We start from the raw sequence: 135,862 nt of genomic DNA on the forward strand, positions 1-135,862 counted from the left end.
TACTATGCTTCATTGAACTCAGTTCCAACACATGATTATTCATACATTTTTCAGGGAACACTTAAATGTCATGGGACATAAAAGCAGGCACCAATAGGTTATTGCATATAAACTGAAAAACATCTTTGAATTAAACCTGGGGAAATATTAAAATGTCAGCTCTGCAGTATTATTTTCTTTTCGTGCCAGAGAGCATAGTTAATGTGTTTATGTGGATCAGAACCTTTAACAGAGGACACAGATGGCTGCTCCCTAAATTGCTTTGCTGATTTTTGTGTAAATATTAAAAGCTTTTACACAAAAAAATGTGCTTTCGATTTCCTTTAACCCCTTAAGGACTAAGCTATTTTTTCTATTCTTACACTTAAGGGCTGAAGGTTTTTTTTGCACTTTTGCTATCTTGTTTTCAGTCATAATTTCCTCTCCTCTCAGTGTGATTTAGTTTAACCACCCAAATTATATATATATTTTTTGTTTCTTGAAACTTTTTCTTTAGTTATACAGGCTGCACCACCGAATAGCAACCAAATTGAGATTACAGTCAAAGACCATAAAATATCACTTCAATAGTTTATTTTGCTTTCTTTTAAAACCATACTTAGTATATATTTTTTTGAAAGTTGGCAACATAGAATATTTTACTAGGGTAATTTTAACATTCTTTATTTAACCATTTTTCTCTTATTACATATTGTAACGGGTTCACCAGGAGAGCTGTAGTAACACTTCCAGCACCAGCCAGCATGCGCACCTTGGAACCCTGCTATGTGTACCCAATAAGTAGACACAACTACCTTGAACTGAGTACAGCAGGAATGAACAGTTTATTGTTGTAAAACATAGACTGATATAGCCACAGAACTTCATTAACATAAATCAACATTGATAAACAGGTACATGTAGACAACCCAACCTTTAATGCCCTTTAGCTACTGATACCCCTGGTAGCCATCCTGTTAATGGGATTACTTTACACAATGGAGTTCCTGCCTGTTTGGCAGCCAGGCTGGAGCCATCTCTGAGTACCTTGGGGCCCTCTATGACAGGTCATTCTGTCACACATATTGCAGTATTTCCCAGTATACGCTCAAGTACAGACACTTGATTTGTATTCAGCAACACCCTCAGAGTACGGCAATATCTCACAAGCCTGGATATGTCATGTTATTCGTACATTGCATTCGCCTACCCAGAATCCCTTGTGGTTGTGGCAGCACCATGAGATTTCTGAGGGGAAAAAAACAAGCCTTCTGGCTTGTCTGGTGTCTGCAGATGAGTGTTTAATAATGCTTCTACTACCCCCTTAACTTTAAGTGGAAGGGTTTTCCTTCACCTTTACCCACCATAATATTTTTTGTCTCTAGCACACTGGGCTACCTAGAGGAAGAAAATGATTCTCCTGCTTCTCCTAAGCACATAAATATTATATATGTGTAGTATGTCAACATTACACAATCACAACAGACCCCCAAATCACGATGCAAAGTGGTTTCACCTTTATTTTACAGATGAACCAGAGGGTAAAATGCCCCTCAACACCAAAATAAACCCTATATTTCCCTGATGGCACCTCACCTCAAAGACAGCGTATTTACCTTTCCATGTGTCCTACCGTAAGCACAAATCTAATGGCAACAAAGAATTTGGGGGTTTTCTGTGTCTTTTCACATCTCAGGCATATTTTGGGATAGATGCTGCATGCCGAAATACCAAACAAATTATCTTCCACTTCTGCCAAGCGCAGAGATACCGCGTGTGTGGTATGGCAATATTACACGTTCACAAGAGACTCCCAAATCATGACAGTGTAAAGAGGTTTCCGCTTTTTTGCAGTGTAGCCATTAAGACACACATCATGATTGGGGAGGGGAACTACCCTTAAAAATCTAAATAGCTCCTGTAACCTATGTATTCTCTGAAAGCACATCACCTGAGCACATAAAAGATACCCCACTTACCTTTCTAGGTGGGCCGCCACCACCACAAATATAATGGGAATCCATATTTCTGCACATAGAATGAATGCTACAGGTTGTCTTTCCTTTTTATTCTTGCACACATAACATGATTTAGGGGCAATTTTTTAAATGTTTTTTGGTGTCTCTCTTTCCCTGGATTTGGGGACAGCACGTCACCTGGGGTCTCTGGGTGAGATCCAGAGAGTTCCCAGGTATGATTAAAGAACAGCTTGGTCTTAAAAAGGGAGAGGACGGAAGGTTCTGTCCTAATTCATTGCTGCGGTGTTGTTTTACGTATCACTGCCATGATTATGTATATCATTTGTCCCCCTCTTTTTTTGCTGTTATGTCATATTTTACCCCAAACAAGGCAGGTTTAGGAGGGTGCAAACAGTGAGCCAACCTTGCGGTGAAGGGAATGGCCACCCCGCCACTGTATTGCCACTGTAATTCCATGCAGAAATGAATACACTTTTAAGAAGTCTTTTCTGTTTCTATGGCAACAGCCACAATGTTCCAGCTTTTGTGTTATATGACAAGCAAAAATTATATATCGGGAATTCAACTACCAATGATCTTTCTTAAGCCACATTTAGTTACAAAAGTGTTGGTTCCAGTGTGTTTGGTATTGTCCATGGTACTGAATAAAACAAAAATACTAGGATCTTCTCTTCATACTGTATATTACCATTTCTCTTGTGTCGTAGAGGTTCAGGGCCTATAAATTATATTTCATTATTAGTAACCCTTGTTATTCTGATTGTGCTTTTGGGTCTTAATTGTTGTGTGATAATGGGTTGGGTACATATTGATCTGAAATGGGCAATATGTTTTTGTTCGATTTTAGTCTTGCATTTTTTATACATATTGGCAAGCAGTCCCTATACACATCAAAAAATCATTCCAATGCTATTAGTAAGTGTTTATAATGAGACATAAGAAAGTTATTTGGAAAATTCCAAAATTGTGGAATATACAACAAATTGCTGGCTCTAGATGTAAGTCATATGCAGCAAGCTATTAATCAGAACAAGATTATTCATGTCCATTCAATGTTTGTTTTAAAGTATAATATTCTTTTCTTTTCAGGTATTTTTATATATTTGACCTTTGTTTTAAGTATAATTTACCATATGCTTCCTCGCTTAAATGGTAACTCTTTTAGTTATTGTCCTATGGTTGAAAGAAATATGCTCTGGCCCATTTTTCAATTTTGAGGACGACATTTTTACTCGCTGCCTAATATATCCCACCCACTGACAGGTGCCATGACTTCAGATTTGCATATATATATATATATATATATATATATATATATATATATATATATATATACACCCACTGGCCCCTTTATTAGGTACACCTGGTTAATTGCTTGTAAACACAAATAGCTAATCAGCCAATCACATGGCAGCAACTCAATGCATTTAGGCATGTAGATGTGGTCAAGACAACTTGCTGAAGTTCAAACCGAGCATCATAATGGGGAAGAAATGGGATTTATGCCCGTCTGGCATGGTTGTTTCCAGACGGGGTGGTCTGAGTATTTCGGAAACTGATGATCTACTGGGATTTTCAGGCACAACAATCTCTAGGGTTTACAGAGAATGATCCAAAAAAGAGAAAATATGCAGTGAGCGGCAGCTGTGTGGACAAAAATGCCTTGTTGATGTCAGAGAAGGATGGGCAGACTGGTTCGAGATGACAGAACTCAGCAACAGTAACTCAAATAACCACTCGTTACAACCAAGGTATGCAGAATACCATCTCTGAACGTGCAACACGTCAAACCTTGAGGCAGATGGGCTACAGCAGCAGAAGACCTCACCGAGAGCCACTCGATTTCAGCTGCGACATTCAGATGGCAGGGTCAGACTTTGGTGTAAACAACATGAAAGCATGGATCCACCCTGCCTTGTATCAACGGTTAAGGCTGGTGGTGTAATAGTGCGAGGGACATTTTCTTGGCACACTTTGGGCCCCTTTGTACCAATTGAGCATTGTTTAAATGTGACAGCCTACCTGAGTATTGTTGCTGACCATGTCCATCCCTTTATGACCACAGTGTACCTATCTTCTGATGGCTACTCCCAGCAGGATAATGCACCATGTCACAAAGCTCACATTATCTCAAACAGGTTTCTTGAACATGACAATGAGTTCACTGAACTCCAACGGCATCCACAGTCACAAGATCTCAATCCAATAGAGCACCTTCGGGATGTGGTGGAACGAGAGATTCGCATGATGCATGTGGAGCCGACAAATCTGCAGCAACTGTGTGATGCCATCATGTCCATATGGACCAAAATCTCTGAGGAATTTTTCCAGCACCTTGTAGAAAGTATGCCACGAAGAATGAAGGCAGTTCTTAAGGCAAAAGGGGGTCCAACCTGGTACTAGCAAGGTGTACCTAATAAAGTGGCCAGTGAGTGTATATATATATATATATATATATATATATATATATATATATTGTTTTTATAAGCACCAAAAGTATTTTCTTTTGAAACCATATTCATAAATGTACATTATTATATTAATATTCATACGTTATTTGTACATTGTACACAGCCAATGGGAACAAATACCCAAAAATATTATTGAAAGTACTTTAGTTTTGTTGATTCCTTGATATTCACTAATTTGCCCTAATTTGGAAACCCCATTTTCTAAGGATTCACAACTATTTTGCAGTTACAGGGAAATTATTACAATGCGCGCAACACTTTTTTTTTAAACTAAGCAAGATAAAACTATATGTTACTGATAAGAAGACAACTGAGGGTATTACAGTAGGACCATTTTGACATTTTTGGGGTTCAGATTTCTTGTGCAGAATATTTGAAGAAAAAAACATCAGTTTATATTAGCCCCATAGCAATGTCCCGCATGTGCAGGTGTTGGCATGTTTTGTGGAAGGTACAGGGCCGGAACAGGAACACTCGCATTTTAGGGGAATTTGCAGATTGCTTTTCTGAGCTAATGTTCTAATTTGGACAGTTTTGTGGGCTCTTTATCCACTGTTAATGTGAAACAGCACAGACTTTCACTGATTTTTCACTTCCCAGACCTAGTCAGAGTGTCACCCCTACCAGCCAATGGTCCCTACTGCATGCAAGAGGGACAATGGGGCAACTACCTGGGACTGCAGTGCCAGAACATGAAAACAGGAGATGCTGGGAGCTATGCACAGAGTTATATGTCTCATAAAGATTTACCTATGTGATATCATTTTCTTAACATTATGAAATATTGAATTACTTTTGTGAAAGATGGTGGCCTAATAATTGTATTTATCTACGGCCCCAATACATTTAGAGACACCCCTGCAGAGACAAAAACACCAGGCACATCCAGACACCTTAATTATGAAATTTGTGTTAAAAGTTATTATTATTTTATATGTGTGTACGACATTTCTTTATATCATTTGACTCAAATTACATATTTGGAAGTGTGGTCATGGAAAGCCAATACAAATAAGCCATTGGAGTGAACACCGCTATATTGGCAGAAGTTCGCTGGGAGGTTCGGAGATGCGGATGAAGAGAGAAGAGAGAAAAGAGAAGATAGAATAGAGTAGAAAGGAGAAGATGCGAGACTTGAAAGCGGTTGGCTTTCCTCCTTGGCTCGCCCTCACTTGATAGCAGGTCTGGACTGGTGATGAAAAGCGGCCCTGGCACATTGGGTTCTGATGCCTCTAATTAACACATGTGCTGGATATATGCTAAGGTTTATTCTCATATGCTGTGCAGTCATGCATATCCTTTCAGAGGTTGCATATCACTGGACCAAATATGTCCCTTTAGCAGTAAGTATGAGTCACTATTAGCAGCTCATCTGGCATTTGCCCATTCTACCAGATGGCCAGTCCGGGGCTATTTGATAGTATACCTGCTATACTATATAAGCATTTTATTATGTATACCTGTGTGTGTTTGTCAGTAATGGTATATGTCAGTTATATATGTATTCACCCAAACAGAACTTCTGCTGCCTGTACCTTCCATTAATATTCAGTAGGCTTTGGTTAGGACAAACTGCAATGAGGTAAGGAAATAAATTAAACAATTTGAAAATAATGTTACAAATGTCCCACAATGAATAATACTCAGATATGTTGGAGTTTATTGACTGAAGTGGAAGTTTCCAAGAATCTCATGCGCTTCATAGTGCCCCTGAATGGCAGAAATAAAATGTGGTCACCCTAGCGGGGAGCCTCATCTGCCCGCAGTGCACGTCAGCGCTTAAGTGTTGTCCATGCTCTGTGTCTGTGACATCAACCATACAGTCAGTGTTAGCAGTGACACATGGGCCTAGTTAGGATTAGTTGGACAGAGGAATCTGTCACCTCTTGACTTTTATATAAAGTAAAATAGTCCCTGTTTAGCTTAAAAAACTCAAATTCAGAACTGATTTGGACCAAAAGATACACAGTAGATATATGTATTTTTAAGTGGAATATGTTAGTGTTGATAACTGAGTTGGGGTGGCAGTAACCATTCGAGCCGCTTTAAATCCTTCTGAACTGGATCCTGCACATACTTTCATGTGTCCAGCAGGGGGCGGTAGATTCATTCCATTGATCGACTTTTAGTTGCTCATTTCCCAGATGTCTCTGTCTGCCCAAAATTCACCAAGGCTGCTGAGGTTTTATTTCATTGATGTGGGGATACAATATGTTGGCCTTGTGGGCACAATAGGAATTAACAGTATTAAGTATGTGACATGAACAGCAATGGAAATCAGTAATCCACCTCTGGCCTCCAGACGAGTTTTATCATTTGATTTAGTAACATGCAGTGAACTGTGCAAGGTGCTGATGTTCTAAGCCAGGGACTAACAATAATCCAGAATTAATTGTCATGTGTGCGGATCTGAGAGATACCCAGGCCCACAATGGGAAGTAGTTTAGGATTTGTTCCCAAAATATTTAAAGCAGGGTGGTAAATATTTTGAGGTTTTTGGAGCTTGTGAAGGGCACACTGACTTCTCAGAGTCTACTTTCTAACTTTCTAGAAGTGCAAATGTTTTCTTTGTAAGAAGGACCAGAGCAGGACAAATTTTAATACGGATCTGGAAGACTCCATCTGGGATCCATTCTTAATCCCTTACTGCGTTCAGCTGTAGTGAATTGAGGACACCCAATGAAACACCTGCACTTCTGAGCCATACCTCCAACAATGGCCAAAGGGACACTTGTTTGGGGGGGGGGGGGTATGATTAGAGACTTGGCAAGAGGGCACGGATTTACCAAAATTGTTTATGTGACTTTGTGACCTATTGACACCAGCAGTATATTCTTTATATACAGATTAATTTACACATTGGGTTCTTAATGTATCATTCTTCTTCTCCTCAAGTCTTTGCACGTTAGGGATATTTTTTCTTTCCTCCCTATTTACATTCACTCTATGTTCTTTTTCTTTACATCTTTTCTCTCTATCCCTTATCATTCTTTGCCACAGTTTCTTCTTTCTTGTCACTCTCATCCCCATGCTTTTACACAGTCAGTCTCCTTCCATCCCCCTCCTCCAGCTTCGCTCTCTCACTCTCTCTCTCGCTCTCTCTCTCTCTCTCTCCTTCTCTCTTTCTCCATATACTGCCTTCCTTGTTCCTGTGCTGGCACCTGCCCAGACTGTTAAGGGAAAGAAAACAGTCCAAGAACCTGCCAGATCTTTGAGCTGGGCTCCAGCGCCTGCCTGGAAGAGGTGGGGCAGCCTCCTGAGTCAACAACAGCCACCAACAGGTGCGGAAGCAATTCCGGCCAGGGTGGGGGTGGCAAGACCTAAAGAGCGGACTGAATAAACGTGCCAGTGCTAGGCTTTCCTCCCTCCATGTGATCATCACTTGTTTTCCAGGGATATAGGAAAGCACAATGATTTACACACACATCGGATACACACTGAAGGATAAATATACAGTAACACCTGCAGGCAGGTCACAGCAGAACATAACCCCTCCGTGTATTACAGAAACTGCAAAATATTACTTTAAACTACTGCTATAAGGCATCTACTACTACAGGTTTTTTTTTTAGATCTCATAGCTGGATTTAGATTTTGAATAATATGTGTTTTTGTCCTATAACCTCACCCCATCCAGCTCCCAAGTTGGAGTTGATTTAGAAGAAAGTATGAAAAAGGAAACAATCGCCTCCGTCCTCTATCATATTTATTGATTTTCTGTTTGTAAATACACCATCATTTATGTTTGCAGTGAACAGAATACAAATATTTAAAAAAATGCCTCAATTAGAAGATATCCACACAATAAGGCAAATAACAAATGGATATCGGCCCCCATTTACACAGATATTTTCGATTAAAGTGATGCGTCATCCATACTTTTCCCCAGTCATACTATTCATAATGGGCCACAAGAAAGATGATGTGTCTTAAGTGTGGGAGCAAGGGAGCTGATCTATTTCACTGCTTTTGAGAAATTACAAGAGTTTTTGGACATTTCTGAGATTCTTACAATCGACCATGTCTGCCAATACAAACAATTACCCCAGAGTTGTCAGTCCTGGAGGGTGATTGGTGGTGGATACAGGGGTAACAAATCTATACTTTGAATTTGCATGGCAGCGGCTAGGAAGTCAGTGCTGTAGCAATGGGTTCAAGAGTCTCCACCAATATTGGGTCTAGAGTGGATTGACTAGAGGCAAGTCTCCATAAGGAGACAAAAACATTTGCAACTATGGACCCGGTTTATAAATCTTCTATGCTTTATGTTAGCATTTAATAGCTTCTACTGCCATGTATGTTTTTACTGCCATTAACTCCCAGACATGTGACTGTAGTTGCTCTCTCTTTAATGAATTTGTTCTTGTTTCTCAGATTTTACAGACTTATATCAATACCATTGTCTACAGGAGGAAAACAGATTACCACAATATGAGCTATCATACCTGAAATCAGGATATGTGTGACAAACTTCATCATAAGACAAATTTGAGAGTTTTCACATGCCACATATATTATTGATGCTTACTAACCAAAATTTTGCTTTGGCCCTAAATAACATTGAGGGCACTGATAACCCTATTAGTGTATGATCACTGCTAACCGCACTCAAGCATGCAAAACACTGATCACTCACACACTAAGACATTGAGAGTACAGCTGCAGTAACTAATGTACATGAGACAATGTGCACAGTGACATGTTTAAGGGAGAAAGCTGGAGCCAAGCAAGAAACAGCTCAAAGCCTGGCCAAGTTGGAACTGGGTCCACCCAGTAGTGGTTCTGTTTAGTGGTGTCTCATTTAAGTTTACCACTGGCTGCCTTAACTGTAATCAGGAATCTTTTGGTGTATACATTTCTTGTGTTGATGTCGCTGAACCATCAGCTAATTACATGTATGGTAGCAACACATCAATGTTGGCTGCTGAGAATGAGATTCCACTCAGCATGTACAATAAACATACCATGTCATCTTCCCTGCTTTAAGTAGTTGCAGCTGAGGGAGGATTTAAATCAGACAGAAGAATTCTAGTAGCTAAAGAATATCTGCACTGATTGGCATGGGCTTCAGTATACATTTAACATGTAAATAGTGCTTGATTGCTCCTTTAACAGTCCCTACATCGTTCAACCTGGTAACCTACAGAACAAGAGCAGAACATGTGAATATTTTTAGAATAATTACCATAAGTCCGTGTGTGTTGAAATGGTGGACATTCAGCTTTAGCAGAGATTTAGTATTGATTGTGTAAGCAGTCGAATATTCTGATGGTTATCCCTTTGATTATTGAATTCGATCAACATAATCATAAAACAGCGGAACTGTCTGAAATAAAGGTTTTATTTTGATCTCTGGCTCTGAGATAAATACTGAACTCTGTTGCTGTTTTTGAGCTAGCCGATTAACAGCTTGGTCCAACTGGAGATTATGCTGCTTAAACCCATTTGGCATATCCGCTATTATTTGTTTTGGATTTGGAGGTTGTCCTATTCAGTTTCTGAATACCACATCTGAGCTGTCTAACCTTCCCCTGTTAGGTCATTGAACCTTATATAAATTGAATTATTCATTAGTGGAAGGGTTCTCTGGTCTGAGTCAAGTTATTTTTGCATTTCTCTTTATATGTGATATGTGGTTCTTGTGCCGAGACAATAGATAACAATGCAAATGTCTAATTGAGTATGCAACTCAGAGGAGTTCAGAACAAAACTAAGCATCTACCTGGAAATAATATTATATGGTATGTGACCTTTCTTACATTTTATTTGGCCCTTTTAATTCAAAATTGTTATGCATTACTTGTTACCCTTTGTACAGCGCTGTGGAATACAATGGCTCTATATAAATCAGTAAACAATAACAATCAGAAATACTTAGAGCTCCCCATAAACATTAGTAGAGTTATCTCTACGTACACTCAGTGGCATACTTTGGCCAAGGTCTATGGTGGGAGATAGCCCCCGTGTCACTTCACTGGCCTCATCATTGGGCAGGTGGTGTATCTAGCTCTTAATGGTCAGCTTGGAGGATCAGAGATCTCCCTTATAACCGGCCTAGTTGTACTATTCAAGTTGTGCAGACCTCTGTGGTATAATTGCTATTTAAATTAGTTTGGAGATAGATGGGCAGTAGACAAGGTCCTCCTCAGCTTGGTAGGTCTGAGAGGGCACGTGGTGGCTGGTGGCGCTGCCGTGAGTCAGGTTTTGGGAGGTGACCCCCATAATTAATGTGCACATTAGTTACCACAGCTGTACTCTCAATGTCTTAGTTCGTGCGTGTTCAGTGTTTCACATACTTGAGTATGGTTAGCATTGATAATACACAAATAGGATTATTAGTGCCCTCAATGTTATTTAGGGGCACAACAAAATTTTGGTTTGTGAACATCAATAATATATGTGGCTACTAACACTGAAAACTCTGAAACTCGTCTCATGATGAAGTTTGTCTGTCACATATATCCTGATTTCAGGTTTGATGGCAACATCTGCCAGTTAGTTGTTATTACCTTGGCAAAAAACTATATCCTTAGTATGTAGACATGCTTTTATGTGACTGCTCTGTGACCCTGTCCTTTCATACCACAGCTCACATTTTTCCCTCCAGCTGTACATCTTTGCTCCGAACTGTGTACCACATTCCCACCTTGCGGGGCAGAATTAATGCACTCTCATAACAGCGCTAAGTAAACTGTCTGGCTGTTAACAACCCAGTATGAGTTGTGCCCTCCCTACAAACACTTTCCCAGGGACGTGTGATCTCTCACTCCCTTCCCCCCTTCACTCCACTCTCACAGCAGGAGAAAAGTCAAGACTTCACACCTTCAAACAGAAATGCTTATATAGTGACACATTTTATTGGACAACATAAATATTTCTCGGTGGAATTGCTCGAACATGAATGTTTTATATCAGATTCAGAGCTGTCAAGCTAACAACTATTTCCAACCACTTCCAATGCCATGTAGCCATGAACTGACCCCTCCAGCAGCTTAGCTGTATGAACCCTGGCTGATTCATACCTTCTAGTGGACCTCTGAAAGGGATAAATAATAGTATAGTATAGCAACAGTTTAAATATTCCACTTTTATATTTATAATTACTTTGAAAAGGATAAAGGCAACTAACTAACATAGTATCTGTGTTCGTCATTCATTTTATAAATGTGATCATGGACTGACCATTTCCAGTGATCACCAACAGGTATAGAAGAGTCAAGGCAGACAACACAGAATGCAGGACGAATGTTACCCCAATACAGCCTCCATCATGTCTGCTATGGCCAAAAAAAATCTGCAAATCAGATTCTGACAACATATAGTAGGTAACGGTGAGTTAAATCTCGCTATATCTGCAGTTCCTTCGAAGGATCAATTACCTCTTTTGTGTATTGCATACTGTGTTGTAACTTACACTGACTGTATATTGTATTCATTTGCATTTTAGTTATATTAAGACCACTCTGGCAAGCTGCCCCTTTGCACAAACAAGTATACTTTATTTCTTATATAAAAAATTTTTGTCATGGCGACTATTAGAAATAAATCGGATAGCATTGCCATTTGTCCCATCATTAACCTGCATTATTGACAGGCTTTACAGTTGAACCCATATTTTCACAATGCTAGGAATGTGAAAGGTATTTTGGGAATATTACACCCAACAAGTCTGAATAAGTCCTTCTGTCTTTAAATTACAAGGTTAAAAATGATGTTTATTATTAAATTGAAAGTTTGGCATGATATTCGTTCACAGCCAGCAGGAACCATCCCATTGTAATGACGTTTGGGGACGGCAAATGCGTAATAATAGTTTAACTATATAAATACCACAGAGATATCCAATTTGTTGTGTTTTCAAAGGCTTGTTTGAATGGGGGTGTCATTCAGTCATGTCCTCTGAATCTGGCTTTCATTTGTTCATCAGTGTCAGCCACGTAATGTCAATGGAAAATAATATGTTTAATCTGTGCCCGAATGGTTTGTTAGCTTCTCGTTCAGGTATTTAGAGAATTGTTAAAAAAAAATGCACATTGTCAGTGGAAAGAATTTTAAAAATATGGATGTAGGATTAAAAAAACATCAGACTTCCTGCTAACACTAGTCTACAGCAGAGACATATTGAGACATGAAAAGCTATGGTGTCTATACACTAATAAGAAAATTAAATTATGTGTGATAAGCAGTTTGCTCAGCTCGATTGAGCGTCGGAACTATGGGCAGTTTTTTGGGGGGTTCAATAAAAGTCAGGTTCATTACTAAATGTGGTTTTCCCTCTATGCATTTGCATTCCGGAAGGTGTTCAGCTTTGAATGAACTTACAGCCCCACTACCAGGGTCAGATCCTGGGAAAGCAGCAGCATTTCCTTGCTGTCTGTGTACAGGTCCCAGAATCTATAGCTCTCGGAGCTACCAATATCTTCTTCTTCTATAAAAGCCTCCCAATCCAAATCTGGGCCTCCGAAGTCCTCACCTTCTGGAGAACAGTGACTTTTGGACCTTGACTCCCGTCGGCCTGCAGCCCAATACCATGCTTGGTATAGGTCCCCGAGCTTGAGTTCCTCCATTCCTGCTTCCTCCTCGGTGAGCAGCCATCTGTCAGGGTTTCGGCCTACCTGCACTGGCTTTCCTCCTCATGGCTCTCTTTGTTAGGCCGCGCCCCCTTCCTCTTCCAACTTTTATGTCCTAGTTAACCCCTCCTCTTCCTGCAGGCTGTGACTATATTAACCAGCTAGTTCAGTTGCTGGTTGCCCTTTCGTGGTTCTGGACCTGTGAGTGCGTGCTTCCTTCCAGTGTTTGATTCTTGTGTATGACCCGGCCTGTCTGACTCCCATTCTGGTGCTGACTCCTGCCTGCTTTTGAACTACGTGGATTTCTGGACTCCTGACCTTGGCTCGTATGACTACCCGTTCTGGCTCCTGACCTTGGCTTGTTCTACGACCACCCGCTTGTCTTATGTTTTGGATTCTTGTTATTATTTTATTTTAATAAACATTTTGACCAGTACCTTTTTGCCTCCGTCCTGATTCACTGGTACCCTGACACCATCTCAACAAGCGAAGCCGCAGCTTAACCAGCTCCCCAAAGCCGTGTTCTGGGGTGTGAAGGATCTTGCCACGGCATCTTCCCACAGTTCTAGCCGAATCAGAGGCTCTCCATTCCAGGCGTGGTTCTTCTGGAATCTGCCCTCCTTGTATCGCCAGGGCCACCATAACTCATGCATCACATTCCTCTGTAGATCTGAGTCCCAGGTGAGCTGCCACTCCATCTTGCTCACCGTCCTCCAGACTGCTTCTCCGGATAGGGTGGCTCCGTAGATTACCTTCTCTGCAGTTTATTGTTGAACTTCTCCACTACCCGTTCCTGACAACGGCTCATTTCTTTTGCCATAGCTGCCGCTGATGGTGTCCCATCTCCGCTGTCAGCAGGCCTGTTAGTTGCGGTGGTGGTTTGGACGTTCCCTTTGGAAGGAAGTGTCCCACCTCTGCCACCAATGTGACAGGACCAACCTGTACCTGGACTGAGTACACCCGCCAGATGTTGTTTCCTTCTCCCCATAGCCACCAGGAACACAAGACTTCAGCAACGACAGCAGGGAACACCACTCCTCAGGAACCTTGATGACATTGTAGCATAGTAATACAGTGCTTTACTGTCCTGACAATGACAGCACCAAGACGTACCCCAATAACAAGAAAGAACTCGTATTGAGGTAAAACAGGAACTGCCTTTATTGGGAACTGCACAGATATTTATACACACAAGTATAATCCCATCAACTACCAGATACCCCGGCGCCTCCATACAGTTCTATTGCCAGCAATGGCCACACAACAATGAGTCACAATTTCGGCGTGATCCTGAGGTAGTGGCATCAATCCCCCGGTACCAATGGAGAGCTCAGGGTCCGAGGAAGTAATATTCCAAAAAGCGACTTGATCTGATGTTGGGACCCTGACCGACAGTGTCGGAAACATCCCCAGGAATAGTCCATGCGGCAGCAAGGCCAGATTTCCATAGCCACGGCTGGGTAAACCCCAGTCTTAAAGATGGGTAATGAAACCAGGGTTCCCTGTCCGAGTGTTGCCCATCACGAGCATAGTGTAACCTCAAAAAAGTGACGTGGTAGGACAACAGATCGAATAGGATCGCTGCGGTTCCTAGCCGCCGTACAGTTCGATGGATTTGCGACTAGGTCCTGGTCAGGCACATGGAGCGTTTTTGGCCATGTAGAGCCTCCATAGCCAGCTAGTTAATGGTTAGGGCAAATTAGAGAGGGTTTTTTTCAGTCACTCTGTGCCCCCAATGAGCACAAGGTGACTTAGACATAAGAGGGGATGGGGCAGGCAGGTAAGGAGTCACTCCGCAATGACCCCCACCAAAACTCAAACCAACCCCCATGTGTCCCCAGCCTCAGGGGGTTAGGGTAGGGGGTTCTGCAGAATCCTCTCGCATGCATTTGCCTCTTTCTTCAAGATGTTCGGCTGCCAGTCAGCTCCAGTTCTGGCTTAGTGAACGCTGTGGAAGAGGGTCTGAACCCCTGTGCACATGTTGGGCAAGTGCTGTCATTGATTCTGATGGGAGCTCTTTCCTGCCACTGATTGGCTGCTTCAAAAAACTTCTAGGTCCAGTTTGGTCTTTATTTATTTATTGTTTTCACAGAGTACTTTAATTCTTCTTTGATGTAGTTGTCAGGGACATCAAAAGGTCCCTTTAAGGCTCCATTTAAATCCATAGTCTGGTCATGGGTCTAGTCACGATGTGCCGGGGCAACTGAGAATGATAACTCTGTGACAAGGCATGGTTTATAGTGCCCCATCCTTATGGTATCCTTCTGGAGCTGAAATCATAGACTGGCATCATATACTACTGTCATTCTAACACACTGCATTGTCCTCCCTGCTTAGAAAGCCTGCTGATATGAAAGAAGATGTTCCATGCAACTCATGGTGGGTGAACGCAAACTGTTTTTAACCACAAGCTCTCACGGATTGAAGCCGGGACTTGTCTACGTTCGGTCTTCCTTGAACAGGAGCTCCAGAACAAGGTGCGCCAAATAGCCCGCATGCAGACCCAATGGAATATAGATAAAGTAGGTCCAAAACGGCATTGATTTGTCAGAACTTAATGTTTTACTAATGATTTTGCAAAAAAACAAATCTGTCTGTGTGTGAAGACTTGTCTCCGACAATATAGCTCTGGTAAAAGGCAGTATACTCTTGTCTGAGTAACAGGGCTGGCAGAAATTGTTGTAAACATTATCACCCCGTTCCTTTAAGTTGATGAGGATGCATGTAAGACAAGCCATGAAATCTTGACACACTTCTCGGAAGCTGGATCAATGGCTTTCTTTGTCTCATAATCCTCTGACAACTTCTTGTGAAAGCGATGGTATTACAAGAGTGCGGCTTGTGATTCATTGCTGAAATCTGCAGCATGAACATCAAATTAGTAAATTCTTAATAAACCCAGGAATTTTAATCAGAAGGTTAATACCATCTTAGAAATACAGTCCTAACAAATTCTCCAGAAATATTATGTTGTCACTGGAATGTTAATGTCTTTCCTGGATTTTAACTTAGTGCTTTATGTAATAAATTGCAATTTGTTGGTAACGTGTTGTCTGCTGTTTTGCATCTCAAATTGTGTAATGATCTCCAACCAAAACAATCAAGGTTCTGTATGTCTAACCATTGAAATTGCTGAAAACTATTCAAAGGGAATTAAATAATATTTTTTACATGGATTGTGAAAGCAACAACTCATACCTATGTGGTATTTTTCAAAGAATGAGGAGTTTGATGTATTGTCTTTTTTTTCTGTTCCACGATTAAAAACGCAGCAACCATGTTTATCACTTGCTGAATATTGAGTAATAGTTTGATAAAATGTTAGGGTTATCCCAGTTTAAAACGCAGAAGAGTCATTGAGGGTTAATGTATTTAGGATATATGTGACAGTAATAGATGGTTTGGTTGGGTGGCAGGGTAGTGAATGTGTAAAAGGGATCTGCCATGGCTTGGAGCTGAATGTAGTGAGTATGTATTTAGGATTAAATGTGACAGAGAAATAGGCTGGCTTGGCAAGCAAACACGCAGTATTGTGGCAAGTATGTATTGATTTAATTGGTAAACGGGCGCCAAAGATATTTTTGAAACACGGTCAAAACTGCCTGCCAACTTCACGCTGGCGTTCTGTTAGAAGTGCTGTGTGACAAAGTATATATTTTTGCAAAGGCTACACAGATCCTTCATTATATACATATAAATACATCAAGTACTATTTGGAATTCATGGCTTTTAGAAACAAAAACAATTAGTGATTCTTTTGAGAAAATGCTTGGATAAACATTCCCTATTTATATTAAATGTACCATTATACATATAAATAATTGGTTGTTCTCTTTACTCTAATTTCTTAATCCAAATTCTTATGTCATGCCTGTTGCCTTAGATTTGTCTCAGATGGATTTTAATTCCCTGTCCTGCTAGTCCATGTTTCCATAGTTTCTCCAAGAAATTCCATGTTTTCCAACGTTACTCCAAGTCACTATCCTCATAATTCTGGAATTCATCTGGAATATACTTAAACGTATTCAGATTTTGTGATATTTTCAGTGGTCTTTGGGTTGGTACTCATTTCTGGGATTTTATTTCATGGCTTTTTCCATATTTATGCGGTTTGCTTTTGTATGTCAGAAAGGACATGTTATGGTTTAGTACACGAAATAAACACGCCTAATGGTGAGTTCAGATAAAAATAAGTAATATATCGGAACTAAACTGCTATTCTTCACCATGAGATCAACTGCAATATCCTTCTGTTCTCAGGCTATGCATGAATTTTCTTTCCATTTTGTTAATTCCCATTTTTTAAGTTACTTTGGTGGAGATGACTATTGCCATAGATTCCATTATGAGTTTCTAAAATTAGTTTCCCATCAGACATTTTGTAACTGTTGAGGAACAATTATTGAATCCTCAGCACTGTGGGCCGCACTAGCTACCGGTGGTAGATAATGGGATCTGAGCACTCAACAAATTCACTATGGTTAATGTTTCTTATCTGGATTTAATAAGTGCCAGTCTCATAGTAGGCACAAGTGTTTTTGTACTTTTGTTATTAGGAGATCTCACTAGCTGTTATTCTAACATAAAGGCCAATTCCTACTCTCCATTGCAGAATGGATTATAAAGGTATACTTCATATGTATGAGGCACGACCTGCTTCAGACCCCAATCTATAGGAGGACACCTGGCTATAAATCTGCTAGAAAACAATCTCAAAAAGAAATGTCCAGAACACACTAAAATAATAAGTAATATAAATAACTTTAATAAATATACATAAATTCCATTTCTTCATGTGTATCTTTCATATAAACATGACTATATATACCCATATATTTCAAAAAGCAATATGATCATAATATATCATAGAAAACAAACACAAACAGCAATTTGTAAGGTCTAGTAAAGCATACATTCAGTGGCACATACACTTGTTAATACAGTAAATGACAAAAAGTAATTGCAGATTCATGTTGCAGAACAGGTTTACTTTTCTGTTACACTTGGTACATTATTTCGTATTTTATTTGTACACTGGCCATGTTAATGTATGGTAATAATTTGAAGTCCCTTCAATAATATGTGCTCTTAAAGTCTTTAACACTTTGGGATGTGCTAATTCAGCACAGACCCTGGTTAATAACCCTCTTAATATACTCTGGCGCCAAATAAAAACTGTTACTGTATCTTCAGTGCCAGCACATCAGAGCTGTCAGGATGTAGTAAGCGTGTCTTGCGTCAGTTTTGGCATTGATTTATTGTGGTGGCATGAGTTTTGTGATGAAGAGGAATGTTCTGGAGTCATCCGAGATGCAAATGTTACATTCCCTTTAATACCAAAAGTAATGACTTAAAATAAGATTTTTACAGGTTGCAAAAGCTGGCTGCGTGGAGAAACTGAAAGAAGAAAATAGTAAGAAGGAAAAGGACATGCAGAGGCTGGTGAGTGCCCTGGAGCAGTAAAGTGACCATTAGCATGACTACATTTAGAGGTTCTTTCCTTAGAAGCCACAGAGGGTGACATCATATCAGTGGCATCATACGTGGGCACTAACACTCATTGGACAACAAATTTGGTTTCCTGCCCTTTCGGTTCCGAAAGGACACTTACTCTTGCTCAATCTCTCTCACGCTGACACAATCTCTTGTGCTCTCTGTCAGCATCTCCCTACTTTCTCTGTCAAACACCTCCACGTCCCCTTCTATTTTTTCCTGTTCTTTCCTGTTTTTCTTGTTCTTTACTTCATTTGTGTTGGTCAGTTTCTCTTCTGGAATCTGCTGCGTTATCCAGGCCTCCTGGAGTGGTTCCGCAAATGGACAGAACACCCTCTCCCTCAATTGGAGGAATGGGGGAGAGGTTGTCTCCGTGGTGCACACTGTGGCTCTGTCCATTTGCGAAAATACTCCAAGAGGCCAGAATAATGCAAACTGATTCACAGAAAAAGAGAAGTGCATAAAATGCTTTTCCTTCTGCCCCTATGGTGTGTGCCACAGCTCCGTCCTGTTGTGGAAGTGCCCCAGGAGGCAAGTTTTATGGAGCAGAGAGCAGGGAGAAGCAGGCCACGACAGAAGAACAAGAAGAGAAGTCAGGAAACGGAGCTGTGGAAAATAAGACAGGCACACAGAAGCGGTTGATGTAGAAAGTAGGGAGACACAGTATGTATATTGGCAAATCTAACTATGACATATATTTCTGAATCAACTATATGATGTATTGGGTTAAATAACAGCAAGAAAAAATAAATTATGCAGGATTTAGGGACTGCTTTATTATTTAAGTAGATTTATACTTGTTAAAGATTTACAATTCTTAGGTACTACTTTCCGCAATAGTTTCCCTTCTGTAGCATTGAAGACACACAATCAATTTGAATACTCGTACGCTGAAGCCTGAGTTGTATATAGAGCAGTAATATCTAGTATCTTTTGTATTAGGCAGTTCCATAAAACACCTGGAAACATTCACAAGGTGAAATTGATCCAGTCTCCTTATTGAAAGAAGCTTTAGACCAAACAATGGAGCTGTATAGTCACATAATGAAGCATGAAGTGTGTGTGGGGGGGGGGTACAGTTCTTTGCACGATACCCCTGGGATCAAATGCTAGACTCGGGATTATATAGAAAGAGATGACTTTACTTCACTGATTGCTGCTTAGATGGAGTATTTGGTCTCACTCTCCACTATTACACACTGGGGCTTTTCAGTTTATACTGTCACTTGCAGGCATTTAATATTCAAGAAATGAATCTGGTGAAATGAGTGAACCAAGATCTCTAACATAAGGTCATAGTAATTGGCATCTCCCTGTGTTTTGTGATGTGTAGATATATATAAATATATATATACAGGACATAAATAACACGTAGCGTGTTTAAGGTGCTTCTCTGGACGAAGCATGCCTAGATGACTCTATTTAAGATTGTTTAATTGATAACAAAACATTGTTGTTCAGTTTGACTCTCATTGGCCGTTGTACTTATTCACTGACTGTTATTTAACTTACAAGACCGTATCAAATAGGGGATGAGGGTATTTTCTGGCCAGCCTTTAGGAAAGATAAATAACAAATGTTTATATGTTTTTGGTTTATTAATACCAGGATTGTTGTAATGAAAGCAATAATCTGGCAAGCACTGCTTGCAATGGCCATGGAAATGATCAAAAGAAAACTCTTTCAAGGGCCCTGCAGCCATCAAATGCACTTTAATGCGTCCTTTTAAATGTATGCGGTGTCCCCCTTGCAAATGTTAACAAATCTGAGTGTGGAATAAAAAGCAGGATTTTTTTTTATCATACCTCTGGACCTGTTCATTAAAACCCATAGTGGTTGGCTCCTGTCTAAATTAAAAGAATGTCTTTTTTTATTTACAGGTATGAACTGAAAGCTGTTCAAAAACATTGTGAATTGATATCTCTGAGATACATAGAAAACCATAGCTTTTATTACTCCTAAATACTTTACATTTCAATGCCCTTAACCTTTACCAAAATAATAATGTAATCATTAATAATGTGTGTAATGCGCCACAATAGCAGTTGCCATTAAAACCTAAGTATATGAAATAAAAAGAGTTGCACACCAAAATATGTACCCAGAGTATACTTTTTCATGCATAGGTGTATCATATCCTTACAAAGAATACCCCAAAGTAGAAAATTCCATATATTCAAACATAAGTATAGAAACAAAAGGATGAATAGGAAGGCATTAGCGTTGAGTTATGCACCAGTGTTTATTGAGATTTTGCACTTTTTTGGCATTTGACTATTGCAATATGTATTGTGCTTTCCTGACTCTTTTTGATATAAGGTTTATTTGCTTAACATACTAGAACTGCACCTAAATCTTTTTTGCAACTTGGACTCTTAGCATATGTACGTTTAGATAATAATCTAGTTTAGATTCAAATGGTTTTTTGATGAATTTTGCAATTTTTTTTTTCATTTTGCGCTTGGGGGTTCACATGCGCATGTGCTCCTATGGAGGAGCCTCCACTGCGATGAATACTTAGCTGCTGAAGCCATATGTAATAGGGACCCCGTGTCCCAGCATTTGGGGCTAACTCTAGCATCTAACCAGTGCACATTATGTACAACGAATTTGTTAAGAATAATTGGACCTTTTTAAAACTAAGGAAGAGATACCATGAACTAAACCCATGAAAAACAAAACTATAACAATAATAACTCACACGCCAAGGAAGAGTTCATGCTGCTATTTCCAATGTAGGCCACAAACAATCTTGGACCCCAGGGCAGGCCCAGTGTGACGCCTGCAGGTTTATCCGCACTGCGAGCCAGAATTATAGGGAGACAACTTCAGCTGCACAACATGTCTCCTTAGTAGATGGCGCGTGGCCCAGGTCCACAAACCTAGTCAGTGAAGTACGGTCATGAGCACCCCAACGTCTCTATCCCAGGGCTCCGTGACTGCATGGGAAAAGCTGATCTCAAGATAGCCCTGTACACTGTGGGGAGGTCTGATGACGAGGCCTAGGCCACAACCGACGATTGCTCCATTGAGCAGGAGCCCGGGACGATTGTAGTGGTGGAGCTGATGGGCAATCTTCGGCCCCCTTCCACCGCCAGCTTATGCCTTATCCCCATATACAGATGATTGGGGCGCAAATACATACAGGGAAGAAAATAATATAATAATAGTGCAATATGTACAACAATAAACAGTGCTGTGTGTGTGATGTGATATGCACTCACAACAATCTAGATGCCTCAGACCCATCAGCGAATGTAGTGTAAAATGTATTTTAATGATCTTCGTTAAGAATCTATTAAAAAGCAGACTACAATGGTGCAGTATCTTTGGGGAGACAGATGTAAGGAATCGGATTGCACTTATAGGCACGAAGTAAAAAGATGCGCATAAACGCTCTCGTATCGTCAAAGTCCGAGTTGAGCTTGAGGAGTCCGATTCATTTCTTCTCTACGCGTTTCGCCAGTTCCGCTTCCTCAGGAGAAATACAGAATTGGTAAGTACTTCCATCGTGTGCCGACGTCTTTTTATGTATTCTGAAGTCATCGCGTCGTACGTAGTTCAAACGATCTATCCAAGGTGAGTGGAGTAATGAAAGCCAACAGCCTATAGAACTGACTAAGACATCGTTCCTTCAAGGTATTAACAACACTTTCTCTTCCTGTAAAGGCACCTTCTGTCCTCATCCATATTCTCTTATATTACTGCCGCCCAAAACTCTTTGACCAATTCAGATTTTTACCTAACTGTACCTTTCCTTTTGTGTAGTCTATTTACATACTTTTTGGGATAATGTCTGTTCCCTTTAAACCGAATTCATCCCTATTGTTTTCTCTCTACCTAATTAAAATTACTTTTTAATTTGAATAGTTAAGGAAAATGAAATAGTATCATATACCATGCTCCACTACAGTAGTTTGTTGCTGGCATGTATTTCGTTATAACAAAACTAAAACTAAAGTTTAATGACATAAACATGTATCAGTAGTGGAAACCTGGAGCAATAAACCAATCTCTGGATAAACACTACCGGTATGGATTTAGTTGGCTACTTTGACCCTTTCAATGAGAACCAACATGCTCTGTGAGCCCCATTAGTCATAAGCAATCAGTTAGTAAGTGTTAATCCCAAAAGGGTCATCCTCAGGACACACCACATAGACAAGCTTTCTTGGCCCCAAATCTCTGCCCCTTATGAAATGGAAAATATTGATATAACTACAGTACACAGTGTCTCTGGTGCATACCGTGTGTTTTTAACAGTGGATTCCGTCCCAGGCTGAATCAGGCAGAACAGAATTGGAACTGACACTCAATCAGATATACAGTGAGTGTGCAGCGCTGAATGGCGCTGTGGGAAAAATTAGTGTACTGAGCGAAGGTCCTACATAACAACAACTGAAGCAGAGAACAGGTAAACAGGGTGTAGACCAGTGGGGGAACTGTAGACTACGCAGCTCTTGGGGTACAGAATTTGTGTGCTTCCACCAAGTAAGCCAAAGGTGAGTTTTGTTCAATACACGGTTCAGCACTTGGCACCATGCTCTGTGAGTGTGCGCGGTCTATTGTTTGGGACAGAGCTACTACTAGACACTTCCATTTCACAGGAATAGCACTTACAGCGGACCAGGGCAGATCTAGCAAAAATGTCATGAGGTGACTTCACTCAAGAAAAATTGAACTAGGCCTTTGCAGAGACATCTTAGCCTTTCTTGCAGGAGAAATTCTCTAAGATTCGCCCTTAGAAATGTATTGAAAACAAAGTGAGTGGAAAAGACATTAAACAGTACAAATGTATGCTATGTTCTTCTAGATTTTCTATTTGAAGGAAATTGTACCCTATAAAATCCAGTGCGAAGTAGCTTTTTCAAATTGCAGGAAGGAATTAGCCCAAAATACAAGTGCTTTTTATGACGGCAGTTGGAGTGAGAATGACAGTATCACAAATTAGTGGGTTGTACATACAGTATGTGCAGCTCCAATCTGACTTTCTACATTGCGAAAGCATTTTTTAACAAAAGCGGGGAAGAAGATAGAAAAAAAAATTACTACTCTAATGCAATACAAGACATCTGTAACATAGTTAACTAAATTGTGTCTTCCACGGCAATTGGTTCTCATCTCCAGTCTGCAGATGGCTTTAAATGAGAGAAAACAGAGACTGCAGAACAGAATAACATGTGAAGAGAGAAAAGCCGGAGACCTGCAGACTAACCTGCGGGAGGAAGAACGCGCCCATGCAGAGGCCCGCAGAGAACCGCTGGCGCAATGGGCAACGTGCTGGCGGGCATTTGTTTCGCAACTGGCCCTTTTTTTTCTTTTACATAATTAGACTAACATTGTTTAATAATTATTGTGTATACTGTATTTTTTTCACAGCACCATTTACCATTATATATCATCATCACTCTATGTTCTTGCATAGGGTTCGAATACTTTAATAGTGATCATAAAATCCACAGTTCAATGTACCAAATGGTTCCTGGGGGTGACTTATTTGTTAAAGTAAAAAAATGTCTCCTAGACCAATGCATATTTTACAAAAAAACAATTACAATCTTATTTAGATGACTAGTACTACATAGTGAAATGAAACTAAAGCTTTGTTTGATATTATTAGCCAAATATTCCATGGGGCTTTTTTTTATAATTCAATTTATTTTGTTTAGCTAGATAAAATTGGTAAAATAACAAAAGTAAAAAATGTCTAAACGTGTCATACTGTGTACTTATTTGCAAATATCAACTCTCTACTTTGCATGTTTGTGAATTCAGAGCAGGCTTGGCTCCCTGTTGGCATGTGTATTTAATTTTGCTTGATGTAATAATGTTGAGAACATATAAGCTTCTTCAAATCCAAGAGCCATAAGTGTCACCATTTAGCTCCATACTTAACTTTACAATTTAAATTCTCTTCATGACAATCAGTAACATTTCTGCAGTGCTTATGCTTAGCAGTAATTTTATTTTCTTTTACTGTACCCACACAAGTTTTTTTCGAAACTGGTCATTCTGCCCCCGTGTGCAATTTGGGACATCTTCGAAGCTAGTCAGTTCAATTTACCTCATCAAACCATATAATTTTGAAAACTAGACACCACAGGGTATTTCAAATGCATGGGCTTTGTAAGGGCACTGGGTGCCAGATCAGGTAGGAGTCTCACTAAAGGGGCAGGCTCGGATTCAGAGCATGGCTGAAGGCAAACTGCCGATGGATCCAGTTCAGGGCTGCTCACCATTTTAGCCCTAGACTTTCTCTTGTCCAAAATCACGAGGCTGTGGTGGGGGCCCACTCTCTGTAGCCAGGAGGAAACTGCCAGACAAAACCACAGCACAGTCTGGATCCAAAGCTGAAGGTCAAACACTTGAAACAGGTGAAAGGCAGAGACCCACAGATTAGAAACAAGGCCAGGAACACAATGATCTAGCCCCAGGGCTAGGAGCATGCCCATTTTATATTGGGCCTTGAGTGACAACCTTCCATGGTCCAAAATATATGTATGAAACCCATGTGGTTCAATACCTGCCTAAATTTTATAAAGAAATTATCAAATAAATTAAATAAATTAAATTAATAAATGTTGCAAGGAGAAATGCCAGGACAATTCTTTCATTTGGCCGAGTAGGCTGAAATTCATGCCACCATAAATTGATATTTGAAGATGAATACAAAGGGTCATATGCCTTTTGGGTAAGTCAATTCATTATTTGCTAAAGAGAGAAGAACATCTTTTGGTAGATTCTTTACATCAGCATGTTTGAACATATTCTGGTAAGGGTAAAGCTTCTACCAAAATAGTTTTCTCCAATTGAGTTTTTAGCAGGGCAGGGAAAGAAAAAGCCACTTTCCAGGCCTCTGAATATAGAATACCCAGAGCAAAACAATCCTTTTCACCTCAAGTGGATATTCCTGGAGAGCTGAAGGAGGCTAACTTGTTATGCGCTTCTTTTAATGGTAAATTGGCTGTCAAATTCTATATGTCTATGCCTTGTTCACTGCTAAGGAATATGATGGCAGCATATAAATCAATTTATAGTAATGGAATTTTGCCTTCATGTGAATAAATGTATCCTACTGAGAATTTAGCAGCATATACAGATTATTAAAAAGTATATATGTGTGTTAAACAACCGAAACTCAAAGCAGATTTTGACTATAGAGTAGGTGAGATATTAAGGCATTTTAAGGCATAACACTATTGTGGAAACATGGAACATGGTTCCTAGAACACCATTCACACATGCATAACACTTAAAAAGACAGATGTCAGAAAGATGTTAAATATGTCAATCCATTTACTTTCCAAAACACCTAACCACAATGTGCCATTCATCAAAAGTTCATGGTAAAGTTCAGCTTGTTTTCAAAGCCTCTATAGATAAAGAGATAGCTGGAGGCAGGGCCGGCCGAAGACTTAACGCCGCCTGGGGCGAAGTTTAAAATGCCGCCCCCCGCCGACGCCGGGGGGGGGCGGCATTATCTACCCCCCCCTCCCACCGGTACTTACCCTTAAACAGTCCTGCGGCGAGTCTCCCTGTGCTGCCACGGTGCCGGCTTGTAATGCTGAGCGCCGGAAATTCACGTCACTTCCGGCGCTCTGCATTACAAGCCGGCACAGAGACCGAACAGGGAAACTCGCCGCAGAGGAGAGAGAGAGGGGCGCCGAGCGGGTAAGCGAAAACCACTCGGTGCCCCTCTCTCTCTCCTCCGCTTCAAAAAAAACCAAAAAAAAAAACCGCTTAGGGCCCCTACTGAAGTGCCGCCTGGGGCAATTGCCCCAGTCGGCTCCATTGTAGGGCCGGCCCTGGCTGGAGGGGTCCACGGTAACTGTTTTAAAGAAATAGCAGAAGGTACAATAGGAAGTCTTGTTTACCTGCAAGCAATTTACATTTTTGGTCCTAATTCTATTGTTATAATACCAATGCAAGTGCAAAATAATTCTGACCAAAAGCAGTAGTATTTTTGCAAGTCTCAGAAATTGACAAGTTGTATCTGAGTAATATTAAAAGAAAAAAAAAGGCACTTTACCCATTTGCTGCATACTATAGACCAGAACAGTACTAATGGCTAATCGCATGATGTTCTAACTCGGCCAGAATAAATGAATTAAGTGTGGCAGAGATCCACAGCATTTTGTACATTGTTACATTTTACCTCGCACTGCTTAATACATAAAAGTTGGTCATTAATAAGTTCTACATATTATCAATAGAAAAGGACATTTTCAGGAGTGAGCAGTAATCCGTGTAATGCATTCTCAGAGCACTAGGGGGAGCTGATCACTCAGCTTCTGACATCAGATCAGGGAATGTAAACCACAGACTGTATTGTGAATAAGAAATAAGGCATCACATGGTAGTTATAGAATATCTCATGAACATTTGAGAAAAAACTAAGACACGTAATAAAGTAAAACATTGTTTTGTTTAATTGTTAATTGTTCTCCAAAGAGGGCAACATATTAAAGTTTGTCATAAAAGTCCCTGTTGGTGTAACAGTCAGGTGTCCCAGTACTGTTGTCCATGTAGTGTAGTACTCTATCTAGCACTAGTGATACAATGAAGTAGATTAAGAAGTAACTGCCACAGACACCACTCAGTGTGACTGCTATTAAGCCAAGCACATTATAGGCCCCTGATTATACAGCTATTTGTAGTTCTTCTATGAAGAAGTTTGACTTGGCATCAGGGACACTTTACATTGGCATTTTGCAATAGTTTGCAGGAATACCAATATTAGTAACTAATAAATTCAGCACACAATTGTTAGACAGAAAGAAAGACCATCAGACTTATCAGAGGATGGGAAGAATTCCTATAACCGATCATGATAGATAGAATAAATATTACAATATATTTGTAAATTGTAAATGTTATTCTTTTACTACACCTATTATCTGAAATGTCTTACAGTGACTGTCAGTTGTCAATGCTTGCCACTGCTGAAGTTCCATGGTTTACTTGCCTGCTTCCTTAGGTGATATCACAGCCACTTTCAGGCCTATTATTTTCTAAAAGAAAAGTTACAAATCTCAAACACAATGTTATTTAAAACAACCCTTAGAAACCACCAGAGGATCTAAATACTTGTATTCAAATAGCAATATAGACCAATCCGGAGAAAAGGGGTGCTGAGAACTAAATAGGGAGATAAATTCTGAAAAAAGTGATGGGAACTGGAGAAAGAGTGCAAGAACCGAAGGAAGCAGTACGAGAGTTCTGGGGATGACATAAAGAGAAACAAACCGACAGCTGGGGAAAAAGCAGGGGAGAGACAAAGCAGGGGAGTGTGGTCCGAAAATGTATGACTGCTGGAAGACTTCATAACTAGAGTTCTCTGGCACACTATAGAACTAGAGTGCTGGCTGATTAAAAAAAATGGAGGACTAGCTGGGCAAGTTGGTTCGTCTTTTGCATCCTTAATTATATATATTACTTTTAACATCCTTCCTAAAATAATTATTCAGCGGAGATATATTTTGTTTTCAAAAACAGACATGTTAATAGATTATTTTTCTTATTTAACAAAATGCAGAGTGAGTGAACAAAAGCCAAAAATATAATCAATATTGCGTGAGACCAAGCTTAGCCTTCAGAACAGCACCAATTCTTCTTGGCACACTTGGACAAAGTTGGGGATTAAACAATTATACAAAACAGGTGCTGATGATCATCAATAATATGTAGATTAAAACACAATCCTTAACTGAAACAAACGGCTGTGTAGAAGGTAAGAACCTTGTTAAGGAACACTTAAACTCACTAAAAAGGTGAGGTTGCTGAAGACAGTTTAAATGTCAAAAGTCATACACGATGGCAAGACTGAGCACATCAACAAGACACAAGGTAGTCATACTGCATCAGCAAGCTCTCTCCCAGGCAGAAATGTCAGGGCAGACAGGGGCTTCCAGAAGTTCTGTTCAAGCTCTTCTGAAGAAGCACAAAGAAACCGGGCAACGCTGAGGTCTGTAGATGCAGTGGTCGGCCAAGGAAAAGTGCATCAGATGAAATACACCTCATGTCATCAATACCATCAGGGAGGCATTTGGTTGGCCCCAAATTTTTTCTGCAGCATGATAATGACCCCAAACTTACAGCCGAATCATTAAGAACAAGGAGTCCTGGAAGTGATGGACATAGAGCCCTGATCTAAACATCATCGAGTGTGGGGTTACATGAAGCGAGAGAAGATACTAATGCTGCTTTAATCCACACAAGAACTGTGGTTAGTTCTCTAGAATGTTTAGAACATACTGGCCGTGTTCCATAAAATACAGTGTACACGTTTACCTAGAAGAATTGATGTTTTCAAGGGAAAGGATGATCACACCAAATATTGATTTGATTGACATTTTTCTTCTGTTCACTCACGTTGCATTTTTTTTGTTAAATGATAAAAACAAACAATAGCGCTATGCCTGTCTCTAAATCACAGAGATTGTCTTTATACTGTGTGGGAGGCATTAATTAAACAGGCATGCATGAATTATGGATGCAGATATACTGTATATAATAACATAAGGCCAGGAACAAAAATGAAGACATCTGCATGTATCACTGCCACCTCTTTGAACATGGGCAACCTAAGGAATACCAGATCATCTGTAAAAAAAAACAAAAAGACAATTATAATTTGAAAAGTTAAGGACCAACATCCCATAAGACAGAGACTGATCTCTAATGATTTGTGGTGTACAAAAGATCAAAAGGAAGAGGTCAAGGTGAGGATTCTAGATACTTATGTTTGGAAATGGTTCTAGGAACCACATTAATTGCCAAGTTCCGGTCTGTAGCTAAACACAAAACATACTGTAGCTACAAAACCAGTATATTTCATATAGACAAAATTATGTTAGCTTGTTGGTTTTTTCCCTCCTGTTGAATTTGAACAAAATCTTGGTGATCATAGACAACGGGATGTTTGAAGGACTATTTTTTATCTATTCATTAAAATAGTATTGTGGTTCTTGCAAAAAGACTAATTCAGCACACACATCTATCACCCCCCCCCCTTGAAATCTGCAATGATTTAGATATTCAATGCAATTAACATTCCTGATATAAATGGTCTGAGCAGAAGGATGTTCTACATATAGCTGGTCATGCTGAGTTAAAAGAGCATTTCCACTGTCAGTGTTATATTAAAAGCAAGGTGACCTCTGTGATGACTGCCGGTGCGAGGCTGTTATAGGGACGGTGGACACGGTCGCTGCCGGTTCGAGGTTTTTATAGGGATGGTGGACACGGTCGCTGCCGGTGAGGGGTTGTTTATAGGGGCGGCGGACACGGTCGCTGCCGGTGAGGGGTTGTTTATAGGGACGGAGGACATGGTCGCTGCCCGTGCAGGGTTGTTTATAGGGGCGGCGGACACAGTCGCTCCTGGTGCGGGGTTGTTATAGGGACGGCGCACGTGGTCACTGTAGGCGCGGGGTTATTATAGGGACGGCGGACACGGACAATGTCGGCGCGGGGTTATTATGGGGACGGCGGACACGGACGATGTCGGCGCGGGGTTATTACAGGGACGGCAGATGCGGCCGCTGTCGGTGCGGGGTTATTATAGGGACGACAGACATGGTCGATGTCGGCGCGGGGTTATTATAGGGACGGCGGACACGGTCGATGTCGGCGCGGGGTTATTATAGGGACAGCGGACACGGTCGATGTCGGCGCGGGATTATAGGGACAGCGGACACGGTCGATGTCGGCGCGGGGTTATTATAGGGACAGCGGACACGGTCGATGTCGGCGCGGGGTTATTATAGGGACAGCGGACACGGTCGATGTCGGCGCGGGGTTATTATAGGGACAGCGGACACGGTCGATGTCGGCGCAGCGTTATTATAGGGATGGCGGACACAGTCAATGTCGGCGCGGGGTTATTATAGGGACGGCGGACACGGTCGATGTCGGTGCAGGGTTATTATAGGGACAGCGGACACGGTCGATGTCGGCGCAGGGTTATTATAGGGACAGCGGACACGGTCGATCAGGGGCGGGCTGGGCCGGGGGGCAATTGCCCCCCAGGCCACCCGAAATCTAATCTAAACGGCCGCTGGGTGCTGATGCCGCCGGCCGGCACTACTTTAATACTTTTTTTTTTAAATTTAATATGGCAAGCCGCATCGGCTATTAAATGAAAAAAAAATAGTATTAAAGCAGCGCCGGCCGGCGGCATCAGCACCCAGCGGCTGTATGCGATGCGATCGCATACGGCCGCCAAGTAAGGGGAGCAGCGTGAGGGGTGAAAGCTCCGCCCCCTCGCACTCACCTTTCACCCCTCACGCTGCTCCCATCACTATGCGGCCTTCAGATTGTTGGAAATCTAATCTAAACGGCCGCTGCGTGCTGATGCTGCCGGCCGGCGCTACTTTAATACTTTATTTAATTATTTTTAATATGGCAAGCCGATCCGGCATATTAAATAAATTAAAAAAAGGATTAAAGTAGCTCCGGCCGGTGGCATCAGCACCCAGCGGCCGTTTAGATAAGTTTTCCAGCAGTCTGACGGCCGCATAGTGATGGGAGCAGCTTGAGGGGTGAAAGGTGAGTGCGAGGGGGCGGAGCCACTTCACTTGACTTGCCCCCCAGGCCTTAGGCTGCCAGCCCTCCCCTGCGGTCGATGTCGGCGCGGGGTTATTATAGGGACAGCGGACACGGCCGCTGTAGGCACGGGGTTATTATAGGGACGGCGGACGCTGTCGGGTTGTTATAGGGACGACGGACGCGGACGCTGTCGGGTTGTTATAGGGACGGCGGACGCGGACGCTGTCGGGTTGTTATAGGGACGGCGGACGCAGACGCTGTCGGGTTGTTATAGGGACGGCGGACGCAGACGCTGTCGGGTTGTTATAGGGACGGCGGACTCAGACGCTGTCGGGTTGTTATAGGGACGGCAGACGCAGACGCTGTCGGGTTGTTATAGGGACGGCGGACGCTGTCGGGTTGTTATAGGGACGGCGGACGCGGTCGGGTTGTTATAGGGATGGCGGACGCGGTCGGGTTGTTATAGGGACGGCGGACGCGGACGCTGTCGGGTTGTTATAGGGACGGCGGACGCGGTCGCTGTCGGGTTGTTATAGGGACGGCGGACGCGGTCGCTGTCGGGTTGTTATAGGGACGGCGGACGCGGACGCTGTCGGGTTGTTATAGGGACTGCGGACGCGGTCGATGTCGGGGTGGGGTTGTTATAGGTACAGTGCACATATTCACAATACTCTGCACACTCACATCCACTGTGTATTTAAGGGATGGTCTGCAATCACAGAGTGGTCCTGAATTATACTGCCAGGGTTCAATTAGGGTCAATCCACATGCTCACTGTCCCAGTATTTATCTAATAGTCCTGCTGCCTATTCCCAGCAGTTGCCGTCATCACATCTTCAGTCCGTGGAGTAAAAATGACTATTTTACTGAATATATGATGGTTTCCGCTTATTGTAATTACCAATTACCAAACTGAAGGGTTGTGGGGTTGATCCTGCAGACGCCCGCTCCCTGGGTGCAAATGCCTGCGGTGCCTATACCGTGCGCGGCTGCTTCCCTTTACTCGCATTCGCCGTAGCCGGGGACTGCAATTCCCGTAATGCTTTGCGAGAGATCCCACACATTCCTTACCTCCTCTCCAAACTTCACGCTTAACCTCTTCACGCCCAGCTCCGTCGGGCTTTTTAAGAGATAGCGTCATAGCCATACCCGTTTGCGATTGGCCGGTGCCCCCACCGCTCATTCCGGGGGGTTGTTAGAGTAGTGGGGGAGGGGACGGAACCCCCAGTCGGTCCTGAACAGAGACTTCAGTGTCACTGAGCTGCAGAGTGGACAGAGTGAGAGAGTGCTGGGAAGTGCACACCGAGACAGGACAGGGTGACAGCCAAAGAGACTGCTGGAAACTGGACAGGGAGACGGTTTGAGAGAGTGCCGGGAGCTGCACAAAGGGTGCCGAGAACTTCATAGGACAAAATCTGAAAAAGTGTTGGAAACTGGACAAAGAGTGCAAGAGGAGGCAGTCAGAGAGTGCTGGGAACGACACAAAGAGACAGGCAAAAGTGTCACAACTTGACAGCTGGGAACAAAGGGACAGAAAGCGTATGACTGCCAGGAGACTACATAAGCGCTAGAGTGCCGGGACACCACAGTGCTAGAGTGCCGGGACACCACAGTGCTAGAGTGCAACGGGGTAGTCCAGCAGTAGAGTGCACAGGGACACCACAGTGCTTAGAGTGCACAGGGACACCACAGTGCTAGACTGCACCGTGATACTTCAGCAGTAGAGTGCTCTGGGACACCACAGCTGTAGAGTGCCGGGAAACCAAAGAAGTAAAGTGCCGGCAGGCTTGTTAAGTAGGATGCACGGGGATGGGGCTTAGAATGTGGTGAGAACGTTGAGCGGATAGCAGGGGGTTTAGAGCTATTGTGATTCCGCAGGTGAGGAGGCACTGGGGGTATCTAGGGGTGATGGGGTATGATGGGCAGCCAACTGCGTGAACTCTTTAGAGTCCGCGGATCTCAGTTGAACCCATCTTGTAGTCTATCTGTATCTTGGGTGATCCACTCGTGAGATTTCTCCTAGAGGGTAGAGGAGGAGCATCTTTGAGAATCCATTTAAGCCACGGGGTGAAAGAAGCCACCCAGGCAGTGACAGTGCCCTCACCTCTGGGAATGGGGTCAGTGACCCTGCTGTGGGGTCTGTGCTCTGTGCTGTGTTGTGTCCACTGCTTGGTGCCACTGGCAGATTTCTATCCCTTTGGCCCCAGGGTGGGCGATTTGATCACCAGAAGACAAGACGATGGTGGATCTGGACTGCTATCCATCTCCAGAGCCTTCACTTTCTTTGGCGACAAGCATGGTGGCCTCTATGTGAGTACTGTTCAGGAATCTATTGTATGCATTCCGTGTTATGGTTCCTGCATATTCAGTAGTGCAGTACTGGAAAGTATGATTGAAACCAGGGCTGCTTGTGTGCACTTGGCTTCCCTGCTTGCTCACTGATGTCCCATGGACATTAAGGTCTTCTGATAAGAACATCTCAAGATGAATGTAAGCTCATCTGAGCATGGCCTTCTTTACCTGTTGTTTCTTTGTTATCTTCTTATGTTATATACTAATTGTTATGTCCTGTCTACTCTTTGTACAGCGCTATATAATACAATAAATAATAATAATCTCTAGGTGGGTTTATTCCTTCATTTGCAGCCCTTTTCCTGGAGTGACCCAATAGCTACCCTACTTGGACTGGCACAGACATGTAATTATGTATAGAAATAGGAATATTAAAGACGCCTGGGGTTCCCTGCCTTTTTCTCTGCTATACATTAGGATCAGTAGTTTGTGGGTCAGAATGGTTCACAGGTCATAAACTATTTTCAAAGATACAATTTGCAATATGCTCACAAGCCGTTAAGGGTATCCACAAAATATACATTTTAACTCAATATTGGTCGATCATTTTACTTAGTAGGTGATTCCAGCTTGTATTGTGTTACCGTCATGTTGGTCCAGCTCCCCGTTTTCTCTGCTTAAAACACATCTGTGCATTTCTCCTCTGCACACTATACCTACTGTAGTGATGCTTTCCATTGTCATTTATTTTTTAATTCTACGGTATATAAATCACCTTCATGATAGGAGACATACTCTATATATATATATATATATATATATATATATATATATATATATATATATATATATATATATATATATATATGTATGTTTGTGTGTGTGTATATACAATATATGTACAGTGTGTATATACATATATATATATATATTTGTGTATATAAGTTATGAGTCATTATTAGTTTTGATTTGATAACAGGAGTTAAACCGTGTTATGAAGCTAAACTAGTCTGACAATAATTATTACATGCTAAAGTTCTATGAGTTTTTGCCGGACTTGCATGGCTTTTCCATATTATATTTTCAATATTATGTACGTTAATATTAAGCTAATGATCTTTTATCTGTACCTTCGTATTCCAGTTGATAAAATGCTGGCCACGGTTAAAATCCAACACCATATACTGTATTTCAAACCCCATTTTTAATGTAATTGAAAATGTACTAATTTTCAAACAAGCATAATACATTTAAAAGCGTTTCACATACGTCCTATACATTAGAATCTGTTGTCTGCCCTGCTCCTATTATTATTATTATTTATTGTTTTATATAGCGACATCCTATTTCATAGCGCTGTACAATGGGTAAATAGGACATAACAAGTAGTATATACCAATTTGACTTACAATAACAAAATGTTGCCAATAGGAACAGTCGGTTCCTATTGGCAACAAGGATCTCTGTGATATCAAGGCATCCGGTAGAAAAGAGTGGATTATGGTCCATTTGCCAATTTAAGTAAAAATATTCCATTTAGTTTAGCAAAGCAATAACAATTAGTACCCTTGTGCATTTGGATTCGTACAAGTTGCAAATGTGCCGTATGGTGGCTATTTGCACTAGGATATACCCCACGAAGCAGACGGAAACAAAGCAAAAAGCTCCGAATTTTTGTTAGAAATCCATTCACTCTCTCATTCACTCTCACTCATGCTGTCTACATGTTTCCCTACCGATTCTGCTTTCACTTCCGCTTTCCCGTGTTCTTCACCTGGCGCGAACTTCTGCCCAAAATGTCTTTGCTTTTATTGACGTCCTCTTTCCCTATTGGAAGATCAGGGGAGAGGATGTCACCATAAACATTGATATTTTGTTGGAAGTTTTTGGGCCATGTTAGGTCTACGGTGATGCGGGCGAAGATAGAAGATGAAGAACAAGATGCTAGGAGAGCGTGAGAGAATGAAAGAAAATGAGAGTGAACGTGAGCACCAGGCGACAAATTTTGTTTCCAAATAAAAAATGCCATCCCATCCGGTTTTTATGTGAACGGGATGGGCAAGGAACGTGAACCGAAAAATGTGTCCGAATAGTTTTTGGCCCATTTGCACGTCTAGTAATGAGCCCTGAAGCTCTTACATCTTTCACTGGTTTGCTTAGAACAAGAAGCTGCCCTTTATTGCCTCCAAGCATGTTACATGAAGTGAATGTTCTGCGCTGGATAACGGTGGATGGCAGCAGTTGGCTAGCACTAGCTCTGGGGAACATTAAACTTCTCATTTACTTTCTGTTTTGAACTTTATAGCAACACATTATACAAGACTGACAATGTATCACTTAGATAAAATATGTAACAGCTGAAGTTGTGTACATAAACTCCTCTCCGCTCTCCCTGCCGCCTCCTGCCTTAGCGCCTCTCCGCGCGTTGCCTTCACGTGACCAGATATCTGTGCGCATGCGCTGCTGCAGCTTAATGGCATTCCAAGATGTCCTCTTCTTCTGGACAAGCTGTGTGCAGAGTGTGGAATACTTTATAAAATCACAGCTAGTGTAGGATATGTTGTGTTTTTTCCTTTTTTCAAATAGCACCGAAAATTATGAAATTATTAGAATGTATTGTTTAGTTGCGTGGTTTTAAAGAAGAACCCCATAGAAAATATGCTTCTCTCCTGGAACATAATATAAGGTGCTGTATAAGGTAATATAGATTAGGATCGACAAAAACCTGGTTTTATCTAATTTTAATCCCAAAAAACCTTTATCTGCAGACCTGAAGGCCGCCATCTTACGCAGTCATGTGATATATTGGGTGACTTTCCCTGCTCAAATACCAAACTGAGCTGATGCTTTATGGCAGTGCTCATAAAGTCCTGCTTAATCCTTTCCTCCGTGGACTTTAATTGAGCCATTCTATTGTTTACCACAAGGCAGTATGATAAGGAGCCATGGTATTTATCTAGTAGATTGGATACGATTCAAGAACAAGAACTCATACAAGTGGCTAATATTAATATTGAAGCTAGAGAAGCTAATTAGTACTGGCTGCCTTTGCAAGCGTCCAACGAGAATAAAAGAAAGATCGCATCAGGGCAAGAATTTAGACAGTTTCTTTCGCAGATCTCAGCTTCAGTTCGGTAAAATAGCCCCTTACTTTTAACCCCTCGGCATCCTTAATGACGCAATGCATTCTATCGACCAGCAAGCTTCTGTGTGTTCATTCACTGGTGAACTGGGGGTTTGTTTTAAAGCTAAAAAATGCCAAATAAGTAAAAAAACATTAAACATATACCGCACACCATACATATTTCTCAGGATATTTCTATTTTTTTTTCTTCAGTGATCCTTGCTGCAGCATATTTTGAGGGTATTTCAGGGGTATGTTTTGGTTTTTTTTTAGCTACTCTTGGTGTGTATCATTTATTATCATATCTTTCATACTAAATGACTGATCAAATATATAAATATCATGTCAATAGTGAATAGTATTTTGTGGTATATTTTGTGTATATATATATATACATACATACATACAGATGCCTTCAATAATAGAGGGACTAATTGAACACAGTAATAATGGTCACAAATTTTAAAAACAACATTTTTAATATCACACATCTCCAAAACTAGAACAATATATACAGTATATGGTTTTAATAAATAAGGAGTTAAATAAGGACTGATATTGAGACCCCAGGGAAGGACAGTTGCTTGCCTTTTCCCTTTAAAGTTTGTTTTTTTTGTAGCTAAAATTGACTCGGCTGAAATAAGAGCAGCAAATTTAGAACTTTCTTTTAAACAATGCATTTTCAGATCTGCGTCGAGTTCCTGTTGAAGCCGTATCATGCTGTTAATGTATATTTTAGTGTACGATATGTAAAAATAATTCTGGCCCATGAGCTTTGTCCTCTGACACGCATATGTTATAGTCAAGTACAATGTCCTATTCACATTTGTGTTTGATTTTAAATTTGGAAGTATTTATGGGTACACGAAGCAGCACATTCATCTTGCAGTTGTTTCTTTTTTTGTAGGTTAAACATGTGGACGCATGTAGGCTAATCCAATTTATTAATAATGCGGTTCTTTTTTTCTTTGCTTACTTTATGTTTATTCTGCTTTATTATGTCATGTCTTGGATTGTTTTATGTAAGTCAATTGTTACTTGGATTTTTTTTTTTGTAGTATTAGAAGTAGGGTTATGAGTATTAGCCTGGAGGATCTAATTGCAAGAGGTTACCGCGTCCTAAGACATCACACCTTTCTCAGTGTGTTTATGAATATGGCAAATCCTTTATGGAGACATTGTAATAGTCGCAAACTCGCAACAATCATAGACTCATCTTATTTTGTTATTTGTCTCTTTGTTTTTTTTGTATTTTCAAGTCGTGACTCAAACAATCATATCCAGTTTGTGTACAGTAGTGTTACTCTCTAGAGAACAGGCGGTTTATACAGCTTGAGCTGCATTAATAAGAGCGAAGACAGAGGGATATTGGGGGAGGGACGGGGTCTTTGCCATCTGACCTTGTACTAAAACAATTGACACAGCTTATGCAACTATGCATAAAGCTATCGGGTTTTACCGAAAACAATTTGTACTGATTACGCAACATGACTCCCTAAACTTTTTAAAAAAAAAAAATTGCAAGTAAAAGAGAAAAAAAACACTGTGGAAATTCATCCATTTAATTCCCTAGAGTGTTCGAACTCAATCCAGATGTAAATTACTGGATGCATGAGATCTGCGGTGCTGGGTTAAAGAAATATATACCTTTTTAATCTTCAAAGCATGAGCATAGCTCAAAGCCCCCAACTGTAAGGGCACACATGGAAAAGCACGTTCTCTGAATGTATACTTTATGTTTATATACTCACTCGGGTCTATATTTAGAACACGTGTATGGGCTGAGCTGCAAGTATGCAGTCCTAAAAGATTTTTATGAAAATGTGATTTTTCGCTCAGTAACCAAGAATTGGGAAAAACATGGCCCGTTTACTGTTTTTTGGACTTCGTCTCCCATCAGTTAGTTGATGCATTTGTTGTCCAAAATTGCTTGAAGGCAACGGGTTGATAACTCATGTTTTATGTACAAAGCCTTGAAGATATTTTTGGACTACAAACCTCATCCCTAGGTGTCTTCCACTAACAACTCGATGGCAAGCTATTCCATACAATTAATATGGGTGACTATTCAGTATTAAGCATCTTTTATCAACGTTTCTTTTTATAAACACGGCCCATTGTTCGATGAACAGCTGAGAAACATTTTGGTCCTGCTAACTAAAAATATGTAAAACCCGTGATTCAATGCCATTACAATTAGCATAAACATTGATAACGTTATTCTTTAACTAATTCTTTGCCTAATATGAATAATTAAACTTCTGATGAAGAAATCCCATTGAGTCCCAACAAGCAATTTTTGTTATTTCTGAGAAGATGCCAGAAAAATATATGTAAAAAAGATCGGAAAACTATGAAAAGCCCCATCTTCAAGAATACAGCAATTGAATAAACTCAGTTGTTTTGAGGTCCAAACACCCAGACCCAGGCATTTCATAATAACAATAATAGACATTGCTCATTGGTTTAATGCTGAAGGGACGCTCCAGCCGTTGTATGCATTTTAATGCACGTGATAGCTATGTGGTATTTGAGGTGTCCCCTTGCAAATGCATGAGTAGTTTCTGCAGGACAGGTAAGGGACAGTAAATGGTCCCTTCAATTGCTTGATTGTATCTTAATCACAGAGATCAGAAGACTGAATAGTGGAATAGGTCTGAGGTGGACCATCGTTCAAATACTGGGAACCTTCTAGGTACTCTTTCATACTTCTAGACCCTCTGGATCATATTCAGAGATTTGAAAAGAATTAAAAGATAACACTGTGGGATTTGGCCCAGCCCTGTGGCCGGCTAATTTGAAACATATTGTAGTCAAATACTGCATTTGGAGCATATTTTACATGCTGACCAGTCCTTACCATCACACACTAAAATAGACTAGACTGAAGGCCACAAAAAGAGCACACTTCATCAGTAGTGCTGGTTAATAATTAACCTTCCTATATATCAGATGCTGCCAGTGGCATGTATGGAATTGTAAGAAAAAATAATAACCTACTCTGGTATAGTGGTCATCAACTTCAATCTTTAAGGTCTGCCACAGTTCAGGTTTCCGTATCTCCTTATGACAACCAAGAATAATTGAGTTACTCATTCTTCCTAACTAAACCAACTGTACAAATTAAAGAGCAACGTGGTCCAGTGGCTAAGCATCTTAGTACTTCCCACTTCAACCTCTTGCCTTATGACCCCTGTGGTGACACTTGGCCATATTACCTTTGCAGTGGCTACACACTATATAAACACAACTCTATTCTTCCTCAAGCGGTTTGTTTACGGTCACTTATCAGTTGAGGACCAGTTTTAAAAGCTCTTATTCAGAAGGTTCTTCGGCACATAACTTTCCAGACCTCACAGGCTTGTCCGTAAATACTTTACTTACAATCGGCAAATATTTGTAATCCTAAATTCTATCACGTCCCTGAATCTGCATGTTTAAACATATTGTTGGATGTGTGTACATTTTCCAAATTATTACAAACTCGTCTATCAGTCTTACCTAAAACTTTGTTTACCTCCAAGATATTTTCTGCTCAGGAATTTGTTTTCTTTCACATACCTTAATATAAACATGGTTTATAAGGTCTAGTTATTTTTGGCTTTCCCAATTATTTCCATGCATTTTTCCCCCAAGTTAGACATTGAAAGTTATTGACTTCTCTGTTGGAAAAATATGTTTTCCGTTATTTTTGTATCAAAACGTGTTAATGCATCCCTGATAGGGCTCTGACAGATTTCACCTCCACATGACTCCCCCAAGATGTCATTCTCCCTCTGAAGAGATTTCTCCAGTGGGAGGATGGAATAAGTCCTGGTTGTCTCCTCTCCTTGCTCCTCTGTTTCACAGATTTCTCTTGTTTTTTCCAAATTTCCCTATAGCCCCTGACTGTGTTGACACTAAATTAGGCTACTCTTGTGTAAATCAAGGCAAGGATGAAAGTATGGATACTCGTAATCCCATGCTACTGGCTTGCGTCCACCATGCTATGTTGTGTTTTTGGAAAGCCCCACCATATTCCACAACACTATTACAGTGAGGAGATAAAAAATGAAGGATTTCTATTGGGTAGCATATTAGTTGGATTCTAAGGGAACCACGCGGTTCCCAGTATTGGCCAGTTTAGACAAGAGGCAGAGCACAAGCCTTATGTTGTAAAAGCGAGTGGAGGTGTTAATGGTAGAGGTGGCGGAGTTGAAGAGAGCTGGCAGTGGAGTATTTGCAGCTAATATATGGAAGGCTAGGGGCAGAATGTGGTGCAGAATCTTTTTTTTATTTTTATTTAAAAGATATGCAAGATCTATCCTCCAATCAACTTTCGTATCTATAAACACAGATCTTTCATATATAACATGGCAAAATATTTTATGGTTCTGTATAATATCTGGATACTATTACCATGTTCACTTAACTTTAGCCAAAACAAGAGAGCAAATGGACCATGCTCTTTCAAGCTTGAAGTGAATTTGGCCAGCGAAAAAATGCCCTTCAAGGATTAGAATAAGCTCCGAGCAATAACCCGATAAAGAAAACACAGAGCAGCTGTATTATATTAACCCCCCACACCAAACACATTATGTGTAAAAGAGAGATGTTGTGTATGCGCAAAGGAATACTGTGGGGTTATGTATAAAAACATTTCTGGTAAAATCTGATAAAAGTGGAGGCAATCTCCCCTGCAACCAATTGGATGTCCCTCCTGATGCATCCCATATGAGTCTAAACATATGGCATTTGTAAGTTTAAATAAACAGCCTCTTCCAGATCTATGAGTGCTGTGGGGGGGTTTCCCACTTATATTTTTATGTCATCTTCATAGAATAAAACCGGAACTTGAAAGCATTCTTTTACAGAAGGGGGACCTCCGTGAGAGGTTCCCTGGGAACTGCTAATAAAGTAGACCATTTCCCCAAGTGGCTGTATGTATACCTGTTTCGCAAGATATAGTTTCTTCTTCGTTGGTTGACCCAATGTTTGTGGAACGCAGCTTCAGCTGCTAAGTGTTTTTTCCACGCTTAATGTAGTTAGTATGTTGGCCACCCCACAGCTTTTTTCCGTGCAGGAGATGTGTTTGGTATTTTAATATGCTTTCCTTATTGGTGAGGTCCCTTTAAACTGCTAAGTTTCAGTTAATTATGCATGATATACTGTACCGGAAATGTTACACTTTTTAGAGGTATTATAAGGTACTTGACATACTTGGGAAGGGTATTATTTTCCCTTTAATATCTAACAGCGCGAGTTGATCATTTAGCAAAAGGATAGATGCGTTTTATTACCCTCCCTTATTTATAAGTGAATATCCCCTTGGGGGTTACATACAAGGAGCTAAGGATGTGGGGTCTGAAATTCTTTTTTGTAACATTTTTATGTGGGTTAGTAATAAAACTCATCAATCCACAAAGAATTCACATTCCTTAGGGATTTATAATTCTGCTTTAGTACCAGCTGTCCTCATCAATATAGTTTTATTGCAGCAACAAAACTTCATTTTCTGTGTATGCAGGCACATGACAAGTTTATCTACTTTTGAAAACCTTTTATTTATTTTTTAAGGAATTTATTCAGTTTTGAAGAGAATTATATGGCATCATATACAAAGTCACGACATTTGGTGACATTATAAGGTGATAGGTATAGCATACAATGTTTTTATTTTTTATAATGTGCTCTCACCCAAGAGATATCTGCTTGTATATCGTAAATGTAACAAGGTGGGTTTTTAATCAAACTGTAGGCTAGTGGTCTCTGTGAGTGTGTTTGATGACTTTAAGGCCTGATATTAATTAATAATAATTCTCCTGTTTTTCCCACTTATTTTTGGAAAGGTTCGTGTAGCATATTGCCTGGGGGTAGAGAAAATTATGAGGGTATGCTCAGTAATAGTTTGAAAATGTTTTGCTCTTTGTTTTAATTTGTTGTTTAGACAAGAAAATGTTCCCTATTTGAACAACCCATCCAATTAATATTTCTTTTTTTTTTTAAGATCAGGGAACACAAATGAAATGAGAGAAAGGAATTGCGTGAAGGAGGGGGGTAAAAGAACAAGATCTATGCTTAGGCCGTTACAGTTGAATAGTAATCGCATAGAGGAATTGTGACAGAATCTGTTTGAATCCATTGGAAGAAGTGCATACCAGATGCTAGATCCCTTGGTACTTGAGCTCTGGAAGGGAAGACTGCATGCTCCTTTACAATATAAAAGGAAACAGGAATTCTGATTGAATGTTCTACTTTAGTCACGAACATTCATGAGCAAACATGAAGCACAGAGGTGCCTGCTCTTGGGATGATGCTTTTGTGTATGTGGACTTAACCCTAGGCAGGTTTGGCACATTGTTACACGTGAGATACCCATAGTATACTTAAACAAAAACATCCAATTATATCTTAAAATAAAATTTATACTTGCTTCATTTTAACCCAACGTCTGTCAGTTAATGCCTAATGAATCTCTGACCCCTATGAGCGTCATGAAGGAAACTTTATATGGGTCACCCCCATGCTATATCCAAGTTTCCTGAAGGAGTTGTGTGTAGGGTTAGATGGACCATATGTATGTGTGTGTGTATATATATACCGTATTTGCTCGATTATAAGACGAGGTTTTTTTCAGAGCAAATGCTCTGAAAAATACCCCTCGTCTTCTAATCGGGGTCGTCTTCTAATCAGACCTCAAATAGAGTCTGATTAGGAGACTAAGATCCAGATCCCCCGCACCGCTGCAGGGGACCTGGATCCTCCTGTCTCACCCCCCCCCCCATCATACACACACTTACCGGTGCTTCCTGCTGTATTGCCGGGGCAGCGGGTTGACGTCTACGCGATCCGCGTAGACAACGTCCGCTGCAGCCGGAAGGAGGTGTGGCTAGCAGCGGGGGTTGTCTGCGTCCGTCGCGCAAACCTTCCCCGACTGTCAGAGATCAGAGTTCCCCGCACCGGTGCGGGGAACTCTGATCTCTGACAGCCGGGGAAAGTATACGCGACGGACGCAGACAAACCCCCGCTGCCAACTCCACCTCCTTCCGGCTGCAGCAGAAGGCGACGTCAACCCGCTGCCCCGGCTGGAAGCACCGGTAAGAGAGGGCTGAGAGGGGAGGGGAGGGGAGAGTGTGTGTGTGTGTGTGTGTGTTAGTTAAATGGGGGTATAGGGTGTGTGTGTGTGTGTGTGTGTGTGTGTTAAATGGGGGCATAGGGCATTTCTGGAGTGGCGTTAAGGGGGCATTTAATAGAGCACTCTGCCTCCTGAAATGCCTTATACACCTATATGCCACTCTGCCCCATAATATGCATTTTAACCCCCTAAATGCCAGAGTGGCATATAGGGGTATAAGGCATTTCTGGAGGCAGAGTGCTCTATACAATGCCTTTTAACTCCCTTAATGCCACTCTGCCTCCTGAAATGCCTTATACCTCCCTATATGCCACTCTGCCCCATAATATGCATTTTAACCCCCTAAATGCCAGAATGGGATATAGGGGTATAAGGCATTTCTGGAGGCAGAGTGGCATATAGGGGTATAAGGCATTTCTGGAGGCAGAGTGGCACATAGGGGGTCAAAAGGCATACCATGGGGCACAGTGGCATATAGAGGGTTAAAAGGCATATCATGGGCCACAGTGCCATATTGGAGTGGCAAGCCTGGGGGCAGATGTGCGTAACTGGGGGACAGGTTGGAAAATACAAGAAATAAAAACAAAAAAAATATTTTTCTCAATCATAGCTTTTATTAAAAAAAATAGTTTACATGAATTAACATTTACTGGTAAAACTTTTTTCCTTTAGGGTCGTCTTATATTCAGGCTTTTTCTTTTTTTCCTAAGTTAATATTCAGAATTTGGGGGGTCGTCTTATAATCAGGGTCGTCTTATAATCGAGCAAATACGGTATATATAATATATATATATTTTCCTGAGAACATGAGAGCTCTCCATTGTAACCACCCTATTGGCATCTTAATCAAAGTTGACTTTTTGCGGGCCAACATAGAAAAATGTTTGCAAGATCTCTACTTAAGATGGAAACTGATGATATTTGCCCTTGTGACATCCAGTGCAATGCTTTCTTGGTGGTATGTCTGTACTTAAATTCGTTAAACATTGAAAGCTGCCTGCTGGGTCTCATCACCAAGAAGGCAAATGGTCAGTTAAGTTAAGGAGGAACAGCCACATGCTCTTGCATGCTAGCACTTGCATGTCTTTGGCTTTACATTTTGCATTTGTGTCTTTTTGCATTTAAGGCAAAGGCAATAACAAAAGGGGTTGATGATTGAACCTATGGCCATATACACCCCGTCTTCAAACCCCTGCTTATGGGGATGAGGGGTTTAAGTCATAATTAAAATACTGTACATCTGTATACTGTACACCTTACATCTCATTCCCAGTGGGATCGGTGGTATAAGTTAAAAAAAGGTGCACCTGGGGGTCATCTTTGCCCCTACCCAGTGCAGATTTAGGTGAATGAGGTTAAAAATGAAAAAAAATCTCATCTGGAGTGGCATGAACCCCATATCACACCTTCTCTCCATCCCTGTCCTGTGGGGTTTAGGTGAATGAGGTTAAAAATGAAAAAAATCTCACCTGGAGTGGCACAAACCCCATATCACACCTCCTCTCATCTCTGTCCTGTGGGATAGAAGAGGTTAAGAAAAAAAAAATGCCACTTACCACTTTGAGGGCCCATCCAGCAATGATGAACAAGGCCCTTGTTCCTCAATGTTAATCAGTGGAAACAAAAGAAAGACACACATGCAAAAAAAGAATGTAAACCATCTTTTCTAGATGGCATTGGCTTGAAAATGACCCTGTGCACCAGCGCCCTCCAGTGTTAGAAGCCTGCATTGCATCTCCATTGTCTTCATAGATCAGGGGTGTCCAAGTTTTTTCTGCAGTGGGCCACTTCATCAGAAATGTAAGTGTGTGGGCCGCACTCATTTTTCACTGAGAGAAAATATGGCCTTTTAGCTTTATAATGCAAATTAATACGAGGTTAATTTTTCGACGATGAAAAAAAGCAGTGGACAAACAGTTTTTTGATCAACTTTTATATGTCATTCTATCAATACTAAATTACTTAAACAGTAAAACAAAGTCAGTCCACAAACCTTTTAAAACAAGTTTAGCAAATTAAAACCGCACAAGGCTGGAGCACACTGTGGGCAGATGCTGGATTCAAGCTGGCAGATGCACACTGGAGGCAGCACCGGATTAAGAGCATCACGGGCCTGGTTCTGAGGATTTTGGTGGCTATTTTATGGAAATAAATAAAATTATGTGGCTCTGCCCCACCAACACCCAAACACAGACACCAGGACAGGCTCTGCCACACAGACACCCAAACACGCACACACCAGGACAGGCTCTGCCACACACAAACACACACACCAGGAGAGGCTCTGCCACACCCAAAATCACACACACCGAGACAGGCTCTGCAACACTGACACACCAACCACACACACTGGGACAGGTTCTGCCACACCGACACACCAAACACACACACCGGGACAGGCTCTGCCACACTGACACACCAAACACACACACACCGGGATAGGGTCTGCCACACCGGCACCCAAACACACACCAGGACAGGCTCTGCCACACTGAAGCATAACAAATTTATTTTTGACACTGCTTTGTCATTAACTTACCCTTTTGTATTTTTGCCCCCTTGTGTATTCATGCCCCAGCCAGACCCCCTTTCCTATTGATTAATGTACCCCCCACAACCTTGTATATTGCCCCCCTTTGTGCATTTATGCCCCCACACCCTTTTATATTGGTTAATGTGATGCCCAACCACCCTCTTGTCTATTGATGCCCCCATTGCCATGTTTATTACCCCCAGCCACATACGCACCTGTTTATTTTTATTTTGTAATGCCATAACCCAGCCACCCCCCCTTGAATATGGGTCCGCTTTCCTATAACCCCTATTTTTGTGGAAATACTTACATTTTTGTTTTCTTCTCTTTCCCTGTTCTCTTCTGAAGTGAAGATTCTCTCCTTGCCATGAGGAACACCTTTTGTGAGCGCGCCCCCTCGAACGTCATCTGTTCAAAGCTGCCGCCCGGCCACAAAGTTCAAAACAGCCGTTGTGCGGCTGTAAGACCGCCTCCGCCGGCCACTTAATGAAGTTAAAGAGGCCGGCAGAGGCAGTCTTACAGCCTCACGACAGGTGCTTTGAACTTCGCAGCCGGGGCGGCCGCTTTGAATGTGGTCTGCCTACCCACGGAAATTTCCCGATGGGCCAGCACGTTGGACGCCCCGCCATAGATCGTCTTGCCCCTAAATTCACAGACAACTCACAGATTACTGAACTTGCTCAATTTTTAACTTGCATACTCTTGCATCTCCTGCATGCGATTGTGTGCTATTGCAATCTGGCTTTAGTGAATTTGCAAGTTTGTCCTTCTTGCAGCTTGTTAGCGTTTTATACCACAAACTGCAATTTTGTTACAAACTCACATTTTGGATATTTTGGACATACTTATAAACAACCTAATATTTCCTGCTTTTGGTACAATTTTTATATTTAACAGCTATTTGAAATTAATTCAACCAGCACAGTATATATACATTTTTTTGTTGCTACTATTTTTAAAACCTCTATTTGATTTGTTAAAAAAAAATAAAAATGGTACCTCGATACACTAGCAGTTTTTGGCACCGATTCAGCGTTGCTAATGAACTGTTCTTTTAACACAAAACTTCAATTGCTCACCAGTGAAAGTTTTACTAACCAGACCATACATGAGGGAGACATAAAGTGCTGTGTAAAATCTAAATATTAATGTTACAGGGCTTTCTCCGACCTCGCGTAACCTCGCAGTGTCAGAGTCACGTTAAGCTTGCAGTGGTTTAACCGAGGTCAGTGGGAACGGATAAGATTAAACTGTTTACAAGAATGGAATCTATTGTATATATACCAATTTGTTTACAGAAGAAACAGTGTAGGCAGTTATAGCGCATTTTAAGGTTATCCACTGCTTTCCCTAACAGTTCTTTTTTTAATTAGTACCATTCCATAAAAAGAGTCCTCCACCCTTAGTGTTTGCCTGGTTTTAATGATCGCTTAGATCCCACATTCTCTGCCTCCCCTGCGATGGGCTTTAGAAGCCAGTGAACATGATTTGTAAATTAACTTAACTTTCTGTTGTGAAGTGTTGTAATGGCTAGAAGATAGATTGGTTGTTGATAACAAAAAGCTGTCATTAATTATTTTATGAGATATACTATATTTACTTTAAGGATCATTAGCGTGTCACGTTGGGTCGAGTTTTGCAGAAGCCTGTGATGATATGCCATATAGTGAGATGTCCCATTATGGTTACACAGAGTTTAGTAGGTTTTGGCATTTCCTGTCTAGATCGTTTGGGTAGAATGACAACGAGACTGTATGCCTATAGTCAATGAGGTGCCTGGGTACATCTTAATGCTGGCTAATTTGCCATCTTTACCTATCTCTCTGGTAGAGATGTAATTCCAGGGGGTCCATGAGATTGCTTTGTGCAGCCCTTCACCTGTCAGGATTTCTACGGTGGTCTTAAGTTCCATTATACTCCTAAAGGTAGGGGGTTGCCCAAAACCCATGCACAGCAACTTTTAAAGTGCTGTGAAGTAAGCACAGGTATAAGGCACTTTGCCACCTTTAATGTGGCTGTGTGTGTTTTGTGGTTGCTAACTATAAATAGAATCCTGAAGCATACAAAGGAACTCATTGTCTGAATTTTGTCTTAACCACAGATATTACCAAAGGGGTAAAATATTAAAGCTTGCCATGGCTATTATGTGTTCTCCACTGTGTTAACGTATGCCTTGTACATAAAAATCTATGTCTTTGAATAAACCAACTCAAGCATATATGCAACCTTATAAATCATCTCTTTAAGCATTGTTTTCTGTATGGCCTGCTTTGTGTTTCAGGTGAATAATAATGGAGTGGTGTCTTTCCTTCGAGAAGTATCTCAGTTTACTCCAGTGGCTTTCCCCATCTCTGGTGACCGTCGGGTAGTAGCTGCATTTTGGGCTGATGTAGATAATCGTAGAGGAGGGGATGTGTTTTACCGTGAGACAGAAGATCCCAGAATATTGAGTCTTGCCACCTGGGATGTGCGTACTTATTTTCCAGAACTCTCTGACTTCAGTGCCACATGGGTCTTTATTGCTACTTGGCACCGTGTCACCTTCTATGGTGGGGATTCTAATTCACCAGTGAGTACACTTTGACTCCAATCTTATTAAAACTATGTGTAGGTTATATAAGCAGCACTCTCTATCCATCATTATAACATGTTCTGCCCGTGATGATGTATGCAATCACTTGAAGACATGGTCTTTTCACAGATCCTTTCCTGACTATATATAATGTTCATCCAATCACCTATCTCTCTGACCTCTTGATTTGTAGGTCAATACGTTCCAGATTGTGTTGATCACAGATGGACTTCGCTCCTTTACCATCTTCAACTACGAGACCATAGAATGGACTACAGGCCGGCATGCTAGCAGTGGTGGGGATAGTTCCGGTAGAGGGGGCATTGCTGCCCAGGTACAAAATCTTCTAATTGTATCTTCTAACCTTCTTCAGTTCTTAGTCTTGTCTTATAATCAAGATTGTGGTATGCCTATCGAATGCATGTTTACATTCCATCACTGTGGTAACCTCTATTTATTTTTCTGGAATAATGCTACACGTATCTACCACCGTATCAGTGAAGAAGCAAACTCATTATATTCCTGTGTACCAGAGGAAACCGGGTTAGGGCATTTCAGCACAGTATGGTTACTTTTCATCATCAGCAATATTTTTTCACTTTTTTAATAATTTTCCCCCCATTCATTACATGCTTTGCACTCACTGAAAGTGCCACAGTGAATGCCTTCTCGCTACCACCTCTCCTTGAAGACTTCAAGGTTCCAGTCTTTGGAGGGGTGGGGGGCAAGAAGACCCTTTTTCTGGGCTTTTGAACAGGGAAGAAAGGAAAGTTTCACATATGCCCTCAAGTAGCGCAGACCCAAACTGCAATGACTTCTAATATAAAGGGAGAGCACACAGTACAGTACCTGATCTCAAATGGAAAAGTTAGTGTGCAGTCACAGGCGACTTTTAATGTTCCTCTTTTCTGTGTGACTTTCAGGCAGGCTTTAATGCAGGAGATGGTTGGAGGTACTTTAATATACCAGGCTCTCGGACTGATGACATTGCAGGAATTGCAAACACTACCAACGTGGGTATCCCAGGACGATGGGTATTCCGTATAGACAACAACCACGTACAGGTCGGGGAGTGCAGAAACGCAAGTAAGAGGGACCCCGACCTACAGATCTGTACTAGTACAAGTGTAATGTAGACCTCTTCTGAATTATGAACGGGTCTGTTACTTTGCAGCTTATCCAACGTATTTTTTGACTCGTCTTCCTAGTCCTTTCCATTCCAGTGGTTGTACCAGAAGACAGTCAACTTTACCGTATATATTGCCCTTTTCTCTTTCACCTCTACACTCTTTCAGTGTCTGATCTCATCTTTATACACCTTCAATACCAATTTCTGTGCTGATGACATCCAGATAATGAAAATAAGCAAACCATTAGCATTAATAGGACCATACGTATGGTTCAAAGCACTTATAATGTGCCTACTCTTTGTACATTGTACATTGTAACTAAACAAAAGGCACTCAACTCATTTCTTCTATGATTATATCCTTCTTTCCTGAAATTAAATTCAATAGTCATTGTAGACACCCATTTTCCATGGAATAGGTTACTTTATATTCCCAATAAAGTGCTTTGTATGGCCATTGTTTTATAAGGGTCACAGTCTGAAAAGTGCCTACAGCATGAAATGTACACCTGAGGTTTTGTAACAGTCATAACAGTTCCTTCTTCCCATTCTTCTTGTATATCACCCCTGTTTCTCCACATTATTAACATATTTTTCCCTGCAGCTTCCGTTTGCTGGACCCTTCGCCCTTGTCGCAACGGTGGCCGCTGTATAGATGATTGTGTGACTGGGAATCCATCTTATACTTGTTCGTGCCTCAGTGGCTTCACGGGAAAGCATTGCCACATTGGTAATCTCCATGGTTTATCTGTGATATGCATTTCATTCTGTCTACTGCAAAGTATGTTATTCTGGGGCAATAAAGCTATTGTTTTGCAAATCCCCTTCATATCCTATATGCCATATCAATGCTATGTCCACGTGTAGTGAAAGTTCTCTCTCAAAACATTTCTTTTCTGTTCCAGACATGGGGAGATGCTTCTCTCAGCCGTGTCAGAATGAAGGTTCCTGTGTGGACACACCTGGTTCGTTCACTTGTACGTGCCCCCCAGATTTTACTGGATCCCTGTGTGAGACAGGTAATTTCAGCGCATGTTTATAGAAACATGCCATCTCTTTTTATGGGGACAGCTGACATCCCTAAAAATATACAGTGAAATCAGAAGGATTCTTCATTTTAATCGGTTAAATGAAGGCTATAAGCCATGTGCATTTTGCCGAAGCGTAATATTTTGCCTGTCCTAAGTAGAAGAGTTGAATTGTTTCCTAATTATGTATTTATTTTTCAATCATTTTCAATAATTTTCTGTGGACTTTAATAGGTTAACTATGATGAACTTATTATTGTATGATAACGTGCATGTTTTTCTATTAGGGATAAAATGGGTTGGCTGCCTTCAGCGTGTCTCTGACATTAAATGGGTTTATGTCAGTTTAGTCCTTGCCTGTCCTGTTTATCCTAGAGGTATCGCCCTGCACTGATAGGACCTGTCTGAATGGAGGCGAATGCCAAGTCCAGGGCCGGAATGCAGTGTGCGTGTGTCGACCACAATACACAGGGGACAGCTGTGAGACAGGTGAGTGGACAAAGTCACTGTTTTGTCTGATCAGACCCTGCTCCTTCTTGCCCCAGTGGAGGTAAATGTGAGGATCTGGGTGTTACTTATGGCTGCTTATGTCTCGAACTGTAAATCGGGTCATATGTTACTCTATGTATGTTACAGGAACACGTTGGGGTTCTGTATAGATATTGTTCCCTTCCTTGTATCTGTATGCTATGTGTAAAGCTTTCTGAATGAGTTTATACACAAGAAGAAAAAACAGACACCGTCATGGCATTTTATTTCTAACATACACATTTTTATTCTCATAATGTGACTTTTTTAGTTTTTTTCAGTACAGATAATGCCAGGGGCAGAGAATCCTAATGCACCGAAAAGGGATTTAAACCAGAACTGATTCTAATCTGTAGTCTGCATCAGAAACTAAAATATCACATTTTTGTTGGTCCAGTTGACATTTTAAAGACCATTTCCTACATAACCCTAATTTTTTCGTTTTTTCCCAATGTATTTTCTATTCAAGCCACACAAAAACAGAGAGCCAAAGGCCAAAGTGTACCGGTCCCCCACACTATCACACACACAAACTTTTGAAATGGCCAGGGGGACGTTTTTGTTTTCGAAGTTGGTTTAGAGGGCAGGCGTTGTTCCTATGCGCGTTATTGTGATGTTTGTCAATGTAGAACACTCTCATACAAGGATACCCAGCAAATATTTTTAGCTCCTAGAAAATAGGGACATTGATTGAGGAAAGAGAGGCACGGGGATGAGGATCTCAAAGCAAGTACTCTTCCTCCTAAAGACATTAGGTATACTTGTTGTTTTCTGTATTTCCTAGAAATCAGACCTTGCTCTTCAGCTCCTTGTTTGAATGGCGGTATTTGTGAAGAGCTGGGGTCCAGTTACAGATGTGATTGTGCGCAAGGATTCACTGGAGAAAACTGTGATACAGGTATGGATTATGCAAATGTGGGACTCTAATCTTAGGGTACAGTCAATAATGATGTTGTTATCCATAGTACAGTTTCATACCAGTGTGTAGTGTGGTGTTCTTGTGATTACTCTGAAATTCTGTACAAACAGCACTTTCTTCCCACGAGGAAAGATGACTTAGGAGACCACAAACATTTAGCCCCTTGACTTAATGAAATTCAAAATTAAGAATAGATCATCAATTACCGTGTAAATTTACAGTGTACATTTTACACAATCCAGCCTTTTTTGAACTTGAGGATAAAAGTAATTGAGATACCTACATGCAGAAATCTTCTAAACATTATGAGGGTTAAGGAAATATGGCCCAGTCAAGACTGAAACAGTATGCCATGAAGTGTCGATTAGAATTCTGTATATAGAGGATTCATTCTGTAGCGTTAGTAAATAACCTGATACATACTTATTTATTACCTTGTTTCTGAATGTGTTATATATTTGCAGCCACATCAAGATATGTCCGTGATTTTCCCTATAATAGTAAATAATTTTACGCACTTGATGTTGAAAGGGGCCATTATAAATGTTGTGTTTATGACTTGTTATTTTGCTTTTTAACCACACTTTACACTAAAAGTGTAATACAGGAATGTCTCACATTTTCTCGGCACAGTAATTACCATAAAATACATAATGATTCAGCTTGGTTTCTTTGATTGAGCATTTTATAGGAGTGATGATTCAGCCTGTATCCTTTGATTTAGTGTTTTATAGACATGGTGATTCAGCGTGGGGCTTTTGATATAGTGTTTATATTTTGATAAGGCTGTTTGTGTGGTGAAGAACTTTGGATCCGGAGCACTTACTGCTGGTCTGTTGAATTTCTATGTTAACGCCCGTTTGGCTGCATTTTCACAATGCTACTTTTTTGGGTCCTTAAGAACATTCCAACTAGGGCGTTCTCTATAATTTGACTTTTTTGGCAATTAAAAAGTAAAATGTGAAAAACTTCACCTTATGTTATTGTAGGTGAGATTGTGGAGTTTTAAATATACATACCATATAATTCAACCCAAACAAAAAATAAAGGCAACACAACATTAAATTTAACAGTAATTTAATAATAAAAAAAAATAACTGGATGGACCCTACCTCTGGCTGGAGTAATAGCACCATCAGATCCATTCTGCACAGAATATTTGTAAATATTGTAAATATTGTTCCTTTTTGTACGGCGGTCACTGGACAAATCTTCACACTTATTGGATGAAGCAATCCTGCCCCGTATGCTAACTGTGCTAGAAATAAAATGCTGGAAGAATGCCGGAATTATTCTATTAATGGTTCAGGTCTACACAGATGACTCACGGACAACTCTTGTTAAAATGTTACCTTCATAACTGGCGATGTCTGGAGACGTTGCAAAATAACGTCCTATGTGACTCAACCACGCTCTTCTGATACACTGTTTGTTATATGGGTCACTTGTAAAGCTTCTACATATAACACGTAATCTACAAAAGCAATGTATTTGTATTTACTGATCTGGATCTTACATGCTGCTTTCTTTTAGTTCCCAAGTTAGGACAGTTTTCTTATTTCTTCTCTCTCTGTATCCCTGCGCCCCCCCCCCCCCAAGTGCAATGTGCAGAAACAATGGGCATTTAAAAAGCTAAGGATGCACCTTTTCTCTGGCTCCCTAACATATATGGTTTTCTCCTAAATAACTGATTTCAGCTTTGTTACGCACTTGCATTGGTATATAGTATGCAACATATCTTGTTTAAGAAAGACCAAACTGTCAGGAAGCAGCCAAGCTCAAGCCAGCTTTGTAAAGAGGGACAGTGGCAGAGATGCTTCGGGCACTGACCTGGTACCTACTGAAACAATCTTCGTGTTAGGCAGCACTCAGATACTTGGTAGCCGAGCAGGACTCCACTCCATCCCAAACAATAAAATAGAACAATATAACTCGGCACTCAGTGAATCGGCCTGTTTATTCCACTACGTGGCAACGCTTCGGTCCAACTACAGGATCTTTTTCAAGCCATGACCTGGTACCGTGACAATCGGAATTTCTTTTTTTTGCATTGTAGAAAAGTATGCAAGAGATAAAAAGTTTAAAAGTAGTTAAGCAATCCCACATGCACTAGAATACGTGGATATTCAGAATTCACTGCTTGGAGGGTATTGGCATTAAAGGTGCTAGGCGTGCCCTCTAGGAGTGGTGGGTTGATAAATTCGGAGCAGCTAAGGTAAAGCATTTCTTTGAACATTGGTTTGATGTGGAATGTATTACTTTGATGTTCCATGGTCGTATTTCACTGTGAATATACCTGCCTACGTGGATTATTCTCTGCATACACTAATAAATCTCTCTGGAACTCCCTATCTCCTTTATTACTTCTTCGCTTTCTGGAAATATGTAAAATATATGATGCTTGATGTCTTTATACAGACAGATTCCGTGTAGCAGCCTAACGGTGTGGTTTATATTGAAATTAATGTTTTTCTTTAAGAACTATTTAGATATGTCTTTTAATGGTCCACCCCATTGTACAGAACGTTGAATAATAATAGTTATTTTTTTTACAGTACATAACCTTGTGTTCAATAGGACTGACTTTATCTGTTTGTCTAACATTCCTTCACATAATTGCTGAACGAGTGCTAAAGATGGATCTGCATCAGAAAATACTCTGACCAGGGAGCGCAGTATGCTCTGCGTTTGAAATTTGCCCCATAACTACCTCTGGGTCTTTATTTCAAGTAAATGCTTGCGCAGGCTTTACACGGAGAGCAGCTCCTGCGCATCAACATCATCCTTTATTACTGAAATTATATTACTTGCAATAAACTGGGTAGGGCAGGGGAACGTCCTGACACCACATGTAAAGGAAAATAACCATCAAAATGCATGTAGTAATATATGTATTTAAAATGTCAAATCCACCTTTATTAGCACAATAACAAAAATCTAACTCAGCTGGAACTTTTTTTTTTTAAGAAAATGTGACATTTTGTGTTCCAGAAAGAATGTAAACTGGGACAATGAGATTTGTCTAGGGTTTGTCTCCGTGCAAATGTGGTTTTTTTTCCCACCCCGCAGAAGTCAGACCATGCTATTCATCTCCATGTCAGAATGGGGGAACGTGTCATGATGCGGTTGCCTCTTATACATGTGTCTGCCAGCAGGGATTTACCGGGGTTCACTGTGAGACCGGTGAGCAACAGATCAAAACGTTTTTATTGTTTAATATACATCGCTATTTGTTTGAATAATATGATGCGTAGATGAAATGTTGCCAATTCACATTGTCCTATGACAACTAATTCTCAATCCAAAAACATACTTTCTGGACAGGTATCTGGTCGATATATAACGGTAATTCTATTGTTACTAAATCTGCATTTTAAGGCCAATAGTCTGATAAGAGTTATGTGGTCCTTTCACTTCTAATAATGGTGCATGTCTGTACCACATTGTGGGCTCTGGGAAATGTGATAAAAAAAAAAAATACAAAAAATGACCCCAGAATATAGTATGAGGGTAGAGATAGTGTTCAGTGGGTACATTCCAAAGCCCTCAGAGGTCCTTTTGTCAGATAGACATCTGAAGAAAGAACAAAAGGGGTTTTGAATTAGTGACACTATGTTTTATACTATGAATGCTGGCCAATGTAAGGATATTTCCAAATTCCAAGAATCGTTTATTACTGCGTACCATCAAATGATTATACCAACTAATATCCTGGAAATCAGGTCCATCTGCCACCTAGGGTGGTGTTTCTATGCGCTTTTGGGTAGTTTAGTGCGCATGGGTGCCTTTGCATGTTACGTGATTCTACTGTAGTAAAGTGGAGGTAACACACGGTGTGCGAGCTACACTGAACATAAAGGCTCCTTGCAATTTGGAGTAAGTGGAGGGACAGAGGGAGAGGAGAGTGTGTGTAAGTGAATGGTGTTAGAGTGAGTGTGTGAGAGCACCTTTGCTTGCTAATATGTGTGTTAGTTACAGGAAGTGGGCTCCAAAGAAATACTACACCCTGGCACAGTATACACAGGTACACCCAGGCAGAGGTGCCAGCGTTTCCTTTCATAATGGATAATGATGTCAGCTAGTTGAAACTTGTTAAAAATACTTGGTTTATCAGTTAATTCGCGCCCAACCTCCGATTTCTAGTAAGATTTATCTTCACTTGAATCTAAAGCTTTACATTCAGCTTGATTTTCTTTCTCTGTGTTCAGAGGTCAAACCCTGTTTATCATCTCCATGTCTCAACGGTGGGGTCTGTGAGGATTTGCCTGACCGCTACCGCTGTGTGTGCTCGAGGGGATTCTCTGGCGCTCATTGTGAGACAGGTAAGAAGGCCACGGATACTGACCCCAGATATCCAATGTTCCAACACCACATCTATTTCATACAGCCCTTTGTCCATCATTAACACAGCCAAGACAGCCAACAGACAGCTGTTTGTTTCACCAATATCTTCCCCCCTTCATTTCTTATGTCATTTCTTCTCCTTAGAATTGCTTTACTAAACCCAAGTGTAATTTACAGCTTCAATTTGCAGTCTCACTTGTCATATACAGGTTTTTCGGTTTTCAGTTGTTAATGTTATACTGTGTTCTGTTCTCTTAACTTAGTTTTAGTTGTAAATGTAGGTCATTCCACCTTCTGTCAGTATTTTGATACTCTTTTGTAGAACTCAAACCATGCTTCTCATCTCCCTGCCGCAACGGCGGGACCTGCAGAGATTTATCTGCCAGCTACTACTATTGCACCTGTCCAGAGGGATTCACTGGAAGGGACTGCGAGAACGGTAAGTGACTCAAATGTCCAGTAAGTGACTCAAATGTCCAGATGATATGAACTATATGTAGACCATTCAGATGGCTGTACCTGGGACCAGCTCCGGGTTGCAGCAGCAGTGTTTTAGCATGTTTTCCAGACAGCTGTATATTAGCCATGTGTTTGGGTTCTTGCTCTGCTATTTGAGCTCGATCTACTACACATGAACCAGGGTTTTTGTGACTTTTTGGGTATGGAATGGGCAAGCGACAGGATCTGGTATGGGACTGAATGTGAGGGATGAAGGAGAAGTTTGAGTCAAAGATGACCCCAAGGCAATGGGCCAGTTTAGTAGAAGAGATAGTCATGTTAATGGAGACCGATAAATCAGGTACTGGAGTGGTGGAGATGGAAGGAGGGAAGACAATGAGTTCAGTTCAGAAATGGCAAACAAGCAGTTGGTAATACAGGACATGAGATAAGTAGAGAGATCAAGGGAAGACAGGTAGAGTTTGGAATCTGATATGAGGAGATCCAAGGAGAGAGCTGTAGCTTGTATCCCTAGAAAGCGAGTACACAATCCACTCAAGCAAATTAGAGGCAAAAGGAAGCAAAACAGAGGATGGTAGTTAGACAGGAGGGATCTGAGGAAATATTTTTTTTAGAATGGCCGTGATTACGGCACCCTTAAAGGGTGTAGGTACAGTTCCAGAGGAGAGGGAAAGGTTAAATACATGGGTTCAAGAGGACATGTTGTTGGGTGAGTGGAAGAAAGAATGTTCTTGGTTGTAGGAGCAACAGCGGTTAGTGTTGGATAGGTAGGGGGAGCGATGGCGGGTAGTATAGTATATATAAGAGTGGCGATAACCAAGAGAGGGGGGAAGGTGGTGAAAATAGCCGATCCTAAAAGGTAGGGCCTACTGGGCAATATATCACTGCAATGTGAAGAGACATTGATTGTTAAGTCCTGGCTTTCTTAAGGGGAACATTTGGCACTCTAGTAACAAATTGTGTCAACAAATCCAGAACTGCCAGGGGGAGCCTGCCCTGATACCAAGGGAAGGGGGGCTCAGATCCCCCCCATGGGTAGAAAAGAACCTTATTCTTTAGGAAAGCTTTATGTACATCCCAAGCTTTATGAATTTGTTTATCTTTACTATTATTACTCAGTCTATTCCACATATCTCCTACCCTTCTAGAATTTTCTCATATTATACATGAGTCTACCAGTACTAAGCTGACATCATGCCTCCTAGCTCTTGTACTCTTTTTTTTCTCCGGCTAAATCCAGATTTAAGGATTTTATTTCTTTAAATGCAACCAGATTTAAGGCTGGATTCAAGCTGCTATGTTATATGATAATTAATACTGACAATTTAACAAACAACTGGGTTACTATCTTACAGGAGGATACTTGCAGTGCATCTAATCAGGGTTTTTGTTTGTATTGTTTACTTTATTTTCTTTCTCATTCCTTGCAAACCTAATAAACATGAGGCATAAAAAATATGTGGTTTCACATCTAGATATGCTCGTTTCTTACTATGTTGTGTGGTCTCCATCTATTGTCCACTCTGGTATGTAATGTAGAAAACATTCCAGCACCCAGATGTCATAAATTTGTGTTTGTCTATGCCAAATTGGTATCTCTACAGAAGACGTCCTGGCAAGAATAAGAGTCTTTTCTGTTTCATGCATGTGCCAGGCCACAGTGCTTGTATGCAGAAAATAATCTGCTCGATGATGCCAAACCATTAGGTCATTTATCAATATTCATCACATGATACAGCCAAACACTTCGGAGAGACAGTCTGCGAAGCTTCTTCTGAATTGGTGAAAACTTGCAGCATTCTGGATAACAATGTGGTGGTTTTAGAATAAAAAACATGATTGCCTTCCAATAGCCGATGACTTTTTAAACTGGTCAATCCTTCTCTGTTCCCAGAGGTAAAACCCTGCTCCTCATTACCGTGCTTAAATAGAGGTGTGTGCAAGGAACTGGGCATTAGTTACAGCTGTGTGTGTGCTCTGGGATTCACTGGAACCCACTGCGAGACAGGTGAGGAGCTCTGGAGCATTGTCTTCTACATGATTTCTTCTGGGTGTGTGCAGTTGAAGTCATTTTACAGTAGACGTCACTGTGGGTATTATGACCATATCTACTAGACTGTAATGTAAAGGTATATCACAGGACAAGTTTAAATTGGGGTCAATTTAACACTTTTACAAGTACAGTGTTAGAATCATGATTATTAGTAATGTTGGATGTTCCACTCCTCAAAAATAATTATTTATGTAAAATTTTGACTCATACATAATTTTTTTCAAGGAACACGTAATTGTCATGAGATACTAAAGCAGGCACGGACATAGTGTTCCATAGAAACTGGGAACAAAAGTATTTGAGGTTTCTGTGATTGAAAAGTGAATTCTGGTTGTCAAGTGTTATTTGCTTTATGAGATAGAGAGCAGATTTAATGTGGATCAGCACCTTTAACATATAACACAGCGGGCAGTTCATATTTTAAGATGACTGCTTCCTGTTGCTTAGGTTGATGTGAGTGATTTTGCTAAAGTTTGTCAAAATATTTTAACTGCTTGTTTCCTGTGTATAATTTGTTGGTAAAAGTTATGTGAAGGTTTTTTTTCCTTAATGCAATAACACTTTGTAAACAGAGCGTATAGGCAAATGGCAAACCATAATAATCCGTTATCCATCCAGCACTAATGTCCTTTTACACAGCCGTATTACTAGTGCAAATATCAGTTCCAAGAAGTAAGTAGACACTGAATTAAGGTGGATGTGACAATGAACGGGCTGCCGCGTGTTTATTTATCTGGCGTGATCACAGCCTTGTCTGATTGTGATTTCTCCTTTGTTTTCAGAGATCAGACCCTGTTCTTCAAATCCTTGTCTGAATGGGGGGATATGTGAGGACAGGGGGGCTAGTTACAGCTGCATGTGTAAACGTGGTTACACTGGAATTCACTGCCAAACAGGTGAGACATGCTGGATGTTGGACACTAAGTGCCTGGTTTGCTCAGATCATCAGTCGATGGTTTTATGGCAATTGCTCCACTTTAGCCCTTATCCCTGGAACTGTTAAATTTGTTCCTGGATGCCTTTACCCCTCCACACTGTATTTCAAGCAGTGTGAAAGGAGAAAATATATATACATCTACTTGTGTTCTCTGTATCCAGAGGTCAAACCCTGTTCCTCATCACCATGTCTGAATGGAGGGATGTGCAAGGACTTGGGTGTTAGTTACATCTGTGCGTGTATTCGCGGCTTCACCGGGTCCCACTGCGAGATAGGTGAGAATACTTATTTATATTATTTTCTTGCAGTTCAAAGCTGTACATCGTGGGGTACCTGGATAGAGTATTCATTCTCTCCCCTAAACATTTTTCTTATTTTAAATTATTAGGTTTTCTCCATTTTTTTTCAGAGCCCAAACCCTGCTTTTCCAATCCATGTCTGAATGGAGGGATGTGTGAGGACAGAGGTGCTAGTTACAGCTGTTTGTGCAAACGCGGTTACACTGGAGCGCACTGTCAGACAGGTGAGCAACCTGACTCCTCCGCTGTATGTGTACAGTGGGATTAGCATGGCTGTGACCCAGAAGCATTACATGTTAGAGTTTGATTTACATTTGGAAAAGTATAATAATGATTTAGGTGTGTAAGTATTTTTGAACATATAAACTTTACTGGTACCTAAGAGGTATATCCCTTCTTTGAGGGAGTGTCTAGATCAGGTGTAGGCAACCTTCGGCACTCCTGATGTTGTGGACTACATCTCCCATAATGCTGGCAAAGCATCAAGGGAAATGTAGTTCACAACATCTGCAGTGCCAAAGGTTGCCTACTCCTGGTCTAGATGCATATAGGGGCAGAACTAGTCTCGGAGAGCCTTTAGTGGGTGGGAACTGGGTGGAAACAGAGAAAAGTGGGCAGGGAGTAGGCAGAACATGGGCATGGTCTTGACCCAGAGACTCTGAGTCGAATCCATTGACATCCCATTGACCCATAAGCCAAAAAGGACAATAAGGAATCTTCTCATTTGGACTTAAGCCAAAGATTTGAACAGGGCAAAAAAAACCTTTTTTAAATTTGATGATTCCAGATAGTGGGTGAAAAGTAAGAATGTGAATGGTCATTATAGTGAGAAATGTCTCTTAGCATCTGTTTATATGTTGATTCGTTTTGTTGCTCTGTTCCCAGAGGTCAAGCCATGCTTTCCATCTCCATGTCTGAATGGTGGCATATGCAAGGACCTGGGCATTAGTTACAGCTGTCTATGTACTCACGGCTTCACTGGGACCCACTGCGAGACAGGTGAGAAGCTTTGGCATATTGTCCTGTACACTATGGCTTCTGTAGAAAGGTGACTAATAGGGTCAATGAATCAATCAATCATTTAGAATTAAATATCTTCCTTTGGGTCATATGACAAAATGTGATAGGGTAGGGTTTGGGCATACAACAGTACTCCTAATGATGTTTCGTATGCCACATTTAGTTATAAAAGTTTTAAATTCAGCAGGTGAAACAGCACCTTTAACCCCTTTTTAACCAGGACTACCTTACACTACAGGACCAGAGCATTTTGATTTGATATTTCCATCTTTCTCACTTAATGTACCCACACGGAAGTGCAGGGAATCTGCTGTAGACTAACAACTATAGTCATAGAGCGGTCGGCAACAATGACCCCATGACGTACCCGACATGCCATTGGTCTTCTAGTGACATCTGTTCATGACGTACCTGGTATGTCATTGGTCAGAAGGGGTTAGTACCCTCATTATTTACTTACATACATTTTCTTTACACAGAAAGCTGAGGTCAATGGAATTACCCCTTCAACCAAACTGGCAACTGCACAATTATAAATTGGGCATTGTGAACACTTTACTGAACCCTTTGTAAAAAGCATTGCAGATGTTAAATGCTTTCCCAAAGCTGTTTCTACTGTACTTCCCTGTCCATGGTACTGAATAAACAAAGCTACACTAGTGTTGTCTCTTCCTAGAGTATATTTTATCCTTTTGTATTATTAAGGGTTCAGAGCCTAGAAAGTCTGTGTCTTCATTGAAAGCATTCTTTAAGTATTAACCCTTGTTAATTCTCATAATGGTCTTGAGGCTCAATAAACATTGAACATGTTTTAATATGTTTATTTTGTTAAATTTTGGTTTTCCAATTGTTTATAAGCATAGCGAGCAGACTTCCCACGCACACACAAGGGGGAAAAAAACAAAAGGCTATTTTTGTTTGGATGGACTTGTGACAAAACTTAAAAATTTTATTTTTTTGGAAAGCAAGGTTGTGGAATATACTTACTAATCAATCACTGGCTATCAGTTTAAGTCAAATGTAACATGCAATGATTCAGAACATGAGTACTACTTTTTCAGCAATGATGTCCTAGATTTGTTCTTTCCATTTCTTCATATTTTACCTATTGTGTACAAATCTCACTGTCATCTGTTATCATGACTTTTACTTTCATTCCTAATGATAATTTACCTTGTGGTGCCTTCCCATCAAACTTATATATTCCTTACAACCATAGAACAATAACTAAAATATATCAGTGCAGGATTTGTTACAAAATATTTCACAAATGTATCATAACATAAATAGCAATAGTATCATAAACAGTAGCTGTATCATTGATTTCTATGTTTCCCTCAATTGCTCATCTACCCATGAGCCTCTGCTATTTGTAAAGCTAATTTTTGTGACCTGGAAGTCTCATGGAGAGTGGGACACGACACTAATTGTGTAACACGGAATTCAGCATAAAATGTCATTGACAACATATAGGGTACAAATATTAATGCAAACATCCTTATACAAGACAAATAGTGTCATAAAAAAAAAAAAAACGCATCATTATTTGTGTAATGCTCATATGGCGCGTCTAAGGTAAGCTCAGACTAGTACAGTGCTTAGTGTCCAAAGTCCTTCTAGACACTTATTGGGAAAGCAGAAGCCAAGGAACATTAATTAAAAGCTAATTGTCACGTATTGCCAGGTACCTGTAACAGATTACACCATTTATCACCTGCAAGTCAATATAAAATATTGGGTACATGTTATGGTGGGTGTACTGACGCTTTCATTGATGATACTTGAAATTCTGTTCAGGTTTTTACATGGTTTTTTTAATCACCAAGTGTTTGGTAACATTCATGCAAGACTTGAAGTCATGTAAAGAGGAACTAGAATGCAAATCTGCAGAAAGGACTTCTTGGATAAAACTGGACTCTTGACTTCAGCCTTATTTGTCTTTTTTTCTGGGTTTATCCTGCTGTAGAAATCAAACCCTGTTCTTCGATCCCATGTTTGAACGGCGGCATATGTGAGGATAGGGGGTCCAATTATAGCTGCACGTGTACACAGAGATTCACAGGAATGCACTGTGAAACAGGTAAGTTCCAATTACATTGGCTTTATATAATGACCACGTATGTATATATCAGGGGTGTCCAACCTGCGGCCCTCCAGTCCTGCAGCAGCTGGAGGGCCGCAGGTTGGACACCCCTCGTATATATGAATGTATATCTGTTTATATTCAACACTAGCAGATGTACTTAGTACTGCTTTACATTATAATAAACAGAAGCTACAATACGTGTGCGTATACCTTTATTGGCTTGTGGAGCAACTGGCTACTCCAGTTTTATTTAATTATTTTATTAATATTGATCATCATAATATTTTAATGTATTAATAACAATTATTTGAGCTACTTACCTCCTTTTGGAACGTTACATTGTCAGCAGCTGACTACCGAACAGCAACAGTGGCAAATCATGTCACGAGGCGGGTGAAATTAAAATATCCAAGTGCAGCGTTTGGTGTCTGATGTGATCTTTAAAACCCTGCATATGGTAACCTGTGACTCATCAGACTTTCAAGAGAACATTTTACTCATCAGAATGTTCTAGTAAAAATGAAAAAGCTCCGTTTATTTGCTCCATATTTTATTGTTCTTAATGATTTGTTTATTTCTGACATGTTTTGGTATGTTGATTAGAGACACAAGTAACAAAACGGTCGTTTGTCAACTATTTATTTTTTTACTTATTTATATAAATGAAATATTCCTTGGCACAGGCACCATGTTAAACTATACTTACGTCTTCCTCAGCCAGCTACAAGGAGACGAAGCCCTCAACAAACTCTGACTCTGCATCTGTATGATTATTATTATAGTTAAGGGAACTGTTTACGTTTTCTGCAGGGAATAGTTTTGTATGATATTTTCATGAAACCTCAGATCATGTTTTTTTATGGTAAAGCATTTCAATTTGGAGAATTGGTCACAGAAACCAATTGTTTTTTTCTCAACGCTCCTTGTTTAGCACCAAAGTGGTCCACAGTTAGAAGGTATTAGCTATAACTGTGTGGGAAATGCTTTGACACAGGTGAGGCACTCAGCGATCCTACACATACTGTTATTACTTCCTCTAGTTTGCTCATAATTACACATGTCAAAAAAGGTTCCATAGTTAGCAAGTTACTCCAGAATCGCTCCTTATGCATGTCACCAAACTTCCATGATGCTTTTATGTTATTATTGTGTTGTCCACTTTGTTCTAGAGATCGTGGAGACGCCTGGACCGTGTGTATCCGATCCGTGTGAGAACGATGGTGAATGCAGGGAAGCAGAGGGAGGATACTCGTGTGACTGTCCTTCGGGCTTTAATGGTATCAACTGCGAAAACCGTGAGTATCACCTTTACTAAGAAGTGGAAGACGTGATATCTCGCCTCAACATCCCAACTAGGACATCGCTGTGTTACCCATAGCTGCAATTAACTCTGTTGGAATAGAATCCAAGGAGTCAGCCAGGTCAACAGCAGTGCATAGGAACCAACTACTGCAACTTCTTACGTAAACGCAAACTAAACCTGTAATGAATCCAGTTAACTGCTTATTTTAACCATCAGTTCTAGGATTCAACTAACCAGGGGCATGCTAAAGTGGGTGCTGCACAACACCCAAGAGCAAGTAACTGAGTTGCCCAGCAAGGTTACATAACTCACATTTAAAGTGTGAGTGGCAGTGAAGACAGTGTTCCACAATAGGGAGAGGGGATCTACAGCCGTAAGACCTGCTGTGATGAAGAAAGAGAGAGAGAGAGAGCGTATCTGTATCTGTGTGTGTGTTTATGTGTGTATATATATATATATATGAATCTTGCATACACATGGACATATTTATGTATGTGTATAGTGTTAGAGGGAGTAAGTGTGTGTGTGTGTATGGTGTTAGAATGAGTATGTAACTGTATGGCAGTAGAGTGGGTGTTTCTGTATAGCATTAGATATGTGCATATATTAGTGTATGGTGTTAGCATGAGAGAGTATATTATTTTAGTATGTGTGTGTATGTGCATGTTACTGTATGGTGCATGTGTGTAAGTAAGGTTAGCGTGAGTGTGTATGTCAGCATATTAGAGCATATATATTAGACTGTAATAAATAAATAAATCACTTACTTTATGGAGAAACTGCAGCTGATCTTATTTACCTGATCTTGTAAAATGTATTATTTAAGCATGTGCTATTCTATGGACCCCATCAAGTTGCGTCTATGCAGGTGATTCCATTTGGAACATATTTAGTTTGGAATATTTGACTGTTCATTAAATTACAAACCATGTATTAATCATCTCTGTTAAAACCAATTAAGGTTTAGGTTTCATCACTAAGTATTTCATACTATGCTTTGTGCTAGAAGTTGACATTAGTGATTTTGGTTCATAGCTCACGGTCGGGAGAGAACGTATGTATGTACTGTTATCCAGCATGTGGTGGCATTTCAGTGATCCATCCTCTGTCGTGAGTTTGCCCCAGGTATGTCCGATGGCTGCGCCTGCAAGAATGGGGGTCGCTGTGCTGACGGAAACGGCACCTGTCATTGCCCACCAGGGCACTTTGGGCTTCTATGTGAATATGGTAAGACAGTCTTATAAATTACTTTACAACAGGTTTTTACAGTATATGGTGTGTTACAAAGCTCAACCACAATCCACTAATATGTTTAAGATCAAACATAAGAAACTGAAAGCGGATATTGTTTCATAATAACAGAGAGAAAAAAATCCTTTGGTTCTTGATGTTTATTTGTGATGTCCTTGGAGATGTCTCTTTAGTGGTTTCCATGTTTGTGTGTTTCAGAGGTGACCTCTCTCCCCTGCAGTATGGGTTCCCAGTGTCCGGATGGGGGGTCATGCATGGAGTACGGTGGGAGTTATCTGTGTGTCTGTCATACAGATTACATTCTCAGCAATCACTGTGAGTGTTTCTCTTTTACTGTTTTTCTCATTTACTGTACTGCTGCCTCAGCCATAAAGCTCCCAGTGCCAGCTAACCTTTCAAATAATGATCTTACGTCATAGAAACACTTAAACTAGTTTTTTTCCTCTAAAGAATAATATAAGATCAGGGGATTTGTCTCAGTACGCTATTACAAATGATGATATGTTTTTGTTAGGGAATACCATATAATTGTGGCCTTTATAAAATAACATTATCTTTAAAGTGTTTCCCCCACTTCAGAATGCCAGGGAATAGAGGCAGAATTACTCGGTATTTTATTCACCACATAATAATATAGCGTTTGGAGCATTTTTCTAACGAGAAGTTTATATGGAATTTGTGGTATTTTTCTCACCACGATACAAAGTGGAAATTGAATGGTTTTCATCCCAGAATAATGCTGTTTGACGTGTGCGTTATCAGTAAACATTTATCTACAATATGAGATGTTTGCTTGTTAGCAGAACGGTTTCTGATATGATAATTTAATGTGTAGCTTTTGTGAGCAGTGGAGGGCCAGGAATTGGGCAGGGGGGGGCTATTGCAGACTGAGCCGCCCTGTGTGTTTGACCTGCAGTGCCAGACACAGCCACCAGGGTGGATAACAAGGACGCTTCTACACCCAGACTGGATCTGTTCTGTGATCCTCTTTGCAGTCCCTTTTGGTGACTGTGTGGGATAGAATAGATTCAAATTTAGCACATTCTGTCTAAGGTATCCTCTCTCCGCTCACTGGGCCGCTTGACTGGATTTGCTCCCTGAGCAGAACTTTATAGTGAATATACTTAAATTATTTATATCAGTGTATTATATATACTTATTTTTTCTGAATATATTAATCATTCTTTATCTCCGTCTAGCAATGCCATCTCCCTGTGACTCTGACCCTTGCTTGAATGGCGGTAGATGTGAATCTCAAGAAGATACATACGTGTGTGTGTGTAACCGTGGCTTCAGCGGAAAGCATTGTGAGACGGGTGAGTGCATAGGCTTAAGGTAAAATGGTCAGACGTGTTACAAAAAATAGAACTAAATAAAAATAACATGTTAAGATTCTTACAAGTTGTAGTTTTCTAATGTTTTCTCGACTGTCTTTTTTTTTTTTTCCTTTTCATTTCTTCAACCCCTTCATCCTTTCTCGCATCCTCTGTGTCTATCTTGCTCTGTCTCTCTCAGTAAAGCCGTCTCCATGCAGTCTGTCACCTTGTCGGAATGGAGGGACATGTAAGGAGTCTCATGAGGATTACTACTGTTTGTGCCCATATCCCTTTACTGGAAGGCATTGCGAGACGGGTGAGTTGGCTAACTGGGATGTTTTAAGAGGGGCTCTTGTTTACCAGGAGGCACACATTTCATCCAGCAGAACTGTAGTGTTAACCCCATCTCTTGTTCCGTGTACAGGGATGAGGGGACCCTGCTCATCAGGTCCGTGTAGCAATGGCGGCACATGTTTCCATTACCTTGGAAAATACAAATGTGACTGTCCACCTAACTATTCCGGGAGGCACTGTGAGAAGGGTGAGTGTCAGACTAATGCAGGATCATGCATCATAATATAGGAAATATCTTTCTATATGATTTCACATGTATTCAGGAACTTTATACAATTAGAAATGTTAACCTAGCTGAGTTCATTTGAATGGTTTTGGCATCTCGTGCCCCCAATGAAATTTGTTTTATGACCTGATCAGTGATTTTAGGGTAGTTGAATTTTGCATTTCACTTTGGGATAATCTGGCAACTCTTCAACTGGACTTGTGATATCTGGAAAGTGAGAAGATGTTCCCTAGGCCGTTAAAGTGGGGAACTGTACCAAAACCACCAAAAACGTTTATAATAAAATGTAACCTTTAATCCATACATTTAAAAATGTGCTTGTTGCTGTTCTAATGTCTAAGCAGAACTGGGCTGTGGGCCACCTGAACAAGTGAAGTACGCCCAGATGATCGTGACCTCCACATGGCCGGGGGGCAAGGCAGAGTATCATTGTAATGATGGGTATGTCCTCAGTAGCCCAAACAACACCCGTGTATGCAGTGAAGATGGCATGTGGAGTGAACCTCCTCAGTGTGAGGGTAAGTGTCTGCAATCGTGTCGAGAACGTTGGAGGGATTGACAAAAGCATTCCAGCATTGCACTATTTTTTTCTAGAAATTGATGAGTGTGAGTCTCAGCCGTGCCGTAATGGAGCACTCTGCAAGGATCGTGTGTCACATTTTCTGTGTCATTGCCAAGAGGGTTATAGTGGCAGATACTGCGAGATAGGTATGTCTGTACTGCTTGTTATACATTTGTTTTATTTCAGGCTAGTTAGTTGACTAAAATGGTGGGACCTGAACATATCTGGCAATGCTTTAACTTCAACAATTGTGGTAACATCATCTGGAAAATGAGGAGATGTTTGTATGATGTAATAAAAAGTAATTTTTAATCCATAAATCTAAAAATGATTCAACAATTATAATATAATTGGACACCCCATCACCTAAAACATAGAATATTCTGTCTGTATGATGGGAAAAACAGTGGTGGACCTCTTGTCAAAACCAGAAAAAAGTAATTTTCATAATTTGGCTTTGTACGCCACCACGGTGGATTTGAAATGAAACCATCAAGGTGAGATTGAAGTGCAGACTTTCAGCTTTAATTCAAGGGGTTTAACAGAAATATCATAAGAACTGTTAAGAATTACATGAATTTTCATACATATTCCCCCCATTTTCAAGGGCTCAAAAGTAATTGGACAACTAACACAATCATAAACAGACATTTGAGTATTTCTTGCTATGATACTAGATGGATATTCCCATTTACAGAGATGAACGAGTGCCTCTCAGAACCGTGTAAGAATGGTGGCAGCTGTCAGGATTTATCGGGAGCTTTCTTATGCATCTGCCCCGAGGGCTTCACTGGAACCCAGTGTGAGAGTGGTAAGAACCAGCACAGCATTATATTACTGGTTTGATCATTGTTCATACAGATAAAGTAATGTTCTGTTCTTTCTAACGACTACCCATACTCCATAAATATAATCTCTCAGTACCAAGAATGGAAAAACAAATCATTTTGAAACAATACAAGTAAAGCTTCATATAACCAAACAATGGCAATAAGTTAACTGTGATAAAGTTACCATTGAATCATTGAGCGTAAGAGCATAAGTATTACTAATACTAACACGGTTAGGGGTTCCCATTTAAAATGTTGCTTTATTATGAGTAGCAGTGACTGCTGTAGTATGCTTGATTTCTTCTATTTACTCGTATAATGAAGCTTTACCTTCCTAAACTTGTTTTGCCAGAGTTAGACGGCTGTGATTCCTCCCCGTGCCAGAATGGTGGTATTTGTGAGAATTTGGCGGGCTCCTACCTGTGTGTGTGTCCCCAGGGATTTTACGGCTATCATTGTCAGACTGGTGAGTATTTCCAGTTGTTTCCCGTTATACCCCGTTCAATGCATGCAATCCCTCGTCGGCTCCTCCGCAAGATAACATTTGTTTTTCTCAGCCCAATGTGGAAAATACTGGCTTCGCTGTTAAATTATAGCTTTCCAAATACCTGCTTAGCAACCACCGGTCCACAGAATTCCACCAGGTACCCCTCATTTAAAGTCACAAACTTTGTATTATGCTTTTGTATTCTCCGTGAAAAGTGCATGTCATGCATTGCAATGTGCGTCTTTATGTTTGGCAGTGAGTGATTTGTGTCTGCTGAACCCATGTGGCAGCCGTGGCGTCTGCGTGTCGAGCGGAGAGGGAGCTGTGAGCTGCACCTGCCGCACCGGTTACACTGGGACCATGTGTGAAAAGGGTAACCACACAACGCTTTACTCTCTATTACATATCTCTGTGTAGAAAGTGAATACGTCCATCTGTTCTAAGTGGATATAGATGAATGGGTATATTCAAAGGGGGGTTTAACTCCCTGATATCACTCTGCATTATCAATGGCAAACCCCGGTAAGCTTCTCCTGCTTAAAGAGCTCAGCTGGCCCTATGTAATGGGTAGTTAATGTCTCCCACATTAAATATGCATTATACAGGGACAGGTCAGCCCTTCCATCAGGAGATGTAATCAGGAGATCATAATTTATAATTTCATAGTAATATGAGAAAGATATCCTGAAAAAGAACTTGCCTCGTGGTAAACACTTTTATAACATGATGGTCCTAGTCCAAAGCGTGCACATGCATTATTGAATTTAGTCATGCCAAAAGCTGTGGCGGTTCTACTGTAAGTGATACAAATATTCAGAATAATTTCAGCTGGACAGTGGATAAAAAAAAATGTAAAGTAGAAGCTAAATCTGGCCTTTGTGAAAACACATCACATACCCAGTAAACAAAATTTCCACAAAAAATCTAATTTCATAGTTATTATTTGCTAATTTTCAGGGCATGCATTGCAGTACTGTACTGCGTTATTATTACGTTACCATTTGCTTCCAGCAATAACGGGAAGTCAAAGTTCCCAAATGTCTCACCCAGTCTCTTCTCTCTCTTTGTGCAGAGCTTCTGCCGCCTGTTTCCTTGTCTTTGGGGGCTGTGGGGGAGAACAGCGTGTGGGTATTTTGGACCCCTCCTGAAGATGGAGCCAGCAACGTGCTAGATGGGTTTGCTGTAAGCTACACAGCCCCTGATGGATCTTCTCGGACGGACTTTGTAGAGAGGGGTCACACAGAACATGAGCTGAGGGGTCTCAGTCCTGGGCGCTCTTACAACATCAGCATTGTTACGGTGAAACGCAACTTGCGGCACAATGATATAAGCCGGCCACTTACCCTTACCGCGCGCACACGTAAGATGGTTATTTTACATTTAGGTTACAAAAGATTTACCCAGAACCTCATTTGTTTCTTCTTTTCCCTCACTGAGTAGTTCTAATTTTAATAGGTTATAAAGAATTATACTCTGATTATATCTTTAAACATTCTAAACCATAGGTTTGTATGAATGGCATAGAAAAGAAAAGGTTCGTGGGAGTAAAATGAAATAAAGAAAACAAATGGTTATACCGAGGGAATGGAAATAAAATCTGTGGAAGAATGTGTTTTGTGAGACGTTGGACATATTGTTATGACATACATTTTAATATAACTTGGACTAACTTTGAGTTGAGTCCTTTGGTCTCTTTATAAGTTAATGACACAATAGAAGAGGTGAACTTTTACAAGACTGTTAGTGACTGTATGTGAGTGACAACACGTGATAGCTTGAAGAACATGGGTAATGATGCTGTGTTTTCAATGCCAGGCCCACCCTCTGTAGACCGCCCTCGGATCAGCTCCGTCACAGACTCCTCCATTACTGTGTCATGGTCACTGAACTCCTACAGACACACGTCAGTAGCCCATGTTCGACTGTCTCTGCAGCACCCAACAGACAGGACACAGCAGGTGGAGCAGGAGCCCTCCGTGGGGGAATATACATTCAGGTACAGCACAGGGTGTGTGGGAGCCCGACTGAGTTCTCATTGCCAGTCCCTGTACTTTTCAAAGTGTACCTTGACTTATTTTTTGTCTTGGCAAAGACTTAGAGTCTTTGTGTGCATCATGCTCATGGTTTACAATGACACATTGTTCAAAATACCACCTTGTGTGTCTACATAACTTCGGTCTCTTAATGGTTAGTGCCTTGTCTTGATCGCCTCAGGATATCCTGGAGATAAACATTTGTTGACATTTAGATATTCAATTGGATTTGTGCACACAGTCCTTGCCATTTCTTTCTTTTCTCACTCCAAGTGATACGTTTTGTAGTCAAATGGAACTGTAGGTCACTGATCTAATTTTCAAACCAACATTTACCATTTGAATAATTGAAAACATCTGCACATGTGCCTTTCATTGGAGCCAGATTTGTGGAATCTTGCCATATTATGTGCTTGACCACAGTATAAAGTGGAGGATTTCTGGAGATGATGTGAAAGATGAGTAACCAGCGTACTCGTTGCTTTTATGTGAACGTGCATGTTATTTAATGTCTCCTATCCGCAGGGACTTGCAACCTGGAGAGAAGTACACCATCCTGATTAGCACTTTGAGCAGTTCCGACCGCAACAATCCGCCATCTGAGAGCCTGCCTAGCGCTCCATTAATTGGCTGGACACGTAAGAGAACTCAGAGAACACAACAGGAGGTGTCTTAGATTAGTGATGTGCAACATTTTTTGTTTATTTCTGTTGATAATGTCATTCCAAACCACAAAAGGGTAGAGTAGGAAAGCTGACAAAAGGGGGGAAACATTTTAAAACTTGGAAATCAGACATGAACTATTTTCTGGATAGACAGAGAGTAGAACCTCAGAATGTTAGGTTGATCAACATGACTCACCTCCAGAATAAGGCTAAGAGCTAAAAATGCAAACAAATTATCTATAAAGCAGCATGCACTGATATCAAGGCTATAGTATTTCATGGGAAAAAAAAATCACCTTCAATTCTTCATTCGCCAGGCCCTCACCCACCTAGTAATCTCACCACTGTACAAGTAACTTCCAACATGGTGCACTTGAAGTGGGAACCACCTCTCACGGGCTCAGTGGATGGCTACATCTTTAACGTGACTAATAATCACAGCACGAAAAGTCGTTATATTCCGACCAGAAAAATAACGTCATACATGGCACAGGACTTGCAGCCTGGACAATGGTACAGGCTGACAGTGACAGCTGTTCGCAACACACCGCAAGGTTCTTTGAACAGTGAGCCCAGAATGCTTCGCGTACAGACTCGAAGTAAGGAGAATACGTGTGAAAAATATGAATGCTTGCTAACGTCTGGATTCAATTGATATTCGGATGTTTATATGTCAAGTCAGTAGTTCTGTTTCAATTGGTGTCTTTGTGTCCCGCAGTTCAGAGGGAAGGTCCTCAGGAACGCCGCTTGATCCCTCCAAGGATTTTGAGAAATAGACCACCTCCACCACCACAGCCAGAGGTACGGCTGCTGACAGAAAGAGGACCTTCTCCTGCTGAAAAACCTCAAGCGCATAGGTAACAGTTTTCCCCCTGTGCCTTACACGTTCAGAGATTTGGGGCAACGATTATACTGAACATTAAGTCTGTACCATAGAACGCTAAAGCCTGCTTGTGTGGGACCCTGAGTTGGATTTAGAATTTATGGAACATGTTTGTGTTTTGCTTTAATCCCTTTTAGTTTTAACAATAAAAGTCTGGTTCGGGGGGGTAATGGTGCAATCTCTGAGCTTCATCCCTTTTTTGCTTCTGTGCCTGTATAGTATGTCTACCAGGGTGATGATCCATCACAGTTGTCCATATCTCCAAGTGATTTCAAACATTTCTTTCATTTTGTTGATTATATTGAATAATCCAAGCAATAATCCCTAGAATATTTGACTGCTGAATCATAGGAATCACGCTGCTTTCAGATTCACAGAGCTCATGGATGGGCGAAGACGAATCACAGCAAGATTTAGTCACCTTACTAACAAATCTCTCACTATTACTAAAGGTGGGTGTGTAGATCTGAGAAATCAGGCTCATATGTGGTGTAATGAAGATGTTTCTTATACATTTTTCGACTAATGGTTTCCAGAACCGGAGGCACCAATCCGAATAGAAAATCCAGAGGAACCTTCCATCCCTGTGAGGCAGGCAATGACATTGCGTGACCCTGAGCAGAGCACCAGGGAAGGTATGAGGGTGAGGAGCCATGCATGAGGGCAATGATATACTGTCTAGGCACCTGTGTTCAGTGGCATTTTACATCTTCCCTCTTATAATGTATGCCAGAAACAGACGGTATTGCTACCCAAAACTGGGAAGGTATTATAGGTCAATATAAAAATCCATAGGTTTAGCAGACGTTTAGGACATGTGTTGCATGTATGGATGGTGAGAACCTTTACTTCATTGTGGTTAATGCCTTTTGATTGCATTAATAGGCCTTATTTGTTATTTATTTTGTATTTAAAATAACTTCCCATAAACTGCTCCCCTTTGTTGGCATAGATAGGCTGTATGTGGATTCATTCCTGATCCCGGCCTCCAGTGGAGAATGCACTGGGAAAATTAAATCATGCTCTCAGGATTTGTGTAAAGGTGCAGATTTGCTTGAAATCAGGTTCAGTGAATGAACCCATGACACACTGCTTGACTGTCACAGAGACAGCGCCAGAGAAGTATTTTTGATATAGACTTGAAACATCCATGATCTGTGTGTCTGCTCATTATGACCATTAATGTTTTGCAGGCGAACTGGGAGGCTGCCTAGAAACCCCATGTATTAATGGAGGAACCTGCGTGAACGGAGAAATCTGTGACTGTCCCCTTGGCTTTAAGGGGCAACAGTGCCAGCTGGGTATGTGTACAGAAATCTAACTTACCATTTTCTTTTAAGTAAGTGGAGTGAGATTATTTTTTGTAAAGACCACGACAAAACAAAGTGGGCTAACCCTCAGCAACCGAGACGCTGCCAAAGTTCAAGGCAAGATCAGTTGAAACTAAAGTCAGAACTGCATTTCCACATGTGAAGCTCATTATCACTTGAACAGCGATTTAATACAGAACTAAACAACCTATTTATTATTTTTACGGAATGTGCAGATCGAAGGTCTGGGAAGTGTTATACGGCAGCAAAACGTGCTTATTCCAAAATATTAATCTAATTAAGGGATCGGCCTTGGTGTGTCACTGGAGAGCGAATGAGTCATTTGGGTGTCAGTATGTTCGTGTGGGCTGTGGTGGATCATCGCCCACTATAGTTGTGTATTTATGGCTCGTGGCGACTGCTGACAGCTTTTTTTCTTCAGCCTGCAGAAAGGAGACGTTCTCCTGCACGAGGCTCTACTCGGAGACACTGTCACATCCCGTGTGGGAGGGAGGAATCTGCCACCACCTGTAAGTAATTACCCAGGTCACCATGTTTACACTGTGTCACCGAATTAACCCTTAGTACACCTGAGGGCATGTCAGTAAAATCTTGTACATATTTACCCCCAAAATACATCATTTTAAACTTGCTATAGTTATTTATAGCCCATCAGATTACGTTTCATCCTCATGCTGGTTTATAAGTGAAAGCTACATAGTTAATAATATTCTGCCCAAGTATACACCCAGCTATATAAAATCATACACCCCTTGTATGCCAGCAAACCATGGTATACTAATAGGTATTTAAAAAAAAAAAACAACAATATAATGTTCTGAAAAAGTATGCATACAGCATTTTAAACCTCATGGCTGTTTGACTACGGTAAAGGAGACCATATGAAGGGCAATGAATTTAAAACATTCGTGTCCAGGGGTAGGTACCAACATTGGTCGTGGCGGACATTTACTGGGGTCTGTGGTGGACGATGTAATGATGTTCTATGGACCTCACAAGCCTTACCACAGACACCGGTCCTTGTTCAGACACTTTGCCTGTCCCTGTTCATGTCCTCTTTAATGATTGAAAAAATGAGATTCAGCCTTCTCTCGTATCCTATGGGTACTATAAGGTTCCATTGAATAGCTCGCTCTCAAAGCATTGTGTTAGCTGCATGATCAGTACTGGAATGGATTGTCGTTACTTGCAAGTGGATAATTTACATTTCTCTGGTGCAGCTTTACTAAGAATTATTATATTAATATTATACTATTTAATTTATATTCAGATGCAGAAGGGTACGTTATTTTATATAAATAATACTATGATTTATTTATGTTCAGGTACAGAAGGGTATATAAAATCCAGCATGATATTTGCTCCAGAGAGATATGCGAAGGAACCGCCAGACGCAGACCTAGTGAGTAGCATGTTGCCCGTGGTTGTTTTATATTTTTCAACATGGTGTCTACTTCTGCCCATGGGTCTTGTGGGTGGTGTATCTAGATGGATATATTTTGCTACTGCCAACAATACAGTCGATGAGCAAAAGGGGTTAATAATCCCAGGCTAAAATATTTAGCCGATATGTGTAGTCGATTTAAATATTTGTTTTTCCTTTTATCAGAAACAAGAATTCCTTCGAAGCCTTGAATAACGGAACGTGTAAGTGAAAACATAAGATTCACCCATCTGCACATGTTCAGAACATGATGAAAACTGACCCCTTGGAAGCAACAGGGAATCTAAATGCAACGCACAGCACTGAAGAGTCACTAATGTGTCCGTTTTTATAGATATGAGTGAAGCAAACCATTATCAGATCTGTATTTGGAAGCGGTGTTAAGATATTCAAATCTTTCTGCTTCGATGAGCAATAACTAGACACCAAATGCCATAGCTGTATGTTATTCAATCGTCTGTCTTTAACGGCAGTAATTTAAAAAAGAACCCATGAAAACAACCACCTATCATTTAGCACAAAATACACAGTCGTCGGGAAACCTAAATAACATCTTTTAAGTTTGTATCTGATGTGCCAACATGGCGTATTCAGTGTTGGTTGTCCTTGCTGACATTGACCATCTGCTGTATGTTGTTTTACAGGCAAAGAAGCACTAGCTGGTGAAATGTTTTTTCTCCTAGGAGGGGGCACACAGCTTGTGTCTCCTTCCTCCCCATCTTGGGACCCTGCAGCCTCTCTCATTGTGTAAAAGAAGGTAAAGCCGGTACAGGACTTGTGTGCCAGTTAATGGGGACCTGAGGACCATTACTCCTAGACCTACTCTGCTGGGGTCCTTTCTCTCTTCATCCAAAGATCTGCGACACCATGTTTCCTTAAGCTTCTGATAACAGGACTAAGGGCATTTGTTCTGTTTACTTTGTAAGACGTGGAGCTATGGACGTCTGAACCTTTACTGGAGAGCAATGCACCACTTTGTTATCATTACTATTATTCAGAAAACCTTAGTATACCACCAGTCTCTAGTGCCTGTAGAACATTGCTTGTTACGTGACTATGAAGCATTTGCTGTGCACTACCCTTCCTTTATGGGACCGGGGAAGATCAAAACTTGGTAGCACTTTCCAAAAGGAAACCAAACCGTATGTAGCATAAGGGTGACTTTGTAATGTCAGTTTCATTAACCCCATCATTCCCAAAGACAATGTAGCTGATCTCTAAAGGTACCATTCTCCCTAATATAATGTTAAGGTGTTACTGTATGTTACAACGCCCTTTGTTTAAAAAGTACATTAATATTTTTCTCCAGGTATTTGCATTTATTGTGAAACTCTGATGAATTTGGAATATGTTACATTTATCTGGTGGCTTAATTTTATTTTGTCTGCCATTGAACTAGCAGTAAAGCTGAATGCCAAGTTTTGTTATGCCTATTGATTAGTTTTACAAAAAAATACTTCAACCTTTTCAAAATTCCCAGGCATCCAGATGTTTAGCTATGTATAAGAATAAAAAAAACCCCAATAATGCAGCCACCCATTAGCCACTGTCATACTTAGATTTAGACTAGCCCCGTGCACGGTACAAAATGATCGCTAAAACAAAGTTTTCCACTTCAGTGTATAGGAAAGCACCATGAAAAAAAATCCTGCACAGAGTTTCTCAGTCTAAGACGGGGTTAAAGCACGGTCCCACATCCAAATCGGTTTGGGTGAGGGACGTTTTTCTTTTTCAAGACCTGATATAAGTACGTTAGTGTGCACCTCCAGGTGAGGTGATGTGTTTAAGGCTGCGCCCCACTATAATTAGGTTCAAACAGCATTTTAGGTTTCGCCTACAAAACAGGCGGCTTTGGGTTTTTTTGTTTTGGTTTTTTTTTTATAATAAAACATTTTATAAAGAAAACCCGAATCCTGTTTTTATTACACTTTTTTCCTTCCACCTAAAACTGAAAGCATGCAGCTCAGAATGTTTTCCACAAAGCAGAGAAGACTTTATATAGCGACACCAAGTCGCATCGGGTCTGTCTATACAATGGGTAAAAGCTTGCACCTGTGCTTTGGGAGACTCTTCCTCACACACCTTGGCCCACAGCCATCTGGGAACGCAACCTGACAAAACAGACCATTTTATTTGTATATGTTATCAATTCCATTTAATAAAAATAATGAATTTGCTAACGTCTCCATTTAAAATGTACCATTTCTTTTCTGAAGCTGATTTCATAAAGAATATCCACCTGTGGTATGACTTTTGCTAACCTTTTGAAAGCTACAGCCGAGGAGACGTGGAAGTGTCTGTTAAATTTACAAAACAATAATTTTTTCCACTTCCAAGATGGAGCCACAACCATTTATCAGAGCCGAATCAAGGAACTGATCATAGGATTTTTGTATTATACGCTATCCTCCTTTCAGAAGAACAAAACTGAAACACCAGTCTTTTCAAGTGTGAGAACCAAAGGCTCCTAAAGAATCTCATCTATCTCTCGCTGACTTTTCTGGATCATATCTGTTTACTTCATCGGTGTCATCATCGTAATCTGATCCATCGCGGTCATTATCTGAATCTTCTTCCTCGTTCTCACTGTCGGTCTCGCCTCCATCATTCCCGTTACGTTCTCTAGCCTCAGATTCTTCCTGCGCCAGTATCTTTCGGAATACATTAAGTTCTGCCTGGGTGGAACATGCGATATTTAACAGGAAATCCTTCTCAGACTGCTTGATGACATCCTTGAGCTTGGGGTTGGACGGTAGACATTCCCCTTTTTTGTTAGGGGGCTGGAATCTACCGAGACGCTCCAGGAACTGATGGCGAACCTTCACTTCATCCAACGAGGTCACGAAAAGGCCAGAAGTTAGTATTTCTTTGTGTTTCCCACCCATACGGAAATACACATACTGTGAAGATAAAGTAATTATACAATTATCACTGCAATAACACTTGGTATTTAGCATTGTTAAGAAGGGGAATTAAAGATCGCATTAACCATAATTAAATTATGTTAACTTTTTGCACTCTTTGAAGTACTGGTTTTAGTTTGTGTTACATCTCGCACGATAAGATTCCCGTCTTTAGAGAAAGCTTTAACCAGACTCCAAAGAGGGGATGTTTTACATTATTTTAACCCTTTTTTGGTCAGGTAATTCCTAAGTACTTAAAAAAACATAAACAAGTTAGTATGGGGAGAATGCTTATCAGCACAGCATTGTAAAACTATCATTTAGTGCACCATGACAGGAGTAAAAAAACAAAACAAGAACAGTGCTAAAAAAAAAAATTAAAAAAAAAAATCTGTGGAAAGCGAAGGGAAGCTATTGCACCCTTTGACAAAAATACATGCGTGAAGTATGTTGGCCTCTGATAAATCACCTGAAAAATCTCCTCAAGGTAGTCGGGATCCTGTGTCAGGGCTTCAGGGTACGTATGCAGGATTTTGGCGACTTGCTGAGTTGAGAACTGGCAGCGAAGCTTCAGACATTGTACGGTTGCATGGATTCGTGTGCGAGGCACAGAGAGCAGCGATGGGCACCTGGACAAGGCCACCTGAAGAGAGCCTTCAAGAAAAGACATACATTTCTAGAGAAAGAACTAGACCCTTCGGAGAACTAATGAACAGAATACATCTACCACACACACTAACTTAACAGCCCATAACATCTTTCCATTGTGAGTTACTCGTTGCCACAGACATTCTCATGTAGGACAACGATCGCCCTGCATATGTTGTCTGACCACAGAAACTAGGCTAGAAATAACCATATAGCCAAATACATTATCATTTAGATATTTCCAGATAAAAAGCTGTATTAACTCAAAGTAGCTCAACTTTATAAATATAATAAAACTCCTACTAATTCTGGGGTTCTATGAAATACAAATAGAAACACACACACAGACACAGAGATACCTGCCATTCTACAGTGGTGCCCTCCACTTTGAATTTAGCCTAAACACCTATAGATGTGATCCTCGGACAAAAAGTATTGGGCTATTTAGAGCATACAAGAAAGTAGCACCCATGGACATAACACACAAATACACAATTAGTTATTCAGATTTTATCAGTCATCATGTTACCTTCTCCAAGTCCAAGTCTCCTGAGATTCTCCGTTCGGTCTCTTAATTCCTTCCCTGATAATCTGAAAATCTCCGGACGGGCCTCCAACATCTTCAATGTTTTTTCACTGTCGATTCCAAGTAGTAGTAGCTCCTTGATACATGCCAATCTGTGCTGGGGGTCTCCTTTGGTGGATTTCAAGGACTGGATCCTCCCAATTTGTTCCTCGGAAAACCCTAAATCCAATAGATCCTGTGTAGCATACGGAACCCTGGAGAGATGCCTCAGACATAGGCGATAACGGGGAAGGCACAGAAAGTGGCGAAGATACATGGAAACCTACAATGATGAAATGATAGGATATATTAGGGAAACAGCTTTAATCACAATACCCGATAACAAACCATCAAAAGGACAGCCAGTAAGATAATAGATAAATCCTTAATTTAGAGAAAGCCCCATCACACAGAAGAATGTGTTTTTCTTTAATTTCTTCACATAAACAGCTTTTTCTTGAACCTGAACAGCTGCTCCGTTTATTACTCATGTAATTACAGCATTGTCACAATGTTTTACTATTCGATACACAGTGATTAGTCCCCCAAGATTTCAGTTCTGAAAATCTTAAATTTGAACAACATTTTGAAGATGTTAAGGCAAAATATAATATACCAAGACAAGCAACTGTTAAAAAGGGAGACAGGATAAGAAAAAAAAAGTTTATTTAGGGTACATCTTAAAAAGTACATTAAAATAATATGTCTAAAAAGGCTTACAGTAATGGTTCAGAACAAAAAGAAGAAAAGCAGACAGAAAAAAATATAATAAAAAAATGGGAAAGCAGACCATGCAAAACAAAGTCTATGTTTTATATAATTTATACTTTCTTACAGACTTTAGAGATCCCCCCCCCTGCCCCCCCCCCTGCCCCCAGGAAGTTCTTGGACATGAAATTCCCATCATCCCAATAGTACGGGATGAATGGAAATTTAAGTAAAATAGTTAAAACTTTTTGGTCACTTCCAGCCTAAAACTACTGCCTATGATCATGCAAACTATAAATAATGGCATCAAACATCCAGGCACGGAGTCGAAGACTAGTATTGCCGATTGTTGGGGTTGTTTCAACAATTCAAGTTCAAGCTGTAACAACAAAAATAGTTAACATCAGACAACAATATATACAAGATTCCATAAAAATCTGTAAAATTTATATTTATAAATGTAGTTTGCTATACTAAAACCAGTGTGCCACACACACAAAATTACCACTATCATTGAATTATATGACAATGTTATATGCTAAAAAATAAGCAATTCTGGTGCAAATTGCTATAGCTAAAGCAAACACCAGAATATTCCAGCGCTTTCCATAGTGATTTGTCAACACTTTTTGAAAATCAATGATGCAAGTAATACAAAAAAAGTGTACACATATACACTATATAATGTACATATATACACTGTATATATGTTATACATTCAAATAATAAGTTTGAATTACATTAAATAAAATAATGACCTGTAAAAAACTCTTTTATAACCCGCTCTCTCTGCGCTTTCCCTTCTATTGTGTTGCCGTCTTCCATTTGGTCTTCGTTTTGATCATTAGGTCTGAGGTCCTGAGCAACGTCTATAGTGTTATTTTTCATGATAGCAATATTGTGAAGTATGCAGCACACAACAATAATTTTGCACACTTTCTCAGGACTGTATAGGAAGGCTCCACCAGAATGGTCCAAACATCGGAAGCGGCTTTTTAACACACCAAATGTATGTTCCACAACGCAATGAGTGGATCGGTGAGCTGAGTTGTATTCTGCCTCTGCGTTTGTCGCTGGGTTGCATACGGGAGTCAAAAGCCAAGATTTCACACCATAGGAGCTCTCACCTGCAAACGACATTTTATTTTTATTTTTCACACTTTCAAAACAAAAAATGCCACATATGCCTATCGCAAAGGCAGACTATTACGCCTCCTTTACCCAATATGTATCATCTAAAAAAAGATTCCTGCAGTCGCATATTTCTGGTGCTTGATTTTATTAGTGCATCCAATACGTGAACATTTGCATTGTTATTAATGACATTCAAATCTCTGAATCTATACTCAGAATGGAGAGGGCGACACTAAGAAGATGGTACATAAGTGGAAAAGTCTTCAAGCAGAAGCGGTAGAGACTAACGCGGTACGGGAATTTAAACATACATGGGATAGGCATGTGTTTTACTCCGATCTAAAACGAGACCAAGAACTGATTAAAGTCAGCGTTGTTAAATCAGGAAAAACAGCAGATGGGCCAAAGTGTTCTTATCTTCTGTCAAATTCAGTGTTTCTGAATAGAAACATGTTACATGCAGCTCTCTGATAGTTACTTGAAATGTGACAAAGTATCAGTAAGAATAAGATTTACCACAGAAGCTGGAAGATCTAGAGCAAATCATGTCTATACAGACAAAACGGAAAGACAAGATCATGGATATATCTATTAGATCATCAGACATGAGGACAGAAACCCACATCCTACAGCTGAAATATATTTCCAAGACAAAACTTATTAAAGCCTCCAGCCAAAATGCACGTATGCAGCGCAGGGTCCAAACTCACCTAATAGCCACCCTCCGTTAAAATCTCCACTTTCAAATCTTTCGTGTATCCCGGACTGTCTCAAAATGTATGAATTGCGTGTGGATCCTGGAAACTGGGAGACCACGTCTAAAATGTTCATATTTGAATCACACACGACCTGTACGTTGATGGAATGGTAATGCATTCTGTTGCGGTATATTTGTTCTATTTCGGCAGGAGGAGACAAGGCCACGTGGGCACAGCCTATCGCACCAACTACATTCGGAAATCCTGCTATGCTTAAAAAGCCATCTTTGATACGTTCCAAAGACGCGTCATCGTTGGGATAGTTAATGAATTTATCAGCGAGTTTGAGAATGGCGGATATGACTTCTGAAAGGGCACGGCTGAAAGTGCTTTGGGTTATACCTCCAACTTCTGCCACCGTGCTTTGCAACGAGCCGCTAGCAAAATAATGCAGGGCACACAACAGTTTCACAATTCCTGGAACGGCATTGCTTCTTTTTGTTGTGGATATTAAATCGTCCTTTATCAGCTCATACAGAGACATGATGGCATCTGAACTGAGGTGGTAGCGTGATTTAATATCATGCTCGTTAATTTCAGACAAGTTCACTCGCACCGGGAATATCCGTTGTCTCCGTCGTCTTAAAGACTGCCTCCTGTTATTTTCTCGGATGGGCCTCTGCTCGTAATGCACCGGCTCGTATCTCGGCTCGCGTGGCTCAAGGCGGGATCTAAGCCTTCTCAAAATCAGATACGGTATTCCCCAAAACATGCCGTTCAAAGCGGGTGTTCCTGTATGTACAAAAAAACAAAAATATAAACTGACCGAGCACATGCATTGTCATTAGGAACCAGTGTTTTAAATGCGGGTGTCATCTATTATTTACATGGTTTAATATTTACTTAGTATATTTCTGCTTCTGTAAATAACTAAATCCAACCCTCTCCTCAACACACACCTAACGGTCCAGGATTAAGTTATCACTCAAGTGTGTCTACAACACACAACACCTTAGACACACCTGAGTAACACCTAAATCCCGGACTGTTAGGTGAGCGTCGAGGAGACGGTTGAGAAGCCCCTGTGTAGAATATCCCTGCCAAAAATCACCATCTGCTACCAAAAACTTGTAATATGTAAAGTAAAAGCTATACTTACCGATATTGCATACAATGTGACTCCTGAAGGACAGGTAAAGCACTGTATTCACATTGGTGCCATTTCTTCATGGTACAAAACAATTCTATTCTCCCATATAAAGGGATTCACTACGTGTCCCCTTTCCTGAACGCACGACGAGGACAACGGATACATTTCTAGAGAGAAAGGCGAGAAAAACCACCCTGATATTTATGTACATACAGTTTGTGTGCTTTTTAGCACACAAATGATTAAAATCATTAGTATCGTTATATAAAAACATCACCTTCTGTTATCAAGTATTGCTCCTGACTTGATAAAGAGAGAGGACGACGAAGTTCACATATAAAAAAAAAAAAAAGGAATAATCACAAACCACAGTATTTCGTTTTTGTATTTGACGTGTTGTGGGTTTAGTGAGTTTGTAATAAAAAAAATAATTTTTAAAAGGGCAGAACGAAATAAAGCAGTTTACTAGGCAGTATATAACATAAATAATAGCAAAATGCATGCACTCCATCTGTGGAGAACAAAACATTTTAACATCTAATTTATTTGACATATTCGTTTATTTTGAAGAGTTTCACAAAAGCTGGTATATCAACAAAAGAAGAGACGCCGTGACATTTCTTGATGTCGGATACACTTTGCTTCCAAAACACATCAGCGGACACAGTGACTAATACTGACGCGCTCCCTAAAGAGGGAGTACATACACATACATCATACGTACATACATACACCGGGGGGGCGCGTATTTTTATTCCTGAAACAATTTGCTAATCATTATAGGCGAGTGTGCTCTGTATACAAACGTTACATATTATATCACTTATAAGTTCCCTCCGTAGACTAGTATTACTGTGCGGGCCATGGAAGAGGAAAGAAGAAAGTTGCTTCTCTTTATTCTAATGTATGTGACACGTTTAGCCAGATTTATAGAGGTCATGCAGGGGTCATGCAGGCACAATATATGACTAGATGCCAAATCGGGGCAAGAGCTAAGACGCCGAGCTTTATTTGTTTCCTCTATTTTGACATCCACGTGAAACACGGCAAAAATCATATGACGTACCAGAGGCACCTTTCAGCAGGTTGCTGCTAATCTGTCAGAAATGATGGGCAGCAGATTGATAGCTTGCTAAGAGAAGATCATTTGTTTGTAATGTCTACTCCCTGGTCAGAGATCTCCCTTTATTTTTATACTATTAACCCTTTTCTGCTAGTGTTATCCATAAAAAGCGATGACTGTGTCATAGAAACATTGAAAACGGTCACAACATGCTATTCGATATCCATGTTTGGGAAACTGATCCTCGTGGATTATTTCTGAAACATGGAGTTTTATTTTTTACTCACGTACTAGAACAATATTCATTTAAGTTAACCTTGTTATGTTTGCTATCCTTTAATTAATAGGCGACTATTAAACACCGGAAACTTTGGAGCCGTGGGGCTGCCCAGGACTATATCGTTTGGAGTTTTTTGGTAATATATTCATTTATAATAGACAATTTACAAAAGGGCTCAAAAAAGTCATTTGCACACATATGTAACTGCGGTAGTAAAAATACAGATATTCTTCCAACAATCCCAAATAAGATGAAGTCAAAAGTCAGAGAGCTCAACGACGGATCACAAGCTCAGAAAAGCAGGTTCCTCGTGTCGTTCTGTAGTGGCATGTCTAAAAGTGGGTTCATTCTACTTTTTTTTTTTTTATATTGGTTTTAATAGAATTCTTACTTTTGTATTCTCTTTTGTAGTACTCTGCTGGCACCCTATAACTAAAATAATAGCTCATATGAATAATAATTATAAATAGTAATGAATACACCCCACACTGGCTTATGGCTTCATAACTCTCCAGAGAACGCTCTACTCAGCACATCACATCAGCTTGGTGGGTCTTTGAGCTTTTTACCGAACGTCTCTTTGGAGAAATATCCGCCGGTATGAATCGTTCGGAATGTCTCGTCTTCTTTATGTCCTTCAGTTCACTTTCACAATGAAGCGGTTACCTCAATAATCAGAAGACTCCGTCTTTTCACTACTTCTACTGGACTCACCGCGTACAAAAGGACATTATCAGCCTTTAAGCCACATTCAGAGTCCTAAACATTTTAAAGGAAAGCAACCTCCTCCCCAAGTGTCTGTACTGGGCCACTAACGCTGTCACGCACTGAAGTAGCCCCTGGTGTCACCCGCATTCGTATTCGTATTCCCTCAGGCGCCTTATATAGGGGTACAATTTCCCGCCATATGCTATCATCTTTAATAAGGGATACCCCCCACACACATGTGTTTTGTCCTCTGTAATTGAGTAAATGTATTAAGTGCTGGTGTAGCGCTATTAAGAACGGCCCCGTGTCTGACACTACACGGCGGTGTATGACAACATAAAACCGCGCCTCCGACGGCGGAGGAAAGACACAAACAGCGGGCAGACCCCTCATAACAACGCAACGAAACATTGCTTTAAACCACGTTAACAACTCACCATATTAACGGTATGACAATCCAAGGAGAAGCAAAGCCTTTACTGCATCCTGTACGGACGGACCCACATGTGCGGTGCACCGCGCAATATGTTCCTCCACATCCTGTAAACACAGCAGGCGCGTTGGTTCCGCACTCATTCCCGTACGTTTGTACTCGGTAGTCCGCGCCCTATTATTACTGTTACTATACAGCCATGCTCCAAAACACATTTTTTTTAGCAATAGTCAGCATTAGGAGCATATACTTTCCTACGTATACGGACAATGGCTGTTGAACTTCTATAACCCTGAATAACCGAGTATAAAACCCCATCCAGCTCTGAAGTCACCCGGTCATAGTATATAAAAAGTCATACTGGTGCAGAGATTGAAGATCTTATCGCTTTGGCAGATGAGGAGAGGGTCCAAGGATATTTATTGGTTGCTATGGTGATAAGTTTTTCACTTTAATCACACATCCTTGTGTAACATATAAAGATTAGTTTTGCTGTGAATTGGCAATTCAGTGCAGACGTTTCAGTAGTTGCTACGGCAATTGCTTTTTTACATAATCACCGCAATGACAGTGTAAGGCGCCTTAAAAAAGGAAAAATAATGTCTTCCTGCACCAAGCTAATGGTGTGAATCGAACACACGGGGCTTGATGAAATGCGATGTCTTAATCTTTAACTGGCGGCAGCGGCTGTGAATAAATAAGTATAAACAGGTTTGCCGTTCTTAAATCTGGACTGTAGCGGTTAAAAAGGCTGCATTGAGATCAATCGGAAACAACTCCCTACAAAGCAATTTAACCACGTACGGTTTAAGGCAAGAAGCGGGAAGAGACGAACCACTGGTTTTAATCTGCTGTCAAATGCCATGTGTCTGATTCAATGGGGTGTGTAGCATATTGGCGTGTCTTAAACGAATATGTTTTATATGTATAAATCACAAAAAAAAACATATCTAGAAATCTTTAGACAGGTTTGTGCAAATAGTAAATTGTCTCGCTATATAGAACAAAGAATGTGATTCGTAGATGCCTTCCACTGGAACCATTGACGTCATTCAGACTGTGTAGGGTATGAGAGTTGGACATGTTACGTAGCTGGAATTTGGAGATACAATGAAAACGAAATACATCAAAAACCTGATAAATCTAAAGCGATGGTGCTAGAATCCCAGCAAGAACTCCAGCCAACCATAAGTAACTCCCCACTCTCCCCATCGTAACAGGACAAAAACCGAGGAGCGGTAATGGACAACAAGCTTCTACTAAAACTTTAGCTCAGGGTAACTAGGAAAATGCTGCAACTGATACACAGAACAGCTACTACACAAAAAGGATTTGAGAACACTAGCCACACCAGTGGCCCTATTAGTCCTGGACTACAGCAAAGTCCTTTATGTGAGATATGAGATTGCATGTTCTCCTCGCTACAGAATACTGCAGCCAAAATCATCTGGGGGAAACACAAATTGTATCTCATATCTGACCAACTACATTGACTACCAGTAAAGCAAAGAACATCTTTTAAATATCTTATTCTGGACACTATTTATTTACATACATACACATCTAATTATATATATATATATATATATATATATATATATTAGTGGACATCACCAAAGTAGTATGCAAAGGAAAAACAGGCCAAGCAATCCTAATCCTTCATCCATGAGAAACTTGCTGGGGTTGTTCCTTCAGAACGCACATGTTGAGTGGTGAGGTAAAATGCTTTATCGAACCTCAACCTTACGTTAAATAAACCCGAGCTGCGCTCAATGTGATGCTAATCTTGGATTCCTTATCCTGGAAACGGCAGCTTCATCATAATTTCCGTGGGCAGCCATATGATGTCACAGGATGTTCTTTCATACAGAATGCGTTGCGTTTCCTTGACAGATTTGGACATTGTGCATGTGGAGCTACTAGCAATAATCTGTAACGTCAACTTGGGACAGCGATGGTACAACTGCCGGCCTTTACATAAGCCCGGTTTGTCAGGACTGTTAGGCAAATTAGGCACTGTTGGCAGATAAGCACTTGCCCAGTTGTAATGCGTCACACTAGATGGATGCCCTGTGATGTAGTTAAAATATGGTTGGCCCTGAATGGAATAATTTAATGCTTAACAGGAGAAGATCTTCCGGTAGGTCAAGGTATAAAACCCAAAAGGATTTCTATGAGAATTTGTTGATGTATGGACATGTAGAGAGTTGTATGGAAGTGCTATACTGTAAAGATGCATTAAGGAAATCATTTAACTAAGTGAATCAAAAGTTAAACAAGTCCCTACGCCTAGTGAAATAGTCAGCTTTAGCTGATACACGCGGGCTCAAATATCTCTCATGCATATGTTGTTTATTGCCTTATTTTTAACACGTAATTGTATTTGTATTAATTTATGTAATGAACATTTAGTATTATTACCCTGTTGAAGTATTTTTCCGGTTTTTTTCTTGACATTACTTCTTTGTTTATTATTTTCTTTTAGAAATGAGTGTTCCAGCTGATCTGTAACTACCCAACAGTGACATCTGGTGTTCCCGGTATCAGTTATTTTCTTTATGTATGTATTTCCATCAAAAAGTAGTCACAAAAATGTAATTAAAATTGAATCCTGCCCGTGAGTTTGGCATCTTATAGTACTTACCTGCTGAAGACACTTCATCGCACCGTGCCGTCCATTCTCCTCTATTTGCGTTCACTTGTAATCCTTAAAACAGTAGATCACTGGTAGGAAACGTTTCTACTGATATGGGAGTGCTTTCTGCACATGCACTTGGGGGTCTCCTTAGACCCTGCGGTAATCGCACTGGTGTTATGGGCACTGCTGAGCAGAAAATGCCTTCGATGGAGAGCATCTCCTGGAAAGATAAATAACTGGAGACAATGCATAGAGAAGATTCGAGTGAATCCCTGTATGAATATGCATGCACAAGAAAAACCTTTATTACAACTGATAACTTTAATTCAGTAGATTATATGGCTTTCCTGTATGCCGCTTCAGAAAAAGAAAAACACTATAATAAAATGGAAACTGTAATCCTGCTCCTAAAAAAAAGGATGTCTCAACCTAATCAAAATACTTCCAATAAATCTATTTAGGGACGCTTGTCTGATTTAAACTGTAAGCTCCTAGGGTCAAAGGCCTCCTTTTCTGATGTATTCATAATCTACTATACTCCGTAAATCACTAAATAAAGCATTAACACATGCTGTACATTTCAAATCAGAGTACAGTAAGTGGGAGAGAACAATTTACAGTAAACATGTTGAACATCATTTGGACAACTAGTTGCCACCTATAAAGGAGGTTCAGCGAGACCTGCCGGGTATTAGAAAGTGAGCCGGGTGGAAGCACCCAGTTGGCATTTTGTATAGGAAGTAAAAATTCTCCTAAGACTACAGTCGAGCTGCCGCAATTAGGAGAATTCCAGTAGATCAAACAGTTCTGTTTATTTTTATGCAGTACATTCAAATAGATCCTCCAGTTCATACGCTTAAAAACTGTTTGAAAGTCCATAAAAATCACATACCGTGTAAGTTATATAAAGAAATACAATATTATCTCATGTTTTAAAAAAAAAATAAGAACAAGACAGAGGATTCAAATGTCATGGAACAAGGTGAGGCTGGACAGAGAGAAGAAGCTCTAAATTCACGGCCAGCATGTTAAATCCACAAAAACCACAAACCGCACAAAAAACTACCCAAGGCCTCCAGCAATCTCTTACGAGGCAGAGTTACACTGTACCATCTAAGGCTGTGTGTGAACCTAATTATAATATATATAATAGCCTTTGAATAATGGAGCTCCCCAGGTCCCACTACTTATGTAGCTGGACAACATCCACTATGGGTGTGTTGGTAATTTACGATGGGTTCCTTTTGTAAAGAGATTGGTAAAAAAAATTTACAAAGGCATCTGTACAAAAATATTTGATTGTCGAAGGAGCTTATATGTGCGGGACTAATCTCACCAATCATGTAACTCATTAACCTGTCCAGCGGAGCCGATGCAGGGAAGGTTCAGAAGCTGGGGATACATTGTCCTACCGTCTTGCTGCTTAAGAAATGGTGATGTTTGGATCAAGTAAATCCGTATACCGTTTGTCTTTCCCTTTCTCTATAAAGCCTTATTGTGAGACACACGCGGCACGAGGTACAGTAATCCTAGCGGCACATTATGATTGTAAACTCTTGAGGTTACATCCATGCCCGAGGTTTTGCTCTCACGCTCTCTCATGTCTATTCCAGAGGACCTTTTTGCAACGGTTTTTCAGAATACTCAAATACTGCATACATTAGTTACATTTTCTTTTTAACAACTGGTTATTTTAAATATAAACAAACATACTGCAATTTTAAAAATGTTTTTTTCACTACATAAAGTATATTTCTGTTTTTTAAGAGGGAGATAATGTTGTTTATCTGTAAGAACAACTTTGACAGGATGATACAAGTTGGACTCTATGGCGTGAGATTACCCTGGATAGCAAATACTGCAGGGTTACTAAACTGCATCTTTAAAAACAGGATTCACAGCAACACTTTTGGCTTTGAAATACTAGGTTAAGGTGGCAGAATCACTCTGTGTGTTCTTTTACAGATCTGTTTTAGCTTCCGTAACTAGTTACAGACCCATATAAATCAGTAATAAGGTTGGATTTGGGCTGTTTGCAGAGAGTTGCGGCTTGAATGTACCGAGTTAACTATACTTTATGCGGTCAGATACATTTGTCCCACTAGCTTACCCTGAATAATGTAAAGTTTTACTGGCAAGGTGAATTTCAAAGAAATAGCTCTGCGTTGTATTTGGCATTTGTTAGAAAGCTCACTGAAGTTGGAGAGTTAAAACAACAAAGTCCAACTTTAGTAAATAAACCCCCGTATTAAGAACTAAGTGCTGCAATAACATCATTTAAATTAAAGAAACCCCTATTTATTAAGTGTTAAAACCATTACTAAAGCCAAGACTTTAACCTGCGCATAGGTCACCCGGTGCTGAATGTGACAATATAGTAATACCTTTTCATTAATGGAAACAACAAAACAGAACCACAACAAATTGTGTACCATTTAAATCACAGAAGCAAGAATACCAACCTGAAAACCATTTAGTGCAAGATATAGGGGATTATTCATTAAACCAAGTTTGCAAGTCATATGGAGATTTCATCTACCTGGCTTCACTATTCATTATGAAGGCCTGATCTCCTTGAGTATCTCCAGCATGAAGAGCTTAAAATCAGTATCAAGTGAAATTGTTGAGCCGACATGTTCAATTCACCTAAATAAGTAAGGGCTCATAGAATGTGTTTATAGAGCCCCTGCTGTTATGCATGTACAGGAACGCATCTGATTGTTCTTTAAATGTCACTCTGCCTTATTCTCCACATCCTCGTCCCATTCACCGGTATAGCACACCGGGAGCTGCTCTGATGGGTCTTCCTCTGTAAAGGAGCAAAAATGCAATGAGACAATGAGAAAATCCAAACACTATCGCCCGCTCCACTCAAACCAGTGAGTAAATAGAGTATTCTCACCCCTCTGGGAGCCCGCTGGTGGGTAAACTTCTTCCCAGGTATACTCTGCTAAGTTTACAGGCTGTGTCACCCATGGATCTCTAAGTAATTCATCCAAACTCATGCGTGTTTCGGGATCCCGTTGAAGAAGACCAGAAATCAGAAATTCCAGTTCTAAGAAGGAATACAAAAAAAAAAAAAAAATTACATTTCTTTAGAGTCAAAGACTAAATAATGTTTTTTTCTTCCTCCGCAGCATTTATTTTACTATATTATTATTATTATATTTATTGTCAATGGCATATTGGTGGAAAGGAGGTTTGGGGTGGTGGGCCAAGCAAAAAACAGAGATTAGTCTCTTACCTTGTGAGACAACAAACGGAGGATTCAATTCTGCCTCTAGGATCTCTTCAACTTCACAAAAAGGATTCTCTCCAAAAATCAATGTGTAAAGAGTCACACCGAGAGACCACATCTCCAGCTCTGGGCCTGGGTACCTGGGACACCAAAGAGTATACATAGTTCTAATTAGTGACAGGGATCATAGGAAAAATAATACTAAAGTCCCTCTATGCTATTTAATAGATTATTATTATTTTTTTATATTCTTTATTGCTTTTCTCAAATAAATAAATGTTATAGATTATGAAAGTGATAAATCACAGATAGCGCTTCACAACCAGGGGTACAAAGCTCTATATAAAGCTTATACAAGGAAAACAATTGAACAATTTTCAATAAGGAAAACTAGTTGTGTATAGATGCTGAGTGCAATATCCATGCTAGCCGGATTCAGCACTAGGCCCAGTGGAGCTCTAACCATGCTGTAATACCAAGTGAGATCCCCAACATCAGGAAAGGGGACAGATTAGCCTCTTAACCTAAGTTACAAATAATGTAAAAAGTTACAAATTGCAAAAACATGTCATTCAGAATATAAAATGACCCAGAACCTACGGATTTCCAAGCAGGACCTCTGGTGCGCAGTATTCGGTAGTTCCGCAAAACGTAGAGAACAGTTTCCCTGGCTGAAGACGAGCAGCCGAGCCAAAGTCAACCAACTTAATAGTGAAGTCTGGAGAAATGATAATGTTTTCATCCTTAATGTCACGGTGCAGAATATTCTTACTGTGAAGATAACCCACTGCTGACACCAACTGAATGGAAAAAAAACCAAAAATACAAATTCATAAAAGAACATCTTCATACATTATACATACAATACAGCACTTTTGTGCATGGATTCTGAATCAAGGATACCAACAAAACAATTACTTCTATCCCAATTAAAGAGATATTGGAGGTTATAAGTCACCGTATCAAAAGCTAACGGATATGTCCTTGTAGACCATCTGCTACACATAGCGTAAGCGTAGGAGACAGAAAGCAGCAGTAATATTAGTAAGGCCAGAGTAAGAATATTCCATAATATACATATAAAGATGTCATGTAATGATATTTTACCTTGCGGATCAGGACTCCTTAAACCTCTCAAACCAAGTCCCATAATTATCTGTATTCTAGCTCAGTGAGGGTAACACTCATTTAGCACATTCACATGGTGAAGGGCATTTTGGTTGCCTTGTCTCCTACAGTCTTTTTCAGGGATTCAACATTGCAGTACAAAGTGTGCAGAGTACACCGTGCATGATTCACCTGTCGAAAGATATAACTAGCGAGCGGTTCGTCCAAATTGGGCTGGCTATCTATAAAGTCAAACAGGTCCAGAGCATCCCCGTGGAGCTCCATCACCAGCTGAAAGAACATGGCATTCTCGTAGACATTCAGAACCTGCAGATAAGACAAGAGTAACGACACAGCGTAATGTACAAAATCAAAATCACAACTCGGAATTCTAAAAAAGTGGAAGAATAATAATTTGCTTCCACATTCTGCTGATATCTTTTCTAGCTGAAAAGGGACAGCTTTAAACGTCTCATGGTGTGCAGTGAAAATGAGTCTTCCTTTATCAGCAATAACTTTACCACTTATTATCTAAATGTAATACCGCATTAATCTAGTAAAACTGTGAAGGTTTTATTCTACAGGTAAGTACAATAAAAAAGTCTATTATTCTGTTAACAGACTCACTCACCTCAATAATATTAGGATGTTGTAACCTGGACAAGATAGCAATTTCCCGAGTGACCCTCCCTAATTCAGGATCCTGTACCCAGCAGTCATCTAGAACTCTATCTTTGCGGATAAACTTCACAACCACCTAATAGTAAAAAAAAAAAAAAAGAAATATATATGAGAGACAAAAAAAACTAATTATGTTTTTCAATGCATCTTACTCAGTAACAGTTAGGATGCTTCACGTGGAAATATGCTAAATAAAAAACTGAAATCAATCCTTCAAAGCATGCGACAGCATGTAAAATACAACTGGCATCTCTGCTGTAATCTGATTATATAGTATGTTAACAATGCATGTTAATGTATGTGAGATTTGTGACATTTTGAATTAGACATGGAAACAGAATTTGACGGCAGAGAAGAACCATGTACCCCATCTGGCAGCCATCCTCTGAACTCTCTTTAAAATGTCACTTCTCCCTTCTGCGGTCACCAGGACTGTACACAATACTCTAGGCGAGGTCTGACCAGAGATCTGGCAAAACAATCTCTTCCTGCTACTAATGCCTCTCGCTATACAGCCCAGCACCCTGTTTGACAAGACGTAAAAGGAACGTGCTACAACGTGCAGTTTGCACCAACCTCTGTAGCATCATCCCTGCATCGCGCCGACCACACAAACCCAAAGGCTCCCTTGCCAAGAGGGGAGACGGTGTGGTATTCCAAGGCATACTGGCCATCGCAGGCACCTTGTGCATACAAATCCTGTAGCTCTGTACAGTATCCTTCACCTGCAGCGCTACGAATCAGCTACAAAACAAAACGACAATTAGCATTTTTCAAGCAGCATAACCTAAAAAAGTTTAGTGTTTTAAAGGGGTAGACATGGTTGTTTTTGTGCTTATCTTAACCTAGGGCCCAGCATAGCTTTGTTTTGTTTTTTTACAATTAAACAAAGATTCGTATTTGAGATGCTTTCATCTGGCCATTTTGAAGCTTTGGAAAGGGCCAGAAGAGAACATCCATGTCACTTATACATTTACATGATGGTAGTGCAAAGGGAGCACATACTGCCTCCCATCTGCTTCCTGCCCTGGCTGTTATTGCGCAATGTTAGGCAGACTGTGCTGTACCAGGTCCACCAATTCTTCCAATGGCTCCGGCATGTCAGGGGGCAATACAAACATTTGGGCATTTTAACCCCCAGTTAGGGGAAGGAGTGTTGGGGGGACTGTGCGTGTTTTTTTTTTTTTATGTAGGAAATTACTGTTGATTTGCAAGGTTTTTTTAGCATTAAAAAAAAAAAATGTGATGTTAAGTTGACGCGCCCTACATCAACCTTACTTTTAGTTTGATGAATCTATTTTAGGACGGAACCGAGGAAGTTTAAGCTATTACTGAACTAATATTTACCGAGTCAGTACAGCAAGAAAGATTGCTGTGTATACAAACCTCTCCCAAACTGCGTTCAGACTGTTCCAGGAGGGAGTGAGAAGAATCTGCCAGGCTGGACAGCAGCAGACGGGTCCTGGCTACGGCCTCCTTCTGGCTCTGCAGCAGATCTTTAAACACCCAGACGCGGAACGCGGGGACGCCGTCAACGGACACGCGCTGCACCTGAAACTGAACGGCTGGAGAAAAGCACAAGAACTTAGTCCGGTCCACCTTCTGAACAGAACCCGAGCGGCAATGACAGAGGATGGCCGCTCTGCTTTACAGTTTCCTATACTAGATCATTATTTAGCGCAAGCCAGAACTTCTGCTGAATAAGAAACATTCATCGTCTGAAAATCTTTTCAAATATTTACACAAGGCTTGAAATTTATAGCTCAGGAGCTAACAGTCTCTAAGACAGAAACTAGATCCATTCTTTGAGCGCCTTAGCAGTTCTTTACCTTTAGTTTATATTAATCCACCTTAAAGTTGTTTTGAGAGCCGTGAACATTATTCACACCAATAATAACCGAGCTGTTATTCTGAGATTTTTTACTATTTCTAAAAAAAAAAAAAAAAAAAAAAAAAAAAAAAAAAAAAAATTACCCCATAGCTCTATTTCAGGTGTTAAATAGAAATTATTACTATATCTTTATTGCCTTTAGATTGTAAGCTTTAAATGGGAGGGTCAATGACAGCCATCTTTAGAAGTAGTCATTCTGAGGTTAGTAAATAGCCTTGAAGTAGCAGGGCGTCTAACTAGAGCGATCGCTTATTGAGCTGTGATAAATACATCTCTTCTGCGGGTTCACCAAAGATAAGCAGTATAATTTATTTGTTTAAGTGGCAATATGGCTTGGAGAAAACATTCCCCCCCTAAGGTTAAAATCAACAGTAATTATTTCATTTTTATTTCACAGTAAATAACTGTTCATCTCCAGAGAAGGTCACATTAACAAGCAGCAAACATGGCCAAGGTCTGGGAGCTAAATGAGTCATTGGCTGTCAGAAGTGTATTTGCCGGTAACGTATTCCGCAGCCTGGATGCCCATCTGTTCCCTCCAGCCCCGAGCCGGTATTGCTATAGATCCCGATGTGGAGTAAGTCAGGATGTTTATTGCCGAATGAGCATTTGTGAGAACCCTCAGGATCCGACCCAGAATCTCAAGGTGAAGGGGCAGATTCTCCTGGTCACACAATCCGGAGCGGACTCGTTCCTATTCTATACGGCTGTGATCGTATCCAAGACTCCCAAGTTGGTAGGTCTGCTGCCAGTACATTATGGTTGATATCCCTGCTTGAATGCAGGTGATTCATACAAGTGCATCAAGGCTTCCGTGAGGACCAGTATTAGATCCATTGGGTTAACACAATTGACGAGTAACTACATAGAATCTTCACAACGGGCTATTAAAGCGTCTCGGGGCCACCGTATTACCTGCGTATGCTAATGAATAGTGTGTATCGCTTTGGGCAAGCATATACTGTAGCGCTAGGCCTAGAGAATGACAGAGATCTGTTATCATAAACACAGGAAACTTTTAGAGTAATCAAAGATGTGCCTAAGCGCCATTATTAATTCACCCTATATAAACAAATCTCTATATTAAACATAACTACAGTGAAAACGGCACCTTTTGTATATATTTCACAGTCTGGCACCAGATATGAATGAGAATAATAATGCAGCTCTTAGTAGAAGTTAAGATGACTGCTCCCCTAGTATACTTGGTATAAAGTCGGTGACAGATCAGCCCCGCTGTTATCCGAAGTCACGATGACATGTCGGTTATCTGGATATGTGTCTATTTCGGATACGGCGGGTCGATGTCCATACAGCAGAAGCCTCGCGGTCTTGATAGTACCAGCTGTATGAGTTAATGCAGGAGGACAAAACTGCAAAAGCCAATCCTAAATATAAACTTTTAGGCTAACTAAAACTTGTTCACGCTACGAACATTTAAATACACGAGGGTGCTTTATACCTACTAAAAATACACACTAAGTGCATGTGCAATGCTGTACGTGGCTGTGTGTTTTCAGCCTTGCATTAACAAGAAATGTGCATGGGGGGGAGGGGGGATTTGGGACAGAGATCTGGTAAAAATAATAGAAGAATCCCATTAGCCCATAATCGGTTCGTTTTCTATCCGTGGCTAACCCGGTACAATCCTATACCTCAATGACAAAACTGAGATGAATAGGTTTTCGATCATAACAAGGATAAGTAGAACTTCTAGTTTAGGAAAGTTTGCAATAATGATCTTGTGCAACAGCAGTCATACTTTTGATATACTTTAGCAGATCGGCATAAATTATATTAAAAAGCATCTGCCAAAGTTTATATTATCATATATATTAATATTGATTAATTGAGAGTGGCCTAACTTTTTTCAGCATGTGGAAAGACTGTCACAATTTGGGAACATAGTCCGCTGGACTAAACGTCAAGCCGTGAAGAGATCGACCAACAATACCCTAACATTCTTCATACTTACCCAGAGTCTAATATTTCATCTAGAACGGATTTATTGTGGCTTCTAAAATTATACCCATCAACATCAAATTTGCAATTATGTTTTAAATGCCAATATCATACATATATAGAGAAAGATAGAAAAGCAAATAGAATAGAGAATAATGGAATTCTATTTGATGCATCTTGTAAAAATGTGAATGCTATATGCTAAAAAAAAAAAAAATAATAAAATGTGTAATGAGGAAGAAAGGTGTGTTAAAGAGAAAAGGAGGAAAATAACCGTGTAAGACAATGCAATGAATGCTTACACAGCCTGGAGCCGTCCTTGTGATAGCAGCAGCCGGAGTACTTTCCTTCTCGGACTTCATCATTCATCGAGGGGACTCGGAGCTCCATAGTATGAGCGCGGCGTGACGCAGAACAATCCAAGTCTGAAGAAAGGTCACCTCCATTCTTTATAGGAGTAGACGTCACACAGGAAAACGCTTGCTCTGGAGGCCTGTCTACCTCTTCCTCGGCCACAGACGGGCCACAGCCCTCCACATCCACGCCAATTGGATTGAGGTGTAACTCCAGCTCTGTACCTGGGCAAGTGTGAGTGGACCGTGGGCTCAGAGGTCTGTTATTAGCAAATGCGAGATTTGTGGCGGTGGTCCCAGGTACAATTAAACTGGATAAAGCACTCTGTTCGTGTGGCGAAGGATCCGATGCTGCGTTTGGAGGCGAGCTAATAGGTTGGGGCGTGTAAGAACCATTTAATCTTTTAGAAGTTTCTTCATCAGATGTAGTAATGCTGGGATCGGGGGCAGTTGGGTCTGCAGTAAAATCATTGTTTGCAGACATCATTGCTGGACGGTTTGGCAAAGGTTCGACCTGAGTTGTGACAGGAGGAAGGTCATTTATGGATGAAGGAAGGTGTATTTTGTTGAGATGAGAAGTCTGCGAAGAGGTTGAAGCTGCAAAGGAGTTGCAATGCTCTCCCGCAGGAGAAGCCGAGGGAGAACGGACAGACTGATTCATACGAGGCGCCTCCTCATCCTCCCGACATCCAGTTAAAGCCATGCTTCTAAAGCAGTGGGTGAACGGAGTTATATCTGACTCGGTATCCGTTCTAGGTAGAAGGGCATGCGTTGAGCATTTCCCCGGTCCAAAGCCTCCCTCCCACGGCTCATCTTCCGTAGGGGTCCCAAGGGAGAGGCAGCATGCATGCGCAGCTGAGGTGTGATAGTCTGCAGGGTATGAAGAAGCAGTTTTCTGCAGGCTAACAGGAGTCCTAAACAAAATCAAGAAAACAATTAACACGGAAAAAGCTACTCAACAATACAGCAATGGTCAGGGAGAACGGTCTTCACAGCTCTTAAAGTCAATTTAGATAACCTATAGCGTTTACTTTTGTTTTGTGATCAGTGTAAATGTTTCAGATGTGTGGTTTAACGACAAGGGGCTATTTCATGGAAGCTGTGGCAAAAAGTAAAAGAGCTGGGAATGGTTTCTTTTCTGTCTCTATGTTACATTCCCTTCTTCTTCCCCCACCATAAGCAAGACCGTTAAAACAAATCCGCTCCCGCCAAAGAAAAAGTTATTGGAGAAAGAGGCGAGGAATAGCTTAATAATCATCAAACTTTAGGACAAGTTATACACACTCCTATCTGATTTAATCCTATAATAATAATAATAATAATAATAATTTCATCATTCCGCAGTCAGATACATTAATAATTTACAATTTCACTGCATTGTGCTTTTAAAACCCTGCAATGTCATCACGCTAATAGTAATGCATAGAGATAAATATTTAACAGCATAAGAAGCTACAAAGCGAAGCGAGGGTTTGCGAGCATTGAGCCCGGTTAAAACATCTTACAATAAGGCACTCTACACCAGCAGTGGGACATGAAAGCATCTCTTTAAATTCATTAAACACCAACAACATAATTCCAGCAAAACGTTAATGAAAGGATATAGCAAATACCTTTTTTTTTTCTAATTATTCTTTATACTGGTATTCACAACACTATATACAAAGTTCAATAGTATCTTCACAAAATAAAGGAGAGTCTGCATTAGGCTGGTTTAGAATACAGCAAAATAAGACCACAGCCAACCTTATCAATATACTGTAGGTTTATTTTGCTGTATATTTCTTGCATCAAATGTAGGAATAGTAAGATCCCAATGTGATAGCAACCAGAAACTAACTAAAAATTACAAAAGAAAATCTATGCAAATCACAAAGCAAAGTTGTTAAAGGTGGTTTAAAAAATAAAATAAAAAGGTTTAATGGAAATAAATTGCCTTTTAGTACTACATGGACTTTATTACTTAAAAAAACAGCCTTAAGAAATGATCTAATGTGTTAGAAAACTCCATGAAAAATTATTTTAAAAAGAGAGCGTGATTAATTACTCATTTGAAACTCTGGATCTGCGAACCGAGGAAGAAAAGCACATATGTTGATGTTTTTTTTTGAAGACGTTTCAATCGCTTGCCAAAGAAACAGCAGATTCTATTTTCCCAGAACAGAAACAAAGGTGGAAAGATTGTGCATTAACTTAATTAAGGGGCGCTTGCTTGTTGGCAATAAGCTTTCGCTCACCCGCTTCTGTATATCCCATCTGTATATCGTATATTTATTAGCCTTCTGCGCTTTTTACATGTGTAACCAATTGCTCCGCGTAAAATATGTTAGTACCTTGTAGATGGAGTTGGCGGAGTCAGTATAAGATGGTAACCGGCGTGCGGGTAATCATCCGCAGCGCCCAGCAGATCCTGTAACGCATCTATATAGAAAGGTTTCTTTGTAGCTGTCAACAAAAGAAAATTCAGCAATATGACTTGACAGGCAGATCGATGAATAAATTGCATCATTAAATTAAACAATAAGAGCATATAGTCTCACAGATAATGGGATTAGACAAAAACGTATTCAGATCATCCTTTTCAAAATGCCCTTTTGTATGAAAAGTACAAAACATTTTCTCAAGGGTTGTCTCATGTCAACAGTCACATCCTATATAACCCAAGAAATCTACCCAAACTATGCAGATCCAGGTCAGGGTTTTTTTTGTTTTTTTTTTGGAGGAAAAGATCCTCAGGGTTGGTCTATTAAATTACAAAGCTTAGTTTGATATATTTCAGCTGAAGCAACACTAAATATAACAGTTTACAGAATAAACACAATTTAATCTGGAATTTTTCTTTGCTAATCCACACTTTGGGGTGGTTTCGTCAACTTAAACTCTGGGTCTCCAGCACGGAAATATATATCTGATGACAGATAAATCAGGGATGTGGTAACCAGGGACAGTATGAAACATCGTCATTCCTGGCAACCACTTCCCCACCCAAGATATTTAATGTGGATTTCGGTTGATGCATCCATTTCTAGCATTTGAAATGTTTGATTAGGTTCCTAACTTACACCAATATTTGGCCGTTAGTGTAATAGGTCAATAAATAAATACCAATATGTAAAAATAATGCACCCACGAGGTGTAGTAAAAGAGCCTCTCATCATATTACACTATGATGGGTTCCTGTTTTATTTGAGTGGCTTTAGTGATCCTGCGCCACCCTGATTGTGTATCTGCTTGGAAATTTTCAGCATAGCGGAGAGCGCTATAGAAGGCAGCATTTTATGTATAGCAAGCATTATAGATTTATTGGTGGATACACATCCTACTGTTTTTATTCATCTTGGTTTATAAACAACCATTCATAAAAAATCACCATTCTGTCACTAGGCACCACTACAAAATGTACAAACTCATTTAAATGTGCATTAAAGTGCATACGATGGCTGGAATGTCCCTTTAATCAAACATAAATGACAAATATTCCTTCCAAATACAAATTACAAACATTGATAACAGCAATTATCAATCACTCCTACAGAACAGGACAAAAGTGACACATCGAGAAACACACAGAATGACACGTTAACATTTACCATCGCTTAAGGTGAGGTCATGTGATCTGGCCCTGGGTAAGGGTTCTTTTGGAAGGGTCAATAGTGGCGAATGCTCCCTTCCTATACTCTGCATGTAGTGATAAAATCCAGGAATCAGGAAAGTGATGCTCTGTTAAAGAAAGACAGATTCATATTTCAAATTACTTCATCAAGCCAGAGAATAGTTTTCTACCTGTGATCTTTAATTTAAAAAAAAAAAAAAAAAAAGCAGCCGAGACAGGTCAAGCAGTACTTTCCCCATCCGACCAGTATTTTGTCTGCTTGCAGAGAGGTGTACCGTGCGGCATTACACTCTGATCGGGGACAAGCCTCTACATGCGGCTGTCCTATTCTAAAGTGATCCGCATCAGTATAGCTATAATATATATATATATATATATATATATATATATACACATACACACACACACATACATATATACATACACACACACATACATATATATTATGAAATATAGGTCTGTGCAAGCTGATTTCCCAGGGAATAAAGTTGTTCGGTTTTCAAATCTGTAACAGAATAAGCTGTGTGATTTTTTTGTTGTATCGTTACATACAACACATTCAAGGAAGCGTGTGACATCCAGCACATAAAGTGTTTTTAAAACATGCCCTGTAGGCTAAGTTTATACAATTATATTTTAATTACACAGCGCCAGCAGATTCCGTACCACCATTACAATAGGGAAGAGTGACAATTAACAACATACAAAATTGACAATAACATTAACACTCACTGGTACAGAAGAAGGAGAGGGCCCTGCTTATTATTTAATGTTTGTATGATTCAGAAGCCAAGCATGCATTTAGTATACAGTATGATCCGCTTTAAGATGGATGGGAGAGATTATATTTTGTAACGGTTATACTCACTTTGCTTAAAAGCTGCGCTCTGTCGTATCCAAACAGGGTGGTAGAAAAACTACAGTTTATTCCTCGGATAGATCCATCTGAATGCAGTGTGATTACACCGCTGATAGAAGACAGGACACAGAGGCTGGCATGGTATTCTTCTACCCCGCGTGTGCCTTCTAAGCCACCCTCTGCCAAAGTCAAGCTAAGTGGGAAAGTGGCTCCATCTCTTGTCATGCCCGCTACTCTCTGCTGCCTCATGCTCTGAAACGGCACGAACCAGAGTTAAATGAAGATGATGTATTTAAAAAGGTTTCACTGAGTAACAAACACCATAGTACCTGTGGCATCTTTTTTCCGGGGAGTGGAATCTGAATGGAAGGCAATAAATCTGTTATATGATGTCCTACAACTTCTTCGGGATCCATGTATCCATACAGCCGTGCACATGTGGGATCACAAGACAAAATTCTTCCCTGCAAGACAAAGCCTCACGGGATCATTTTCAGTCCTTTGCAGAAGATACCATATCATCAAACGCAGATTCCAGAAACATAGAACTGACGATTACACCTTTTATCCTGGGTTTCTTTGTGCCATTGTGGAGTACAAAGTACTCTTGTTACTCTACAGTAACAACAACAACGTTTAAACATAAAAGATGGTGGGAGCTGGTTGGCATACAAAATGGTAAATATGTAATCTTTCTAACCGCCGTGTCTTTTGGCTTGTATTGAATTGGAGAAACATGGTGCATAGAGGATAAATAAGGTATTATGAGACCACCTACTGTATTCATACCTGTTGCAGTCTGGTTGATGTTTCGGTACTTCCTACACCTCCTATTTATTTTTATTTTAGTGTAAACGGTAAAGCACTAAATACAAATAACTAAAGAGGTAACTATGCAGCAGGAGTATCTCATTTAAATTAAACTAAAGCATACGCAGGTGTGTGTAAGTATATATACTCTGCCATTCAAACAGAATATCTGTTTAAGGAAAAAAGGAAATTTCTAGCTGTGTAACATAATTGCGGAAGGGTTTTCTAACGATCAATTAGCCTTTTAAACTTAAAATTGGATTAGCCAACACGACATGCCATTGGAACACAGGAGCGATACATGACCTCTGTATGCCTATGACTATATTTCCAGCTACAATAGTCATTTACAACATTAACAACATCTGCGCTGGGTTTCTGATCCATTTTAATGGATTTTAATGGACAAAATGTGCTTTTCTGTCAAAAACAAGCAAGGAAATTTCTAAATGAACCCAAATGGTTGTGCGCGTGTGTGTGTGTGTGTATGTATATATATATATATATATATATATATATATATATATATATATATATATATATATATATATATATATATATATATATATATATATATATAATCATTACCGCACATACTCACATAACAATTGTACTAAAAGAAATGAAATGATGGGAAAGTTTAAGACGGACATAGTAAACATGTCGATACTCACATCCTGTTGGAAGGATAGCGTTGTTGTGATTCTCTGGACTTTCTCAAGAAACAGCAGACACTGCTTTTTAAATCTACGGATCCACATGCGCAACATTGTTATCTCTCCTCCGTGGCACACAGCTTCAACCTGAGCACAACGATAGAATGAGCTTCTACCGGCTAAGCATTCTGAACTGGCCCACCGTACCAAGACAAACCCATAGCACATTCTCCTGTCTATTTTCTCATCAGTTTAATACTTAAATCCTAGATGCACCTGCCTGTAATTCTTTCCCCGTTTTACTATATACATTGAACTGAATCATAATGAGCATGAACTATGGTGAATAACTGTCTTAACTTTGTATGTTTGTTTGAAAATAAAAATAACCTGAAAAAAATTCACACGCGGCAAAGACAAAGCCGAGAAGGCATTTAGAGATTAAACGACTCTCCCTACTCACCACTTCACCAGGTGTATGCAAAAGTCTGTCCGTCTCCGCCAGCTCCTCTTCCAGCTCTTCACAAATTCTATGGCTGGAAGCGGGGATTAATGCAGACAGACTCATCCCGATCAGTTCAGGACTGCTGTAACCAAAGAGGCTGCCGGCTTTGTCATTTGCCATTAAAATCTGCAAAAACCCAGTGGAAAACGCTATTATTTTGGTTTCCAGTCCCCCTAATTTCTGCACGGATTGGCCTTCATTTATTATTTTTGTACCACCAGACAAACTTCCTGTAATAGCAATTTTCAAATAAAAAACACTTAAGTTACTTGAAGAAATACAATCTAAAGCTACACAGAAAAGATGATTACTGTCACGCTGTTCTATAGTGTGAAACAAACAGTGTATATTATAGTGTATATAGGACACTGTGTTGAATGTAAGCGCATTTCCATTATAAACAAGTATATTATAGAAACATAGAAAGGGATGGCAGATAAGAACCATTCGCCCCATCTAGTCAGCAGGTAACTTAATTTTTTTGCATGCAGACATATGGAAACATTCTGATTACGGTGGTCAGAGCAATGAAGTGGTACGGAGAACACAGGAGTACACATCCAACTCTATGTTCCTATGTCAGCATTGGGAATACGTTTGGTTTTTTTTGAGGAATGTATGTTTAAAGACGCTCTAAGAGAATATTTTTCCTTATTCTCACCTGGGTAGTCTTGGTGCTGACCGTCAGAACCGCTCTGTCAGAGGTACGCATACTCAAGAAAAGGGACTGGGGAGCGTCATCTGGGGTGGGAAGGCCGCTAGTAGAACCCACGGGGGATCTGAGCAGCATGTGGCTGGTAGATGAAGACAAACTGTAAGAGCTCCAGTCATTGCCTAAAAATGTATAACAGACAGATCAGAAACCGGTCAGATGCATACAATGTACAGACATGATCTCTACAACAAACTGGCTAAAAGATCCAAGCTTTAAACGCGCAGCCCCGCTGTATTTCTACGTGCAGTCCCTGGCCGGCTTAGAAGCGTTACCAATCAGGCTGGCTGTGTTCCAGCTGCTTTCGTCTCTTCCTCCACGATGCCTCCTTCTTGGGCTGGGAATCTGAGGAAAAGATTTGCTCAGCGTGGAAAGAATATGCAACGGGCAACTGGATGACTGCGGGAGAACCGACGCTGCCATATTGATGTTCTGCCCTAAATACGAAAACAAAAACAAGTTTCTATAACAATAAGACATTCACAACCGCCGAAAGCATCCGGATCACACAAACACAATATACAAAGCTACCCTCTATCGGTCTGATCAAAACCACAACTTAATATGGAAGCTTTTTTTGGTATCCATGGCAATGATCTATCAGCGCCTGCTTTGTACCACGGGGAAATTAAGTGTTCCCAACAAAAATGATGAATGAGACAAAGCATGATTAAATAATTATTTCTGGGAAGTCCTAGAAGGTATGTCAGTCAGTTGTGTTTAATATGTTACAATTAGCAGATGTGGAGAAACATTTAAAAGAATCACTAGGTGTGTGCATTGCAAATTGCCAATGTCTGTGCTGTCCCTTCACCAATCTCTAGCTGTGTCCCTTTCCATACGTTCTGTCTTTATGGTAAATATTGGTAATTCTAGGGGCATATACCCGGTACAGCTATACTGCATGACGTCACTCCTCACAACAACGCTCGCGTGTAAGTCACAACTCTTACGTATACGTTAAGCAAACCACGCAGTAGCAGAGTTCATCAACACATCCCAGATGCACAGCCAGCTGCTAGTTACACATGCGCTATTCTCTCACACGGGGCACAAAGAGCTGTCAGTGTACCATTCGTGCCAAACGACCGCCGCGGCAGCCGCCTCTAAAACTGTATTTATCGCCTCACGACATTATGCACAAGGCGGCCAGAACTCCGTCACAGACCCCTCAAGTGCCCCTTAACACCCCCGGATCATACCTCTTATCTCATCCCTGGCAGCTCTTGTATACAGATAGGCGGAAAAGGCGGGACTAAGAGGTTTGAACATATTATCCAATCAGGCACTTTGAGCCATGTGACCGCACTTATTGCAGCCAATCACCGGAAGGAATATGTTGCTAGGACTTACCATGCCTCCCTAAATTGAAAAAAGAGCGGGTCAGCCGTTGCTATGGACGCCGTTAATAGACGCTATGGACAAACGCTCTGCCCGTGTGGGAGTTCTAAGTACATATAGCGCGCCAGGTGAATTATCTGAACATTGGTTTAATTCTGGAGATAATTCTAGACATGGCTGCCCCCTGCATCTCCAATGCTCCTTGTTATTTGTGATTCTGTTTGTTACTTTCCAACATTAAATATTGTACAAAAAACTCGGATCAGGAGGCCTTTGTTACCTTTATTATGAGATTCACACCTTGTGGCCCTTGATTTCAGCCCCTGGGATTTATTCACTAAAGGGATAGTTGTGATTTTAACTACCTAACTTCACTATTCATTATGAAGGACCAATACCGACAGATGTCTCCAGCAAGAAGGTCTGAGCTGGCCCTGTATAATGCATAATTCAATGTGAAAACGAAATCTTGCTAATTTACCTATACGTTAAACTGTCAGCTCTCACCATTTAGTGAATAGACCATACTGTGTGCCATGCCTATATTGCACTCCCAGTGCTATTGTTGTCCCTATGGGACCTTAACCCTCTGTACTTTGTTACGCCATCCTTTTTTCTTATAGGGGATCGGGACTAATGAATAGTAAAACAGAAAATGTTTATTTAATTACATTACCAAATACTGGTATTAGTTGAAATACATTATGCGCTTCTAGCCGCCTTTTGCCTACAACACAGATTGCTTTCGGAAAGTTAAAAATTCAACAAAAATGAAAACTTATAAAGTGGTTAAGTGGCATAATAAGGTGAATTCCAATAACAACAGATTCTCTTTTTTCTGTCAGCATTACTCACTGTGGATATTACGTTATGCCCGGCAATAAAATATTTGGCAATGTGAATGGCCAAGCGATACCTTGTCTTTTCTACAGTTACAGGGTATGTTAGACTCTGGGACATGATGTCTCGTAGCTGCCATGTAAACTGGGGCATAACTCGCCACCCGCTACAGCTTCGGCGGTCAAAGCATTGCCTGTTCCTCTAAAGTGCCCTTGTATCATAAGCCTTTGGTTAATCAAAAAATGGGGCATGGCAGAGGGGGCAGCTATGGAGGATGGACATGATTACCCCACAAAACCTACCTGTACCTATAACTCTTCCAAGGGGTACAGATGATGTCTTAGTTTCAGCTTATAGCATTTTTTCTGTTTTTATCTGAACATATAGAAGGGTTCATCCACTCTATACAATTGTTCCGCATCTTGTTCAAGCACAGGCTATTTACCTGCATCCAGGTCCAGCGCTAGCTCACGCCAGATTTCCAGGGGGTGTAACGAGATGTGTCGCACTGGCACTCCCCTAATTTTTTTTAATATTTTAAGATCAAAGTAAATAATGCATATTAAAGTGCTTACTATGTCATCTGATACACATTTGTTTTTGGTGAGGCTATTTTGAACAGTAAACCATCTTTTTACAACCTATTACAGAAACCCCTGGCATCCATTTCTCCGAGAAACTTTGTTAACGCAGATGGATTGTGCTCGGGGCCCGTAGCATATTTCGCTGAATATTATTAATTGGTCCTATTAAGGGGAGAGTTAATGAAAAGGGAAAGAAATTCAGATTTAGATGTTTACTTTCATTAGGCTAACATCTGAACTAAATAGTTCTAAATCAACATTGACTGACAACCAAGAATAATAAAGAAAGTTCATTATACCAAAAGGAATGATCAGAGAAGTGCTACTGATACCGAACACTACAACTCCCGACATGCTCGAGTGATTTGAGCATGCGCAGGAGCACCCAGAAAATATATTTTGCCGATTGGTTGTTTTTCCTCAAGCTGTCGTGGGTTCTCGCTGGCTATTGGTTGTGGTGTTTTTCTTCCGGACACTGTAGGAACAAGAAAATAATGGCGGACGAAGCGAGACATACAGAAGTGCAAGACATGGAAGGTAAGAAACTATGTTACAGTGGGAGGTGGGTAAAGGTGTGAGCCGCAGAGCGGCATGTGTGATAAGAGAGGGCGGACGAGAAGCATTGCCGGGTGGCTTGGAAAACATGGAGACTCAGTCGCAGGAAGAGAACTTTGGAGATAAATTACAGGATTTACGGATGACAGCAGTTTGCGGGGTGGAATGAGGTAATAAGGTAGGCGGGCCCGATGGACTGAACGGCAATGGGCGAAATGTTTAATCAGAGGAACGAAGCTATGCGAGTTATGGGAGTGGATAACGGCACCCGGTAAGCCATTAGTAATAAGGGCGTCGGGGCTTTGCATATGCTGTGACAGAAAGGCCTGAGGCGGCATTATTATTATAATTATCATCATCCCGTCACCTCCCTGATTATTATGGGACACGTGTTTATTTGACGGCTGGCACTGACAGTAATACTGCGGAGCTGGGTGGGGGAAGACCCCCCGCCTACAGATCACTGGAGGCTTTACGGATTGTGTGCGGAGCATGTACCCGGAGAAATGCTGCTCTTCTCACATGCTTCCGACAGCCAGATGTGTCAGTAATCCACTGGATCCATTCATGTGTCAGGGCCTCGGTAATGCACTGGATCCATTCATGTGTCAGGGCCTCGGTAATCCACTGGATCCATTCATGTGTCAGGGCCTCGGTAATCCACTGGATCCATTCATGTGTCAGGGCCTCGGTAATCCACTGGATCCATTCATGTGTCAGGGCCTCGGTAATGCACTGGATCCATTCATGTGTCAGGGCCTCGGTAATCCACTGGATCCATTCATTTCTCTGCAGTGGACAAGAGGAGGGAATCCGATGAGTCAGCTGACGATGAGATAAAGGAGAAACGAGATGGAGGAGAGCAAAATGCCCAGGCGAATTCAGGTACGGTGCTTGTCTCCACGGATTTATTTATCAGTGTATATTATATATAACCGTAATCGTTATTTAAGAGCTTTGGAATGCTTTTCCCGTGTATAACGTTATAGCTTCATAGCAAATATATCATTTAGAATGTTATACAGGTTATGTTTCTTTAAAAAGCATTTTATGACTGTTGTGTTTGAGATGTCGTTATTCCATGTATTTCTTGATTATCATTATTTACTTTTAAATGGTGGTGCTATACATGAAGGTAAGTGATGGACACAGCTGAAATACTCCATAGTGCCAGGTAGGTACTGAATGTATTTTTTTATTATTATGAGCACTTGCTTTTTTTTGTATTGCTTTATGTTTTTGGTGAATTTATCTCTTGATCGTGCAGTTCTCGTTTGGACATTCCTGATTACGCCTTTCAAAGCACTTTGCATTGCTCAAGTTCTTAATACATAATCTTCTTAGTGTTGCCAAGAAGCAATTTTTAAAATAAAATTTAAAAAAATCATTCTTTTATCTGGTACATAAAATGAGTCAAATTATATCTATTAAACCATTGTAACAATGAATATTAAATGATATGATCATACTAGAAATTTATATATTTATATCTTTATAATATAATTCTATAATATCAAAAATAAACGTATTAATAGCTTATTTTAATCATTTAAGAAAATGCAAACGTAAGTGAGCGAAGAAAAATCTTGGCAAACAAACCTCAGTTCTGTGGATTTAGGCAGCACCAGTTGATTCCCAGACAGATTTAAGGGCTCCGTGGGGGCCATAGGGTCAATTTTCCAATTGTATCTAACCAGCAGCACAGGCAGCTCATGGGGTAAAGGTAAGCTTGCGTAAGTGCGTCTAACGGTGTGACTCTGGACTGTGAATGAACGTGTGTGCACACCCCATCTAGAACTTCATCTCTAAAGTTCAGTTAAGTATAAGTTTGTGTATTTATACTTAAAATATGCTGACAATTTAATTAGCAGCATGTATACACATAGAGCCCTTTTCAAGTAAGCACAAAACGTTATCATTCACGTGTTTGTTTATGACACGTCTGTTTTAATGTTAGGTTTATTCTTGGGTCAGTAGCGATCAGGCTTTTGTGTGTGCCCCTGTGCATAGATCCTTTAATAATAGTGATAACTTTGTATTTAGGAGATCTGGAAACTCCAGTGGACATCGAAACAATCAACCTGGATCCAGAAGCAGAGGTAAAAAGGATTCCCTTCTACCCCCTCCCAAACATTGTTTCGGTGACTATTCGTATACTGTGAGATAAGAACTAAATTATACAAGGACCCTCGTAGCCCTACAGTCGCTAAAGAAACACATTTTGTAGGTGATTAGAAGGAACAATACGTTTTACCAAAAGATTGATAAATGCTAGAAATTGCTTGTGCTGAATACAAGTTTTGTTTTTTTGAAAGGCGTTTAAAGATTTCATTGTCGGTTATCAAAAACAGCAAATCAAACGTATTTCTCTTTGGATGGTTTATTATAAGACACTTATGTTTGCTTGGTATGTACCATCCCGCTTGCTGGCATGGCATGCGTTTTTCAATGTATGTATACAAGTGAGTGAGGTTTTCTTGATTTTGTTCATCTGCTAAAGCCGTAATATCAAGTAAGGCCCAAGGGCTAATATAGCAGTTTTACTTTCATACATACTTTAGTATAGAATGTTTTTTTTATTTAAAATTTCTTTTGAATGGTACAATTTAACATTGATCCTTCTGCTTGTTTTATCTCAACTCTTGTTTTCCTGCATGATTAGTGCCTTGTTTTTTGCCCTCTTGCTAAAATTCTTTATTTGCTGGTGTATCTCGCAGGAGGTTGACCTGAACCATTTGCGGATCGGAAAGATCCAGGGATTTGAAGTTCTGAAGAAAGTAAAGGTGAGAACTAAAAACATTCTTTATGCTGTGTCGAAAAATGTTTTAAACAGGAAACACACCTGAACAGGCATATAAACACTAACTCTGGGGTGCTGTTGAAAAATGGGCATTATTTACGTAACACAATACTAGAAATCCACACACAGCCGCAAGTGCATGCTGCGGATTCTACTTAAAAGCTGGGGGGGATACACAGAAGAGGTCTCCCAATCTACATTTTAATGGTAGCGTCTCTCCCCTTTGGCCTCTGTTCTGTTCCTCCCACTTGTCATGTCGTGCCTTCACAAATGTCCTTTACAGCTTTACCTCCACGTTTCCCTTTCTTATTGTCTTTACCCCTGTAGACATTATGCCTTCGTCAGAACTTAATAAAGTTGATTGAGAATTTGGAGCAGTTGGAGACCTTGACGGAATTGGACCTATATGACAATCAGATCCGTAAAATACACAACCTGGAGAACCTGAGTCGGCTTGAGTGAGTAAGCTGTAACGTGCTTATTTTATTCTCGCTTTTCCAAAATGTTGCAGTCTATTAAACCTGTGTAATTTTATAAATAAATAAATAAAAAATGTGTAACATGTCCTATAATATATATATATAATATATAATTATAGGACAACTTTTTTTCTGTATCGTGACAAGCAGATATATTAACATTGTCTTCTCGATATTTGTTTGATTTCCTTTTAATAGCTACTGACTGGCTCCATAAGTATTGGTGGAGGAGAAGGTAGATGACCAAACGATATGTCAGTTCTGCCTCCTTTTCCTTAAATCCTGGTGTCTGTAAAGTAGTATGGCGCTTTAATTTATAAAACCATATAATGGAGTACATTTATGATCTGTCAGGCCGAAAATAGAAACATTTGGCAATGAAGTGGTTAAGGTAGGATCTTTCAATCCCATTGCTGCCTTATCCGTTAAGACTGCTTTTTGTCTGCAGGATCTTGGACCTGTCATTTAACCTGCTGAGACACATTGAAGGACTGGAAACACTAACTCAACTCCGCCGGCTCTATTTGGTGAACAACAAGATAAGCAGAATGGAGAACTTGAGTTCTCTAACCCAGCTCCGATTATTAGAACTGGGCTCCAACCGCTTGAGGGTGAGTAGGTTACAGGCGCGAAGGGGCTGGTTGTTATATTTCTACTTATCGGTTTATGAGGCTTGGTAAGTTCGGTAAAGGAACTGGTTGTTCCCTCAGTAGGAGTCTGAGTTGGAGAAGCATTTCTATAAGGAAATTAAACAAAACAAGAGACCTTGTGTTCCCTTATGCACAAGCAACGATCTTTCAGTCCCTCCGTTAACCTTAACAATGTGTCCATTTAAAGTGCCAGTATGAAAGGGCTACTGCATCAGTGCTGCTCCTGTCAGTAAAGACTGCTGTAATGGCACCGGTCCTGCAAGATTAGGCAGAATTTGGGGATAAGAAGACTTTTCTCAGGGGCCGTCTTGCTGGAGCGCATTTCTTCCGGAAGTGCACCAAAGCCACAGTCTGGGAACCTAGTGCCCTGAACAGCAGGGATTAGATGTACCGTCATAAAGAAGTTGTTCATCTCTGTCAGACCCCTTGGGGTAGGGTTGCTAGGTGTAGGTAAGACTTGTATCTTCTATCTACAGGTTTTTACGCTCCCAAAGTTTCCATCTATGTGTATGGGAATAATTCATAAAGCACACATTGGGTACAAATTCCCATTGCTGAATAAATGTTTTTTTTTTAATTCACAAACCTTGCATTCATAAACATATCCATGTGAGACGTTCCAGAGCAAGTGTGTTCCGTATATTCCGGCGTATAAGGCGACCCCCAACTTTTCCAGTTAAAATATAGAGTTTGGGCTATACTCGCCGTATAAGACTACCCCTCTACCCAGTATACAACAACCAGCCAATCACAGCAAGCGATGTACCTTACCGGTGATTGGCTGTTTGTTATACAGACATATACATACATACACTGCCCTTACACACATGGATAGATAGATAATATATATATATATATATATATATATATATCTCTACACATACTAACATATGCCTGTCCATACATACATTTATACACTGCCCTCACCACACACCCCTGCCTTTACACACACACACACACCAGCGTACAAACACACAAATGCCTACACTGCTCTTACACACACCTGACCATCTCACACCAACATATATACATACACTGCACTCACACCCCTTTCTCCCCATCTCTTGCCTTTCTCATCTTCTGTCTTCCATCCAGTTGTGGGAGCGTGAGGTCTGTCGTTTCAGACCTCTGCTTTACTGCTCCCTCATCACTACGCGCCGGCAATTGATGCCGAGCGCCGGGACATGACGTCATCCCCGCACTCGGCATCAATAGCCGGCGCGTGGTGATTAGGGAGCATGCGCATATATATATATATATATATATATATATATATATATATATATATATATCACACTACACCTAAACTTAGTTCAGTAGTATTGATAAATATGTAATACAGGATGATATGTAAAGCATGGATGCGGTCCTCTGGAATGACTGTATAATCACTAGCTGTTTGTGAATATGAATTGGGTCATGGCTATAAAAGAAAATTGAAGGTTATTTTTTATCTATTATCAATATTTATTATGCTTAAGGCACTTCTATTTTTTAAAAAAGCCTCTACTCTTGAACAAAGTGATGTATAATATGTGTGGTGTCATCAAATAAGGGAAATCGTGCTTTAACAATTGTATGGTAAAAAATATTTTTATTCTGAAAACCCCTAAAGATGCAGAGCCATACAGAAAACTAACCTTGTATTATTGTTTATTTTTATCTGTACTTATTTCTTTTCTTCCAAACACACTCTCCTTTCCTCCTCCTCCTGTTAATAATAATAATAATAATAATAAAAAGTGGCAGTTTTAGGACGGCGGGGATACGGTACAGGGAAGCTGGCAATTTATGGGATACTATTACCTGCCCATTTGAAAAATACTAGGTTTTCTATGAAATTATTCAATGCAACTGTAAATGAAGAGAAAATGATGATGTCTTTGCAACTAGAAATGTTTTACTTTGACATGCCTGTAGAAATCTAAAATCTGTTTATTTTTAAATGTCTCCTTGTTATCTTAAGCACGTCCTTGACGATGAAAGCATCCTAAGTGGTGTCGTTGGCAGAACTAAATTAGATGTAATATGTCGGCTTTAAATAAAGATGCTTTATTCAGTCATAAGGCCGCAGATTATTGTTTGCACGTGAGAAACTGTCATAGAAACGCCGCAGCAGCTACACACCAGCTTTTATGTAGCACTGTCTGATTAAGATTAAATGAAAGAATATTAAAATAAGCAATTAAGGCCTAAATTTTGGGCTTTACTGTACAAGCTCAAAACGTATCTACTTCAGCAATAGTCTTTATTCATTTTGCAAACATGTTGATGATCGATCTCCGCTTCTAAAGTGATTCATAATTTTGCAGGCAATTGAAAATCTGGAGTGTTTGCGAGAACTTGACAGCTTGTTTCTTGGAAAAAACAAGATCGCTAAACTGGAGAACATGGAAACACTAACTAACCTCACAGTATTAAGCGTGCAGGTAATTCCCAATATACCACGGACTGGCATTAGTTTATTAAATTGACGTCGTAACGTGTGATGCAGCGCTAGGGGTTGCAGTTGTCTGGCGTCTCGTTTAGGAGCCGTAACATCCGGTTGAGACAGATCCCCTGCACCCTGTCAGCGCTCAGTATGCCGATCCATAGAATCATTACCCTATGGAAAAGGGTGATGACTGAGCTGATGGGGGCAGAGATCTACTTTATTCACAAAGTAGAATACCAGTAACACCAGAGCTTGTGGATAATGTTACAGATAGGGATGGAGACAAAGTAGTAGTATATTGAGTATGGAGCCCTGTTGTCTGGTTCATGTTAAGCAGCTGTCAGTGACCATTGGAAATGTTTGCTTCTTTTATAACAAAAAAAATAACATGTATATCACCTGTGTGAGTTCTTCTGCAACCATTTCTGTGGGCCAGAGCCCTGCTATACCTCTAAACCAAAAAAAGGTTATAGCCAGACCATATGTTAAATAGTTACACCATAAGTCACATTTCATTGAAGACTATACTTGATTTTTGTCTTCTTATATATGGCCACATTTATTAACTTACAGGCCCATTAATGCTGTAGGTCCCGCTGGCTCAATTTTGGGTACCCACTCCATGAGTGATCTTCTTCACTTACCATTATACCTCCCAGGAGTGCAATCCATATACTCTGTGCTAAACTATATTGTGCTGTATATTGGCTTCTATGGCCCTGCACAAATAAACAAGTTAGCAGCGTAGTTTATTATATACTTCTTAATATGCTTTTTCTTTTCCAGAGTAACCGTTTAACGAAGATTGAGGGTCTGCAGAGCCTAGTGAACCTGCGCGAGTTGTACCTAAGTGATAATGGCATCCAAGTCTTGGAAGGGCTGGAGAACAATGTGAGCGGCTGATTAGGCACAGGGGTCATAGCAGGACTAGCACATTGTGGAAAAAAAAAAAAAAGAGAGAGACTGGTGTTTGGGTTTAAAGAGAGGGGTTGGAGGTGGGTAAAGTTATGTCTTCTGGGTGGAAAACATCATAATTCTGTAACTGGAATCTGGTTGGAGGTAAAGTAGCTTGCTAAGTAATTTTATTTTGTCTTATTTTAGAATAAACTCACTACCTTGGATGTAGCCTCTAACCGAATCAAAAGAATTGAAAATATCAGACACTTGACAGAGCTCCAGGAATTCTGGGTAATGTTTAATATTTGTGTAATTCCTTCATTAGGGGTCATTTTGTGCCTGAAAAAAAATGTATTAATGTAACTCCAGGGCTTGTTTGAAGGCCAGTTGTGTCATGAACAGTTAGCTTATATTATACATTTATGGTCAACATTGGCACTACATTGAATATTTTGTATATTGTGTACAATATCCCGTGAAAATAAGTGTCTAGCGGAACAACTTTCTTCTGTATACCCTCGTACGTTTCAAACAAAACACAGGATAGTACAATAACAATTAGAAAAAGGTATGGAAACTTTCTCCTGACGCAATTCTTTTTGCACATTCTTCAAGAATTGAAATTGGTTTGAAAAGAACTAGAATGTCATTGATGTGAAATTAAGCTAATCGGTGAAAAATCCAGTGATCTCATGGCCTTATTTAATCAGAGAGCCATAAAAAGGCCACTTTTATTCCTTGTTCCTTTTTTCACATTGGTGAAGGTAAGAGTGCTGCCTGAGAAACTCTTATTATACCCAAACATTCTAAAGGGCCATCCTTTAGAAGTTTGTTTCTCATGGAACTATCCAGAACCCCTCGGAACTGGATAAGACTTGAAAGGTTGGTATGCATGGCATCCACATAGCTTATGGCTGACCTGGAGAAATCTGGAGTGTTCGTTTTTTACCCCAAGGCCAGAAAGCACCCCACTGCTAAAAGGGAAAGAACACCCTGCTTAAGGTTAAATATGATTGAAGATAATTAACGTCGTGCGGTTCCTTTGCTGCCTCCCTTACTGGAGGCCTTGGCCGTGTTTGGAGAATGATGAAACTGGAGAGTTACCATGGCATTTTACATTGAAATGTGCTAACCAAGGTCAGGAAAACCTAGGTGTGGTGGAAGATCATGGGTTCTCTAACAGGACAAAGATCACAAACACAAAAGACTGGTTGAAAAAGAAAAATGGACTGTTAGATTGGTCATCATGAGTCCTGATCACAGCCTGAGCAATCATTTGGAAAGCTAAAATACGCCACCAGGTAAATGAATCCTGCGAACCAAAGAACATTATTTCTAAAGCTGTTGTACATAGGGTGAATATTCAAGGGTGCCAATAATGTTAACCATAACTGTGCAAGTGGAGTGAGTTATGTGTTACAAGTAACTTCTGTCTGACTTTAACCCCTTAAGGATAATGGGCGGTCCCTAAACCCATTGGGAACCATGCATTTACATGTACGGGCTTTGTCATTAAGGGGTTAAGCCAATGTATGGCCTAGATGTGTTTTAAAACTGATGCTTTTGTGTCTCCTTTTTGCCCCCCTCCGTAGATGAATGATAACTTGGTGGAGAACTGGGCTGACCTAGAAGAACTGAGTGGAGCACAAGGGCTACAAACAGTTTATCTAGAAAGGAATCCGTTGCAGAAAGATGCCCAGTATAGACGCAAAATTATGCTGGCTTTGCCATCTGTGCGCCAAATTGATGCAACCTTTGTCCGCTTCTGAGCTGGGCCTGGACTCTCGCATTCCTTATACCTGCTGTAGCAAAGCAGTACCCACTCCAAACATATGACTTCCAGAGCCTCACATGTTTTGGTAACATATGATTGTATCCATAATCAAACATAGTGTTTGAACATGACACAGGATTGCATGATCCTTGATCACCTGCTGCTGCTTTTTCTATAGTTAAATACTAGTCCACCATATATAACTACCAAACTCACCTGCATGTCACCCACCTCACATGAAAAACACTTTGAACCAATCTGAAACCATTGCATCGCAGCGAATGGATCAGTTAAGTTCCAAAAATGCTTTATTTGCTTTAGGGCTGAAGCTGGCTTTTTTTTTTTTTTACAGTCATAGCTGCGTTGCCTCCATGTAGCAGGAGTACACTGCATCAAGCTCAACTTATCAAATCAATGCCACCTCGATGTGACAATATAGTGAATACTGTAGCATTCCCAGTATATTTGGTTTTTGTGTCACTTGTTATGGAAATATCCATATTGTGCAAATTCATTGTATAGACCATTCAGAGGCTCTGTGTTTGGATATAGAACTGAAGTAACGCAGGTTTCAGTAGAATCTGGCCAGGACTACAGGTCAGGGGCCACCATGCAACCTGCACCCACCCATTATATGTCAATGGCCATGTTTAGCCTCAGCATCATGGCGATTGTAGGTTACAATGGCAGGCAGAAGGTTGGCGTTGTCCTGCCCTGTGATTAGCAATTAAGAATGTTCACTTCTGAAGAACCTTAACCTTCTGTGCTCGGTGTGTCTGTGTAACACAATTCCTTGTGCACACCTTTTACTGTTATTGGCGCTGTTTCCCTAAAATGGTTCAGGAGAGAAACAGCAACCATTTCTGGCCATGGCTTTATTATGGAAGATAAACAAACAAGTATAGGTATTATGTTTTCAGCTTCTTCAGAGTGCTTCTACGTTCTACTCAAACGAGGTTACACATACTTGTGTAGAATGTAGAAGCCATCTCTTATGTAGGAGCCAGGCAAGGATGGATCATATTACAAAAACGTAGTTGCTTAGCGATGACAATTTTAGGAGTCTTAGCCTCATTGAGTTTTTCCAGCCCTCTGTTAAGCCCTCTATTGCAGAATAAACGGGCAGCTCTTTAACACTTTTCCGTGTGCTTCCCACTTTGTCAAGATGATCTTGGTTGTCGCTGAACGCCAGTTAACATTATCTACGCTGCTTAATGTGTTTTCCCTGCTTGATCAGTAGGTCTTTAACTCTGTCTTAACCTGTCAGTGGTTTTGCATGTAAATAATACCATAATATCAAAAGCATCTAGAGCAAATACACAACTTGACAACTGAACATGTGTAAGCTTCCACATCCTTCCGCCAAAATGGCCTTAATGAACTCGAGTACACACAGTCTCTGACCTCAAACTAATCGCGTCTTTAAAGCAAGGCAATCCCAACAAAGATCTTCCATGTTTTTTCATGCTATGAACTGTTGTGTTTCTTATATATTATTTTAAGCTTTTTTATGTGTAATCATCATAGTGGAGCTAGGCATGCTGTGTTATTTTTAATTTATTTAGATGAGGAAAAAGTGCTTGAAATTAAAATACCAAATTGTGCATATTCTTGTACGTAAATTTGAACGACCCATTAATCTCTTCAAACATCTGTCAAAAAACCCATCTTACTTTGATAGCTCAGTAAAAAGACTTTTAAGTAAAATGAACTTGTGAACTATGATTGTAATATTTTAAAGTTTTTTAGGTAAGTAATGTGTTCCGTTTCATAGACTAGTTAAATTGTTCATATTTTCACTTTTCTCTTGTTAATGTTTTTCCTATTCAGTGGAAACATTTAACCAAAATAAAACGTACTCCTCCGCGGTAGAGCATTTCCAAAACTTTTTCTCCTTAAAGAAAGCATTTTGGAAAAAAATGTGTATTAGTTATCAATGTATGAAACTTTATTCTTAGTTCTGTCACTTTCCCAAATACTTAGACTTTCTGCTCAGTACATTAAATAAACATGTAGCGTTTGAGTTTTCAATAAGAAGTACATACATAGTAGAAACTTACCTTGGGTGTGTATATAGAAAAACCACCTTCTTGGTTGCAGGATTTGGAGTATCTCGCCCCATTAAGTTATTTCCTATATTGTTAAAATAGTGTTCTGTGTTTTGTTTGGAGGGCACAGAAGGTGAAACTATGTACAATGAGTGGATATATTCTGCTTTTGTTTCCATACAGTATAAAAGTCGTCCTATATTATAAAGCAAAGTTTAAGCTATAGATAGCTTTATTGAAGTAGTTTAGGATTGTTGATGGGTGTTATTTCCCACCCCCTCCTGCACACTGGAAATATATATAGTTGGAGTATCATCTTTGCATTTTGCTTCCCTTTCTGGAATGACCTCCACGACTGGTGGTGAAAAGGATATTTCTATAAATTGATCTATAAGCATTTTAAAAAATCCATATTTGTCAATACAAAACTGCAGTTTTAAGTTCTAAACACGGCACATTTCTGCATTTTGTCATATACCACAAAACGTAATATAAACCTTTTGAGGGGTAGCTTACACCAAAAAAAATTAGGTCTGACCTCTAGGGGCAAAACATTCCATGGGTCCTAAATCTGGGTTACGGTGAGCAGCCAAATGTATTGCTTTCAATGGGTTACTGTGTAGGAGATTTCAGTGGTTGTGCCTCCTAAAGGTCTCATTTATCTAACCTGGATATAAACGCTATGACATCACTAATCCGGGTCAGATCATGAGAAAAAAAGGATATATTTATTGTAAGAATAACGGTGCAACATAAACTGCTTTATTTATTATATAGGTTAATCTAGATGACAATATGTCTTTGAAAGGGCACTCTGTACTTAGAACCCTCAATATGCATTTATCTACTAGGCTTGCGGGAGAAATGTGAGGCCAAACACATGGCCTGCTGCCGGCATCCATACGGTATACTCGCTGCCCCTCATCTCCAGCGATGGCTAGGTACGGCTCTTTGGGGGAGGGGCGATGTCTGATGAGACCCCACGTGCGCATGCACAGGAAGTGCTCCCATGAAGTGTATTCTGTCCACTGATTGGTTACTCCTAAGCAGCTAATCAGCTGCATGGAAATGTCTTCTAAACACAAGTCTTTCATTTTCTTAACAGGTCAAAGGATGCATATTGAAGTTCTTTAACATACATTTTCAATCGGTAAGACTGCATGTGATGCTGGAGTGTCGCTTAACACCAGCGAGTATCGCATACATGGAAATTGCAATCAGCCTAACCGACTTATCACGGGTACTTGTTAAACATTCAGTTTGGGCAAATTGCTCACCTCTACTCTAACTATAAAAACAAAAACATATCTTCTATATGAAGACACTCACTTGTTGGTATCTATATCCAATGGATTATATTGAATTATATTTATGTAATATTGTAATTATTTATAAATCAGCGCTTCTCTAAATTTGGTGCATCTCCTAAAGTGTAATTAGGTATTTATAGGAATTTTAAACTCATCTGTTGGTTTTCTGCCGTTACGTGGAGCTTAATGAGGTTTGATCTGGTTCCTCCAACCCTGTAAGCCTCACATAAGGATCCGCTGCGGGGGATCTGTATCCTAACCCCGCTGCCTGCCCGGCGCCCGGCGAATATAGGCCGCACCCCCACTTTAAAGACTTAAAGTGCCAATACGAGCCAATACGGTATATATATATATATATATATATATATATATATATATGTGTTGTTCCATTTTTTTGTCCAATTTTGTGTGTTACTTTTAATAAGTGTGGTTACCACACCAAAATTGGACACAAAAATCATCAACAATATTATATATGTGTATATATAATTGCTAACAGCAATCATACTCCTATCATGCTAAGTCAACCAGTACATGCTGGAATCTTGGGTATGATAGGATTGTGATTGCTGTTAGCAATTATATATATATATAGTTATTGATTTTTTGTCTAATTTTGGTGTGTTACGTTTATTAAAAGCATTTTTAAAGGTGGGGGGGGGGCATTTTCGGTTTCAGCCAAGTGAATGCGGAATTTTCGGTTTCGGTCCAGAATTGGAAATTATTCTAGCCTTGGTGCACGAATAATAATTATAATTTTAATAAAGACAGGAGGCGAGTATTTTGCATATCTTCCTTTACTCTCACCAGTAGCAGCAAAGAAAGAGTTAACAACATAAGTGGAAACAACCAATAGAAAACAGTACATATGAGGTATATAAACCCCTAAGCCATCCTCCTCTTCCTCTTTCGTCACTGTGAACCGGACAGAACAAATGTCCTCCGAACAGGCTGATAGCGTAGAACTGACGGGAACACCAAACGGAACTGGAACCGGAACCAGAATCCTCGGAACCAGAATCCTCTGGGAACAGGAGGCGTCGCACTGAATGCAGCCAACAGAGCTAAAAAAACGGGTAGCCTAGTCGCTAACACGCAGCGATGATATCACGCTGAAATAAAGAGAAAAAACATAACCGGACCAGATCCTTCCAAACACGGGAAAAGCCACATAAACACTGATGAAACAGATATATCCACACAAAATGAGCATACATAAGCATAGAAAACATGCAAAAAGAAACCCAATCAACTTACCCAAACACAGGAGGGATGGGAGGGAAAATACTCGCCTCCTGTCTTTATTAAAATTATAATTATTCGTGCACCAAGGCTAGAATAATTTCCAATTTTAAGGCAAGACAGGAGGCTTCCTAGTTTGCATTTTTAACGCCCGAAATCAATGCCACCGCCGCTGAAGATACCGGGCGAAAGTAAAACTCCCTGAAAGTGGAGGCCTGGGACCAATCCGCCGCCTTGAGAATATCGTCCAAGGCTGCTCCGGACCGAAGGGCGCACGATGCCGCAGCCCCCCGAACTGAATGTGCCCCGAAACTAGCATCCACTCCCGCCAGAGAGAGGAGCCAGCGAATCCAATCTAATGTTGGAGAAGAGACGGCCTTAAACGGCTTAACATAGGAGATGAGAAGTTGTGAAACCGAGGACGGACGTTGTCACGGTCAGGACTACTTGCCAAGCCGTGACTGTGTGGAGGGCGTGGGCATGAAGGGGTTAATAGCACCAGGCCTCTGGATTTACTAACTTCACCCCTTAACAAGGCATAAGTTACACCAAATTAACCCCCAAATCCTGCCTGTATCCCCCCAGGTAGTCTGCCACCACTCACGATTTTGATACCGGATTCGTGAGAAATCCGAATTAGAACCTTTATCTCTATATATATATCAACCCACCCCGGGCAACTAACATATATATATATATATATCCTGTAAAACTTAATAACAATATGGTAACGTGTTATCGTCTCTTAGGGTTTGTGGATATCGATACTAGAGCCCAAAGACAGACTTGGATTATGAATATTTTAATAACAAAAAGACAAAGATTACACAGTGCCAGAATTACAAAAACAAGACATACAAAATAAAAGTAAAACAGCAAACAGTTCTTAAAAACAAAGGGACTTAAACACAGGACCCTCACTCACGAGTTTCTCCAATAAGTAGGCCTGTGGGAACTCCTTAAGTCCAGATGGTTTCTTATGATGTTGTTCCGATCAGAGTATATCATGGAGTTCTGCTTTGAGGTCGCTGCATTGTCCCTAAATCAGACTTTTGCAAGCAAACGCCCCTCTGACCACATGACTGATTATATGACACCATCCCCAAGAATCGGGTCCCATCTTTGATGTGCCAATAAGTTATGGTGGGGTAAAGGTGATGGAAACCCCTCCACTTAAGATAGGAATGGAATTCCTATAACTAAGGATCCTTATCTGTTAGGCCATGAATCACCACAGGGGTCCTTTGGGAAGATGACACCTCTAGCCAGAACAGATACAGAGGGCATTCACAAAGAAACACATTAAATCAACCTCAGATTAACTCATTGAGTGCTGAAACAAAGAAACTAACCACCTCTGCTGGGTTACCCTTCCATGCATCCACTACGTTATGAGTTAATCATGACAGACGTACCATAGCAGAGCGAGACAAGTACGACCGAACGCATCTGGCCACACAGATTTTTGGGTCGTCAAGGAAATAAAGATAGGAGACAGACGAGGAGAAAGTCTTAGTCCTCCTGTGGATCAGGAACACCAGACCCTCCGGGAAGAAAGAAATGGCGTGTGTATCGAGAGCCTAAACGTCCGAAACCCTACGAAAAGAAAGAAGACACAACAGAAAGCTAAGTTTCGCCGACAATTGACACAGAGAAAGGGACTCATTGTCCGGCCAGGACCGCAGAAAATCCAGCACCATAGCGACATCCCATAGAGAACTATAGTGAGGTGCCGGAGGCTGAGATAAACGAATGCCGCGGAGAAGGCAGCAGACCAAAGGAGCCTTACCAACCGGCTCGCCCGAGACACCCACGTGACTGCATGAAATGGCCGAGCGGAAAACAATCGTACGGTAAGATTTTCCCGAAGAAAACAGATCCGCCAAAAAATTAAGCACGTAATCTAAAGGGGCTGAATGGGGATCCACTTGCCGTCCCACACACCAAGCAGCCCAACGTCGCCAAGCTGCCCGGTACGACTTTCGGGTACCTGGAGCCCAAGATTTGCGCAGCAGGGATTGAGCTGCCTCCGATAGGCCCGAGCCTGATCGGGGTCCCCCGAGATCGTCCACGCTACCAGGAGAAGACGTTCCTCCTGGATGAGGGGGTTTAGTTGACCCTCCGAGCCCGACAGCAGAGTAGGAAAAGACGGAAGAGCAGGAGGGTCCCGGACAGACAACTGCAACAGAGCTGGGAACCACGGCTGCGCATGCCAGAGGGGGGTCACCAGAACCTGAGAGCCCCCGCTGCGACGTAAGTGATGGATGACTCTCGAAATGAGGGCAAAAGGGGGAAACGCGTACGCAACCGAGGTCGGCCACACCTGCATGAAGGCGTCCGTCGCCAGAGCCTCCGGGTCTGGAAGCCAGCTGTAGAAGTCTCGCGTCTGGCGATTTGTCCAGCGAAATTGAAGAAAACGCCTGTGATCCGGGTGTATTGGGACGGAGAGGTAGGCGTCCGTGAGGTCCAACCTCGTGAACCAATCGCCCTCCGACATAAGGTCTCTGAGGAGATGGATGCCTTCCATCTTGAAGTGGCGATAGACTACGAAGGCGTTGAGGGACCGGAGATTTATGACGGGACGGAAGTCTCCGTGCGTTTCCGCACCAGGAAGATAGAGCTGAGGAACCCGATGGGACCGGGAGCTCGCTGAATAGCCCCTTTGTCGCGTAGGGCGCGGAGTTCCCTCTCTATTAAAGCCTGATCGATCGAGGACCTGAAGGACGGGCGAGGTTTGCGTAACTGAAAGGGGGGAGAGACAAAATCTATCTGGAAACCCTGGACCGTTTGGAGGATCCAAGGGTCTGAGAAGATCCACACCCAGTTGTGGAAAAAATGGGATATACGGCCCCCAACCCGTAGAGGGAAAGAAGGATAGGAAACAGTTGGACTTACCAAAACTGGAACGTCCTCTGGGGAATCCCTGAGCGCCCCTGCCTCTGTATCCTCCACGTGAGTTGATGGACCTCTGGTGGTAAGGTGGTCTGTACAAGGACTGCGTCTGAGGGAAGTTCCGAGGGCCTTGGGATGAAGAACGGCAAACTACACGAAGGGCCCAATCCCGTATAATTTTGGGGTCCAGAGGGGCGTTTTGTAAAAAATGCCCTGTCCGACAGGGATAATATTTGGGTGACTGGCCCTACCAGATCCAGGAGTTTATCCTGTGCTAACTTAAGGCCTTGCTCTAAACCCCTTCTTGGATCCTTCTTATATACCGACAATAGAGCCACCACGTTGGGATCGAACTCTGGAGTGAGGGCCACTTTATCAGGGATGCACGGCCGGGGGCATTCGGCCCTAAGTTTGTTACGGACCTCCTTGGGAAGAGGTTTTCTAAGCCATTTATGGAGATATAGAGCGATATGCTCAGAAGGAGCCCACTCGGTGGCCCTAGGGTGGCGCATGGTGGTGGGGTCAAACATAGAAGACCCTGTATGGTCGAGGACCGGGAGGTCAGTGGACGTGGAAGCTGAATGAGATTGTTGGGGATCGGCAAGGTGGGGCTCATCCACCAAATACTCGCGGACGAACCTGGAGTCAAAGTCTCTGGACGAGGCCAGATTAGCTGATATTTCAGATTCGTTGGAGGAATCTGCCCGCCATTCATCCACTATGGATAGTGGGTCATTCGTAGGGGTGCCGGAGGTTTTTGGGCGTTTTGCGGGTGCCTTGCTCTTGCCAGCAGAGATGCTGCTGCCCTTCCAGGGGTGCTTAGAGCCGGAAGCCTCTCCTTCCGATTTATCTGATTCTGATGGAACATTAGTAGGGCCGGCAGGGACAGGAGGTTGCCCTTGGGTTGGCAGGTTAGCTGACATTTTAGAAAAGAAGGACTCCACCGAAGTAAAGAACTTTGCTTCCAACCAGGCCATAAAGGCATCTTGGGAGGGCATGTTTTCCTGAGACATATTGTCTGCAGAGAGAGAGAAAGAGGGTAGTGTATGGAAGTAATAAGGCACTCTTATATACATATATATTTGTTAATCCACAGGGGCTCAGCCTGGGATGTGTATAGCCGATAAGTCCCCAAAGAGCAGTGAGAAAATACAAAGCAGGGGCTCAGCCTGCTAATTATATAGAAACCGGGTGTTATAAGGAATAAAAACCGGGAAATAAACCAAATAATATTAGCTCACCCGATGTGGAGGGCAAGCTACACTGAAATTCCTTTCGTAGAGACAATATACCGCGTTGATAGTGGGAAAAAACGAATGAATGCGCACAAAGATGGCGACCGGAACTCGCAAAAAGCGTTGCAAGACCCGGCCGCTACACACAAAACGGCCGTAAGCAAAGCAGCACTATAAGAGCAGCAACATGGCCGCCACACGCGTGTGAAGGGAGAAGCAAGATGGCGGCGAAATCTCGCGATGCGATGGCGGCGGAAACGCACTGAGATTACTATGAGCCCGCGAATTGCGGGCGAGAAGAGGAAAAGACCAGAGAAGGGAACCGGAGTAGAAGCCGGAGATAAAAAAGGAACCGGAGAGGTGAGATCCTAGTGAACAGAAAGGGGGGGGAAAGGCGGGAATGCCGGAAACCGGAGGAATGGTAGAAGAGAAAGGTACCGAAGGAGAGGATTTTTTAGGGGGGGGAAGAGAGGGGGGGAGAACCGGGGCGACCCGGAGAACCGGGAGGGAGTAAAGAAACCTCCCCAAAACGGACCGGTGAGTCCGGGGAACCTAAAGAACCAAATCAACGAGACACAGCAATATACACAGAAAATATCCGCAATATACAGTATGATAACGGTATAAATAAGATATATATATATATGTGAAAGATTGCAATAATTCCTGAAAAAAGGAAGAGGACTGACCTGCAGCTACGGTGAGCAGCAAAGAAAGAGGAAGAGGAGGATGGCTTAGGGGTTTATATACCTCCTATGTACTGTGTTCTATTGGTTGTTTCCACTTATGTTGTTAACTCTTTCTTTGCTGCTACTGGTGAGAGTAAAGGAAGATATGCAAAATAGGAAGCCTCCTGTCTTGCCTTAAAATTTACATTTCGGTGCATCCCTACAATATACTAAGCCAGACACTGAAGTGGTAGGCCTATATCACATCAATGTTTGGCTTAGTATATAGTGATAGGGGTTATGCTGCATTATTGTCAATGTCTGGCTCAATGTATAGTCATAGGGATTATGCTGTACCACCGTCAATGTGTGCCTCAATATATAGTGATAGGTGTTATGCTTTACCACTGTCAGTGCGTGCCTCAGTATATAGTGATAGGTGTTATGTTGTACCACCGTCAGTGCGTGCCTCAATATATAATGATAACAGTAATCCTATACCACCGTCAATGTTTGCCTCAGTATAAAACGATAACAGTTATGCTGTATCCCCATCAGTGTCTGCCTCAGTATATAATGATAACAGTTATGCTATACCCCTCTCAATGTTTGCTTAAGGATAGAAGCTATGCTGTTTTAACCCCTTCAATCCCAGGGGTTTTAGGTACCTCAAAGCCCGGAGCAATTTTGCCATTTTTGGGGTATGTCGGTTTAGCGATTATTCTCCTTTCCTGTGAATAGTGTACCCATGTAAACTATATTTTTTTTTTTCAAGGAGAGATAGAGCTTTTGTTTGATACCATAGTTGGATGATTAGCTGAGAATTTAGAATGAGAAATTTAGTAAAAACTAGCGAAGATTAGAAAAATAAACTAATTTTTTTTACATTTTCCCTCTGAATCCTCACAAAATTAGGTAAAGTGATGGAAAATCCCCATTTCTGATTTCAGAAATACATAATTTATATAGATTTTCCAGACTTTCCCAGCACCAGGGAGCATACTATAAGGTGTGCAATTTTGTATAATTTTTATGCCTATGGGGGTTGTGAACGGGGGGAGGAGGGTTATACTGGCTAGATGTTATGCTAGGGCAATGGGAAGTAAGGTTTTTTAATAATTTTTTTATTATCTTTTTTTTATATATTTTTTTAAAAAAAATGTTATTCATTTTTTTAATTTTTTTTTGTAATTTTGTATATATTATTTTTACACAGAAATGGTTAGAGGTCCTCCTAGGGACCTCCTGAACATGCCAGTGATGTCACAATGACATCACAGCTCACATTATAAAATTTTTTTGTATTATTTATATTATTATTTTAATGATTTATTTAATATTATTTTTTAAATGAATTTTTTTTTTCAGCTTTTCTCTTTCAGGACGGGAGGGGGAGTGAGAGACATGGTTTCTCACTCCCCTCCCCGCGATCCCCCTGCACCGATCACACAGCGTCTCTGTGCCTCATCCTGTCCTCCGATGACCTTCCGAGTTACGTCAGCAGTGACGCAACCCAGAAGGGAATGCCCGATCGGGCAGTTTACAGTGTAACAGCTTACCGGCTTTCATGCCGGAAGCTGTTACAGGAGATCGGACAGCAGAAAGCCGGCAATGCCGTCAAACGACAGCCTGGTCTCCCGTGCAGCGGCAGGGATGTGTCCCTGACGCTGCACGAAGGGCTGGACGTACCGGGACGTCCATAGGGGTTTCTTAATAGTCGTTTTTTGGACGTCCCGGTACGTCTATAGGGGATTAAGGGGTTAAAGTGTGCGTGGGTGCCCCATACAGGATCCGCCCCAGGTGCCAAATACTCTAGGTATGCCCCTGCCATGTATAACATGATTTTACCTTTAACTGTACCGTGTACAGTTAAACATGATAATTAACAGCCATAAGCAACTTTTGCTTGACCTCTTCATTTGCTTAATTATTAAAGTCACCCTGTTCTAAAGAGATGTTTTAATCACTCTCGCTGTCAGGAGAGATTGCAGAAGAGTTGTCAGTGTCAGCCCTTCATAATGAATGGTGAAGTGAGGGAGTTGTAACAAGTTTTTCCATCAGGAAGGGCTGGCCTTGTATAATGTACTGTTCAGCAGGTTAGATGAAACCTCACTGCTTTAACTATACATTATAAAGGGCCAGCCATTCTCTTCCTGTCCAGATGCTAAGGGAGAACGCACTCAGAGAAGGGTTTGGGAGCTGGCCTCCCATATTGGCCCTAATGGCCTGATACACGTGTCTGGGCCCTGGCAAACTTTAGGACCCCGATGGCATCTTTCCAGGATTGGGGCCTGGTAGGAATTGGGGCAACGTGTCACCCTTCAAAGGAATTGTGCATGATGCTTCCATTGTGAGTTTAAGACCCTGGTGGCCCCGTTGTGAGCACGGGGTTGAGTAATGGAATGACCATGGGACAAGATGGGGCAAAGGGCCTTGTTTTTAAGTTTGTAATGGGTGATTTCCAATGGCAGCCCTGTGTCAGAATAGAATATATATTTAACAGCAGTGTAAAAGTCACGCAAGCTTCTTGTTTCCTTGACCACACTTGTTCACAACATTTTTTTGGAGAAGACTGGCCATTTTCTGTGAACAAAACAGAGACACGGCACATTCAAATATTAACGGGAAAGGGATCATATGATGCCCGCATACCAATAGTTGTAGGGTGTGAAATTCTTGGGCATACAATGGAACCCTCTATAAAGCTCACGGGCTTCGAGAACCTGGTCAGATACTCCCCGGCTGTATATAACAGGTAAGTCCACTAATAGGTATATTGCTGTCTGTTTAAAGCCAGCTATGGGGCTTATAGGTACCATCCATCATGATTCTCCCCAGTAAAATCTTGACCTGGATTAGTATGTTATGAGTTTGGCTCAGAGTGGATGAGGACTTGTTTCTCAATGTCCTTTGGATATAGAAGATGTTGAGAGTCTTTATAAGTAAACGCGATTCCCCGCTAGTTATAGTGTTTGCATTCTACTATATTTATATGAGTGAATGTTCAGTATAGACATCGTTGCCTTTAAGACTATATTTGCAGGATCAAGTTGCTTTGGCATTCTTCATTTTGTAAATCAGCAAGTGTATCTCATGACCTGGCAGGTTCCGTGATGAAAAGCAAATATTTAATTTGACTTTTTAATGTTTTTCTGTCTTTTATATAGCATTCTTCTGGGGTTTTCTATGTTTTTGTCTGTGTAATTGGCTATATCAAAGGGGTTTATTCACTAAAGGGAGAGCCGTGATTTTATCGCTGTCACTTCCCTATGCTTTAGAAGGGGACAACACTGATAGGTGTCTCCATCAAGATGGACTAAACTGGCCCTGTGTCATGCATAATACAATGGGTGAGGCTAATTTAACTATACATTATACAGGATGCAGCAGAAGCTTGCTGTATTGGACCTTCTTGATGCCTAATAATGTAAATTAGGTGAAATCTCAGCTCTCATTTTAGTGAATGAATGCCACTATTATTTTTCTTATTCTGCTTTGGTAACTTGTTTCATTCCTGTGATTTCTGAATTCGTATCTGTGTGGGTAAAGTTAATAACGGGTTAAACACAGCTGGCCTTTTCATTATTTCTCCCGTGGAGAATGTTTGTGTAAGATCCACCGCAAATACTATAAGTTAACGAGTTCCCACCATGCCTCATCCTCATGTGGTGCCCACACCTTTATGTGTTTTATTTGCGCTCACACCGAACAGGCGTTTACGAGTTACGTTGAGCATAAACCCAATGAATTCTGCGTTACGGCAGCTGAATAAAGGAATACAAACACTGCCAATAAATAAAGATCATTGTCAGCCTTGGTGGGCATGGTTGTGCATCCCTCTGGCAGTCTAAGGGTTAAGGTTAGTAATGCTGATCATTAAGCTGTTAATATAGTCAGGGCAATACACGCCGGCGTGATGGGGTAATCACAGCCTAAAATAAATCTAATGCCTTTCTTTATAGGAACATTGACTTGTTATCTAAAAAAGACGCTTAATTGAGTCACCTGCATTCAAGCAGGGATATCAATCATGACATACTGGTAGCCAAAGCACTAATTGAGAGTCTTTTATATGATCACAGCAATCTCAAATAGGAAGGAATGTGCTTCAGGCTCTGTGACCCTACCCAAGACCCTGAAAATGGGGTAAAAACACCCCATAGAGTTCCCAGGTGTGGATGAAACTCGTGATACTTTAGGATTCTCCCCTCCAAAATCATTTCACGTTTCTTGGACTAACGCGTCGTATTTTGCTTTCACGTTTATCGTGACTTTTAAGGCTCCAGTATGCGTTACAGTAAGGACTTTCTAATGTTTTAACCCCTTCCTCTATATGTTGTGCTGGAATATCTTCTTTAATGTTAATGGATTAATCAGGATCCTTTATAAAGAGGTATTGGATGCAAAATAGGAAGAGAGGAATTTGGAAAATGATGACTGTGTCTCCCCAGAATCCGTTCCTGGCAAACTTTTCTGACGTCCAGCAGCCACAAATATAAAAGGTGATTTTTCTTATTTTTACTCATTAGCGTGCAGGGACATTATATAACTAACCCGCACATGTATTATACATCTGTGTGCGTTCTTCTTACTGGAGTGGGGTACTGTTCACAAACTGCTCTGCATCATGTTGAATGCTTTTAGACAAGAGGGCTTACACTCACTTATGTTATATAGGGTAATGCTTGTGCATGTTCTCAGCTGACTCTGAGGCTCTTAGGGGTTAATTCACCAAAGGGAGCTTTGCCAGGAGAATTTAGAAGTTAAATCTTTTTATTTCGTCACTTCACTGTTCATTATGAAGGGTGATCCCAAAAATGTCTTTAGCAATAAGACTTGAGTTTGCCCTGTATAATGCATAACTCAATGAGGAAGGAGATTTTGAAGAAATCTTGATGATTTTATACATTAAACAGAAAAGTGGTGAAAAACCAGTGTAAAAGGTATTGATTTTATACATTACACAGGGCCAGTCAAAGGCATCTTGCAGTAGAAACTCACTGGGGATGGGTCTTCACCGTGTCTGGTGAGGTCAAGGCGCTGGATCACAACTCTGCTGACAACGTTCTCTTTAGTGAATAGACCATTTTGAATATGAACCCTTTTATTAGTCCACACAAAGATTATATCGTGCCTATTGTTAATGTTGGCTACCAAATGGTTCTAAGAATAATCCTCATGAAAACCAGGAGATAAAGATTTTCTGAATTTTCTGAATTCAGGCATTTGTATTTAAGAAGGTATTTTAAATGTGATGAACCAATGAGAAAAGTGCCGATCGTTTAGATATAATGAAATCAAATTGGAATATAAAGGTGTCCGCTTTTTTTTATTTTTTATTATTTTCTGATTTATATAAGAGCTCCATTCTTTTGGATTTCTGAATTGCAATCATTGTACTTTTCTATCCATTGCTTGGACCAGAAGCATGAGAATGCAATAAATGCCCCCTGTGTACATAGATTAGATTCTGCACACACGTTTCCTCATGGTATAAACCCTGTACTTGTGACCAGTTATGGTCACAACAATGTGAAGAAACACAGGAAATGGTAATCCATGCAGAACAAATAGCAAGTCAAGATCTCATCAGGGTGTATTCACTAAAGGAAGAGCTGTGGTTCCAAATTGCTCACTTCACTCTTCATGATGAACATCCAACATTGTGGCTTAAAACCGGAAAATGCTGTCAGGACCAACCACGCATCACTTCTTATACAGGTAATTCTGCTATTCCCCAACACTAATAACATTCTACCATACCTGGGAAGTCTTCTGGGTTGCGGGAGTGGGGTCCTGACATGCCTTACTGCCTATTCCCCCTTTAAATGGGGGTGTTTTCTGCGATGTCAGCTGGAACGCCCTCTAACATCAGCAGAAAGCCCCAGATGTCAGTGGGCAGTTCTGGCCACGTCCTGCAAGGGTATGCTCCGGGTAGCAGGAGCCCACAAGTTCCCAGGTATGCATTCTACTTGCTTATCAAGCTCCCGCTCTCATATCCACGTATATATGCATGTTCTAGCACATTTTTGCACACACTGTGCATCCCAATATTCATGACGTGTACGACCAAGCATGAGACCAGCTCAGCCGAGGATGCTGCTCACAGTGAGTCTACACTTGAGATAATCTGAAATGTTTCGTTAGAAGGGGCATTCTGGGATAGCTTTACTAAGCCAAGGGAGTCGGTTCCAGAGTGGCAACAGGTACTCTACTACATAAGATGGCCAATTGCCCTACTCTGCAATCATGCTGCCTGGCATGCCACTGTTCCATGGGCTGCTCTTGTAGCTAACCGCATGCACTATAGACGTTCCTGGGAACTTCTTAGCTCCGGCTACCCGTAGCCTTCCCTTGTGGGAAGCGGCAAGGACTGCCCACTGATGTCAGTCAGCAGTCCCGCTGGCATCATGGGGAAACATGGGCCGGGAGCAGGGTGTGTAGGGATCCCGCGACCCGAAGGATTTGGCTGTTGACCGACGAAGCAGTGCTTCACCCAGAGATATCCGGGTCAAACAAAGAGTTCCCAGGTATGATTATGGAGCACTTTATCTAGCAAGCACAGGATTCAAAGGAAATGTACTCCTTGTATCTTTAAAAAGCAGTGTGTTGGGGTATGACTTCAAATTCTGGTGCTCAAAGTAGAAGACGGGAGCGGCCATGAAGGTATGTGGGGGGGGGGCAGCTGGAACTCTCCCCTGGGTCAGGTCTAACTGAATGCCTAGCAAAAATATGCCACTGACTAGCATACCTGGGAACTCTCCAGGCCACATCTCTCTTTCCCCAGGCTGGGGGGAAAGGTGTTGAACTACACTCACTTTCCCTCCTACTTAATACTGTCAGAGCTTAGCCCTGATCAACTTTACATGTGATATTAAGTTGATCTGTTTGATAAAGAGGCAGTCCTACCTATGACATGCCAACAATATTTGCATATTTTGACCTATAAATGTTGCAAAACAGCTTAGCATTTTTTTTTTAACATTAAAGGGTTATTAGGGTTGTTATATAATTCATTATTGGTTAACAAATGTTTTGCACATGTTTACCTCTAAAGAATTTTAAATAATTTAAGTAAAAAATAAAAATGGTCAATTTACCAACACTCTCCCAGATGGTCCCTACCCATTACATGGCGTCATGGGCCACAGTGGTATTGAGAGCTGTGTTTTCATATGCATCTTATTTATGACTAGTTTGCTCTTTAAATATACTTTATAAATGCTGAGTTTGTCCCTATTCTGAAAAAAAAAAAATTTGTGCTGGGACCCCACATATGTGCTGTATGCACAATAATGGCACCGTGAAATATGAGGCTGGTATTCAGTTATTTCCAGGACTGGTTTTTATTCCCGACCCTAATTAACCTTAGGCTCACCTTTTGAGGTTGTGGATGAGTCTGAAGCAGTCTGGGACTGAAACCTGCTTCTTCGTCAACACCAGATGACCCCTGGCCAACCATAAAGTGTCTCTTAAGAAGTTCTGCTGCCAAGTTTCCTTGTTGATGGAGAGAGTCTTTAAAGTTCAGAGTGGTAAGACAGGAACAGAGCTCCCCACAGTGTGATTCATACTGGTGCCCCGTGGCATCTTACTCCTTCTACCCAAACAACATTCTGCCAAGATTATATATTTACAATTCTACATGTGACACAGAAACGTAGCCTTTATCTACACTTTAAACAATAGTTTATATACGTGGGGGAAGAGCAATGGTTTAGCACATAATAATATAATGCAGAGAGAAGCTTTATCTCATATGTCAGATGTAGATTTTACAGATAAATAAATGGAAATGGTTTAGTTCCGTACATATTGTCAACTGCTATTTGTATGATGATTTGCATAGCAGCCTCTGATTGGCTTGAGCTTTTTGGTATCTGAAGACTGCAGCTAACAGTGGAAAAGGCTGTATAAGAGACCGACCAGAGACGTTAACTGAAGCACAAGAGGTAGGTACCTTATTTATTTATGATTTACAGAAAAAATGAACAATAAGTGGAACAGACTGCTTGGAACAGAATGCCGGTGCTTTGTCCAGTTGTATACTGCTAGGCAAGTAACATTTAGGTTGTAGTAGAGACTTGGTAATGGGTCGTGACACTAAAAGCCAGTTTCCCTTACATCTCGGTATTGAGCAGGTGGCCCCCTGGATCTATGATATTGTCACAAGCAATAGTAGTTAGTGTACGTCGAAATCTTATTTGTGTTGCTACAAATGTATGTGCGCTCTGAATGTTGCAAATGTAAACCTGATATTGTTTCACACTCACACTCACTCTCTCACTCACTCTCTCACCGCCAGAGCCCATTCCTCCCCTTCTTCACTATGCTATTCCACTCATTTCCTCCCCCATGTAGTTCAGGTATAGATCAAATAAACAACGCAAAGAAACACAGTATTGCAGGTATACAGTGAAGGAAAAAATTAGTTGATCCCCCTGCTGATTTTGTACGTTTGCCCTCACGATGAGCCTATAATTTTAATGTTAGGTTTATTTGAAGAGTAAGAGACAAAATAACAATAAAAAAATCCAAAATAACACATTTCAAATAAGTTATAAATTGATTTGCATTGTACTCAGTGAAATAAGTATTTGACCCCTTTTCAAAACATACTTGGTGGCAAAACCCTTGTTGG

At 40.7% G+C, this 135,862-nt stretch overlaps 3 protein-coding genes across 3 annotated transcripts; 2 read left to right on the plus strand and 1 right to left on the minus strand.

Moving 5' to 3' along the window:
• Nucleotides 1-33,150: 33,150 nt before the first annotated feature.
• LOC149288257 (sushi, nidogen and EGF-like domain-containing protein 1) lies at nt 33,151-76,911 on the plus strand. The gene is made up of 28 exons (XM_089491998.1): nt 33,151-33,348; nt 48,383-48,670; nt 48,867-49,007; nt 49,597-49,759; nt 50,407-50,532; nt 50,708-50,821; nt 51,206-51,319; nt 63,356-63,469; nt 64,645-64,770; nt 65,904-66,005; nt 66,228-66,344; nt 67,229-67,345; nt 67,545-67,661; nt 67,770-67,886; nt 68,270-68,443; nt 68,520-68,633; nt 69,185-69,298; nt 69,670-69,783; nt 70,061-70,177; nt 70,877-71,164; nt 71,620-71,800; nt 72,363-72,475; nt 72,820-73,101; nt 73,221-73,359; nt 73,755-73,837; nt 73,922-74,020; nt 74,579-74,686; nt 76,805-76,911. The coding sequence occupies exons 1-28, from the start codon at nt 33,151-33,153 to the stop codon at nt 76,909-76,911; spliced, it is 3,987 nt and encodes a 1,328-aa protein (XP_089348124.1).
• Nucleotides 76,912-91,820: 14,909 nt separating this feature from the next.
• LOC149288258 (PAS domain-containing serine/threonine-protein kinase-like) lies at nt 91,821-108,594 on the minus strand. Its single transcript, XM_089491999.1, has 18 exons — nt 108,573-108,594; nt 105,751-105,912; nt 105,425-105,597; nt 104,722-104,889; nt 104,277-104,405; nt 103,122-103,256; nt 102,802-103,044; nt 101,911-102,040; nt 100,654-100,765; nt 98,270-99,234; nt 95,501-95,679; nt 94,691-94,858; nt 94,065-94,190; nt 93,626-93,760; nt 92,927-93,126; nt 92,333-92,466; nt 91,991-92,143; nt 91,821-91,897 (listed from the first exon to the last, which is right to left on the minus strand). Exons 1-18 carry the CDS (start codon nt 108,592-108,594, stop codon nt 91,821-91,823), a joined length of 3,411 nt encoding a protein of 1,136 aa, XP_089348125.1.
• A 140-nt stretch (nt 108,595-108,734) lies between these two features.
• LOC149288259 (protein phosphatase 1 regulatory subunit 7-like) lies at nt 108,735-117,824 on the plus strand. Its single transcript, XM_089492074.1, has 10 exons — nt 108,735-108,777; nt 109,591-109,680; nt 110,839-110,894; nt 111,513-111,578; nt 111,923-112,053; nt 112,523-112,685; nt 115,037-115,153; nt 115,945-116,049; nt 116,260-116,346; nt 117,648-117,824. Exons 1-10 carry the CDS (start codon nt 108,735-108,737, stop codon nt 117,822-117,824), a joined length of 1,035 nt encoding a protein of 344 aa, XP_089348200.1.
• The last annotated feature ends 18,038 nt before the right edge of the window (nt 117,825-135,862 follow it).

The sequence above is a fragment of the Sceloporus occidentalis genome, unplaced genomic scaffold (assembly GCF_023333645.1).
Source record: "Sceloporus occidentalis isolate IW3139 unplaced genomic scaffold, rSceOcc1.0.p SCAF_53, whole genome shotgun sequence".
In the NCBI taxonomy this organism is placed as follows: Eukaryota; Metazoa; Chordata; class Lepidosauria; order Squamata; family Phrynosomatidae; genus Sceloporus; species Sceloporus occidentalis.

Coding starts and splice junctions, on each gene's coding strand:
- LOC149288257 (XM_089491998.1), top strand. CDS start 33,151: ATGGGGTCAGTGACCCTGCTGTGGGGTCTGTGCTCTGTGCTGTGTTGT. Junction 63,470..64,644: donor AGGAATGCACTGTGAAACAG/GTAAGTTCCAAT, acceptor ACTTTGTTCTAG/AGATCGTGGAGACGCCTGGA. Junction 73,360..73,754: donor GAAAAACCTCAAGCGCATAG/GTAACAGTTTTC, acceptor CGCTGCTTTCAG/ATTCACAGAGCTCATGGATG.
- LOC149288258 (XM_089491999.1), bottom strand. CDS start 108,594: ATGTCGGGAGTTGTAGTGTTCG. Junction 102,041..102,801: donor GAGCGCAGCTTTTAAGCAAA/GTGAGTATAACC, acceptor TTTCTTTAACAG/AGCATCACTTTCCTGATTCC. Junction 93,761..94,064: donor AACATCCTAATATTATTGAG/GTGAGTGAGTCT, acceptor TCTTATCTGCAG/GTTCTGAATGTCTACGAGAA.
- LOC149288259 (XM_089492074.1), top strand. CDS start 108,735: ATGGCGGACGAAGCGAGACATACAGAAGTGCAAGACATGGAAG. Junction 108,778..109,590: donor AGAAGTGCAAGACATGGAAG/GTAAGAAACTAT, acceptor ATTTCTCTGCAG/TGGACAAGAGGAGGGAATCC. Junction 111,579..111,922: donor AAGTTCTGAAGAAAGTAAAG/GTGAGAACTAAA, acceptor TTACCCCTGTAG/ACATTATGCCTTCGTCAGAA.